Source organism: Bombina bombina, chromosome 5, assembly GCF_027579735.1.
Source record: "Bombina bombina isolate aBomBom1 chromosome 5, aBomBom1.pri, whole genome shotgun sequence".
NCBI lineage: Eukaryota > Metazoa > Chordata > Amphibia > Anura > Bombinatoridae > Bombina > Bombina bombina.
Window position 1 is genome coordinate 267337601 of NC_069503.1, and position 144179 is coordinate 267481779.

At 37.5% G+C, this 144179-nt stretch overlaps 1 protein-coding gene across 1 annotated transcript; it reads left to right on the plus strand.

Annotated features, from left to right (window-relative positions):
* The first annotated feature begins 58257 nt into the window (after positions 1 to 58257).
* C1QL3 (complement C1q like 3) lies at positions 58258 to 119780 on the plus strand. The gene is made up of 2 exons (XM_053712969.1): positions 58258 to 59275; positions 118113 to 119780. Exons 1-2 carry the CDS (start codon positions 58682 to 58684, stop codon positions 118290 to 118292), a joined length of 774 nt encoding a protein of 257 aa, XP_053568944.1. The 5' UTR covers positions 58258 to 58681; the 3' UTR covers positions 118293 to 119780.
* Positions 119781 to 144179: the final 24399 nt, after the last annotated feature.

Genomic DNA, 144179 nt, shown 5'->3' on the forward strand with positions numbered 1-144179 from the left:
CAACCGGGCAGAAGTGGTCCTCCAGACGGGCAGAAGTCTTCATCCAAGCCGGGCAGAAGAGGTCCTCCAGATGGGCAGAAGTCTTCATCCAGACGGCATCTTCTATCTTCATCCATCCGGTGCGGAGTGGGTCCATCTTTAAGACATCCGACGCTGAGCATTCTCTTCTTTTTTCGTCCGACGACTGCATGAAGGTTCCTTAAATGACGTCATCCAAGATGGCATCCCTTCAATTCTGATTGGCTGATAGAATTCTATCAGTCAATCGGAATTAAGGTAGAAAAATCCTATTGGCTGATGCTCAGTGTGCCTAGAGGGATATGGCTGCACCTCACTGACGAGGCCCACAATAGGCCGAAACGTACGTCTGGGGTTTTGCTGTTTCTCTTGTTCAGAAAGGGATTGCCTGGTATTTCGGGGCTGGACTGTACTGTGAAGTCAGGATCAGACTGATATGCTACAGGAAAGTTCTTTTCTGTGAAAGGCACATATTGAGCAAAAAGAGGCTGCTTCTAGGGTGGTAACTAGCCATAGAACAAGCTATTATGCTTTTGTTCGTTCCCAGGTTGAGCGCTTCTCTCTTTTTATTTATGCAAATTATGACACTTAGGGAAGTCTCCCTAAGTGTGATGCGGGAATCCAGACGTGGACCCATTGCTCAGTGTGCCTAGAGGGATATGGCTGCACCTCACTGACGAGGCCCACAATAGGCCGAAACGTACGTCTGGGGTTTTGCTGTTTCTCTTGTTCAGAAAGGGATTGCCTGGTATTTCGGGGCTGGACTGTACTGTGAAGTCAGGATCAGACTGATATGCTACAGGAAAGTTCTTTTCTGTGAAAGGCACATATTGAGCAAAAAGAGGCTGCTTCTAGGGTGGTAACTAGCCATAGAACAAGCTATTATGCTTTTGTTCGTTCCCAGGTTGAGCGCTTCTCTCTTTTTATTTATGCAAATTATGACACTTAGGGAAGTCTCCCTAAGTGTGATGCGGGAATCCAGACGTGGACCCGTTGCTCAGTGTGCCTAGAGGGATATGGCTGCACCTCACTGACGAGGCCCACAATAGGCCGAAACGTACGCCTGGGGTTTTGCTGTTTCTCTTGTTCAGAAAGGGATTGCCTGGTATTTCGGGGCTGGACTGTACTGTGAAGTCAGGATCAGACTGATATGCTACAGGAAAGTTCTTTTCTGTGAAAGGCACATATTGAGCAAAAAGAGGCTGCTTCTAGGGTGGTAACTAGCCATAGAACAAGCTATTATGCTTTTGTTTGTTCCCAGGTTTAGCGCTTCTCTCTTTTTATTTATGCTAATTAAATAAAATACCTACAATTATCTACAATTAAACCTAACACTACACTATCAATAAATTAATTAAATACAATATCTACAAACAAATACAATGAAATAAACTAACTAAAGTACAAAAAATAAAAAAGAACTGTTACAAAAAATAAAAAAATATTTACCAACATTAGAAAAATATTACAACAATTTTAAACTAATTACACCTACTCTAAGCCCCCTAATAAAATAACAAAGACCCCCAAAATAAAAAAATGCCCTACCCTATTCTAAATTACAAAAGTTCAAAGCTCTTTTACCTTACCAGCCCTGAACAGGGCCCTTTGCGGGGCATGCCCCAAAGAATTCAGCTCTTTTGCCTGTAAAAAAAACACATACAATACTCCCCCCCAACATTACAACCCACCACCCACATACCCCTAATCTAACCCAAACCCCCCTTAAATAAACCTAACACTAAGCCCCTGAAGATCTTCCTACCTTATCTTCACCATACCAGGTTCACCGATCGATCCAGAAGAGCTCCTCCAATGTCTTGATGCAAGCCCAAGCGGGGGGCTGAAGATGTCCATGATCCGGCTGAAGTCTTTTCACCAAGCGGGAGCTGAAGAGGTCCATGATCCGGCTGAAGTCTTCTATCAACGGCATCTTCAATCTTCTTTCTTCCGGATCCATGTTCATCCCGCCGACGCGGAACATCCATCTTCACCGACGACTTCCCGACGAATGACGGTTCCTTTAAGGGACGTCATCCAAGATGGCGTCCCTCGAATTCCGATTGGCTGATAGGATTCTATCAGCCAATCGGAATTAAGGTAGGAAAATTCTGATTGGCTGATGGAATCAGCCAATCAGAATCAAGTTCAATCTGATTGGCTGATTCGATCAGCCAATCAGATTGAGCTCGCATTCTATTGGCTGATCGGAACAGCCAATAGAATGCGAGCTCAATCTGATTGGCTGATTGAAAAGATGCTACTTTCCCATCCAGATCAATTTAAATATTTTTAAGTTAAGCAATTGAAAATCATGCCTCTCCAAAAGCACAGGGAACATCTGGAAAAACATATAGCAACTTTGGAAAAACATATAGCAACTTTGGGAAAACTATCATTTAAATTAAATCTACCCGTCCCGAAAGCAAAAGGGGTAATCAGTGCCTTATAATTAGTAGAGTACCAAGATCTAGGATTTATCATTAGTTTTATGTCCAAATATTTAAATTCTCCCTGAACTAATCTAAAATTAAAGCCTGGCAGGACTGGTGAATCTCCTGATGAAAAAAAGTAACCAAGTTAATTCAAATTTGTAATTATTGACTTGATACCCTGAAATATTACTAAATTATTTAATGAGGGACATGAGTTTAGGGAGATTAGTGCATGGCTTAGAAACAAATAAAATCATATTGTCGGCATATAACGACAAGTGGAGTGTGGTATTTCCATTTGATAGCCCCTCTATCTCTTCCCTTATTAGGCATGCAAGCGGCTCTATCGCAAGGTCAAATAAGAGTGGGGACAGTGGGAAATCCTGTCTAGTTCCTATGTCTAGCAGAAAAGTAGAAGCTATCCTACCATCAATTAACACTGCAATATATACTTTTTTTTATATATAATTTTTTTTATTGAGGTTTACAATAAAATACAACTCAAGCAAATTACAATGCAATACAGTTATACATACTTTTTTAAGATTACAAAAAAATAATGGATCTGTCATCACATATCTATAGACATCAATGAATATCAGAAGGTGCATATTGCATTGTTTATCTATCTTTAAGTAATATTAATATTAGAGCCCTCTAACTGGTAATGGGGCCACTTTTGGACCCCTCTGAGCACATGGAGACGGAACACTAAAGAGGGGGGTAAACAAAGAAGGGGACCACTCTTGGGTCCCGATGCAAAACCTCAGTTTTATTTTTTATTATTTCTTTACTATTATAAGAAACTAGCTTTAACTCTGAAAAGCAACTGACACTTGCCTTGTAAACTGTTGGAGAACTGCATTATTATATCACACATATTAAATCTTGAACTATAGGCAAGAGGTTCTCTTCCTATTGCGTTGACATTGCATGCAGGTACATTAAGAACCAAATCTGCTGACCAGGTGGAGGTGAAAAATGTACCTGCATTGAGCAATGTTCAATCAGAACATAGATTTTCCGCTCTGTTTTGTGATGAAATACCATTGGTCACTGTGTTGGAAGGATAGGGGGTCCCCTACTGTTGCAACACAGTATGGTGTAAGAAAATAATAATAGTGCTCACATTAAGCTAAGGAGCAAGAAAACACGGTCAGGCCGGCAGTTACTCTGAATCTCTAACCCTTAAGCTATCATTTAATAGAAGCATACAGTTCTATATCAGCTTTTGACGGCTTATGTACGCTATACATTCACAGCTAATGAGCAAACACAGAGAGCACAACTTCATAAATTACAATATTCTCATATATGCGAAAAGCTCATCTAATTTCTATGTGCATCCTCATAGGTAAGATGACCAGTGTAAAGAAGCAATGTATTGATATGTGAAATTTGAATTAATTATCTTTAAATATGACTAAAACAGCTATACTAATGTGAAAAGTACAGTATTGTACATCCTTTTAGCGTAAACCTAGAAACCAATGATATATTCAATTGCTTGTATTATAGATGGGGACAGTCGGTTACGCCAAACTTATGCCATTTAGTAGGGTGCGTTGTGCTGAATAAGAGTGGAGATATCAATTAAACTTTTGCATATATATGGATAAACAGATAAAGATATTAGAAACTGAAAGTCTAGAAATTGGGAGAAGATAGCATTATTAAGTTTATCATTCTTGTGGAGCAGTATATGCCTTATACACATAAAACAGTTAAATAATATCTTCCAAAACATTAAGGGGGGGGTCATAAGAATCAAGAAATGACTGCTATCGTATGGCATATAATATAGACTATGCACACAATTATAGTATCATAAATAGATAAATATAGCAAGCCATATGCAATATATTTTGTAATAGTGCATTCAATGAAATATTGCATTCAATGAAATGCTACTCCTAGGTTTTTACTTCCAGGTTTTTCTGTCAGGCTACTGTTATTTGAGACCTCTTAACAAAGCTTTTAACTAAATGTGGCAAAGTACATGTCTAATATACTCCCTGTAATGTTTAGTTCAAAATCACTATTATAGTGTATACCAGAAACAATGTCTCTTACAGAGTAATACACATTGGTAATGCTATCGTTATCGAGTGTGCTTATATATGTGCATATGGTACAACAAAACAGAGCCTAGTTAGTTGGATTCAAGCGGAATCTCACAGTTCATGCATAATCCAAGGAACATTGTCAATCACTAGCACCCAAAAACGGAGTGGCTTCTGGAAATCAAGCAACAGTTTAACTGTGGTGAGCAGTCCCATCTTGAGAGCCTTGTAGCTGCATAAATCTAAAGACTCCTGGGCTCCACAAACTTGAGAGTTCACAGCAGTCTTACCGATTGCTTAACTAGTTAGGCGGAGGTGCATAAGAGCAAAAACAGCTAATTTAATACAATGTGCAATAATATGCCTTGAAGCTGCAAATGTAGTTGCTCCCGGCATACACAATTACTTTTTACTTGTTCTTATCCAAGGCTGAATCCGAACGTTCCCTGCTATAACCATCAAAGAATTAGCCACCAGGGTCCCAGTTCCGATGCAGCACATCAGAGCAGAAAGTTATAATAATATGCTGCAGGGCTGATAGTAAAATCGAAACTAGCTGGTACCAAGGCTGCGCTGTGGTGAATCCCATTGAGGCTAGCATCTTCCGCAAAACACCGCCAATTTGCTTGATTAGGACACCGCTTGGGATCTCTGTAGGTCTGAGCTTCCAAACTTTCTGCAGAGTCTCAAATGCGGTATGACTCACAGCACCAGCACTTTTGACACTTGCTGAAGGCATGACGGTTCCATAGCTTCTGTTGAGCTCTCGGCCTCTGCTCCCTCCTTCCTCGCTGCGGGCATCACTGAACCGGACTCCTGGTCATTTAAGTGTTCATCACAGGTAAGCTGCAAGCGCTGGGGCCCCAAAAAAGAAAATGGCTTCCAATCCTGATATCAAGCTTGTCCCATAGCTGACTCAAAGAACATAGGCATAAACTCCATCAAAACATCAGCTCCTAGAAAATATCTGTTCACCTTGATGTATATCTAATGCAGGGCAAGAAATATTGAACTTTGGTTATATTTAATTTGTAAACTTAGAGTCCAATTCAGAGAGCTTCACAGAGATGCATCCAGCCGCAGTGAGTGTAGGCTCTGCCCAATATATACTTTTAATAATATGGAGAAGTTCACCCTAAAAACCAAAGCTTTCAAAGACTAAAAAGAGATGGTTTCATAGAATCTTATCAAAAGCTTTCTCACTGTCAACGGCCAGCAGACAGGCTGCTGGCCTCTTCAATGAGTGTGGGAGGTTTAGAATTTTCCAAAAATATAATAAGACTAGCTGTACCTTAGTAATGTATAGAACTTAATCACTACATTTTCTCAAATAATTTCCTTCCAAATCCCAAGCAATGCTGAGCCACAAGGAAGGAGACCAATCAAGACTTCAATCTATCATAGATATAATTGGTAAACAACACAGATAAAAAAGAGTTAAACTTTAAATTTAAATTCTGAATCACAATCTAGAACATTCCACCTGCACATATTTTGAGCCCACCCCTCCTAGGTTATTCTAAAATTATAAAATTGTAGTCTTCAAAATAAAGCTCTTCTAGTAATTCTAGATACTTTGAGTATTTGACTGGGAAAAAAAAGTAGTGCTCGTCAGCCTTTTCCATAACTGGAACTGCATCACCTTCCATATTTTGCTTGACCCCTAAATCCTTCTGCAAATATATCTGGAGCTGTATTGGTGTGTCAAAAAATGTAGGTCCATCTGCGGTCTGCAATTTCAATCATGCAGGTCATAGTAATGTCACTGATCTTCTGTTTTCTATTAGCTGCTTACAATAGGGTGCAAATTCCCTTAATTTGGTGACTTAAAGTAGTAGTGAGTAGTCTTAAAAAAAAAAAGATAAACTTTTTTCTTCTCAATTGATAAGGGACCTATTTATTTCTTTCTTTCTTTCTTTCTTTCTTTCTTTCTTTCTTTCTTTCTTTCTTTCTTTCTTTCTTTCTTTCTTTCTAGATCTTGTCCTTAAAATTAAAATATTTAATAAGGACATGCCTGGGTGACTTTGCAGCATGGTAGAGCACACAGAGAACATCTGCCTCTGGCGGTTTGAGAAGTTGTGGCAAGGTTTTTGCTGCAACTTGCAGTAAAGTTGGCAGGCCATTTTTTCGCATGTTGTTCCTGCGAGATCTGTTTTCCTAGTCATCTACTATTGGTAAAAGCATAGGATTTTGTTTCTGCAGACTCGTCACACTCCATTCTCATGTTCAGAAACATGGTGTTCAACCTGCGTGAGTTTTCTTTAAAACTACTTAAAATCTGCAGACAATGAGGCCAAATTATCAAGCCGTCAACTGTGCTGCATTCGCCGGGACCAATACGCTCGCCTAACATCGCCTAACATTGCGGCCACGGACCTGAATACGATCGCCATATTTATAAAAAAAGCCGGCAAAAAGCCGTGCACCAAGTACGGGGCGATGAGAAGCAGATTGCTGTTAACTAACAGTCATCGATCTCGCTGCTATTCGGCTTTTTCCCAACTTTATTTACATCCTGTCACTAAACACCGCCACTATACTAAAATGTTTAACCCCTATCCCACCACTCCCGGAGCCCACCGCAACTTTAATAAAGCTATTAACCCTTATCCCGCCGCTCCTGGAGCCCACTGAAACTTTAATAAAGTTATTAACCCCTATCCCGCCGCTCCCGGAGCCCACCACAATTTTAATAATGCTATTAACCCCTATGCCACCACTCCCGGACCCCTCCGCAACTAAATAAATGTATTTACCCCTAAACCCCTGGCCTCCCACATCACTAACACTTACTAAACCTATTAACCCCTAAACCGCCAGCCCCCCACATCTATTGGCTGATTGGAATAGCCAATAGAATGCAAGCTCAATCCTATTGGCCGATTGGATCAGCCAATAGGATGAAAGCTCAATCCTATTGGCTGATTGCAACAGCCAATAGGATTTGTTCCCCTTTAATTCCTATTGGCTGATAGAATTCTATCAGCCAATCGGAATGTAAGGGACACCATCTTGGATGACGTACCTTAAAGGGAAACTTAATACATTGTTGACCATCGGAAGAAGAGGATGCTCCACGCCGGATGTCTTGAAGATGGAGCCGCTCCGCGCCGGATGGATGAAGATAGAAGATGCCGTCTGGATGAAGACTTCTGCCTGCTTGAATGAAGACTTCGGCCCGCTTGAATGAAGACTTCTGCCGGCTTCGCTGAGGACTTCTGTCGCTTGGATGAGGATGGATGTCTGGTCTTCGAAAACTGTAAGTGGATCGTCGGTGGTTAGTGTTAGGTTTTTTTAAGGGTTTATTGGGTCGATTTTAATTTTAGGTTAGGGACTTTGGGCAGTAAAAGAGCTTAATGCACTTTTAAGGGCAATGCCCATACAAATGTCCTTTTCAGGGCAATGGGGAGCTTAGGTTTTTTAGATAGGGTTTTATTTGGGGGTGTTGGTTGTGTGGGTGGTGGGTTTTACTGTTGGGGAGTGTTTGTATTTTTTTTTACAGGTAAAAGAGCTGATTTATTTGGGGCAATGTCCCGCAAAAGGCCCTTTTAAGAGCCATTAGTAGTTTAGTGTAGGCTAGGGTTTTTTTATTTTAGGGGGTCTTTTTTATTTTGATAGGGCTCCTAGATTAGGTGTAATTCTTTTTTATTTTCTATTCTGTGGTTTTTTATTTATTGTAAGTTAGTGTTTTTTATTTTTTGTAACAGTGTTTTTTATTTTTTGTAACTTAGTTGTTATTTTTTTGTAATTTAATAATTTTTAATAGCAGATTTAAATAACTTGAGTAGGGTTAGGTTTTTAAGTATGTAATATAGTTAATTTAATTGTTAGTTTAATGTTATTTTAGTATAATAGTTAGGGTAGGTTAATTAATAGTTTAATGTAATTTTAGTATAATAGTTAGGGTAGGTTAATTAATAGTTTAAAATAGTTTAATGTAATTTTAGTATAATAGTTAGGGTAGGTTAATAAATAGTTTGATATAGTTTAATTTAATTTTAAATGTAAGTTTTAATTTATTATAAGATAGGGATGAGTTAATATTTAATGTAAAGTTAGCGGGTTGTTAGGTTTAGGAGTTACTAGCTTAATTTAGTTTATGGCGATGTGGGGGGCTGGCGGTTTAGGGGTTAATAGGTTTAGTTAGTGGTAGTGATGTGGGGGGCCAGGGGTTAATAATTTTATTACAGTTGCGGCGAGGTCCGGGAGCGGTGGGATAGGGGTTAATTAATTTATTTAGTTATGCCGCGTCCGGGAGCGGCGGGATAGGGGTTAATACATTTATTTAGTTGCGGTGGGCTCCGGGAGCGGCGGTATAGGGGTTAATACATTTATTTAGTTGCAGTGGGCTCCAGGAGCAGTGGGATAGGGGTTAATATATTTTATGTAGGTGGCGGTTATGTCGGGGCGGCAGATTGAAAACCAGGTACGCTGGGCCGGAATAGCGGCGAGCGTACCTGTTATAAATTTGATAACTTGCAAAAGTTGTCAGATAGTGCCAAATTTGTATTCGGAACATATGTAATGACGTAAGCATCGATCTGTGTCGGATTGAGACCGGTGGATCGTATGTTACGTCACAGATTTCAACTTTTGCCAGTCTGTAGGCTTTGATAACTAGGTTGAATCAGGCTTGCCACAATTACGCTGCGGAATTCCAGCGTATTTGTGGTTGACAGCTTGATAAATATCCCTCAGTGACTCCACTCCCATTTGTAGCTCTTCTATTTTAGGGAGAAATAAAGTTGACAGCTGTGCAACTATAGGATACGTCTTTTGTAATATTGCACAAATAAGTTATAAGGGCTCAAAAAGATAAGGTCTCAGGTGTTAGAAAAAAAAAGGCAGGCAAAGAGCTTTAGCATAGAGATACATACATATAGGTATGTTTATTTATGTATACATATATGTTTATATGTGTGTGCATATATATTTATGTGTTTATATGTGTATATATGTATATACAGACATATATATATACACATATAAACACATACATATGTATAAATATATAAACTTAAAAATATATTTAAGTGCATTCGAGCCGTTTGCAGTCAAGTAGATGAAAACATTTAAAATCATATTTATGCAATATTCATATTTAATAAAGTGTTTGTGTATTTACTGTAAATATTTCACATTCCAATGTTCTGCACAGAATATGTTCTATGTATTTATAAATAGATATTTAATCATATATATACAGTATATGTATGTTATATAGCTATACCTATATTTAATTATATATATATATATATATATATATATATATATATATATATATATATATATATATATATATATATACTGTACATATATATATTTTTGCTTCATTGACTTATATGGGGGAATATGTTAACGTGGTTGCGATATTCTAAGTTCGGCTTTTTGTGTGCATCGGGTTAGCACCAGAGAAAAACTCTTTATTTTTTTTAAAACTGTAATACGAGTGCTTACCGACACGTGCAAAAAAGCTTACTTTTAGCGGAGTTAGTGTATGAGCAGAAGCATCAAATAACGCTCCATTTGTAATCTGGCCCATAGTGTTACAAAATGTCTTAATCTTTTGACAGTTAAAGATAACATCTCAAAAAAATGATCATAACTTTCTCGTGCATCTGTTTGACATTGTGTTTGAACATTAGAGCAACATAAAAATATTCACTACAATAAAGTATGCATAGAGCATAGTTGTGAGGGGCATTCTTTATAGTAGAAGTTATAAATATGAGAAGAACTGAAATAAAGACTAACTTGCAAATCAAATTTCATATCCAGTGGTGAATTTAGTTCTAATGAAGCAAATATTTCAATAAATGATGTTCTGTGAAAATATGCAAAGAGAAAGAATCATAGCCATGGCATATAGCTTCTGATATCAACTGATTAACTAACATTTAGAAATTCACTCAGTGAAGAGAAAATTAGGATTTCTTATATCCAAATTAGTCTCAGTCTTGGATTTTCCTTTAGAATAATCATGTACAGTATTGATAACCTTTTGGCTGTGTGCTTATGAATTTATTTTGAACACTTCTTTGTCAGCTGCCATCTCTTGTGGTAATTCACTTTGTAAGTGACACATAAAGATCATATAGTTTTTTATTAAAATTTACAGAAGCACTTTAAGATTATGACTTAGTTTGGCTACTAGACTGTAAGGATTATTTAAATGAACAATCTAGGCCAAAATAAACTTTCATGATTCAGATAGAGCATGTAATTTTAAGCAACTTTCCAATTTACTTTTAGCACCAATTTTGCTTTGTTCTCTTGCTATTCTTAGTTGAAAACTAAACCTAGGAGGTTCATATGCTAATTTCTTAGATCTTGAAGGCCGTCTCTTATATGAATGCATTTTGACAGTTTTTTTAAGTTCATGAGTGTTATATAGATAAGATTGTGCTCACGCACGGGGAGTTACAGCACTGATTGGCTAAAATGCATGTCTGTCAAAAGAACTGAAATAAGGGGGCAGTCTGCAAAGGCTTAGATACAAGGTAATCACAGAGGTAAAAAGTGTATTAATATAAATGTGTTGGTTATGCAAATTTAGGGAATGGGTAATAAATGGATTATCTATCTTTTAAAACAATAAGAATTCTGGTGTAGACTGTCCCTTTAATATACTTTTCTATTTCAGCATTATTGACCACCTGAAATCTGTTTTTACCTTTTTTAAATTGACATAATTAAGCTATCACCATTAAGACTGCTGCTTCTTAACTATTGGCTGTGGGCACACTGATGTGATGGAGCCCATAGTCCTTTTCTTCATTTGGTTTTCACAGATTATCGATTCCTCCAGCCTAGACCTAATCATTTGTCCTGTCAACTTCAGTTTAGTTCCATTAAAGGGACACATGAACTAACACCCCCTAGTGGTGAAAAACTGTCAAAATGCCCTGAGAGAAGAGGCGGCTTTCAAGGGCTTAGAAATTAGAATATGAACCTCCTAGGTTTAGCTTTCAACTAAGAATACCAAGAGAACAAAGCAAAATTGGTGATAAAAGTAAATTGGAAAATTGTTTAAAATGACATTCTCTATCTGAATCATGAACGTTTATTTTGGACTAGACTGTCCCTTTAAACTCTGGTTTGTCTAAGACCCTGATTTAGTTACAGTGTTAGGATAATGCATTTTAACGACTCCACCTTTGGCAGCTTCTACTGTTATTAGTAGAAAATTACTTCTGCCTTAATCATAACAAATGTGGCTATTTAATATACTTTAGAGATCAGGATATCTTTGATATTACTCTATATTATATGCAACTTAAATATGAGAACACAAATGTAATAAAGCACAATCCAATGTAAAGCAAACAATATCTATATTAGGCATAACAAAAACAAATTAAAAGCATACAAGAGCAGAATCCCCAAAGCACATAAATAATTAAAAAGCAATGGTGCATTAAAAAATGATCAATCTAATAGATGTTTATGTAGCCACATATAGATGTATTATATTGTGTTTTAATTGCTTATGTAGTATTGGGATTTGTACTTTACTAAAGGGGTGAAGGTTTTATAGTAAATGAACTTGTTACACAGGGTGCAGTGTACAGCTGCCAATAGGTTGTTTTTTTCATTTCTGTCTTGCAACGGGCACAGAACGCAACTGCAAATGAGCAAAGAACAATAAAGGAACATTTTATAAAGATGAGGGTTAGAAAATGTTACTACTGTTGTGCAACCCTAACAATAACGTAACAAAGTAATTAAACTCAAAATGTTTACATGAAATGTTTACATGAAACTCAAAATGTTTATTTCATGATTCAGATAGAGCATGCGATTTTAAAAAACTTTCCAATTTACTTCTTATCTTATTTGCTTCATTCTCTTTGTATTCTTTGTTGAAAGGCATATCTAGATAGGCTCAGGAGCTTGGAAGTAGCTGCTGATTGGTGGTTGAATTTGTATTCCCATTTTCATTGACTTACAAATGTGTTCAGCTAGCTCACAGGAGTGCAATGCTGCTTCTTCAATAAAAGATACCAAGAGAATGATGCAAAATTATAAACAGTAAACACTTTGGAAATTATATTGTAAAATATTTAATTGAAATATTAAAATATATATAATATATTAGTATAACATATGCAATTTATTTTCATTATTTATTTTGTCCCCATTACTTATAAAATTAATCTGGATTTTCTAGTTCTGAAAAATGAAACAACACATGCAGGCTTCACAAGCCTAACCCTGCCTCATATTGGCACCTAATTTGCAGCTTATTACCTATTTATTCTGCTGAAGCCAAACAATGGAGATTTTGTTAACACAGTAACAGTGACAAACTGAGTCAGACTCTAGTCAGGAATGACTTCCCAGTTAAAGAAAGCTATTACAGGTGAAGTTTGATCATTTAAAAAACAATTGCAGTAAACAAGATGTTGATCTGTTCTAATAACATTTAGACTCTTCTGATATGTTAATCTAATGTAAGATTGCAGATAAATGTTGTAATTACCAGATGTTTACTGTTACTTTAAGCAAAACCATTCAATCCTTAAAAAAATAAGCAACTCTTTCATCACTTTGATTAAGATGAATCTAATCAGTTGTCAAAAGTTTTAAGGTAACAAGGGAATAACGTTTTACTATTGCCCTGTGGTCCTTTATCTGCACAGCTAGTTCCATCTGACAAAGGTAACAATGTTCATTCCAAGTTTATCCTCCCAGTCTGAAGAGCTCTGGTGCCCAAATGATCTCTATGTGTCTCTGACAGATAAAGCCAAAAAGAACTGACAAATGCAGAATGGGACAAATACAATATTTACAAATGAAAAGCAACAGACCAACCTTATCAGCAGGATTGAAAAGATATCATAAAAAGAAGAGAATTTCTCTCCTATAAGTTTAATGTTGATTCTCCTAGGAAGGAGCTTTACCAGTATCTGACATTTCTTCTCAAATGTAAGAATCAATAAATCTTTGTTTCCCAGTGTCAGACTCTTTGACCTTATTGTGTTGCAGCGTAAAAGAGAAAATAAAGGCAGCTTGTGATAATAAAATACCAGACATGAACACGCACTGTGGATCATAAGTGGAGAGTTTTGTTTGTTTGATTGTTGTTCATGCAGCTCATTTAAATTCTGGACCCTGTGTAATAAGTCACCCGGCAGCAGTCATCAGTCAGCTGTGGACAAGTAAATGTCACCTACGTTTGACTGACAGCTTGTATTCTAGAATACAGGAGTATGACTTAACGATCAATTTGGTTTATTTAGCTAAACCGTCCCTGTCATTAGGTGCACAATTGATGATGTGCTACCAAACGTATTAAGCATTTCAAATAATTAACTATTTTGTATCGCAGAGGCCTTAATTGCTTGTCATTACATAGCAGATCATTACTTGCCTAATTGAGCTACATATATTAAAGGGAAATTAAAGCGTAAAGGCAAATGGAGATGTTTGGCTACAACATAGTTTTAATCACTGCCAGATATTTGTATTAAAAAATGGTCCTTCTATATTTATTGTACTCAAAGATTCACACTATCAGCAACAATCTCCGGTGCTAATATACTTGGCATTGGACTCAAATGAATATCTCATAATGTATTCCAGTGTTTTTTTTTTTTGTTGTTGTTTTTTTTAAATGAGTTTTCTGTGATGAATAAAACAACTTTTTAGGGTGTTGTCCCCAGCAGACAAAAAGGACTAGATACCAGGTATCAGTTGTACACAATTATATATGCTGTGATTTTATTTTAGAGCATGTAATTTTAACACTAGTGATCATGCAATGCTAATTCTACTCCAGAATTTGTATTGTTTAACTCCTTAAGGACACGGCCATTTTTCAATTTCCTTCCCTTAAGGACCAGGGCTATTTTTACATTTCTGCAGTGTTTGTGTTTAGCTGTAATTTTCCTCTTACTCATTTACTGTACCCACACATTTTATATACTGTTTTTCTCGCCATTAAATTGACTTTCTAAAGATACCATTATTTTCATCATATCTTATAATTTACTATTAAAAAATATAAAATATGAGGAAAAAATGGAAAAAACACACTTTTTCTAACTTTGACCCCCAAAATCTGTTACACATCTATAACCACCAAAAAACACCCATGCTAAATAGTTTTTAAATTTTGTCCTGAGTTTAGAAATACCCAATGTTTACATGTTCTTTGCTTTTTTTGCAAGTTATAGGGCAATAAATACAAGTAGCATTTTGCTATTTCCAAACCACTTTTTTCAAAATTAGCGCTAGTTACATTGGAACACTGATATCTTTCAGGAATCCCTGAATATTCCTTTACATGTACAGGGAGTGCAGAATTATTAGGCAAGTTGTATTTTTGAGGATTAATTTTATTATTGAACAACAACCATGTTCTCAATGAACCCAAAAAACTCATTAATATCAAAGCTGAATAGTTTTGGAAGTAGTTTTTAGTTTGTTTTTAGTTATAGCTATTTTAGGGGGATATCTGTGTGTGCAGGTGACTATTACTGTGCATAATTATTAGGCAGCTTAACAAAAAACAAATATATACCCATTTCAATAATTTATTTTTACCAGTGAAACCAATATAACATCTCAACATTCACAAATATACATTTCTGACATTCAAAAACAAAACAAAAACAAATCAGTGACCAATATAGCCACCTTTCTTTGCAAGGACACTCAAAAGCCTGCCATTCATGGATTCTGTCAGTGTTTTGATCTGTTCACCATCAACATTGCGTGCAGCAGCAACCACAGCCTCCCAGACACTGTTCAGAGAGGTGTACTGTTTTCCCTCCTTGTAAATCTCACATTTGATGATGGACCACAGGTTCTCAATGGGGTTCAGATCAGGTGAACAAGGAGGCCATGTCATTAGATTTTCTTCTTTTATACCCTTTCTTGCCAGCCACGCTGTGGGGTACTTGGACGCGTGTGATGGAGCATTGTCCTGCATGAAAATCATGTTTTTCTTGAAGGATGCAGACTTCTTCCTGTACCACTGCTTGAAGAAGGTGTCTTCCAGAAACTGGCAGTAGGACTGGGAGTTGAGCTTGACTCCATCCTCAACCCGAAAAGGCCCCACAAGCTCATCTTTGATGATACCAGCCCAAACCAGTACTCCACCTCCACCTTGCTGGCGTCTGAGTCAGACTGGAGCTCTCTGCCCTTTACCAATCCAGCCACGGGCCCATCCATCTGGCCCATCAATACTCACTCTCATTTCATCAGTCCATAAAACCTTAGAAAAATCAGTCTTGAGATATTTCTTGGCCCAGTCTTGACGTTTCAGCTTGTGTGTCTTGTTCAGTGGTGGTCGTCTTTCAGCCTTTCTTACCTTGGCCATGTCTCTGAGTATTGCACACCTTGTGCTTTTGGGCACTCCAGTGATGTTGCAGCTCTGAAATATGGCCAAACTGGTGGCAAGTGGCATCTTGGCAGCTGCACGCTTGACTTTTCTCAGTTCATGGGCAGTTATTTTGCGCCTTGGTTTTAACACACGCTTCTTGCGACCCTGTTGACTATTTTGAATGAAACGCTTGATTGTTCGATGATCACGCTTCAGAAGCTTTGCAATTTTAAGAGTGCTGCATCCCTCTGCAAGATATCTCACTATTTTTGACTTTTCTGAGCCTGCCAAGTCCTTCTTTTGACCCATTTTGCCAAAGGAAAGGAAGTTGCCTAATAATTATGCACACCTGATATAGGGTGTTGATGTCATTAGACCACACCCCTTCTCATTACAGAGATGCACATCACCTAATATGCTTAATTGGTAGTAGGCTTTCGAGCCTATACAGCTTGGAGTAAGACAACATGCATAAAGAGGATGATGTGGTCAAAATACTCATTTGCCTAATAATTCTGCACTCCCTGTATATATATATATATATTTTAGAAGACATTCCAAAGTATTGATCTAGTCCCATTTTGGTATATTTCATGCCACCATTTCACCGCCAAATGCGATCAAATAAAAAAAAATCGTTCACTTTTTCACAATTCTTTTCACAAACTTTAGGTTTCCCACAGAAATTATTTACAAACAACTTGTGCAATTATGGCACAAATGGTTGTAAATGCTTCAGTGGGATCCCCTTTGCTCAGAAATAGCAGACTTATATGGCTTTGGCGTTGCTTTTTGGTAATTAGAAGGCTGCTAAATGCCACTGCGCACCACACGTGTATTATGCCCAGCAGTAAAGGGGTTAATTAGGGAGCATGTAGGGAGCTTGTAGAGTTAATTTTAGCTTTAGTGTAGTGTAGTAGACAACCCCAAGTATTGATCTAGGCCCATTTTGGTATATTTAATGCCACCATTTCACCGCCAAATGCGATCAAATTTAAAAAAAACTTAAAATTTTTCGCAATTTTAGGTTTTTCACTGAAATTAATTACAAACAACTTTTGCAATTATGGCACAAATAGTTGTAAATGCTTCTCTGGGATCCCCTTTGTTCAGAAATAGCAGACATATATGGCTTTGGCGATGCTTTTTGGTAATTAGAAGGCCGCTAAATGCCGCTGCACATCACACATGTATTATGTCTAGCAGTGAAGGGGTTAATTAGAGAGCTTGTAGGGAGCTTGCCGGGTTAATTTTAGCTTTAGTGTAGAGATTAGCCTCCCACCTGACACATCAGACCCCCTGATCCCTCCCAAACAGCTCTCTTCCCTCCCCCACCCCACAATTGTGCCCGCCATCTTAAATACTGGCAGAAAGTCTGCCAGTACTAAAATAAAAGGTATCTTTTATTTTTTATTTTATTTTTTTTAGCATATTTACATATTCTGCTGTGTAGGATCCCCCTTAGCCCCAAACCTCCCTGATCCCCCCACAAACAGCTCTCTAACCCTCCCCCTCTACATTATTGGGAGCCATATTTGGTACTGGCAGCTGTCTGCCAGTACCCAGTTTACAAAAACAAATTTTTTTTATTTTTTTCCCACTTTTCTGTAGTGTAGCTTCCCCCCCCAAGACTAAACCCGCACCCCCTCCCAGATCACTTAGATTATTAATTTTAAAAAATGTATTCCTCCTCTCTCCCACTTAATTTTAAAAAATTGTTCCATAGTGTAATGGTTCCCACCTGCTCCCTCCCCGTGCACGCGCCAGCCCACCTCCCCCCGTGCAGTCGCGCGCGTGTCCGTGCGCGCCCCTGGCTAACCCGCCCACGATCCCGCGCTACCCCGTCCACGATCCCGCCCACCTCTGCAGACAGAAAGCCATCGATGGCCGCCCACCCGCCTCCCACGTCGGCTCCCACCCATCAACGATTGTGGCCATCGATGTCCGGTGCAGAGAGGGCCACAGAGTGGCTCTCTCTGCATCGGATGGGGAATTTTTTTTATTGCAGGATGCCTCGATATTGAGGTATCGCTGCAATAAGCGGAAAGCAGCTGGAAGCGATCAGGATTGCTTCCAGCTGCTTTAATCCCCAACGTCGTACAGGGTACGTCGTTGGTCTTTAAAGACCAGTTTGTGCAAGACGTACCCTGTACGACGTATGTCGTTAAGGGGTTAAAGGGACATTCCAGTCAAAATATAAATGCGCATAGATTTATTACATCTTTGAGTAGAAACATATTTTCAAAATACACGTATTGGTAAAGATGCTTTAATTAAGATTTATCACTGTTTTAGTTTTTTTCTTGTTTCTTGTTTTGATCACTGTTTTAGTGTTAACATTTTTCTCTGCATGTGCATGTGAAGCATAGGTAGATATTTTCACGGCACCCACATTTTAAATAATGCAGCTGCTCAGATCATCCTTGGGGCTTGTATAATGTCAGCAATTAACACATTGAATCATTACCAGATGGTACAAGCACCTTTGGCTCTCCAAACAAGTGTTATGTTTAAAATGCTGGTGCACGGTGCATAATTAAATACACTTTTGAAACAGCTATAGATTGTATTAGAAGCATTTTTGCTAATGCGTGCATATTACAAAATTGCTTCTGTTCAATACAGAAATGCACCCATGTGGTTTCCAATTTTGGCTGGAATATCCCTTTAAAAAGATAATCCCTTTATTACCCATTCCCCAGTTTTGCATAACAAACACGGTTATATTAATACATAGTTTACCATTGTAATTAGCTTGTTTCTAAGCCTCTGCAGACTGACCCCTTATTTCCATTTTTTTTGACAGACTTGCATTTTAGCCAATCAGTGTCCTCTCATAAGTAACTTCTTGGGCGTGAGTGCAATGTTATCTATATGGCACACACGCTGTCTATCTTAGAAATTAGCATATGAGCCATGTCCACTTAGATCAAGCAATACTCGGAGGATCCTGAATTGTACTTTAATTATGTGTTTATGCCATTTCCACTATTCATTCTCAGATCATATAACTCAGCCTGGCCAAACAAGTCTATTTCTTCTCCCTTATTTTAACTCATGCATCCAACCTCAAAAGGCTGTTTTCACCATTTGACTACCTTCTACATCCATTTGGGCCTCCGCCCATTAACAAACTCACTGCTCAGATTATAGCTGATCACTTCAAAAATAAAATTGGCACAATTAGAAAAAACATCTCTCCCTCACACTTTTCAAATCCAGCATTGGATCCTTTACAATCTGTTTTCCACCCTAAACACCCCCATGGAAAAACTGCTCTTACTAAAGCCAAGGGGAACTACTCCTTTTTAATTCTTCTGGATCTATTTGCTGCTTTCGACAAAATTGACCCTTGCTTTTTTCTATCTATACATTCCCCCTTAGAAAAATGAGTTCCAGTACCACTTATATGCTGATAATACCCAAATCTATCTTTCTACTTGTGATATCTCTCCCTCTTTACTCAACCAGATTACCAACTGTCTCTCTGCAATTTACTCTTGGATGTCTTGCACTACCTCCAACTCAATCTGTCTAAAACTGAGCTTCTTCTCATTTGCCCCCCCTCTCCTAGACTTCCTACAGCTGACATTTTTCTTACAGTTGGAGACTCTATTCTCAACACCTTATCCCGTCTGCTGTCTTGGCTCTCAAATTATATACTCTCCACATATATTTTACCAAATCCCGTTGTGAACACCTTGTTCAATATTTCCAGTATTCACCATTTCCTTATTCAAGAAACTACGAAAATACTAAATTGTTCCCTCATTTTGCCACACATTGATTACTGCAACCTACTTATAAATGGTCTCAAATACATCATCCACCTCTTCCTATGTATCATGAATGCTTCAGCTAGGCTCATCCGGCTAAAGGTTAATTTCCATTAAGCCGTAATTAGGTTTGCATGTGCTCGCAAACTGTTGAATAAGCTGTCGGTAGCAATATCGTTCACCGACTGCTTCGAACAGCCCATTATAACTCAATTTCGTCAACCAGACTCCGGCTGCCGAAAACATTTTCGTGTCCCATACAAAGTATCAGAAGCCGCTAATCTTTAAATAATACCATGTTTCCAATGCTCGTGCAAACCGTTAATACACTGTCGGAGGCTGCCGATACATTAACAAAAATTACACTAAGTTTCCCCTAACAGTAAACCCCACCCACCAAACCCCCAAAATAAAAATAAAAATAACACTAAAAACTCCTAAACTACCCATTGTCCCTAAAGGGGCATTTGTATGGGCATTGCCCTTAAAAGGGCATTCAGCTCTTTTACCGCCCATTAAATCTCTAATCTAAAAAATTAAAAAATTAAAAATTAAAAAAAAAGCCTAAGTCTAACTTCCAGATAGGTACTCACGGTTCCTGAAGTCCGGCGGTGAAGTCTTCTTCCAAGCGGCGACATCTTCTTCCATTGTGGCAAACTCTTCTATTTTCATCCAGGACCGCGGAACTGAAGACCAGAGACCGAGGAACTGAAGACCGGCGACTGTGGAGCTAAGGAGCCTGGAAGATCCTCTATGTACGATCACCGCCGTACACTGAATATTGAATGCAAGTTACGTGTTTAAATTATTATTATTTTTATTTTTATTTTTATAATCCAGATTGCAGTGGGTCAAGGAGGCATATACTAGCTTTTCGAGAAGCTTTGAGGCATAAGGGAGGAGGGAAATAGGATGGTAGTTGGATGGGGAGGTTGGATCAAGGGAAGGTTTTTTGAGGACAGGTGTGACCAGTGCATGTTTCAGAGATGAGGGAGATATACTGGTACTGAGGGAGAGGTTGAAAATGTGTGTGAGTATATGGGTAAGGGTAGAAGAGAGGGAGGGGATAGGGTCAAGGGGACAAGTAGTGAGGTGAGAGCGCAGTATAAGTGCAGAAACTTCTTCCACAGTAGCAGGGGAGAAAGAGCTAAGTTTATGGCTATGTGGGTTGTGGTTGATTGCGAGCGTTTGAGGGCGTGAGAAAATGGAAGTATGTTGAGAGCTGATTTCATTTCTGATGGAGTCAATTTTGTTATTGAAGTGGCTGGCAAAGTCTTGAGCTGACAGAGAAGTTGCATTAGGAGGTGGGGGTGGGCGGAGAAGAGTATTGAAAGTGGAGAACAGATGTTTTAGGTTTGAAAAAAGAGTAGAGATAAGAGTAGAGAAGTAATGTTGCTTATAGAGATTAAGGGCAGAATAGTAGGAGTTCAAGATGAATTTGTAATCAAGAAAATCAGCTGAACTCCGAGATTTTCTTCAGTGCCGAACAGCAGTACGGGAACATCTACGTAGGTACAGTGTCAGAGGAGTATGCCAGGGCTGAGGATGAGTGTGTGATTTCTGAGCTATGGTAAGAGGGGCCAGATTGTCAAGGACAGATGTAAGGGTGGAATTATAAAGGCAGATAGATTGGTCAGGGCAGGAAAAGGAGGAAAAGTATGAGAGGAGAGGTTCGAGGAAATTAGCAAGCAGTTGACATAATGCTCCTGTGAAGTTTGGTGTGAGGAGTAGAAGGGTGTTGAGTTGTAGGGAGGGATGATATTTTGCAAGTGAGGAGATGGTGGTCAGAAAGAGGAAAAGGGAGTTTGTAAAGTTTTAAATAGGGTATCGATAGCTAAAGATCAGGTCAAGGGAGGGACCGACTTTGTGAGTGGGAGAATCAGTCCATTGTGACAAACCGAAAGATGAAGTAAGTTGCAGAAGTTGTTTTGCAGAGGAGGCAGTAGGATTGTCAAGAGGGATGTTGAAGTTGCCAAGAATGAGGGCAGGGGTGTCTGAGGAAAGGAAGTAAGGTAGCCAGGCGGGTTTCGAATGAGGAATATGTGAGGGAAGAGATGGGTTGTATTTGTTGAAAATACCTACACCACCTCCTTGTCTATTACCAGACCCAGGAGTGTGCCTGAAGTGGAGACCCCCATGTGACAGAGCAGCAGTGGATGCTGTGTCTAGGGGAGAGAGCCAGGTTTCTGTTAGGGCCAGAAGGTTGAGGTAGCGGGAGATAAAGAGGTCATGTATAGAAGTGAGTTTGTTGCAAACAGAGCGAGAGTTCCAAAGTGCACAAGTGAAAGGGGTAGTGGCTTTAGATGCAAGAGGAATGTGAGAAAGGTTGCCAGAGTTTTGTTTTCTGAGTCTATGGAACGTTACACAAGAAAGTGCACGGCTAGGAAGTTGTTGGGGACCAGGATTAGGGGAGATGTCACCCGCAGTGAGAGGGAAAGTGACATGAGATGAGATACAGATTTGCAGTAATGAGACTGTTTTGAGAAGATGTGCAGGTGGAGAGAGAGTGTTTAGGAATAGGTAAAGTTAATGAGTACAAAAGTAAGGTGAGTTTAAGAGAAATGAGCTAATGAACAGTGCAGGTGGAGAGGGAGAAGGAGTAATTGAATAATGTAGTTTGTTATAGAGACAAGAGGTAGCAAAAAGGAATATGAATATATTGAGCATTTTTACAAAAGTGGGAACCAGTTAAACACATAAAACACAGTATTACAACAGCATTTGCATAAGGAAACATTGAGATACATAAAACATAATATTACAAAAATACTTGCCTTGTGTCTTACCCCTTGTCCAATCTTTGTTCAATTCTTGTATAATTACTTTCTTAATCCCTCACTTATAAAATGTTCACTTCAAAAATGTGAACATATGTTGTTGTAACAATGCACACTGCCCAGGTAATGCACAGCCCAGTGCAATGCACAGTCCATAAATATGGCCTACCTTGCATTCCTATTGGTTGATTTGATTCTTCAAATTCAAATCAGCCAATAGGAGGAGAGCTACTAAAATCTTATTGGGTGTGTTAGACAGGCTTTTTTTAAAATGTTTTTAATTGTTTAATTTTTTAGATTAGGGATTTAATGGGCGGTAAAAGAGCTGAATGCCCTTTTAAGGGCAATGCCCATACAAATGCCCCTTTAGGGGCAATGAGTAGTTTAGGATTTTTAAGTGTTAGTTTTTTTTTTATTTTGGGGGTTTGGTGGGTGGGGGTTTTACTGTTAGGGGGAACTTAGTTTTTTTAAAGGTAAAAGAGCTGTTTAACTTAGGGCAATGCCCTACAAAAGTCCCTTTTAAGAGCTATTGGTCTTTTAGTATTAGATTAGGGGTGTTTTTATTTTGTGGGGCTTTTTATTTTCATAGGGATTAGGTTTAATTTTTTACTTTTTAATAATTTGGTTTATTATGATATGTAATATTAGACTTTTTATTTTTTTGTAATTTTAGATTAATTTAAACTTTGTTTTTTTTATATTTTTAAAGTAATGTTAGTTTTTTTCTTTTAATTGTAATTTAGGATTATTTTAATTTATGTAATGGGGTTAATTTAGGGGGTGTTAAGTTAGGGGGCTTAGTGGTTAGTTATTTGCGTTGTGGGGGCATGGTGGATTAGGGGTTAATAGTTTAAATAGTTAGATTGCATTGTGGGTGCATGGCAGATTAGGGGTTAATAGTTTAAATAGATACTTTGCGATATGGGGTTGGCGGATTAGGGGTTAATAGTTTAAATAGATACATTGCAATATGGGGGTTGGTGGATTAGGGGTTAATACGTTTATTAATAGTTGTGGTGGGGGTTTGCGGTTGAGAGGTAGATATTGTGCATGCGTTAGGTGTTTGATTTTAACAGCGAGCAACGGGGAACACATAAGCACCGCACTTGTATGCGGCGCCGATTATGCGATCGGGTGTAGTGTGAGGTTGGGTTACCATAGTAACCTATTATGTTTTAGAAAACTGGCATCGGGTGGAAGCGTTAACACAAAGCTAACTTACACCTGCATAAAAAGAGCGACCGCATGCAAAGCAGAAACTTTTTCAATGGAAACCTGGTACTAAAATGGAGCCATAATTTACTTTTAGCTGTCGGCCGCTTTGGTAGCTTATGGCTCCATTTTTAATGACTCAATGGAAGTGAGCTCTAAGTCGCCAATCTACATTAACTGCAATCAGGCCTGTATAGTGACGATTGTGGCTTCATGTTTTGCGCAGTGACGTCACGCGCAATGACGTTAATGACATCACTGTGCAACTTTATTTAAAAAATACAATAGACAGTTTAGGGAAATGAAACATGCTGCTTAGAAGCCTGTATCTCAGGCATCTAAGCAGCTACAGAGTCCCAAGACCCATCGTTGGAAAGGTAATCGCCTAACCTTTCCAACGGTATAAGTCTTGGGAATCTGAGAAAAAAAAAAGTTAAAAAAATATATATTTAAAAAAACAAAAACCTCAAATCCAGCTTAGCACCCAGGTGGGAAAGTGCTTAGCACTCAAAGGGTTAAATAAACTACAGATGTATTATGGAATCTAATATTTCTTTTTTTTTTTTTTAGCTAAAATCTAATTTGACATGAATTGTGTGGGCTGTAGCCATGGCAGACCAACCCCCACTTCTTCTTGGTTACACAGGAAAGAACAAAAGGTTTAGATAAGATAAGGCCAGTGGGCCACTTCAAAATAAATATTAGCATTTTGAAACCCTCAGATGTGTATGTCCATATATGGAGTTTCCTGCCCAAAATGGATAATAGATTTACAGACCCCCCTCACTGCTCAATACAGAGGGAGCCTAAAAGTCTATAAAAACCCTTTTGGTGGAAGATTTGCATCACTAAAGCCAGGCATATAGTAATTAGCACAGACCTGTTAATTGCCCCTGAGCCAACTAAATACACATAAGGCAACTGAACTCATGTTTACCTACAGACATTTGGGTATGCTGTGACTAAATCTTCATAATAATTTAAAATACACAGAACATATTAAAAACATATATATATATATATATATATATATATATATATATATATGTATATATATATATATATATATATATATAAATATATATATATATATATATATATATATATATATATATATATATATATATATATATATAGCCAGGAACAAGCGGGGGTATATGCACTCTCACCAAATACCATCAACTGCCAGGGTGCTATGTAGGAAAATTCATCAGCAAAATTGAGAAAAGCACTCACTGGTCTTTAGATAACTTATCCAAACAAAATGTATTAGTGACGTTTCGGGACAGATAGCGTCCCTTCCTCTGACCAACAGAAACTACAAACAAACAAACTAATAAAGGCCTGTTAAACCCTCCCCTAGAGAGGCCACCAATGAATGGAGGCCGTGTGCAAACAACTCAAGACTGTACCAATTGACAGAAAAATGTGCTATTATAATGAATATCTCATGCTAAATATGAAACTCGTGTAGCAAGTGCATATCAATCATAAATAAATGTTAAAGTGAACAATAGTGTAACAAACATTAAGTGTACAAAAAAATTATATATGTATCCCTCATATATAGTCCATGAAAATATATCCCTGGCGTAGTGGGAGCCCACAAATGGAACGTTCCAACTTCAGGAGACACACGCCCCCATTGGAGTAAATAATGCCCAGCCAGTATTAGATCTGAACGATCAAATCAAAAAACCATCACCTAGATAAATATAAATATAAATAAATCAAAACCGATGTGAAACAAATACATCCCTAGTCTGCAGCACAAAGCTGTCTCTATCACAGCCAAGATCTCTTTATGTTTGCAGAGACGATCGCGGTAAGGTTCAGCCACTCCTACCTGACTCACATTGGTTAAGTGCCAAAATAATAACAAACCCCTGATACTGTATATATATATATATATATATATATATATATATATATATATATATGTGTATATATATATGTGTATGATATATATGTATTATACTAAATTGGATAAATGTCTGCTGCATTAATAGATGTATAAATGTTTGACATTTTAACAACATTATTTCTTTCATTTCAGACCTACATCTGTTTTTTCATGCATTCAAAATTATTAGAAACGGGAAATATACTGTATTCATTTAAGATACAATACAATGCCAGGATGTTGAATGCTATGATTCTGTGAAGAATGATGGTTAACAGTGAGCTTCTTATTAATATGATTACTAGAAGTAAAATCATATTTAATATTAAAATAATCAGAGAGAATGACACTATAGGGTCCCATATATGTTGGCCAGATAAGTTTATTAATACTGAAAATTATATTAAATAAAATAAACATTTTATAGATTAGATAATTGAACTGCAGCAATATTTGATGGAGACTGCATTTGTGATTGTCTGCTGCCCCCTAGGGGATTAAAAATGGTATGACAGCCAAATGGATTGACTACTAGAACACATGCAAATCCAAATGAACCAATGAGAGGGACAAGCTCCAAGGGCCAATGGAAAGACAGCTCCGTTAAGGGCCGATCGAATTTATCACCAATAATTAGGATAAAAAGGGTGGGGTTATATCGCGTGATATAACCTCAGTCAAGAGAAAGACTAAGTCTCTGTTGCTGAGTTTTTGACTGACAAACTGTTACCTTGGAATCCAGTCTCTGATGTGCAAATCTGGGCCTAATTTTTCATCCATCTTGCAAACATTTACCTCTTTTAAATTTATGAGTGGAAATTGGACTTATCAGAGAAAAATTTAAACATTAATTTGGTTATTTGGGTAAAGTATAAGAAATTGTTAAGTATATTTAATATTTTAAATCAAAGGCTACAGTTAGATTACAGTTAGTAATTTTAAAAGGGCACACTTTGTATTTTATGCTTATATCCATAGTCCTACGTAGTTTTAGCTAGTCACATAAATTGGCTGTTTGCATTAATAATAATATATACAATTTCTGGTGTTTTCAATTAAAGTTATATAGAATTATTTCTGGGCTAAGTAACTTAATTATACTTGTCTGAAAGTTATCTTAAATCTATTGAAATTCAGTAAGATTTGGGTGAAGTATCTTGGTATATTCTTTATCTAAACACTGTGAAGTTTGTGGTCCATATTGTGGTATTTTAATGTGTTCATTGTGAATAAGGTAAATTGTAAAGGCATATTTTTATGATTAATACAAAAAACACAGGGTTCTGGTGAAGAAAATATAAAGGTGTAAAAATACGAATGTAAGTAAAGGCTCCAGTTAATATAAATGGGGATAGCGGAAACCACACCGATCATAAATATGTAAGCCCTTGCTTCAAAACTTGATAAATAAAGTCTCACCTCCAATTCAAAGCACAGCGTACATCCGGAAATAGGCCAATCGCTCTCTGATTCCGGCAAACCCGGTTGCCACAAGGAACCATCAGTGGCACATATCTCTAGGGAGACTAGTCCCGGGACGTAAGCACGTAGAACCGCACTCCCCTCCTGGGGCAAATCAATCTCACAAAGAATCCGGTGCACAGAAGGGTGTGCGGGAGGTGTGTCAGTCTCAAATCCGCTGCATCCAATCAGCGGCGTCAAACGGGATGAACCATCTCCGCACCGTGTAGGGCAAACAAAGTAGAATGGTGGTAAACCCCAAAATTAAAGAAAAAACAGTGGGTATAAGGTGCGCAAATCTACCCCTGCATTACACACTAATCTGCTACCATAAAGCAGATAATCAAAGAATCGGTACAAAGAGAAGAGGGGTGTGTGTATGCGCTAAAACAGCTACGGGGAAAAAAGTTTGGCAGTAATATAGTATTTCTTATAAATAAGTGTGTTAGTGATGTGTTATACAGAACTAATAAGTTGGAATCTAAATATTCTTACATAGACGTATCAAAAAATAAGGCTTATTCATCTAAGAATGAATCCAGTTATAAAAAACAGGTTTAAGCAAACATAAGATTTATTAATCCCCAAAAAAAGGTATATTAATCTTGATAAAACATACATATAAACATATATGATGTGACCGGTCATACGTTAGTGCAAATCAACAAAAATTACAATAAAATCCTGACAATATTAACTTTAAAAATATTAACTTTAAAAATATAAGTGCAACTAAATCTAGAGAATTGTAGGGAAGTTGCTACATATATGAATAAATCCACCTTTGTAGTACTGACATAAAAAAGGGAGTGCAGAAAAATATAAGTTCCAATATGTTGGTATAAAGAGTTCCGTTTTTGCAATACGCTTATTTTAAATATATGGCAAAGTTCCGTTATAGCAAAAAACAACTGGTGTTAAAGTTCCGTTATAGGGAACTAATTGATGTTAGAAACAACACTTAGGGATAATGTTGTATTAGTTCCGTTATAGTTCCGTTCCGGTATTCCAAAAGTTCATGCAAGAGGGTATAAAATAAAGTGTTTTACTTAAAAGTTTAAAAGTTACCTCTGACTTCCACGCTGTGGTGCCCTTACACCTCTATAGTGCCTACCTGCTCTTGTCTCGAGCTGAATCCTCCGTCTGGGTACGGCACAGGTGTCCTAAGCGGCTTCCAACAGCTGGTAACGTCAGGAACGTAGAATGCGTGTCAAATGTAGGTCCGGTTAAGGATATGAAACTCTGCGCAGAGTGCTTAAAAAGTTGACAAAGTAGTTCCCACGAATCCTTTGTAATCCTTGTGAATAATACTTTCTTATCACCTTGTGATTAATAGTCTAGCTCCATCAACGCGTTTCGCCATGTAGCATGGCTTTATCAAGATGGTTTAGACTAATTTTAAGATCCTTTATAAATGTATGGTTCATCCGTGATTGGTCATGGTTTGATTGTTAATTTCTTTAAGGCCATCCCTTACTTAAGGTGGATATTCATAAAGGTGGATTTCCTGAATTCTTATTTTCTATTTTGTGAAGCTATTTTCTCTATTAGTTACACATAAAACAATTATTTAAAAATAATTCATTTTAATATGAAGCCATGAAGTTTTATTTTTACTGATTCATTCCTTACTCAAATAAATATGTACAATCTATATGATTTTTTCTTTAAAACATCAGATCAGGCATTGAATTAATATAAACATAGTGATATTTGTCTATCTATGTCTATCATCTAAGGTTCTAAGCCCTTATTGGAAATCTTGTGAATGTCACATAAACAGTTTTATAATATGTAAATGATGTTAGATCTTTGTTTATGGTTACGTCTGGAGAAATGTCTAAATATGGATTGTTTTAATAACAACTAACCTCTATATTTATCGGAACATCTGTTAGAAATTTTGAGTATACACAATAAATGTATGTGAGTTAAAAATTATACAACTATGTTGTTGTTAAACCGTTATTAACTCTATGTGCTAATACTTTATAGTTGATCTTATGGTACCTAAATAAGAAGTTTTAAAATTATATGTTTACGAGAAACTAATTCTATTGGGAAGTATATATCTATGATTTGTGAATAAGTGTAATTTATTAAATACAATAATTTTATTATATTAATGTATATATTATGTCATATTTATAGTTATACTTTTGAAGTATGGATGTGCCCATTTTCTCTGAAACGAAATTGTATTATTATATCGAAAGACAATCTGTTATGACATGGTAAAATGTATAGTAAAACATATATGGATAGTGTTTCTAATATATATAATGCAATTTCATATAGGTTATTACTAGGTTTGTGTATGATCGTAAATTGTTACTAAGTTTGTATATATATATATGTGGAAATTTACAGAATTAATTTTTTATGTCAGTACTACAAAGGTGGATTTATTCATATATGTAGCAACTTCCCTACAATTCTCTAGATTTAGTTGCACTTATATTTTTAAAGTTAATATTTTTAAAGTTAATATTGTCAGGATTTTATTGTAATTTTTGTTGATTTGCACTAACGTATGACCGGTCACATCATATATGTTTATATGTATGTTTTATCAAGATTAATATACCTTTTTTTTGGGATTAATAAATCTTATGTTTGCTTAAACCTGTTTTTTATAACTGGATTCATTCTTAGATGAATAAGCCTTATTTTTTGATACGTCTATGTAAGAATATTTAGATTCCAACTTATTAGTTCTGTATAACACATCACTAACACACTTATTTATAAGAAATACTATATTACTGCCAAACTTTTTTCCCCGTAGCTGTTTTAGCGCATACACAAACCCCAAAATTAACTCTTAGGGAGCCTTGAGATCCAGCAGCGGTTGGTCCTGAGGTGGTGTGTAGAACTCCTCGTAGACCACAAAATATAGTATAAGCAAACAAATGTACTCAGGAACTCCGTATATGGTGATACCAATAAAAACAGTCTTTATTCCAAAAAAGGTTAAAATGCACACACAGGTTCAGGTAGTGACTGGTCTTACGCTTTTCGGCAGACTGCCGTAATCATAGACCTTCTATAAAATTATGATCTTTGTATAGAATATTATAACAGCATAAGTGTGGATCATTTGATTCATATCTGGTTTCTATAAATATAATTCAATGTGTTTATAACTTTATCTAATATAAAAAATTTATGAATAAAATATTGATTTTAATTGTTTCATATATGCATTTTAATTGGGGGTTATTTTAAAGAATAATTATTAAATAAATTGTATTATAACCCGGCCATATACTGACATTATTTATTCCATGGATACAGGTTAGTGTATCAAAAATGCTTACATTTAACCATCACTTTAAGATACTGCCAGATAAAGTGCACATTTAAAGGGACATTTTTTTTTTTTTTTTTTTTTTCAAACAAGCTTTATTAAGAATATTAATTAGTGATACAGGAGTCATTCAATACACAATGCAGTTCTTTGCGCCAGAGAAATAATAAAATATATAAAAAACAGTGAACCACTGACAATCTATTGATATCATAGATCGATTCAGAAACATAAATTACGAGCGAAACGAGGTTCCACCCAGCAGGTAAGGTGTGTGTTCCCGCTTCAGATAAACAACAATCAAAAATGTCTATATCAGTCCTTAATTTCCAACAGTTTGTGAAAGCTTGATAATTTTATAATTTTAACAGATGTACATCATACAAAAAGTATGAAATATACAAATCATTAATAAACTTGTAATATAAATGTTGTGCTTAGGAGGATTCAAAAAAGAGAAAGGATAGAAAGAAAAGTAATTAAAGGGACATTTTATATCTTCTCGTTATATATTCTTAGCAATTAAGCCCTGCATTCCAAATAGATGCAAACAAAATAAAAGTATTTAAACATTTTAAAAAGGCATATTGTTAGCAAAATTTGCATTGTTTTGTAGCTCAGAGACATAGAACTTGAAAACTTCTTAAAGGGGCATTCTACACTAAAATTGTTATTGTTTTAAAAGATATATAATGCCTTTACTACCCATTCCCCAGCTTTGCACAACCAACATTGATATATTCACCCGTTAACAACCAAAGATGTACCAGACACGTCCTACAAAAACCTATTGTTAACGACCAAGGACGTGCCTGGTACGTCCTCAGGGGTTTCAAGCGGTGAAAGCAATCATGATCGCTTCCAGACGCTTTCAGGGTATTTCAGCAATGTTTTGATATCAAGGCATTGTGCAATACCCTTTCCTAAGCAACCAATGCAAAGAACATGTAAACATTGGGTATTTCTAAACTCAGGACAAAATTTAGAAACTATTTAGCATGGGTGTTTTTTTGGTGGTTGTAGATGTGTAACAAATTTTGGGGGTCAAAGTTAGAAAAAGTGTGTTTTTTTCACTTTTTTCATAATATTATATAATTTATTTATAGTAAATTATAAGATATGATGAAAATAATGGTATCTTTAGAAAGTCCATTGAATGGCGAGAAAAATGGTATATAATATGTGTGCGTACAGTAAATGAGTAAGAGGAAAATTACAGCTAAACACAAATACTTTAGAAATGTAAAAACAGCCCTGGTCCTTAATGTGAATGTAAATTATATGCTTTCTAATGAACATTATTAATTCTCAATATACTTGCAATGTAAACCGCAATATTTATTTTGGAAAATAAGCATCTTGTGATATTATAATTTATTTTATAACTTATCTACGTCTTGAACGCCAACTCCTCCCATCCTTGACTTCCGGTATTGCTTATAGAGCAGTCCCTCCTGCTCTCTTACGTAGGCTTGAAGCGCGCTTCTGAGGAGACAACAATTTGCGCATGCATTTTGAAACAGCTGTTAATATGCGCAAAAAATGTATTAACCCCTAAACCGCCGCTCCCGGACCCCGCCGCCACCTAATAAAGTTATTAACCTCTAAACCGCTGCTCCCGGACCCCGCCACCATCTACCTTAGCTACCCCGCCGCCATCTACCTTAGCTACCCCGCCGCCATCTACCTTAGCTACCCCGCCGCCATCTACCTTAGCTACCCCGCCGCCATCTACCTTACCTACCCCGCCGCCATCTATCTTACCTACCCCGCCGCCATCTACCTTACCTACCCCGCCGCCATCTACCTTAGCTACCCCGCCGCCATCTACCTTAGCTACCCCGCCGCCATCTACCTTACCTCCCCCGCCGCCATCTACCTTACCTCCCCCGCCGCCATCTACCTTAGCTACCCCGCCGCCATCTACCTTACCTCCCCCGCCGCCATCTACCTTAGCTACCCCGCCGCCATCTACCTTAGCTACCCCTCCGCCATCTACCTTACCTACCCCGCCGCCATCTACCTTACCTACCCCGCCACCATCTACCTTAGCTACCCCGCCGCCATCTACCTTAGCTACCCCACCGCCATCTACCTTAGCTACCCCGCCACCATCTACCTTACCTACCCCGCCGCCATCTACCTTACCTACCCCGCCGCCATCTACCTTAGCTACCCCGCCGCCATCTACCTTAGCTACCCCGCCGCCATCTACCTTAGCTACCCCGCCGCCATCTACCTTAGGTACCCCGCCACCATCTACCTTAGCTACCCCGCCGCCATCTACCTTAGCTACCCCGCCGCTATCTACCTTACCTACCCCGCCGCAATCTACCTTAGCTACCCCCTAAAGTGAGCTCCTACCCCTCCACCATCTACCTTACCTACCCCGCCGCCATCTACCTTAGCTACCCCCTAAAGTGAGCTCCTACCCCGCCGCCATCTACCTTACCTACCCCCTAAAGTGAGCTCCTACCCCGCCGCCATCTACCTTACCTACCCCCTAAAGTGAGCTCCTACCGCACCGCCATCTATTTTAAAAATATTAACCCCTAATTTAATCCCCCTACACCGCCGCCACCTATATTAAACACATTAACCCCTAATCTAATCCCCCTACACCGCCGCCAGCTATATTAACTATATTAACCCTAATTATATTAGGGTTAATATAGTTATTATATTATAAATATTAACCCTAATTATATTAGGGTTAATATAGTTATTATATTATATATTTTAACTATATTAACCCTAATTATATTAGGGTTAATATAGTTAATATCGTTATTATTTTATATATATATTAAGTATAATAACCCTATCTAAATAAATAAATAAATAAATCTAATTAATATTAATATTATTAATTAAAATATTCCTATTTAAATATAAATACCTATAAAAAAAAACCTAAGATAGCTACAATGTAATTAATAATTATATTGTAGCGATTTTAGGGTTTATATTTATTTTACAGGCAACTTTGTATTTATTTTAACTAGGTACAATAGCTATTAAATAGTTATTTACTATTTAATAACTACCTAGTAAAAATAATTACCAATTTACCTATAAAATAAATCCTAACCTAAGTTACAAATACACCTACACTATCAATAAATTAAATAAACTACAAATATCTAAACTAAAATACAATAAAATAAACTAAACTAAATTACAAAAAAACCCCCCACTAAATTACAAAAAATAAAAAAAATATTACAAGATTTTTAAGCTAATTACACCTATTCTAAACCCCTAATAAAATAATAAAGCCCCCCAAAATAAAAAAAATTTCCCTGCCCTATTCTAAATTAAAAAAGTTCAAAGCTCTTTTACCTTACCAGCCCTTAAAAGGGCCTTTTGCGGGGCATGCCCCCCAAAAAACTGCTCTTTTGCCTGTAAAGAAAAACACAATACCACCCCCCAACATTACAACCCACCATCCACATACCCCTATTCTAAACCCACCCAAACCCCCCTTAAATAAACCTAACACTACCCCCCTGAAGATCTCCCTACCTTGTATTCACCCAGCCAGGCAGAACTCTTCATCCGATCCTGGCGATGTCTTCAATCAAGCGGCAGAGAGTCTTCTTCCATCCGGGCGATGTCTTCAATCAAGCGGCAGAGAGTCTTCTTCCATCCGGTGATGTCTTCAAGCAAAGCGGCATCTTCAATCTTCTTTCCTTGCTCCTCCGCCGCGGAGCATCCATCCGGCACGACGACTTCCCGACGAATGAGGTACCTTTAAATGATATCATCCAAAATGGCGTCCGTTGAATTCCGATTGGCTGATAGGATTCTATCAGCCAATTGGAATTAAGGTAGAAAAATCTGATTGGCTGATTGCATCAGCCAACCAGATTCAAGTTCAATCCGATTGGCTGATTGGTTCAGCCAATCGGATTGAACTTGAATCTGATTGGCTGATTCAATCAGCCAATCAGATTTTTCTACCTTAATTCCGATTGGCTGATAGAATCCTATCAGCCAATCGGAATTCGACGGACGCCATCTTGGATGACGTCATTTAAAGGTACCTCATTCCTAGTTGAGTCTTCGTGCAGAATGGATGCTCCACGGTGGAGGAGCGAAGAAAGAAGATTGAAGATGCCACTTTGCTTGAAGACATCGCCGGATGGAAGAAGACTCTCTGCCGCTTGCTTGAAGACATTGCCCGGATGGAAGAAGAGTTCTGCCCAGCTGGGTGAAGACAAGGTAGGGAGATCTTCAGGGGGGTAGTGTTAGGTTTTTTTAAGGGGGGTTTGGGTAGGTTTAGAATAGGGGTATGTGGGTGGTGGGTTGATGGCGGTGGGGGAGGTAAGGTAGATGGCGGCGGGGTAGGGGCTCACTTTAGGGGGTAGGTAAGGTAGATGGTGGCCGGGGTAGGGGCTCACAATAGCGGGTAGTTTAATGTAGCTGGCGGCTGTGTAAGGGGCTCCCATTAGGGGGTATGTAATATAGCTCGCGACGGTGTAGGGGGATCACATTAGGGAGTTATACTTTTATTGTAGGTGGCGGCGGGGTCTGGGAGTGGCGGTTTAGGGGTTAAACACTTTATTAGGGATTGCAGCGGGGGATCGCGGTTGACAGGTAGATAGACATTGCGCATGCGTTAGGTGTTAGGAATTGTTTGCGCATGCGCTACACGTGAACGAGCATGGATTGTCAATGACGATTTGTTAGGGAACGCATGCGCAGTTTCATCGCGTTACATGTGCAAAAAGGGGCTGGACGCCACGGGGTATGAGCTATAATTCGTTAAAGGCAATGTCAATCAAATTAGATACAAGGGACAAGATGGCGGGCGGAGGAAGAAAGTAAGTGAAGTAGGGTTATACAGGGAGTGCAGAATTATTAGGCAAGTTGTATTTTTGAGGATTAATTTTATTATTGAACAACAACCATGTTCTCAATGAACCCAAAAAACTCATTAATATCAAAGCTGAATAGTTTTGGAAGTAGTTTTTAGTTTGTTTTTAGTTATAGCTATTTTAGGGGGATATCTGTGTGTGCAGGTGACTATTACTGTGCATAATTATTAGGCAACTTAACAAAAAACAAATATATACCCATTTCAATTATTTATTTTTACCAGTGAAACCAATATAACATCTCAACATTCACAAATATACATTTCTGACATTCAAAAACAAAACAAAAACAAATCAGTGACCAATATAGCCACCTTTCTTTGCAAGGACACTCAAAAGCCTGCCATCCATGGATTCTGTCAGTGTTTTGATCTGTTCACCATCAACATTGCATGCAGCAGCAACCACAGCCTCTCAGACACTGTTCAGAGAGGTGTACTGTTTTCCCTCCTTGTAAATCTCACATTTGATGATGGACCACAGGTTCTCAATGGGGTTCAGATCAGGTGAACAAGGAGGCCATGTCATTAGATTTTCTTCTTTTATACCCTTTCTTGCCAGCCACGCTGTGGAGTACTTGGACGCGTGTGATGGAGCATTGTCCTGCATGAAAATCATGTTTTTCTTGAAGGATGCAGACTTCTTCCTGTACCACTGCTTGAAGAAGGTGTCTTCCAGAAACTGGCAGTAGGACTGGGAGTTGAGCTTGACTCCATCCTCAACCCGAAAAGGCCCCACAAGCTCATCTTTGATGATACCAGCCCAAACCAGTACTCCACCTCCACCTTGCTGGCGTCTGAGTCGGACTGGAGCTCTCTGCCCTTTACCAATCCAGCCACGGGCCCATCCATCTGGCCCATCAAGACTCACTCTCATTTCATCAGTCCATAAAACCTTAGAAAAATCAGTCTTGAGATATTTCTTGGCCCAGTCTTGACGTTTCAGCTTGTGTGTCTTGTTCAGTGGTGGTCGTCTTTCAGCCTTTCTTACCTTGGCCATGTCTCTGAGTATTGCACACCTTGTGCTTTTGGGCACTCCAGTGATGTTGTAGCTCTGAAATATGGCCAAACTGGTGGCAAGTGGCATCTTGGCAGCTGCACGCTTGACTTTTCTCAGTTCATGGGCAGTTATTTTGCACCTTGGTTTTTCCACACGCTTCTTGCGACCCTGTTGACTATTTTGAATGAAACGCTTGATTGTTCGATGATCACGCTTCAGAAGCTTTGCAATTTTAAGAGTGCTGCATCCCTCTGAAAGATATCTCACTATTTTTGACTTTTCTGAGCCTGTCAAGTCCTTCTTTTGACCCATTTTGCCAAAGGAAAGGAAGTTGCCTAATAATTATGCACACCTGATATAGGGTGTTGATGTCATTAGACCACACCCCTTCTCATTACAGAGATGCACATCACCTAATATGCTTAATTGGTAGTAGGCTTTCGAGCCTATACAGCTTGGAGTAAGACAACATGCATAAAGAGGATGATGTGGTCAAAATACTCATTTGCCTAATAATTCTGCACTCCCTGTAAATCCTTCGATTATGGTTTTAGTCTTAAATTATAAAAAAATGATGACTTAAACTAACGTTTATTTTCGGTAATTAACAAGATGAGGAAGAGGGGTGAAGGTGACTTGACATTCACTTTAATGGTAAGAAAATTTAAAAATGGTCAGTCACTAAGGGGTTAGTATACTTTATAACATTTAATCCTCTAAATTTCTGCCTGTTTCTAAGTCACTATAAACAGCCTCTTATCACATTATTTTGTATTTGCTTTTCACAACAGGAAACTGCTAGTTCATGTGGGCCATAAAGATAACATTGTGTTCACGCCCAAGGAGTTATTTAAGATTTAGCACAACACAGCACTAAATGCAAGTCAATAGATAATAAATAGTGATGTGGTCAGGGGGCTGTCGGAAGATGCTTATACAAGGTAATCACAGGTAAAAACTATATAAATATAACTGTGTTGGTTATGCAAAACTGGGGAATGGGTAATAAAGGGATTATGTATCTTTTAAAACAATAACATTTTTATTATAAACTGTCCCTTTACCTATGCTTATCACTTTGCTGATATAAGTTAGCTGCTGCTCTGATTGAGCAATCACAGTGCTAAATGATGCACAGAATCCTAGAAGATCTATTTCAGCATTTCTGGAGGAGGTAACAAAATTTGCTTTCAGATTTAAAAGGACATTGAAGGGACAGTGTACTGTAAAATTAGTGTAACCTTCATTAGTTTCCAGTGACTTGTTATACCAGCTTCAGAGTATAAAATGTATGGGAAATTGTTCCTTTAGGTTTATTTTGCCATATAAAAAGCTGTTTTTGCTTGTTGAAACCACTACTAATATACGTTTTTAGTGTAAGGCAGGTTAGGTTTTATTTTACAGGTAACTTTGTATTTATTTTAACTAGGTAGTTAGTAAATAGTTAATAACTATTTACTAACTAGTCTACCTAGTTAAACTAAATACAAACTTAACTGTAAAATAAAAATAAAACCTAAGCTAGCTACAATGTAACTATTAGTTTATTGTGTAGCTAGCTTTGGTTTTATTTTACAGGTAAGTATGTATTTAGTTTTAAATAGGTTATTTAGGTAATAATAGTTTTATTTAGGTTTATTTTAATTATATTTAAGTTAGCGGGTGTTAGGGTTACGTTAGGATTAGAGTTAGACTTAGGCTTAGGGTTACGTTAGGGTTATGGTTAGGTTTAGGGGTTATTATATTTATGTAGTAATGTGGGAGGATGACGGTTTAGGGGTTAATAGGTTTATTATAGCAGTGGTGTGGGTTGGACGGCAGATTAGGGGTTAATAATATTTAAATAGTGTTTGCAATGTGGGAGGGCAGCGGTTTAGGGGTTAATAAGTTTATTATAGTGGCGACGATGTTGGGGAGCGGCGGAATAGGGGTTAATACATTTTGTAAGTGGCGACGATGTCTGGAGCGGCAGATTAGGGGTTAATTTATTTATTATAGTGTTTGCGATGCGGGAGAGCCTAGGTTTAGGGGTTAATAGCTAGTTTATGTGAGTACTTTTTGACACTTTAGTTATGAGTTTTATGTAACAGCTTTGTAACGTAAAACTCATCACTAATGACTTTAGATGGCGGTACAGATCTTCTCAGTATAGGGTGTACCGCTCACTTTTTGGCCTCCCATGCAAACTTGCAATACCAGCGCTATGAAAGTACCATTAAATAAAGGACTTTTCAAAGTGCGATACTGACTTTGTGTGAAGGCCAAAAAGGTGTGCGGTACACCTATACCGACAAGACTTGTAATAGCGACGTTTGGGAAAAAGCAGCGTTATGCTTTTTCATTTATAACGCGAAACTCGGAATCTAGCTGTTTTTTAGCTCAACATCATAACTCATATCATAATTTGAGTGATGTTTAGCATGGCCGCACTATCCATTGAAAGTATAGGGAGTGCTAAAGAGATGTGTGTGTATATATATATATATATATATATATATATATATAGATATATAGATATATATAGATATATAGATAAATATAAAAAATAAATAAAAAGGAGAATGTGCCTGATGAAAAACGCTGCCAAAAGCCAGAGAGAGGACTGAGCTTAATATAAGGGGAATTTCTGTCTCCAGCCTGAGGAGGCTACTCCATTTGTGCACACCTGCACGTGCCCCCCCCCCGCCACAAAGAAGAAAAAAAATTCAAAATCTGAATAAAATATAATTTTTCCAGTAGCCCCCTATTGGAAAAATTATATTTATTTTGTAGCCAAATTTTTTAAAAAAAACTGTTTTTTATTTTGAAAAACATTTTTTTTTTTTTTACATATTTAAACATGTAACCGCACGTGCGGTAGAGCTAACATATGCCTGAGATGCGCCTCTCATTAAATTTGCCTGCATGCGCGCTCCCAGCCTTCACCCATCCCCATACTCCCTTGATCGCACACTTCAGCCTGTGCGAGGGTGGGAGGTGTTAGTTTCTGAAGCCGAACAGACAGTGACTGACACAGTATACGCGTCATCACTCACAGTCACGTGATGACGCTTGACAAGCTCCTCCCAGCTCAACGGCATGAAATCTCATTGCGGAGATAGACGTTGAGCTGAGAGGAGCTCAAATTATTTTGTGCAGCAAGTTTCTTTGGCAGTTTACTGTGGCTGCTGTGGCAGCCGCAGACAGAGACGTCAGACTCAGAACTTAGTCAGAAGACTCAGAACTAACTTGAATAAGGCTAGACCAGTGGTGGCTGGTGAATTTTGAAGATGGTGGTGCACTAGACCCCACCCCTTGAAATAAAGTCCCGTGCCTTAAATGTAAAACTATGTGTATATGATAGATACGCACTTCACACACACAGGCACATGCACACTATACACTCACAGACTACATACTATTTTGTAATGCATTTCCCATGAAATATAACATAATTCAAAACCAGTATAAATATAACACAACTGCCATAAAAATATAGGTCTATCCAGGGCATCAGGATCCCACATTGCTATTTTATTTTGATTAAAAAAGCAGGTACATTACCCAAACCACGTGTGTGTGTGTGTATGTATATATATATATATATATATATATATATATATATATATATATATATATATACAGAGAGTGCAGAATTATTAGGCAAATGAGTATTTTGACCACATCTTCCTCTTTATGCATGTTGTCTTACTCCAAGCTGTATAGGCTCGAAAGCCTACTACCAATTAAGCATATTAGGTGATGTGCATCTCTGTAATGAGAAGGGGTGTGGTCTAATGACATCAACACCCTATATCAGGTGTGCATAATTATTAGGCAACTTCCTTTCCTTTGGCAAAATGGGTCAAAGGAAGGACTTGACAGGCTCAGAAAAGTCAAAAATAGTGAGATATCTTGCAGAGGGATGCAGCACTCTTAAAATTGCAAAGCTTCTGAAGCGTGATCATCGAACAATCAAGCGTTTCATTCAAAATAGTCAACAGGGTCGCAAGAAGCATGTGAAAAAACCAAGGCGCAAAATAACTGCCCATGAACTGAGAAAAGTCAAGCGTGCAGCTGCCAAGATGCCACTTGCCACCAGTTTGGCCATATTTCAGAGCTGCAACATCACTGGAGTGCCCAAAAGCACAAGGTGTGCAATACTCAGAGACATGGCCAAGGTAAGAAAGGCTGAAAGACGACCACCACTGAACAAGACACACAAGCTGAAACGTCAAGACTGGGCCAAGAAATATCTCAAGACTGATTTTTCTAAGGTTTTATGGACTGATGAAATGAGAGTGAGTCTTGATGGGCCAGATGGATGGGCCCGTGGCTGGATTGGTAAAGGGCAGAGAGCTCCAGTCCGACTCAGACGCCAGCAAGGTGGAGGTGGAGTACTGGTTTGGGCTGGTATCATCAAAGATGAGCTTGTGGGGCCTTTTCGGGTTGAGGATGGAGTCAAGCTCAACTCCCAGTCCTACTGCCAGTTTCTGGAAGACACCTTCTTCAAGCAGTGGTACAGGAAGAAGTCTGCATCCTTCAAGAAAAACATGATTTTCATGCAGGGCAATGCTCCATCACACGCGTCCAAGTACTCCACAGCGTGGCTGGCAAGAAAGGGTATAAAAGAAGAAAATCTAATGACATGGCCTCCTTGTTCACCTGATCTGAACCCCATTGAGAACCTGTGGTCCATCATCAAATGTGAGATTTACAAGGAGGGAAAACAGTACACCTCTCTGAACAGTGTCTGGGAGGCTGTGGTTGCTGCTGCACGCAATGTTGATGGTGAACAGATCAAAACACTGACAGAATCCATGGATGGCAGGCTTTTGAGTGTCCTTGCAAAGAAAGGTGGCTATATTGGTCACTGATTTGTTTTTGTTTTGTTTTTGAATGTCAGAAATGTATATTTGTGAATGTTGAGATGCTATATTGGTTTCACTGGTAAAAATAAATAATTGAAATGGGTATATATTTGTTTTTTGTTAAGTTGCCTAATAATTATGCATAGTAATAGTCACCTGCACACACAGATATCCCCCTAAAATAGCTATAACTAAAAACAAACTAAAAACTACTTCCAAAACTATTCAGCTTTGATATTAATGAGTTTTTTGGGTTCATTGAGAACATGGTTGCTGTTCAATAATAAAATTAATCCTCAAAAATACAACTTGCCTAATAATTCTGCACTCCCTGTATATATGCAATTATAATATAGTTCATAATAGAGTCCTTAGCTTAATAACAGGTAAATTGCCTCCCTTATGCACACTAGCTGCTTGTAAGTCTTGAATATAACTTGGCAGCTAAAACTGCCTGGGTTAATGAATGCTGAGCTTATCAGCAGAGATGAACAGTTCCAGCGGCTTGTACTATGATTTTCCAGAAAAGAACACTAAAAAAATAAAAACAAATAATATAAGACAACATTTCACAATATAATGTCAATCATGCATTTCTTTTTTCTTTCTTTAATAAACATAATTTAAATAACTTTTTTTTCTAGAAATACCATACTGGCTGTATGGACGCACCTGCATAACTCAATACAGGACAACACCCTACCAAGCTATAGAATACATTAATTAAATATATTTTTTTCTCTCAAATCAAGGCCAAGTCAAAACATCTTTAAGTTATTTTATCCCAGATAAATTAAACTTGTTAAAAGTAGACCGGCAGTCTGGACCGGCATATAGAAATATCAAATAGTACATTGCATAACAGAGAGCTTTCTGAAAATGTAAAAAAAAAAAAGCATAACTATCTTAAAAATTAAATCATTCAGCACCATTTAAATAGAATTAGTAAAATGAAAATATGAAAGCATGCCCAAGTTATCACTGCTTTGGTCATAATGCATTTAACATTCACATCCAATCAAATAATATGTTCAGGGCAGACCAGCAAAATATTTTATGTGGGAAGCACCAGGATTAGTAGCGGCAGAGGCAGCCATGGCGCCAAGTATATTTATAAATATTTTATTTCCTCTTTAAAGGACCTTAACTACTAACTAGCAAACAACTTATGAAAAAGCAATTTGACAGCACCGAGACACCTCTGTCTGCAGTCTGCATGCGGTCCTGCATATGTTACGATTCGTAAGATATACAAAACCGCATGCAGACTACAGAGGTGTCCCGGTGCTGTCAAATTGCTTTTTCATAAGTTGTTTGCTAGTTAGTAGTTAAGGTCCTTTAAAGAGGAAATAAAATGACTGTGTGACTGAGACTCGTAATAAATATAACACTAGCTCACACAGAAAGTTAGGTTAACATTATTAGCAGCATAGCTGGCACTAACCTGAAGCGCTGCGTCCAAGCATAGCAGCAGCCAGCAGAGTACTTAAATTCAGACAGGTCTAGGAGCTAAGATAAGTAAATGTGTAATTCAAAAAACGATCTATTTACTAATATATATCTGCTCTCCTCTCCCTCCACTCCAGTACCTACTCTGTCTCTACCACGGCCGGGTCAACTCAACTGCTGTAACTTCTAAGTTTCAGGATTCAGATAGAGAATACAATTTTAAACAACTTTCTAATTTACTTCTATTATCTCATATCTCTTGGTATCATTTGTTGAAGAAGCAGCAATGCACTACTGGTTTCTAACTGAACACATGACAATCAGTATATATATATATATATATATATATATATATATATATATATATATATATATGCAGCCACCAATCAGCACCTAGAACCTAGGTTTTGTGCTGCTCCTGAGCTTACCTACATAAACATTTCAGCAAAGGATAACAAGAAAAGGAAGCAAATTAAACAATAGAAGTAAATTGGAAAGTTGTTTAAAATTGTATTCTCTATCTGAATCATGAAAGAAAAATGTTCGGTTTCATGTCCCTTTAAGTTTGTTGGTATTGGTGGACAGTGATGGCATCACTGTACGTGTGTCCTATAATCAATGATGAATTTTGCAGCTGCATTGTCTATTCCTAATTGCTTATGTCATAGATAAGATGGGCTCTTAGAGAGATTATATTCTGGTGATCACCTGCAGCACATGCCACTAGGTGCACTGAGGAGTAGGGGTGCTCTAATTCACTCTCTCTAAATAGCACCCAAGGCATTTGGTTTTAATAACATACAAACGGGTAACTATAAATTATAAATACATTTATTTTGCACAATATAAAAAGACACTAGTGTATATAGAGTCACTAATAAAAATTGCAAAAATAAGCAACAAAGTGCACAAATTGATAGAAGCATCAAAATCTACAATAAATCTAATTCCTAGTAAGGTTTCATGTGCATACTAGTATATTCAACTCAAGACCCCATCTTGGGAGTAAGACTTAAACATCAGCTGCAGATGATATTCAGACAAGCAAAAAAAATAAAAAATATTCTGGCTCCTAGTGAATTCAGAAAAATAACTACAATAAAGATGTAGAGCTAACAAGAGAAGAAACTGAAGGTTCTTTTCTGTTCCATAACTGCAACTCTTGTAATTATAGCAACAAACTTAAAATAATAAAAGGTGACAAAGTAGGAAAAGCAATGAAAATAACGGGAATCATTTGATGTTCAGATAGGAACGTAATTTATTTGATACAGTGTGATTGTAACCTGAGGTAATTTGGTCAAACGAGTAGACAACTCAGACAGGATAAGGAACATCTTTTATATATTGACCATGGTAGAGATGATAATTGGCTGTATAAACACTTTCGGCTAGATTACGAGTCTTGCATTAGGGTTAAAAAGCAGCGTTGAGAGGTCCCAACGCTGCTTTTTAACGCCCGCTGGTATTACAAGTCTGGCAGGTACAGGTGTACCGCTCACTTTTCTTCCGTGACTCGAGCTTACCGCAAATCCCCTTACGTCAATTGCGTATCCTATCTTTTTAATGGGACTTGCCTAACGCCAGTATTACGAGTCTTGGAAGAAGTGAGCGGTAGACCCTCTCCTGTCAAGACTTCTATCGCATTTAAAAGTCAGTAGTTAAGAGTTTTATGGGCTAACGCCGTAACATAAAACTCTTAACTAAAGTGCTAAAAAGTACACTAACACCCATAAACTAATTATTAACACCTAAACTGAGGCCCCCCCACATCGGAAACACTTTTATAAAAATTTTAACCCCTAATCTTCCGACTGGACATCGCCGCCACTTTAATAAATATATTAACCCCTAAACCGCCACACTCCCGCCTCATAAACACTAGTTTAATTTTATTAACTCCTAATCTGCCATCCCTAACATTGCCACCACCGATCTACATTTATTAACCCCTAATCTGCCACCCCCAACGTCGCCGCTACTATATTAAAGGTATTAACCCCTAAACCTAAGTCTAAACCTAACCCTAACCCCCCCTAACTTAAATATAATTTAAAATAATCTAAATAAAATTACTACAATTAAATAAATTAATCCTATTTAAAACTAAAAACTATTTAAAATCACACCATACATTGATCTCTAGGAATTTATTATTCACTGCAACACTTATTAGTTTATAGTTATTATTTCTTTATTACTTGTTTTCTAGGGTTATATCTTTCCATTTCATATGGGTTATTGAATATGTTTAGCAATAACTATCCACTTTTTAAAAAAAAACATTTTTAATAACTCATAGCTTGTATTACTAATGTTCATCATATACTCATATACCCAATTTAGCGTTATGAGTATGTGTTTTTATATTAACTAACCGCACTACGGGATTGGTGGGAGACTGTTTATTTGAACAAGCCATACAATCATATTCAATGTACACACCGATTAATATGATGCATTGTCAAAGCAACGAGAATCCTGTTTTTTGATGTTTATATCGCTTTCATTTATATATGTTCCTATCTCTTTAAGAAATGACTCACTCCAGTCTTAGCAGAAGGCTATGTCTTCCGCACACTTAATAAATTCAATGATCGCAACGAGCATAAATGTGAGATCTAGGGGTGTGTGGACTACATGGCATTTTATTTGTCTGCAGTGATTTAGGTGTCCCATACGGGTTAATGAATATGTTTAGCAATAACTATTTTTTTTTTTTTTTAATAATTCATTGTTTGTACTATTAATGTTTATTTTTTGTATTGTGAGTATGTGTATGGACTAACTAACTGTTTTATGGTAGGAGACCGTCTATTTATAACAAGTGATTCAACCATTTTCAATGTATACACCGATTAGTATTATGCATTGTCATAGGAACGAAAATCCTGTTTTTTTGATGTTTATATTCACTCCAGTCTTAGCAAAGGGCTTTGTCTTCCGCACACTTAATAACTTCAAAGATTGTGATGAGCACAGATGTGAAATCTAGGGGTGTGTGGATTACATGGCATTTGATTTGTCTGCAGTGATGTAGGTGTTTTCCGAGACACGGACTGCTGATTGGTCTTTTGTGAAATAAAAGGTAGCAAGGTAGTGTGTAATAATTATGTAGCCTGATGAAACGGCACTGCTAGCCGAGAAACGCGTTGCAAAGCAACTTTTAAAGTGTTTTTAATAAAACGGATATTTTAATACTCTTCCTTGCTTTGGAGATTTGTTTGTAACCTTCAGCAGCCAGTGGACTCCACGCCTATTCCCTAACTGATCACCCCTGGGTGTCACGGAGGATTGGATCTTTGCCTTTACGAATCAGTGTTATATCGTCGTCTGTCAGAGTCGCCATTGGGGAGTCAGCCGAACGGCTCTGAAGTTTCGGTCCGCCTACTATTGCACTGCATGTGCATATTTGTTTGTGAGTACTATACCATTTCTCGAATAACTGTGTGTTGTGCTGATTGGAACTTGCTGCACCAAGAGCGCCTCTCTTTTTTCTTGTCTTACAGGACAATCATATTTCTTGCATACATCCCGGAGAGAGCAGCTTTTCACTTGGTTGATGAACTTTTGTCATATCGACTAATATCTGTCAGAGTACCCATCAGAGGAACTTTTTCAAGTATTGTGACTTCCTCTTACTCTTTCCTTTGTTGGAAAACCACCTCTATTAATATATTAATATACATATAGATATAGATATATACTTTTTGAATTATGTATATTGATTGTAATTAATATTTGCATTCATAAGTTCAGTATTATCGTTTGTGGCTTAGTTGATTGGCGCACCTTTGTTTTCCCTCTGGTCAGCACAGAAGTTGTACTGTGCTAGCACCATACGTGTTGTTTAAAACTAAATACTTACCTGTAAAATAAACCCTAAACTAGCTACAATATAACTAATAGTTACATTGTAGCTAGCTTAGGGTTTATATTTATTTTACAGGCACGTTTGTATTTATTTTAACTAGGTAGAATAGTTATTAAATAGTTATTAACTATTTAATAACTACCTAGTTAAAATAAATACAAATTTACCTGTAAAATAAATCCTAACCTAAGTTACAATTACACCTAACACTACACTATCATTAAACTACCTACAATTAATTACCATTAAATTAAATAAACTAAAGTACGAAAAACAACAAACACTAAATTACAGAAAGTAAAAAATTAATTACAACTTGTTTAAACTAATTACACCTACTCTAATCCCCCTAATAAAATAAAAAAGTCCCCCAAAATAATAAAATTCCCTACCCTATACTACCCTACCCTACCCTATACTAAATTGCAAATAGCCCTTAAAAGGGCCTTTTGCGGGGCATATAGGTTCAATACACTTTTCCTTTTAGAAATCAATTGCGAATTAGACCTAAATCCATTCATCTAATATTGTTATTATGTTTTAATTACAAGTAAATTTAATCTAATGTTATTAAATGTCTTTCACAAACAATTTGTAAATTATATGGATACATGTTTTATCATTATTCCATAAAAGGAATTTAATATCCTGGGACTGTTCTTTATAATATTTTACAATATTTTATATAATATAAAAATGTCTTATTATATATACATATTATATGTTTTTATATAAGATGTTTCTTATTTTTTATTATATATGGCAAGATTTTTAAGATATATGGCAAGATTTATTTTGATTTTTATAATGCAGGCATAATTGGGTCCATGATAGAGATATCTCTATCTAATATTTATGAAATATTTTTTTCAAATGAATGACATTATTAGTATTGAATAAAAGATCAATGGATTGAATTTCTCACTACATATTTACATAGCTTTATAATTTTGATTACAATTTGCAAATATTTATACATCTACTCAAAAAGGATTTTAAGATCTAAATATTTAATAAAGAGCAACTGGGCCTTTAAGGAAATCATTATATTACTTTAAGGATCATAGATTGACTGAGTTAACTGGCACCAAGCCAGCAAGCCAAAACGCTTAGAGGACTTTATATTAAGCTCAAAAAGACAAATCCAGTAGAAGGACCCGCACTGACAGCACAGCGTGTAACAGCTGTGCAAAGCATAGAGCGATAGGAGTCAACTGATCGCCCCTATACTGGTATATTGAGGAACATTCCTCATTCCATTTGGAAAGATTGCTTTAAGTCATAAGGGATAATAGTGATCAGATAAGAGTCCCAGGATCTGCATTGCTAGTGGGCATTTAATTTGCTAAGCATAAGAGCGGTAGGATTCAAAAGATCACCTCCACATTATAATATTTTTGAATCATTAAGATACAGTGAGTGCACAGACTTTATATGATTCACTTTAAAGGGACACTAAACCCACATTTTTTTTCTTGAATCATTCAGATAGAGCAGGCAATTTTAAGCAACTTTCTAATTTACTCCTATTATTAATTTTGTTTAATTCTCTTGCTATCTTTATTTAAGAAGCAGGAATGTAAAGCATAGGAGCTGGTCCATTTTTGGTTGAGATCCTAGGTTATGCTTGCTTATTGGTGGCTAAATGTCAGCCACCAATAAGCAAGCGCTGTCCATTGTGCTGAACCTAAAATGAGCCAGCTCCCAAGCTTAACATTCATGCTTTTTAAATAAAGATAGCAAGAAAACAAAGAAAAATTGATAAAAGGAATAAATTAGAAAGTTGCTTAAAATTGCATTCTCTATTTGAATCATTTAAAGTGAAGGTCAATTTTCAGCAATGAGTGCCCTGTTTTTAAAATACTTTTAAAAACAGGGGCACTTTCATTGATGAAAAGTTACATTGCACCAGATTTGTAGAAATACTTACCTTTTACTTCTGCAAACCCAGATCGGCGATCCCAGCCTCAGTTCCTCTGTACTGACGTCAGAAATGACAAAACCGGCTTCCTACAATCATGGCTTGCACCCAAGAGCATCCATCTCGTGATGCCCGGCTGTGATTGGAGAAAGCCGGTTTCGTCATTGCTGTGGTTGTACAGCAGGAAGAAGAAGGCGGGGGATCATCGATCCGGCTTTGCAGAAGTAAAAGGTAAGTATTTCTACAAATCTGGTGCAATGTAAACTTTCATCAATGAAAGTGTTTTTAAAAACTGGGCACTCATTGCTGAAAATTGACCTTCACTTTAAGAAAAAGATTGGGTTTAGTATCCCTTTAAAGGGACATAAAACAAGTTGGGATAGAGACAGAATATAATAAGATGTACTTTAACTACTTTACCTGCAAATTTATACTGCAGTGCCTTGCCTTTAATCCTTTCTTTTTAGTTTCCGAATTGTAAAGCTCTAACTCCCCCCACACATTTCCTTCTATGCCTGTATCTATATATATTGTTGCTTTGGTAGAATGAAAAAAATCCAAAGCGGTTATCTGCAGCAGTATGCCTAGAATCTGTGAACTCAGTTGAAATACAATGCCTGTGTCTAAACATTGATAAGGGTGGGTGGAGTAGACTGCTCCAGACAGCATGGCTATGTAAGTTTTTTTGCTTATTTTTTTAAATTATTTTAAAATACTTGCCAGCAATTTAAATTTTTTTTTAATGCAAATTATTTTTTACTTAATTAGCACTTTTAGAATATGCACAATTCTCAACCTGTTTTATGGCACTTTAATTATCAACTTAAACAGCGAAGATTGGAAGAACACAATGACATGACCAACTACATCACCAATAGCCTCGGATATTAAATCGGAACATCACAGAGGAAAAAAAAGTACTATCTCATCAGCTGTACAATACTTTAACAATTTGCTTCAAGGCGGACTTGGTGGATAATGTTTTTTCTTTAGCTGAAGGAGCAATTATAGTATAAAAGCTTTGAGCTAATAAAGAGATCATAGAACCTGTGAGTTTCAAAGACTAATACACATGAAACTAGACATTTGGTCCTAACTAGGAATCAGATTTATTGTAGATTTTGCTCCTTGTATCAATTTGTGCACTTAGTTGCTTTATTTGCAATTTTTGTTAGTAATTCTATAGACACCAGTGTCTTTTAATATTGTGCAAAATACATTTCTTTAAAATTTATATATATATGTTTGTATCTTTTAAATGATTAGCCTCTTGTATCTCATGATCAATGTGAGTAATGACACTCCCCAGCATCACTGGACATTAGTGATGTCCAGGGAATTTTATGAATGGGGAGAAGGTTATTGTAAAGTCTATAATTTCTATCTCTCATTTAATTTGAGGATTAAGGAGTATCTTATTTGAAAAAGTAAATTGCCTTTTTTTGTATGAGTGATCACATGACTATAACTATAGCAACCCCTATCCCATAAAGACTGCATAAAACACACACATAACATGTGTCGCATGAAAAAGGGTTCTCCCCTCTTTCAAATTAGGATTCTCAAGCCCCTATCATTGAGCATTTTACAGATTACCAGCACTTGTTCTGTGAATGTGCAGGGGTTTTGTGCTGTGATTCCACAGTTCACTATAGGTGTTGAGTGAGGGGAATTTTAAAGGATTTTTCTCACAGTGCTCTAGGAATTGAGTCAGTCTGTATGTGCTGTGGATATGTTTATCATTTCTGCTGACTTATGTGCATAACAACATGTTTCTAGTTTAAACAGGTACTTTTTCCATGATTTTCTGAACCTGAAGAAACTGCTGTGTAGCCAAGAAGTATATTGCTATTCAAGAATGTTTTTATTCTCTATTAAAACTTCTTTGCTTGGATGAGAATGAAATGTGCCCATTTATAAATAGTTTGCATTTTTGTATTGCATACAGATATTGTGTATATACATTGTACATTACAATTTTATTGGAAGTTTACTAGTACTTTCAAGAGTGTTGAGGACATAGTTCAGCCAGCTAATGGGCTGCAAATTCAGACTGTGCTACTGGATCCTTTCAGATGATGTCTCTTTTTCAGCACACCAGTTGACTGCACATCATTTCTTTGTGTTGTGGGCAATTCACAACTGGGACTCCTTATCTCATTATTTGACTAGATAATACATTGACTTACTGGTATCTAGTCTCTAGCTGAAGTGTATTCTATTGTATGTTGCATTCACTGCTGCATTTATTAATGATATACTTTTATCTATCTTCTTTCACCAATTAACGAGAGGTTCCAGTACCAAGATTATATAAGAGTATAGAGAAAAAAAAAAAAGTGACAGCCCCACAAGGCAGAAGTTGACTGCTATAGAAATATTGTCTACTCTGTGACATATATGGTGCTCTGGGCTCTACAAGAGACCATAACACCCCATTCAAAAAACTAAAATAAATTGTGACCCCTCTTTTGAATGGAAGTTCTCTCTTCTAATTGAGCAATTACATCCTCAAGAAGCAATCAGGTAATCACCATGGCAACTGCAATCAATTAATGGGTGCTTAACCATCTGACCCAAATTTTAGGGGGGGGGGTGTAGCCACTCCTATCATTGCTTAATAAAAAGTAGCTTGAGACTGATTTGACAGAGGAAATCCTTCATTTGAGATGAGATTTCCTGATAGGTCATTTTAATGGAAAAATACTTAAAGTATTCATCCTTTTTGATTGTTCACTGCAAATATAAAGACGCCCATGTTACCCCCATCCATTTGTAATAATTTAATGTATTTAATTATTTGAAAGAGGGGATGTGGTTTCAAGACCGCATGGGTGTCATGATCATTAATAATAATAATAATAATAATAATAATAATCACTTGTCTCAGTATCTAGCTACTTTTCCTTTTTTTTTTTTTTTCAAATGTAACAGGTTGCATTTCATGACAGATTTATATAGGAGTATTTATGCTTTTTTGTCCCAGGTTTTCCACAATTAAACTCATGTTGAACAGTTATGGTTGCAATTTTGTGTTTTATGTATAACAATATTAATAATAAAATGACTCAGATGGTATGAAATTGTTATTTTTACATGTCATAAACTGATCTAAATGGTTAAGAGAAAAAAAAATCAGCTTTCAAAAACAATAGGCTGTTTATTATCAATTTGATTTAGCTGTTATGTTTCCTTTTTGTTTTGGATGTGAACATTTTGCTGCCTTGACAGTTAGCTTTCCATACCTAAGTTTTCTGTTAAAATTCAGCAAACTAAAGTTTGTTTGTTTTTATCCTGACAGAACACGATCTGCTGAAAAAAAAATATTAATAATTTGTGTTGGTAACCCACACAGAAAGCTCTTAAACTGATGTTTAAATAGAAAGATCTCAAAAAGACTAAAAACTGTCTCAACCCAAGGGTGGGATATGGCTCAGCACTGAAATGTTTATTATATTTCTGTTGTCATCATTATTACAGCAAACCAAGAAGTTATCCATATAAACTGATTTACAAGACTCAAAGATATATTCTAGTCTAACTAAGATAGTGTTTCAGTATGAACAAATACAGGATAAAATGCATACCATCAGAGAGCTCCCAATGGTCCCGTATTATTTAGGACTGTTAAAGGGACAGTCAACACTAAAATTGTATTGTTTAAAAAGTTAGATAACGCCTTTACTAACCATTTCCCAACTTTGCACAACCGACATTGTTATATTAATACACTTTATAACATTCAAACCTCTACAATTCTGCCTGCTTCTACGCCACTATAGACAACCTCTTCTTAATCACATGCTATTTTATTTGCTTTTCACAACAGGATACAGCTAGTTCATGTGGGCCATATAGATAACATTGTTCTCATGTCCGTGGGTTCTCCACAACACAGCTAAAATGCAAGTCAATAGATAATAAATAAAAAGTCATGTGATCAGGGGGCTGTCAAAAGAGGGTAAGATACAAGGTTATCACAGAGGTAAAAAGTATATAAATATAACTATGTTAACTGTGCAAAACTGGGGAATCTATACTATAATCGCGTTTGTAACGCGTCCGTCGCCAGTTGCGCACGCCTCTCTAAAGGATGTTGGCTGCACGAGGCAGCCAAAAGAATACACCTGGATGCAGCGTAGGCAAACAAAGCCTTAAAAAAAAACCCACGAAAACGCTCACACGAAATAACGAAAAACACGTACAAAATAACTGCCTGCACAAAGTTTAACAAAAAACTAACCTAACCTAAATAATAAAGTAATTAACCCGTAATCCGCAAATTAAACAACGCAAATAACATAATTAAAATATTAACCCCTAAACGGCCAACCCCCACATCATAATAAACCTAATTAACCTACTAACCCATAAACCACCAACCCCCCACATTACAATAAACCTAATTAAAGTATTAACCCTCAAACCACCAACCCCCTACATAGCAATAAATCTAATTAACCTATTAACTCCTAAACCGCCAAGCCCCCACACCGCAATTAACTAATTTAATTACTAAGCCCCCTATCCTAACACCCTCTAAATTAACCCCAATTACATAAACAAAGTTACAATTAAAATAAAAAATCCTAACATTAATTTAAAAATAAAACCTTACATTAAATTACAAAAAAAGTATCTAAAATTATAAAAAATTAAAAAAGTCTAAAATTACAGACAAAAATAAAGAAAATGATCAAAAATAAAAATCATTAAACCTAATCCCTAGGAAAATAAAAAAGCCCCTCAAAATAAAAACACCCCCTAATCTAAACTACCAATAGCCCTTAAAAGGGCATTTTTAAGGGCATTGCCCTAAGTTAAACAGCTCTTTTACATTTAAAAAATACTAAGTCCCCCCTAACAGTTACCCCCCCAGCCACCAAACCCCCCAAAATAAAAACCTAACACTAAAAAAACCAAAACTACATTTGTATGAGCATTGCCCTCAAAGGGGCATTCAGCTCTTTTACCTCCCTTAAAATGGCATTCAGCTCTTTTACAAGCCCATTAAATCCCTAATTTAAAAAAATAAATAAAAAATCCTAAATCTAACCCGCAAATAGTTACTCACCGTTCCTGAAGTCCGGCGGAGAAGGTCTTCTTCCAGGTGGCTCCATCATCTTCTGTATTCATCCGGAGCGAAGGCGGCACGGAGCGGAGGTGCGGTGCTGGCTTCCCTGATGCACAGATCCTCAGTGGCGGTCCTCAGCAATGTTTCGCAGTGGCAGTCTTCAGCGGCAGTGGTCCAAAGCGGCGTGGAGTCTCCTCTTCATGCGATCGTTTGTCGCACACTGAAGAATAAATGCAAGGTACCCCATATTTATTGGGGTACCTTGCATTCCTATTGGATGAAACTTTGAAATCAGCCAATAGGATAAGAGCTACTGAAATCTTATTGGCTGATTTGAACAGGCAATAGGATTTCAGTAGCTCTAATCCCATTGACTGATTTCAAAATTGCAGCCAATTGGAAGAGCTGTTTAACTTAGGGCAATGCCCTAAAAAAAGCCCTTTTAAGGGTTATTGGTAGTTTAGTATTAGATTAAGGGGTGTTTTTATTTTGGAGGGCATTTTTTATTTTTATAGGGGTATTAGTTTAGGTTTATAGTTTTTATTTTGCATAGCTTTGATTATGTTTTTTCTGTAATTTTACATTTTTTATTTTTTGTAACATCACATTTAGGGTTTGTAATTTTTTCAACATAGACTGTCCTCTGGGCAGGTTTACCGCCTATTGGTTAATAAAGAGATTATCTATCTTTTTAAACAATAAACATGTTTTGAGTTTACTTTCTTTTTAAGGCTGGAAACTCTGCTCATTGTCCCTCTTCCAGCTCTGGATGACTTGATTAAAGTCCTGGTTTAGTTAGGAGCACATAGCATTCCTATTGGATGAAACTTTGAAATCAGCCAATAGGATAAGAGCTACTGAAATCTTATTGGCTGATTTGAACAGGCAATAGGATTTCAGTAGCTCTAATCCCATTGACTGATTTGAAAATTGCAGCCAATTGGAATGCAAGGTACCTCAAATTGGATGCAGTACCTTGAATTCAATTTTCAGTGTATGACGGAGATCGGATGAAGAGGAGCTTCCGTGCCACTTTGGACTGCCACCGCTGAAGACCGCTGCTGTGGACCCCCGCTGAGAACCATCACTGAGGACTGCTGCTCCGGATCCACTCATCGGGAGAGTCAGCTCCGCACCTCTGCTCCGCACCTCTGCTCCGCACCGCTTTCGCTTCGGATGAAGGTTGAAGATGATGGTGCCGCCTGGAAGAAGACCTTCCCCGCCGGACTTCAAGAACGTTGAGTACCTATTTGTGGCTTAGTTTTAGGCTTTTTTTTATATTTTGAGGTGGCTTTTTTTTAAAATTAGGATTTTTTGGGCTGTAAAACAGCTGATTGCCCTTTTAAGGGCAGTAAAATATCCGAATGCCCTTTTAAGGGCAATGCCCATACAAATGTCCCTTTAGGGGCAATGGGTGACTTCGGTTTTTTTAGACTTAGTTTTTTTTTGGGGGGGGGATTGGTTGGGTGGGGGGTTTTACTGTTAGGGGGTAATTTTACGAAAAAGAGCTGTTTAACTTAGGGCAATGCCCTAAAAAAGCCCTTTTAAGGGTTATTGGTAGTGTAGTATTAGATTTAGGGGTGTTTTTATTTTGATGGGGATTGTTTATTTTTATAGGGGTATTAGTTTAGGTTTATAGTTTTTATTTTGGATAGCTTTAATTATTTTTTTCTTTAATTTTACATTTTTTATTTTTTGTAATATCACCTTTAGGGTTTGTAATTTTTTAAACATAGACTGTCCTCTGGACAGGTTTATTGCCTAGTGGTTAATAAAGAGATTATCTATCTTTTTAAACAATAAACATGTTTTGAGTTGACTTTGCTTTTAAGGCTTGGAAACTCTGCTCATTGTCACTCTTCCAGCTCTGGGTGACTTGATTAAAGTCCTGGATCTTTTCAAACAATAAACATGTTTTGAGTTGACTTTCCTTTTAAGGCTTGGAAACTCTGCTCATTGTCACTCTTCCAGCTCTGGGTGACTTGATTAAAGTCCTGGATCTTTTTAAACAATAAACATGTTTTGAGTTGACTTTCTTTTTAAGGCTTGGAAACTCTGCTCATTGTCCCTCTTCCAGCTCTGGATGACTTGATTAAAGTCCTGGTTTAGTTAGGAGCACATAGTCACACCCACATAATGTGACATGACTCTACTCCCAGTTTTCCTTTCATCTCCCTGACTAAATCAAAAGCTTTATCATCACAGAAAGTCTTCAATAAATGTTGGTATCCCACTATGCATGCTCATTATCATTTATCAATCAAGGTGCTGTTAAATCTACACTTTCAATTACAGTTACTTATAATGTCCATATTGAATTAGCTCCATAGAACATTTTGAATACTAAATATTTATGTTGAATAGGCACTACTGGATGACTGGATTAATACATCACTGTAAGTTTACAGATTTGCATAAACAGTTAATTTGTATTTGTAACAGAAAAAGAAAAGTAAATGTTTGAGACTAAAATGAGACTGAAGTGCATAACAATAACAAAAGGAAATCAGCCTCTGAAAGGGTAGATTTTGATTAATTACTTATTACAAATAGTTGTAGTATAATGTGAGCTCATCTGACCTAGTTATAAAGAACAGTAAAGTCTCCTAACTGGTGTTGTTTATTATACGCACTCACCTCTCCAAGACTAATATTAATAAGAGATGTGCCCCTAAAGTATTTGATTTTATAAAGAATGCCTGGGATATTCATAAAGCGTAGTGCGAAGTGTGAAGCATAGAAATGTTTATTTTGAATGCAGCTAAAGAACTAGAAATTGTATTGCGTCAACTCATATTTTCTTCTGTATTGTGAGCTGAATTAATAAATTAATTATTGAAACAGCTTTATAAATTAATAAATTGTGTTGTTTTTGTAATGCCAAAAAGAATGGAAAGTACATACTCAAGACATCACACACCTAATCCTGCTACAATACACACAGTGATTGCTTGATAAGTGGAGGGGCAAGGGGTGTATCCCTATCTGTAACACAATGCACATTTTACTATCAAAATAACTGTTTCTGATTCATAAAAGTTTTATTGTGTGACGTTTAAAATAAAAAGGCAGTTAGGACCAATCCCTAAAGGAACAGTCAACTCCAAAATGTTTATTGTTAAAAAGATAGATAATCCCTTTATTACCTATTCCCCAATTTTACACAGCCCACATGGTTATATTAATATACTTTTTACCTCTGTGATTACCTTGTATCTAAGCCTCTTTTGACAGCCCCATTATCACATGGCTATTTGTTTATTATCTATTGACTTACATTTTAGCCAATTAGTGCAGTGTCAGCCACAGCTCCACAGGCGTGAGCACAATGTTATCTAAATGGCCACATGGATTAGCAGACTCTTGTTGTGAAAAGCTAATAAAAAAGCATGTGATAAGAGGCTGTATGTAGTGGCTTAGAAACAGGCAGAAATGTAGAGGTTTAATTGTTATAAAGTATATTAATATAACAATGTTGGTTGTGCAAAGCTGGGGAATGGTTAGTAATGGCGTTATCTATCTTTTTAAACAATAACAATTTTGGTGTAGACTGTCCCTTTAACTAGGATGTCTGGACACAACAATGGGATTAATCCACTAAAAGACTCCCCAGATTATTTGAGCCCTCTATACTCACAATCTTCTGTGTCATTTTTAAGGAGTTATTCAATAAAGGTTCTGTATTGGTTATCAAAAAAAATGCCAAACTGACCATCCACTGTACAATGTCTCACAACCTAATAACTAGGTTAGAGGTTTAAACAATTAATATATTTAACAATATTTGGGATATTTTCTTAGTATATTTTTTTAGAATATTCTACCATTAAAATATTTTTTTTAAAGTATTTTTCCTAGTTATTGTAATTCTGGTGTATTTATATTGAAGTGGAAACTGGAATAAATAAAAGATTAAATCATGTAGCAGTGCAAAAAAAAAAAAAAAAAAAAACTTTGCTAAAAAAGTTCACACGATACCAATAATATTTCTGTTAGTTGATGTAAGTAGCTGATAACAGTAGGGGAAGTTTTTTGCTTTGTTTGTTTAATAGAAATGCACTTTTTATTTTGAAGTAAAAGTTGCATTATATAAAACATTCAATGCAAAAAAAAAAAAAAAAAAAAACATTTCTAAAAGACTGCAACAAAATACCAATAAATATGATTTCTACATTATTTTGTGTAGTTTATAACATTTTGGGAAAGTAGTTTTTTTTTATATTAGATTGTCCAAACATATCATAGAACAGTAGAACTTAATCTGCAATATAAGCAAACATTGTTCCCAAACTGATATTTATATGTGTTATAGAAATATATTAATACAGTGAATACAATATATGTAAAGAGTTTATTGCCAGAGCTTCTTTATACCAGTCTAAAAAAGCTAGAGAGGATATAAGTAGCATCTCTTTCCCTAGCAGAGGTAGTAGTGGGGATTCCCTAGGATAAAATCCCCCTGTGACTGGGCTGCGTTGCTTTTATCTTTTGCTTCTGATCTACAGGTGCTAAATTTGCATCCCTTAGTTTGAGACAGCGAGCTACAGTGTGTTGCAACCAGACATTGATGATATTAAAGAAGGAATAAGAGCTATGCTGAGGATTCACTGCCTCTGTGATCATGAACTTATAACACAAAATCATAACCATATACAGCACATGACAGGGATGTGTTTAACCCCTCTGGTGCCAGAGAGTGCTGCCATGTCTTGTTATGCTATGCCTAGCATTAATCTCTGGCAGCCTAGGGGTTAAGAGAGAGAAAGTTGATTTGCACAGGCAGACTGAAAAGGGAAAAAAAATTCGATCACCATCAGCAGATTGGGAAGATGCTTACTATTGGGAGGCGGTGAGATGTAATCTGCTACACGTGGGTTTAAGGCAGCATTATTGTACTTTGGTGACAGAGGTGGGATACATTGCAAGGCTACTTTATCACTGATCATTCTGCTAAACGCATTGGAAGCCTTGCGGAACAGTGAGTGCATCAGCGGTGATACAGAGAGGGGCATCCTCAGGAGTTTGTTGGCTTGATATCCCCTTGCTGCTGTGGGAGAGCACCTGAGCGCAACAGCAGAGCCTGACTGCCCAGTAGCCGGATGCCAGCCGAGACCACAGGAGCTCTCTGAACCCAGTCACCTGTGGTGCGCAGGAGACCCTATAGCTTCTGGGCACCAACTACAACCAGCAGAACCATTCAGGATCTCCCCAGGGTTACCCTTGTTTTCTAATTAGTGGTGCTCAGAAAGGCTTCAAGATTTCGTCGAAAAGCAGGCAGGAGGAGCGGCCAGCACTAAGCCGGCTGGTGGCCAGGAAGAGGCTGGTGGCCGCCGGGGCGCTGGGGGTGGTCATGGTGTTGTTGCTGGTCATCCTCATCCCGGTGCTTGTTAGTTCTGCTGGGACCTCGGCACACTATGAGATGCTAGGAACCTGCCGCATGGTCTGCGACCCATATGGAACCAAACCCCCCAGCACAGCTACAGCGGAGACGGTGCGGGAACACAGCCTTCTTCAATCCTTGCCCACCTTCATCCAGGGTCCGAAGGGAGAATCTGGGCGCCCGGGGAAGGCTGGACCCCGGGGTCCCCCGGGAGAGCCAGGACCTCCTGGACCTATGGGTCCACCGGGTGAAAAAGGAGAGCCAGGTAGACCTGGACTACCTGGGACCCCAGGGGCCCCGGGGCTGAATGCTGCTGGGGCAATAAGCGCTGCCACTTACAATACAGTGCCCAAGATTGCTTTCTACGCTGGTCTCAAGCGACAACATGAAGGCTACGAGCTGCTCAAGTTTGACGATGTGGTCACTAATCTGGGCAACCACTATGACCCGACCACCGGTAAATTCACATGCTCCATCCCAGGCATCTACTTCTTTACCTACCACGTCCTTATGAGGGGAGGGGATGGTACCAGCATGTGGGCTGATCTGTGCAAGAACAACCAGGTAAGGCACAGGCATATAGTTAAAGTAGTAACCTATACATGCGGGTGATATTGATATATAGATATAACTCTTGGAAGTCAGTAAATTTGAATGAAATCATAGCAGTGATGCCATTTATTAGAAAACTATATGAACATTATAGGAACATAACTTGTCATGAAGTTTATGATCAGACCTCTCTGGTAACGTTCTTGTGTTCATTCTGAAAAAGACTCATGGCACATTTAAAGTCATTTTATTTAAATTCAAATTATTCTCAATTTTTAAAATAACTTTCATGCTTGTAACCTCTAATGTTTAATATAATGTTTTCCGTCTGCGTTTTTAATAACACAATATATCTTTATTTGGGTGTAATCTACAAAACCATATATTTAAACCCTATAGAGTTTATTTCACTTAAATATGGGATGTAAAATCATTAATCCGTGTAAACATTAGGTATTTATTTGTGCAAATTTGAACTAATGAAAATGATATTAGGGGAGTATTATATTTGGAATCTCACATAAGTGCACACATATGCTTCTATGCAGAAAGGGATTATCAGCTGTTATACCCTGGCTATCTGAAGTTTAAACATCTTTTATGTAAGTTTCTAGAACTAGTAAAAAAACAACTCTGAGTATCTCAGTAATGTCAGTTATAATTACTATATATTGTACTATCCAATACAGTAAATGTACTGTATATTTAACATATACTGTAATATATATATATATATATATATATATATATATATATAGGACATACTATATATCAATTTGTGTGTGATGAGATGATAAAAACATTTTGTCTGTCTGTTTATCTTTATCTAATCTATCTATCTATCTATCTATCTATCTATCTATCTATCTATCTATCTATCTATCTATATATCTATCTATCTATCTATCTATCTTTATCTAATCTATCTATCTATCTATCTTTCTATCTATCTATCTATCTATCTATCTATCTATCTATCTATCTATCTATCTATCTATCTATCTATCTATCTATATCTATCATCTGTGTCTGTCTGATCTAATCTATCTCCCTATCCATAAAATACTCTTCTGTGTTTTTTAACTTCAAAGAACACATTCTTCTTTCTATAAAAACACCTTTTAATCTAACTCGTTTAACAAAATGCAACCACAATAAGTAGCATTGCTTTCAGCAAATACTTTTATGGTTGCAGAATTGTACATCTTATAGGGATCACTGTACGCCCCTTAATAAGCACTTTACAAAAAAAAAAGAAAGAAGAGAGCAGTTTGTCTTCTTGACAGGAAGAATATTAAGAGTGATCTGGTTTATAAAGAGTAAAGCTGCACTTCTAGGACACATCAGAAATCAAAGTAAAGATGAGAAAGCTGTCAGTGATCCAATCACAAGTCACTGTATGCTGAGGAGGTGGATCTCCCTGTATTTAATGCAAACTCTCTGCACACCACGTTATGTATGTAAATATAATTAACATTTATTTCCTGAATTGGCCTGAATGTCAACGTCATCCTACTGAGAGTAATGAATAAGATGCAGCTTATGAGAAAAAGGCATTGGTTCCTCTACACTTTCTTCCATAGAGTGCATTTAAATGGCCTGTGCATATCAATTTTATTATGTATCAGTCTAGCTTTCATATATTCACATATGTATATATATATATGTGTGTGTGTGTGTAATTATTATTTGGTGTGCACTGTTTTGTGTATATTTCTGGCAACCAATGGGGTTCTTCACTGTGGCTTGACTGTTAACTTTAAGGTTACATTTTATATACAATAAACCACAAAAGGTGAAATATTTTTTGCTTCTAGACTTTGTATACATTTCTTGCACCCTGAGTTGACATTTTTTATTTAATGAGCAATAAATTACATAGACAACACATTTACATGTGCAGGAAAACAAGTATCACATTTACTTAAATTGCATTTTTTTTTATAACCTAACAATTATATTAGAATTATATTACAACTTTATACTTGATTTATACTTGATAAGGATAAACAAACAAGTAGGAAATTGGTCAACTTGTTTGTTGAGTGCAATAAGTATTCCCATATTGCTTATGTTATATAAGGCCATAGGTAACAAAAAAGTGTAGTGATATAATACACTGCCAACAGAACCCCTCCCTCATTTTCCTATTTGCAAAACAGTTTTGCCAAAATAATGAATATTAGTACACACGCACTATTAAATTAACCACTTAATAAAGCAAAAATCTAAAATTGTCATGGTAATGTACATATTACAGCAATTTCTCCTTATACAGTAGTGTTACAAAGTTTAGTTAGTAAACTCTGTTAAGCCCATAGTGTATTTAAATGTATACCATGATACTCAATGTATTGTCATTTTTATATTGCAAATGTTCAAAAAATATATGGAAAATTTTGAACTAAAGAAAATAATTTTAAAAATATAAAATGTAGAAATTACTGAGAGAACCATAATGAATATCAATACTCATTGATATTCAGACTATTAAGGAACCATATGCATATTTTGTGGGAGCTAGGGAATATATATATATATACATAGCAAGCTTAAAAAAAGTCAGAGGCAAAGCACGTGTTCTTCAAAGCAATTAGTCAAATTTATTGACGTTTTGGGGAACAAAACTCTTCTTTATATATATATATATATATAATAACAATAATAATAAAAAAAGAAGTCTGAAGTAACATTTTAGAATCTATGACTCCTTCCCTTCTAGGATTTGCCAAGCCCTATATGAATACACAATTAAACATGATTTATATCAATGCTTTTCATTCAGGGTGTTAGAACATCCTGGTGTGTAACACTTAGCAGTCATGGATCTTACTCAGAATTAGGGTTGAGATTATTTGAGCATTCAAATTAAATTTTGAAAGGATTTTATTTGACACAGGCTTCAAAAATACCAGTTGCTGTTACATAAATTTGAAAATTACACCAAGTAAAAAAAAAAAAAAAAAAAAAAAAAAAGGTTTGGAATCCCTGTTTTTTTATGTTTTTTTTGTTTTGTTGTTTTTTTTTTACCAATATGGCAGTATTTATTATTATGAAAGTATATTCCAATTATTGCATTTTAGATATTAGAAATTCCGTTTTGTAGTACTCTGCAATTGTGATTAATTAGAAGGATTTTTTTCAGGAAGGCGCTGCAGTTTAATATATTTTTTGTTTGACAATAGACCTTGTCTAACACGTATGTCAAATTACTTGAATTATCAGTGTAAGAATTGTAATATACACCAATTGTTGCCTTTTAAGTTTCGGACACATTAACTGGTTCATAGGATAAAACAAATTACATTCTTTGTACACTAACAATATTTTGAAAAAATATTTTTAGTTATTAAAGAAATAGTTATGCTATTATTACTATAGAACTGCAATATTGGTATATTTATAAATGATATGGAAAGTTTATATATGCTATGTGCTTGTGAGCACATACTATAAATGCATCACAATCATATGTCCGCTGTAAACTAATACTAGGCAGAGCATATTTAGATTGGGAAAATGTCAAGTGCTCCAAATTAGGAAAACCAACAGAGCATAGAGAGACGTATCATTATCAGTGAGTATAACAAAAAAAGATCCATCTCTCTGGTGACTCCATGTAGTTGTATGCCCTGGGATTTCCTTGCTCAGTTGCCACTCTCAGGACTGTAAATTGTATTGGAAAAGCTTGGATAATGAGGATGAGATTAATGGTGACACTTTAAGGCTCACTAAACTTGGTCTCCCTTTCACAAACCAGTTGCTTTCATCATGTTTAACCCTCTGGCTGCCAAAATGTGGATGGAACAATTTTAAAGGCCATGTGTTAATGAATTTTCTGTTAATAAAGGAGTTAAACAGTTTGAGATAACTATAGAGAAGCACTGGATCAATTTCTGGGTACATGCTGTATGTGGTGAGATGTATACTGAATCCCGTCTACAATTATTGAAAAAAAAAAAAAAAAAAATCTAATCTTTAATAAAATACCCCAGTAAGACATTTTAGCTTGTCAAATAATTTTACTACAGTATTATGATGCTATTCATAATCATCATACTGGAACTTGTATTCTTCTAAGGTTGTCTTAGCTCTTATTACATTTGTAATTTTTTCATCAATGTTAAAAAACAAATTCACCTGGCTTTGAAATGCAAATGTTATATATCTGATATAGGAAGGTGCCAACATTTAAAAAAATATTTTTTAAATTAGGCCTATCATAACTTAGAATTTTTCTGTAGTATTTAACATTCCATTAACCATCAAAAATAATCAATCTATTTTATATTTAGTTGTGTAGTTACATTTACTGACACTTACACTTTTTATAATCTGTTATATTAATTTTATAAATCTTCTAAAGTAACACATTGATAATAAAACATCTTTTTTTAACTAGACATTGTACACAACAGAAGAAATAATTTGCAGCAATCTAGAGTCTACATTTTATTTTAAAACTTATTCTAATTAACTGGTCAGCATTTATATCAGATGAGATTTTCTTTAAAATATTGAGCAGTTTATGCCTAATAAATATAAATGTATTTTCACTAGCTGTGTGAAATATTTGATGCTGATTTATAGTTAGAAATGATAAGATTTAAGCCAATGAGACAGAAACCCTTTGTTGCACTTGGCAGCGACACTCTATAAATATTTATGTAGTCTTGTGGTAACACATATGATAACGCTGATCAAAATGTCCAGCATTTCCATCTCCAAATAACAGTAGCAATCAGACAAAATGTGTTAACAGTCTCTCAACCCGAAGTTCTATGGCAATTTAATACTCACTTTTTATAAAGGCACAGAATTGTGTGGACTTGTTCAGAAAAATATCCTTTTTCAGATTTGCCTTTTTTCTAAATTCATATTTTTTTCTTGCATGGTCATAATGTTTGGTAAATAAATTAAGAGGCAATCCACATGAGGGCAAATGAAGCAATAAAGTAATAGGATTATAATATGTGAAGCGAAGATAAATCTTGTAGTGTCTTGCAGAGTGTAGTGATCAGTAAGGTTTTTTAAAATGCCGTACAACCTACACTTGTATTTCTTTCTTTCATTCTTTCTTTCTTTCTTTCTTTCTTTCTTTCTTTCTTTCTTTCTTTCTTTCTTTCTTTCTTTCTTTCTTTCTTTCTTTCTTTCTTTCTTTCTTTCTTTCTTTCTTTCTTTCTTTCCTATATTACTTAGAAGGGAGACACAGTGATTTATTGGTAAAAGGAATAAATAGCCCTAAGTTTTCACATATGAGTGAAATAGTTTAATGTGAAATAATCAACTAGTGTAAACAATACCTACATTTACACAAACATTTGCAACATAGAATATAAGCTATTCTGGGCGATTCAGGGTTACGTTTATATCTGTAATGTTTATATTTTCTCTTTATTATAATATTTACCATTCTTAATCATTGTGTATACGGATGGTAACAAAAAAGGGGAGGCCTAAACTATGTGTTGTTTGGAGAGTATGGTATAGCTTGGCCATGTTAAATTAGCAAAAGATCCATCTTTCCATATAAGGGCAAGGTATGATAATATGGAACTATCTTTGGCGAAATTTAAATAGAAGTCAGGTGTATCCAGTATCTAATGTGACTTGTTGAAAACTGACTTGTTATTGACTGTATATAATTTGTCTGGATTCAAAAGACTTGCAAGCACACAGCTTAATCTTAAAGGGCAGTCAAGTCTAAAAAAACCTTTCATGAGCATGTCATTTTAAACAACTTTCCAATTTACTTTTATTATAAATTTAGCTTTTTTCTATTGGTATTCTTAGTTGAAAGCTAAACCTAGGAGGTTCATATGCTACTTTCTTAGACCTTGAAGGCCGCCTCTAATCTAAAGGCATTTTGATAGTTTTTCACCACTAGAGGGCATTAGTTCATGTGTTTCATATAGATAACATTGAGCTCGTGAATTTACCATGGATTCAGCTCTGATTGGCTAAAATGCAAGTTTGTCAAAAGAACTGAAATAAGGAGGCAGTCTGCTGAGGTTTAGATACAAGGTAATTACAGAGGTAAAACATGTATAATTATAACTGTGTTGGTTATGCAAAATTGGGGAATTGGTAATTAAGGGATTATCTATTTTTTAAAACAACAAAAATTCTGGTGTTTACTGTCCCTTTAAGCTTATGCATTATATGGGATTGAAATATAAATTTATTAAAACACTATAATAATATTAATTTTAATTTGTAATAACATTAAATTATAAATTACTTAAACATATTATGAAATGAAGGCTATTTTTAAATAACTTTAAATTAAGTAATCATTTTAAATGATATATATATATATTTATAAATATAAATATATATATATATATATATATATATATATATATATTTGTAAAGCACCAAATACCCATTTTAATTGTATTATCATTGTGTTTTTAATAATCTACTATTATATTTTAATGGAATACTTTTATTTCAATGTCAGAATGATTGCATGGTGGAGTTTGCATTGTATTAACTTATTTAATTATCTTTGTCCAAAATCTCCTAATATAGATTGACACTTGCATTAGTTAAATCTTTTTTAGAACTGAGGCTTCTTATAAAGATCACATGACCTGACTTCCTGCATTTGACAAGTCAGTCTCAAGTCTGTTACAAGACAATGCTTTGTGAATAGCTAATTTGCTGTACTTGTTTTAGCAAGTTAGCTGATTTTTTGAAAATTCAACTTAAACCAACTTGGGATGTTAAACTCGGTTATAAAGGATGACTTTATAGCCCTATTGCCTATTGTAAACACCTGACTTAGAGATTTTTCTCCAGGTTGCCTATTTAAAGGGATATTTCGGAGAACATTGATTGAAATGCACATAGATGAATTACATCTTTGAATAGAAACATATTTGCAATAAACATGTATTAGCAAAAATAATTCTAGTAAATGTAATCACTGTTTTAGGGTTAGCATTTTTCTCTACACGTGCATGTGAAGTATAGCTAGATATTCTCAGTGCACCAGAATGTTAAATATTGCAGCTGCTCAGAGCACTAGTGGGGCTTGTCTCATGTCAGAAATTAACAAACTGAGTCATTACCAGATGGTACAAGCACCTTAGGCTCTCTGAGAAAGTGCTGTGTATAAAATGCTGGTGCACAGTGCATACTTAAATACACTTGAAACAGCTATAGCTTTTATTAAAAGCATTTTTGCTAATACATGTATATTACAAAATGTTTCTATTAAAAACTGAAATGCATCCATGTGGATTAAAATTTTGGCTGCAATGTCCCTTTAACGTGCATAAGACATCTTATAGTCGCTGCACACTCTCATTGCTGTCATAGTTCACTATACCTATTTAGAGGTGCATGAGAAAGATGACTATATAATGAGATGTATACAGATAACTTAATGTTGCTCAGACACACAAGAAACATAGCTATAAGTTAAGTTAAAGTTACATACCAAGCCCATTTGTTGAGCATATTAAACATTTGAGCTGCCCTAGGTGAGAGATGTCTCATGGTCCTGTGACTTGTTTGCTCCCGTATTATGTACTGTAACTACTCACCACCAGACTGGTTTTTATTCTTGCCTCCTCTATGCAGTAGTTGAGCCTGTAATCAGCTCATATAGCTGGAGAATTGTAGCAGCTGCACGTGCATAGGTTCTTCTCTCATCCCAGAAGGAACTTGGGAAGGAAAAACTAGCCACAGAAGTTAAAGTAAGGCCCTGCACCCTGGCTGCTAAACTGTGTATGTTTAAAGGATGCAGGGCAGCAGTATACAGGGTTACACCAGCCTTAGGCTGTGCTGAGTATAATACAAGAATTCTCTACAGGCACCGGCTGTGATCTACAAAAATACTGGACACACTGGGCAAAGAGCAGATTATGGAGGAGACGGTGCAGGCGGTATGTATATAGATACCCGAGGTTAGGACCAAAACACTTGAGGGACCTTGTTTGGGTGATTGTGCTTGTCAACTCTTGGGCAATTACTGCAAATAATACTGCAAATAATATTCCACTTTATGCTTTATACTCCAACCATGTAATTAAAAAATGACTTTAATATCTCTTTAAATGTCTTTCTTTATGAAGGACAGCAAACTTTTCATACAAAGTTCTGATATCAATTAATTTTTTAAAAAGATTTTTATACAGTGCAAGAAAGTGTGAACAGCATTGCTTTTACTTTGTAGTGCATGTATTTATCTAGAACTGCTCACATTTTAAGTTTAAATACATCATTAAAATTCACAATGTTAGCTACAGATGATACCTCAAAGGACCAGTCAACACATTAGATTTGCATAATCAACAAATGCAAGATAACAAGACAATGCAATAGCACTTAGTCTGAACTTCACATGAGTAGTAGATTTTTTATATAACAGAGTTCAGTTATGTATATTTACACTCCCCTTGTACCATGTGATAGCAATCAGCCAATCACAAATGCATATACGTATAGTCTGTGAAGTATTGCACATGCTCAGTAGGATCTGGTGACTCAAAAATTGTAAATATAAAAGACTGGGCACATTGTTTTTAATGGAAGTAAATTGGAAAGTTGTTTAAAATGACATGCTGTATCTGAATCATGAAAATTTAATTTAACCTGAGTGTCCCTTTAATATATCAAGAACAGCAGTAACAATGAAGGTGACTTCAAATGCATACATTGTCCTCTTTGGCCTCTGAAATGTTGTAATTTTTTTATATTGTTGTCTGTATATATTCTACATTTTAATACATAGAGCTAGATACTTATTAACCCTCATAATACCAAACACATTCATTTAATATGCACATGGATGTTGACCTCCAGGTGCCAAACTCATTAAATTAATGTTCAGTAAGTGGGAAGCCCCTTATACAATGCTATACATAGAGAGTTATGTCTCATCAGAAGCATTTACATATCTTTTCTCCCCCCAACCACTGGCCAGACAAGAAGCCAATGGGGTTTGTAGCTGACATTACAAATGGGGGAAATCTAGTCTACAAAAGGGGGTTATATACCTTTCTAGTACCCATTAAGGTAGTTCTTCATTAAAGGGCCACTAAAGTCAAAATTAAAGTTTCATAATTCAGATAAAGTATGCAATTAAAAAAAAACTTGCACATTCTTCTTACATGCACACTTTATGTTCCTACTGAGCATGTGCAAAAGTGCACTATATATACGTATATGCATTTTGTGATTTGCTAATGGCTGTCACATAATACAGGGGTAGGAAACATTGGGTTAACTTTGAGATATGCCAAAAAATGTTCTAATCATTTCAAATTCAAAAGTAAGTGTTATTGCATTGTCTCTTCATTTTTTCTTTCTCTTGCTATATATATATATATATATATATATATATATATATATATATATATATATATATATATATATATATATATATATATATATATATATATATATATACTGGTTGTGTATAAGTGCACAGGGAGACCCTACAGAAATTTGAATATAAGACAAAAAGTTCTTGTTAATAATGATACCTGTAACTCGCTAGTTCAGAGCACGCTGAGGAGAGCAGGCAAATGTAGATTGCTGGAGATCTGCAGCTGTGGCGTTCAGAGCCCGGTCTGTGAGCCGCTCCAAGAAACAAGTAGTAATCCAAAGACAGTTGAACGCTTGATAGCGCAAAGAACTCCACGATGTACTAAAAATCTTTCTTTATTATATCAAAGTTAAAAGCATAACAGCAAAAAACGCAGCTGAAGTAAAGCACTTGTTAAAAGATAATTGACACAATGTCAGCGATCAGGACCACACGCAGACATGTTTCATGCGGTTGCGCACTTGATCACTGCTTCAAAGCAGTATATATATAATCTATCTATATTCGTATAGATCTATAGATGTAGATAAACATTTTACAAAATACTATAAAACTATATATTTAGAAATATATATTTAAGTGAAGAGCTTAGGTATTTGAAGTATCCCTAATGCATATTCAGCTTTAGTGCAGTTGGCTTAGTATACCTTGTGGTTAGCAGAAAAAACAAAGATGCATTTTTAGCGCACCCCATAAAAGTCTACAGGGAGTGCAGAATTATTAGGCAAATGAGTATTTTGACCACGTCATCCTCTTTATGCATGTTGTCTTACTCCAAGCTGTATAGGCTCGAAAGCCTACTACCAATTAAGCATATTAGGTGATGTGCATCTCTGTAATGAGAAGGGGTGTGGTCTAATGACATCAACACCCTATATCAGGTGTGCATAATTATTAGGCAACTTCCTTTCCTTTGGCAAAATGGGTCAAAAGAAGGACTTGACAGGCTCAGAAAAGTCAAAAATAGTGAGATATCTTGCAGAGGGATGCAGCACTCTTAAAATTGCAAAGCTTCTGAAGCGTGATCATCGAACAATCAAGCATTTCATTCAAAATAGTCAACAGGGTCGCAAGAAGCGTGTGGAAAAACCAAGGCGCAAAATAACTGCCCATGAACTGAGAAAAGTCAAGCGTGCAGCTGCCAAGATGCCACTTGCCACCAGTTTGGCCATATTTCAGAGCTGCAACATCACTGGAGTGCCCAAAAGCACAAGGTGTGCAATACTCAGAGACATGGCCAAGGTAAGAAAGGCTGAAAGACGACCACCACTGAACAAGACACACAAGCTGAAACGTCAAGACTGGGCCAAGAAATATCTCAAGACGGATTTTTCTAAGGTTTTATGGACTGATGAAATGAGAGTGAGTCTTGATGGGCCAGATGGATGGGCCCGTGGCTGGATTGGTAAAGGGCAGAGAGCTCCAGTCCGACTCAGACGCCAGCAAGGTGGAGGTGGAGTACTGGTTTGGGCTGGTATCATCAAAGATGAGCTTGTGGGGCCTTTTTGGGTTGAGGATGGAGTCAAGCTCAACTCCCAGTCCTACTGCCAGTTTCTGGAAGACACCTTCTTAAAGCAGTGGTACAGGAAGAAGTCTGCATCCTTCAAGAAAAACATGATTTTCATGCAGGACAATGCTCCATCACACGCGTCCAAGTACTCCACAGCGTGGCTGGCAAGAAAGGGTATAAAAGAAGAAAATCTAATGACATGGCCTCCTTGTTCACCTGATCTGAACCCCATTGAGAACCTGTGGTCCATCATCAAATGTGAGATTTACAAGGAGGGAAAACAGTACACCTCTCTGAACAGTGTCTGGGAGGCTGTGGTTGCTGCTGCACGCAATGTTGATGGTGAACAGATCAAAACACTGACAGAATCCATGGATGGCAGGCTTTTGAGTGTCCTTGCAAAGAAAGGTGGCTATATTGGTCACTGATTTGTTTTTGTTTTGTTTTTGAATGTCAGAAATGTATATTTGTGAATGTTGAGATGTTATATTGGTTTCACTGGTAAAAATAAATAATTGAAATGGGTATATATTTGTTTTTTGTTAAGTTGCCTAATAATTATGCACAGTAATAGTCACCTGCACACACAGATATCCCCCTAAAATAGCTATAACTAAAAACAAACTACTTCCAAAACTATTCAGCTTTGATATTAATGAGTTTTTTGGGTTCATTGAGAACATGGTTGTTGTTCAATAATAAAATTAATCCTCAAAAATACAACTTGCCTAATAATTCTGCACTCCCTGTATAGAGAAAGGGAGATAGCTATGTCGCAATATCCGACCTCCAGATGTTAGCTGGTCTGATTCTTTTGTTCTCTAAGGCCTAGATTTGCAGTTTGGCGGTAGCCATGAAAACCAGCGTTAGAGGCTCCTAACGCTGGTTTTAGGCTACCGCCGGTATTTGGAGTCAGTCAAAAAAGGGGCTAACTCTCACTTTTCAGCCGCAACTTTTCCATACCGCAGATCCCCTTACGTCAATTGCGTATCCTATCTTTTCAATGGGATCTTTCTAACTCCGGTATTTAGAGTCGTGGCTGAAGTGAGCGTTAGAATTCTAACGACAAAACTCCAGCCGCAGAAAAAAGTCAGTAGTTAAGAGCTTTCTGGGCTAACGCCGGTTCATAAAGCTCTTAACTACTGTGCTCTAAAGTACACTAACGCCCATAAACTACCTATGCACCCCTAAACCGAGGCCCCCCCACATCGCCAACACTTGATTACATTTTTTTAACCCCTAATCTGCCGACCGCCACCTACCTTATACTTATGTACCCCTAATCTGCTGCCCCTAACACCGCCGACCCCTATATTATATTTATTAACCCCTAACCTGCCCCCCACAACATCGCCGCCAGCTACCTAAAATAATTAACCCCTAATCTGCCGACCACAAAGAGCCGTCACCTACATTATAGCTATGTACCCCTAATCTGCTGCCCCTAACACCACCGACCCCTATATTATATTTATTAACCCCTAATCTGCCGTCCCTAACATCACCGACACCTAACTTCAATTATTAACCCCTAATCTGCCGACCGAATCTCGCCGCTATTCTAATAAATGTATTAACCCCTAAAGCTAAGTCTAACCCTAACACTAACACCCCCCTAAATTAAATATAATTTAAATCTAACGAAATTAATTAACTCTTATTAAATAAATTATTCCTATTTAAAACTAAATACTTACCTGTAAAATAAACCCTAATATAGCTACAATATAAATCATAATTATATTATAGCTATTTTAGGATTTATATTTATTTTACAGGTAACTTTGTATTTATTTTAACCTGGTACAATACCTATTAAATAGTTAAGAACTATTTAATAGCTAAAATAGTTAAAAAAAAATCAAAATTACCTGTAAAATAAATCCTAACCTAAGTTACAATTAAACCTAACACTACACTATCAATAAATTAATTAAATACAATACCTACAATTACCTACAATTAAACCTAACACTACACTATCAATAAATTAATTAAATACAATACCTACAAATAACTACAATGAAATAAACTAACTAAAGTACAAAAAATAAAAAAGAACTAAGTTACAAAAAATAAAAAAATATTTACAAACATAAGAAAAATATTACAACAATTTTAAACTAATTACACCTACTCTAAGCCCCCTAATAAAATAACAAAGCCCCCCAAAATAAAAAAATGCCCTACCCTATTCTAAATTACAAAAGTTCAAAGCTCTTTTACCTTACCAGCCCTGCAGGGCCCTTTGCGGGGCATGCCCCAAAGAATTCAGCTCTTTTGCCTGTAAAAAAAAACATACACTACCCCCCCCCCCAACATTACAACCCACCACCCACATACCCCTAATCTAACCCAAACCCCCCTTAAATAAACCTAACACTAAGCCCCTGAAGATCTTCCTACCTTATCTTCACCTCACCGGGTATCACCGATCGGTCCTGGCTCCAAAATCTTCATCTAAGCCCAAGCGGGGGCTAGACATCCATCATCCGACGGCTGAAGAAGTCCAGAAGAGGGTCCAAAGTCTTCATCCTATCCGGGAAGAAGAGTAGATCCGGACCGGCAACCATCATCTTCCAAGCGGCATCTTCTATCTTCATCCGATGAGGACCGGCTCCATCTTGAAGACCTCCATCGCGGATCCATCCTTCTTCTCCGACGACTAGACGACGAATGACGGTTCCTTTAAATGACGTCATCCAAGATCGCGTCCCTTGAATTCCGATTGGCTGATAGGATTCTATCAGCCAATCGGAATTAAAGTAGGAATATTCTGATTGGCTGATGGAATCAGCCAATCAGAATCAAGTTCAATCCGATTGGCTGATTCAATCAGCCAATCAGATTGAGCTCGCATTCTATTGGCTGTTCCGATCAGCCAATAGAATGCGAGCTCAATCTGATTGGCTGATCGGATCAGCCAATCGGATTGAACTTGATTCTGATTGGCTGATTCCATCAGCTCAAACAGCCTGATTGTTTTCTATGGGGGAATCGTGCACGAGCACGTTTTTGAGACTGGCCGCGTCCGTAAGCAACTCTGGTATCGAGAGTTGAAGTTGCGTTAAATATGCTATACGCTCCTTTTTTGGAGCCTCCATTCTGTGGACTCTCAATACCAGAGTTATTTTAAAGGTGCGGCCAGAAAAAAGCCAGCGTTAGCTACGCGGGTCGTTACCGACAAAACTCTAAATCTAGCCGTAAATTTTTACTTTCAACTCGTAATACTATTGGCGGAGTCATTATTTTTTTTGGTTGTTCTGTCCTGGACAAATAGTTCCATGGATGAAGTGATCAATGATATTAGATGAATAATATGGGACATCCTGTATCTGATATGCATGTTACTGCTAGTCAGAGCTGAAGTTGCACTATTGGCTCTCACATTTCAATTAAAGGGACATTAAAGTCAAAATGTAAAATTCTAAACAATTAAATTAAGAAAACAAAACAACATTACAGTATGTTACTGTAATGTATTCCATTACCTTTAATTGGGGGTAAAGAGTTAGTGAGCCTTTGGCAGGTAAAAACATAAAAACTTACTAATAACTTATGGTTCCATTGTGACAAAAAAAGTGTTTTCTAATATATCTTTCTACTATGAGATGTTTGCTCTTGTTTTTAAATTAATCACCATATAGGAATTCTTATTACTAATAGCACCAAAATAAAGTGTTGAATGACTTATGAGTTGCTATGTCTTTAATATGACATCATATGTATTTTGCTTATTATGATTGGATGAATACTCCTTTAATTTGTGATGTTTGACATTGTTATTTCATCGATAGCTGTGCCCAGTTTCAGTACGTAAGATGATGTTACCTTCCGGTGCATATTTTAATCTTTACAAATAAAGTGTTGTTTTTATGCTTTGCTGTTGCCCAGTTGCGGCTTTTTCCTTCCAACCATTTTATTTTTTTGCTGCTTGTCGCTGGCACCACGCTATCACAGTACTTTTTGTTTATATCCTGCTTGTGATTTCCAAGATCATGCACTGCTGAGGTTTTCTGAGCAGCGTTTCCTCTCTTCAATATTGTAGTATAACTCAATATTTACATTGCCTGCTTTTCCTGTAAATTATTTCTGAAAATTTTACCTTTTCCATTAACTTCAGAGAGGTGCGAGGGCATCTACCATATAGCTTTATTTCCCAGTATCATGTTACACATTGATTGCATAATTCACAACCATCCCTGACCTTGCCAGATTGTTACTAGTTTGAAGGTTTAAGACAAGCCCTGCCTTAGCGCTACCTTGCTTCCCAACCCTCCTGTCTCAACTCTGCCTAGCAAACACTGGTGGGACACTGTTGACAAGCCCCCGTTACCTAACGAACACCTAATGTGGTTATAAAAAGCATACTGCAAAGCCTAATAAGGTGACGAGCTATGAGGGTGTCTACTTAGAGAAGGTACCCTTGGGCAATTGACTACATTGCCTAATGAGAAATACTGTCCGACTTACAGTGTGAGATGTGTCATGCACAATGTATTTTGCTTCTTTGATCTTTGTAGACAATCCTGGATATGTTTAGATCTTGTAATGGCACTTGGAACGCAGTGAAAATAGACCAAATTATCTACATGTGTAGATAGCACTTAACAAATTGCAATAATCTAATTTTGTTAACAAGAATTATAGTGAGAAGGCAGGAAGATCGTTTACAGGGAAAGATTGCGGAGGAGGGCGCATTTGATGCCAAAAGCTTCAGTGTTCAAAACAAAAAATTGATGTGAATAGAACAAGAATGCAGGTTCTGAATAACTGCTGTGTTTTTTATCTCGAGAAACACAAGCTTAGCTGTAGGAGGTAATAACTTCTAGTGGATCAACAAATAGTCTGCACAGATGAGCTGCAAAGTTGTTGAAACATTTGTCATATATTTTTCTAGTGATCGTTATTTTAAGATGTATAAAAAAATGATCTACAAAGAATTTTGTAAACAATTTGATACACTTTAGCGGGTAAAATGGATCAGTGGTAACACATTAATGTTATGAGAAAATATAACAGTGTAAGATCTCCTTTAATCAGAGCCCTTGTTATATTTGTACAACCCTCAGTGTTTCTAACATGCATTTTCATTGTTCATGACTTAATAATTTGTAAATGACATATAAATAATATGTAATAAAAATAGTGATGATATTAAGGATCAGTGTTTAGTTCAATCTGGAAAACATCACTTTTGTTATTAACAAATGTAAAATAAATATAGGATGACTTTACAAGTCTAAAATGTATTGAATAAATATTTACTACCATTTTAGTGCTTTTTTTTAAAAAAACTATTAAAATTTGCTATGGCTCCAAACATATAATGGTTTGTCAATACAGGTTTTAAATGCACAAACATCTTGAAATGTTTTTAGAGGGAGAGTCAAGTAAAAATTAACCTTTATAATTCTGATAGGGCATGCAATTTTAAACAAGTTTCCAATTTACTTTTATTGTCAAAATTTTCTTTGGTCTTTTGGTATTCTTTGTTAAAAGCTAAACCTATGTAGGCTCATATGCTAATTTCTAAGCCCTTGAAGGCCGCCTCTTATCTCAGTGCATTTTGATTTTTTTTCACAGTTAGTGCTAGTTCATGTGTGTCTTATAAATAACATAGTACTCACTCCTGTGGAGTTATTTATGAGTCAGCACTGACTGGCTAAAATGCAAGTCTTTCAAGTAGACTTTCTTTAAGAATTGAATTAAACTGAATTCCATTCTAAACATATTTTATTTCTATATATTACCAGTTATACTTTTTTTCCTTCATCTTATCCTCAAATATCTCAATACAACTGCTTTGTCTTTCTTCAGTATGTAATTATACTGTCACAGATAACTCCAATAGCTCGTCTTTATAGGCACATAGAAGTCAACATTAAACTTTCATAAATCACATAGAGCATACAATTAAAAAAATTAAATACATAAACGTTCCAGTTTTTCTAATATCAAAATTACAATTTCCTCTTAGTAACCTTTGTTAAAACATGTCTCCTTTCCATGAGAGCATGCTGGGAGAGGCTTAGGAGATGAATGTGTCTTGCAAACTGTATGTAGAGAATTGTTGTAAGGCTTGGCATTCATCGTTTGTGTAAACAAACAAATCACAAATCTTGCAGCTGGTAGAGGTATCCAGATCTTTTCGGAGCGGTTTATTGGTGTACAAGTGCACCACACAAAGATGTAGATTTGCACAGATCTTTGTGTGTTGCACGTTCACACAAATAAATTCGGCTACAAAAAGAGCTAAATGCTGCTACCCGCTGCAAGATTCCTCATTCCTTTGTCTAAACAAATGACAAATGCACATGCCTAGCTACAATGTTCCCTTTATCACATTGGCGGTGTCTTTTTTTGGCTCATTTTCTGGATGAAAAGGCTACCTTTTGATTTGATGCAATCACAATAGCGCATTTTCGGTTCTTTCCCACACTTGCAAATAGGTTTTCAGATCCTCGATTAAAGCCATATTTCTCCTATGTGGCTGAAAATTCTTGGCAATCCATTTTGAGTCACCTGTTCGATGCCAGTTTTGCCTTTTTAAATTTGACAACTGTAGACACTTGAAAAGTCATTGAAAGGGCATTTTGGGCAATTTTAAAACTATTTTACAGCTATTTGCAAACACACATGTGCAGAACAAACTGAAATGGCCACAGGAGACTTTGGAGAAGTCTATTAATATATATGGTATTGAGTCATTAAAGCTTTATTTATCACTATTGTAAAGGCTGTATACAGTGAACAGGGCACATATTTACATATGTACAGTACAGTATATGTGTTATCCTGTTCAGCTAAGGGAATCTGCAGGAAAGGTCACTTCAGAACCCCAACATATGCAAATTATGTGTTTTTTAATTTATATTTTAATATTTGATTGTACGTCACACTGACATGTCAGGATTGTCACTAATAGTACTGGCATCTTTAAAGGGATATTCCAGGAAAAGTTGGAATCCACATGGAAAACAATATTCAGTTTTGAATAGAAGCATTTTTGTAATATACATGAATTAGCAAAAAGGCTTCTAATACAAGCTATGGCTGTTTATCTAAGTATGCACCATGCACCAACATTTTAAACACAGCTCTTGTTCAGAGCTCCTTAGGTTCTTTTATCATCTGACAATGACTCAATTTGTTAATTGCTGACAAGATACAAGCCCCACTGGTGCTCTGAACAGCTGCAGTATATAAAATGCTGGTGCACTGAGAATATCTAACTATGCTTCACATGCTCATGCAGAGAAAAATGTTAACACTAAAGCAGTGATAACCTTTACTAACGCATTTTTGCCAATACATGTATATTGTAAATATGTTTCTATTCAAAGATGTAATTAATCCATGGGCATTTAAATTTTGACAGGAAAGTCCCCTTTAACGGGACATAAAACCCAATTTTTTTCTTTCATGATTCAGACAGAGCATACAATTTTAAACAACTTTCTAAGGCCTAGATTTAGAGTTGGGCGGTAGCCGTCAAAACCAGCGTTAGAGGCTCCTAACAATGGTTTTTACCGCCCTCTGGTATTTGGAGTCAGTCATTAAAGGGTCTAACGCTCACTTTCCAGCCGCGACTTTTCCATACCGCAGATCCCCTTACGTCAATTGCGTATCCTATCTTTTCAATGGGATCTTTCTAACGCCGGTATTTAGAGTCTTGGCTGAAGTGAGCGTTAGAAATCTAACGACAAAACTCCAGCCGCAGAAAAAAGTCAGTAGTTAAGAGCTTTCTGGGCTAACGCCGGTTTATAAAGCTCTTAACTACTGTGCTCTAAAGTACACTAACACCCATAAACTACCTATGTACCCCTAAACCGAGGTCCCCCCACATCGCCGCCACTCTATTAAATTTTTTTAACCCCTAATCTGCCGACCGCCACCTACGTTATCCTTATGTACCCCTAATCTGCTGCCCCTAACACCGCCGACCCCTATATTATATTTATTAACCCCTAATCTGCCCCCCTCAACGTCGCCTCCACCTGCCTATACTTATTAACCCCTAATCTGCCGAGCGGACCGCACCGCTACTATAATAAAGTTATTATCCCCTAATCCGCCTCACTCCCGCCTCAATAACCCTATAATAAATAGTATTTACCCCTAATATGCCCTCCCTAACATCGCCGACACCTAACTTCAATTATTAACCCCTAATCTGCCGACCGAATCTCACCGCTACTGTAATAAATGGATTAACCCCTAAAGCTAAGTCTAACCCTAACACTAACACCCCCCTAAGTTAAATATAATTTAAATCTAACGAAATAAATTAACTCTTATTAAATAAATTATTCCTATTTAAAGCTAAATACTTACCTGTGAAATAAACCCTAATATAGCTACAATATAAATTATAATTATATTATAGCTATTTTAGGATTTATATTTATTTTACAGGTAACTTTGTATTTATTTTAACCAGGTACAATAGCTATTAAATAGTTAATAACTATTTAATAGCTAAAATAGTTAAAATAATTACAAAATTACCTGTAAAATAAATCCTAACCTAAGTTACAATTAAACCTAACACTACACTATCAATAAATAAATCAAATAAAATACCTACAATTACCTTCAATTAAACCTAACACTACACTATCAATAAATTAATTAAATACAATACCTACAAATAACTACAATTAAATAAACTAACTAAAGTACAAAAAATAAAAAAGAACTAAGTTACAAAAAATAAAAAAATATTTACAAACATTAGAAAAATATTACAACCATTTTAAACTAATTACACCTACTCTAAGCCCCCTAATGAAATTACAAAGCCCCCCAAAATAAAAAAATGCCCTACCCTATTCTATTGGCCGATCGGAACAGCCAATAGAATGCAAGCTCAATCTGATTGGCTGATCGGATCATCCAATCGGATTGAACTTGATTCTGATTGGCTAATTCCATCAGCCAATCAGAATTTTCCTACCTTAATTCCGATTGGCTGATAGAATCCTATCAGCCAATCGGAATTCGAGGGACGCCATCTTGGATGACGTCCCTTAAAGGAACCGTCATTCTTCAGTTGGACATCGTCGGAAGAAGATTGATCCGCGCTGGAGGTCTTCACGATGGAGCCGTTCCTCATCGGATGAAGATAGAAGATGCCGCTTGGATCAAGATGGTTGCCGATCTGGATCGCCTCTTCTTCCCGGATAGGATGAAGACTTTGGAGCCTCTTCTGGACCTCTTCAGCCGCAGGATTATGGATCGCCAGCCCCCGCTTGGGTTGGATGAAGATTTTGGAGCCAGGACCGATCGGTGATACCCGGTGAGGTGAAGATAAGGTAGGAAGATCTTCAGGGGCTTAGTGTTAGGTTTATTTAAGGGGGGTTTGGGTTAGATTAGGGGTATGTGGGTGGTGGGTTGTAATGTTGGGGGGGGGGGGTATTGTATGTGTTTTTTTTACAGGCAAAAGAGCTGAATTTCTTGGGGCATGCCCCGCAAAGGGCCCTGTTCAGGGCTGGTAAGGTAAAAGAGCTTTGAACTTTTGTAATTTAGAATAGGGTAGGGCATTTTTTTTTATTTTGGGGGGCTTTGTAATTTCATTAGGGGGCTTAGAGTAGGGGTAATTAGTTTAAAATTGTTGTAATGTTTTTCTAATGTTTGTAAATATTTTTTTATTTTTTGTAACTTAGTTCTTTTTTATTTTTTGTACTTTAGTTAGTTTATTTCATTGTAGTTATTTGTAGGTATTGTATTTAATTAATGTATTGATAGTGTAGTGTTAGGTTTAATTGTAACTTAGGTTAGGATTTATTTTACAGGTAATTTTGTAATTATTTTAACTAGGTAACTATGAAATAGTTATTAACTATTTAATAGCTATTGTACCTGGTTAAAATAAATACAAAGTTACCTGTAAAATAAATATAAATCCTAAAATAGCTATAATATAATTATAATTTATATTGTAGCTATATTAGGGTTTATTTTACAGGTAAGTATTTAGCTTTAAATAGGAATAATTTATTTAATAAGAGTTAATTTATTTCGTTAGATTTAAATTATATTTAATTTAGGGGGGTGTTAGGGTTAAAGTTAGACTTAGCTTTAGGGGTTAATAAATTTAGTAGAGTAGCGGTGAGCTCCTGTCGGCAGATTAGGGGTTAATACTTGAAGTTAGGTGTCGGCAATGTTAGGGAGGGCAGATTAGGGGTTAATACTATTTATTATAGGGTTATTGAGGCGGGAGTGAGGCGGATTAGGGGTTAATACATTTATTATAGTAGCGCTCAGGTCCGGTCGGCAGATTAGGGGTTAATAAGTGTAGTTAGGTGGAGGCGACGTTGGGGGCGGCAGATTAGGGGTTAATAAATATAATATAGGGGTCGGCGATGTTAGGGCAGCAGATTAGGGGTACATAGGGATAATGTAGGTGGCGGGGGTGTGCGGAGCAGCAGATTAGGGGTTAAAAATAATATGCAGGGGTCAGCGATAGCGGGGGCGGCAGATTAGGGGTAATAAGTGTAGGGTTAGGGGTGTTTAGACTCGGGGTACATGTTAGGGTGTTAGGTGCAGACGTAGGAAGTGTTTCCACATAGAAAACAATGGGGCTGCGTTAGGAGCTGAACGCGGCTTTTTTGCAGGTGTTAGGTTTTTTTTTCAGCTCAAACTGCCCCATTGTTTTCTATGGGGGAATCGTGCACAAGCACGTTTTTGAAGCTGTCCGCGTCCGTAAGCACCGCTGGTATCGAGAGTTGAATTTGCGGTAAATATGCTATACGCTCCTTTTTTGGAGCCTAACGCAGCCATTCTGTGAACTCTAAATACCAGCAGTATTTAAAAGGTGCGGCCAGAAAAAAGCACGCGTAGCTAACGCACCCCTTCGGCCGCAGAACTCTAAATCTAGGCGTAATTTACTTATATTATCCAATTTGTTTCATTCTCTTGGTATCATTTGTTGAAGTAGCAACAATGCAATAATGGTTTCTAACTGAACTCATGGGTGAGCCAATCACAATTGATATATATATATATATATATATATGCAGCTACCAATCAACAGCTAGAACCTAGGTTCTCTGCTTCTCCTGAGCTTTCCTAGCTAAAGCTTTCAGCAAAGGATAAGAAGAGAAGGAAGCAAATTAAATAATAGAAGTAAATTGGAAAGTTGTTTAAAATTGTATTCTCTATCTGAATCATGAAAGAAACATTTTGGGTTTCATGTTCCTTTAAATCAAGGTTTTTTACTGATCACACAATTGTGACTTTCATAGAAACCTATTGTAATCCGTTTCCATCAGCACCACTGCTAAATAATCTGAATAAATATTTTATGTTGTCAGGATTGTCAAATCTTGCACCATTTTTTCTATTGCTATATTGTTATTTTAATGTTTGACAAGTATTTGTTAATTGCTGACATGATACAAGCCCCACTGGTGCTCTTAGCAGCTGCAGTATTTAAAATGGCGTTGCACTGAGAATATCTAGCTATGCTTCACATGCTCATGCAGAGAAAAATGTGAACACTAAAGCAGTGATAACTTTTACTAGAAGCATTTTTGCCAATACATATATATTACAAATATGTTTCTATTCAAAGATGTGATTCATCTATGTGCATTCAAATTTTGATAGGAAAGTTCCCTTTAAATCTGGTTTCAAAAGTGAATCACACAATTGTGACTTTCATAGAAACCTATTGTAATCCGTTTCCATCCGCACCACTGTGCAATCTGAACACATCTTTTATGTTGTCAGGATTGACAGATCTCGCACCATTTTTTCTATCTCTATATTGTCGCTTTTAAACTTTGACAAGTATTGTTTTTGACAATAGGCTATTCATATTGGTATGTTCATGTGAGGTGTACACAACAAGTGTGCAAGGGTAACAAGTAGACTATTTATAGACAAAACATAATTTAAGTAATACAAAAAAGGGTTGAGTGCTTTTTATTAGTCATCAGTTTAGGGGGCTCTTATTTATCCTTATTTATCCTTTCTATGTTATTTTTTTTATTGCTTTTTATTTGTAAATATTGGCATTTGTCCTATAACAGCTGACTGAATAGCTTTTATTTTTGGTGGTAAACTGTAGAAGTCAGTCAAACTCATCTTTTCTGACTTCAAAGGACAGTAAATGCTTTAAGATTGTAATATAAAATGTTTAATTATGTATAGTAAAAACACTTTGTAATATAGTTTCATTATTTATTTTCCCCTCTTTCCTGTAATTTAAATTTTCAGTTTACTAATTCCGAGAACTGGAAGTGCATATGGCAGAGCTCGTTAAGTGTAGGTAGTGTTTGGCCATTGAGAAACAATTGCAGCAAACAATGTGTTATAATCTATTCACAAAACTTTTACAATGGGTCTGTTTGTTAATTTTTTGCAACACTTCAAAAAAGTCTTCTTATAAAAATAACTGATTTTACCTGCATTTTGAAGCAGCCGAGTTTTACTTTTTCTTTCTTTCTTTACTTTAGACCATGTCGATGCAATACAGATCTAGCTTTAAAAAAATCTGCATGTTAAATGTATAACCAATGCCACTGACAGTCAAAGGGTTAATATTGAGGCAGATCTACTATTGATAAATAGTAGTGGTTCTGCCTTAAAATTAACACTTTGACTAGCAGTGTTTACAAATTACAAGAAAGAAACCCCATCGCAACAGATTTATTAAGATTTGTAAGATTTATTAAAAAAAGAAGTAAAAGCGCAATAGAATAAAAATCACTTTCAAGATACACTATGACGAGAGACAAATATCGCTGATCCTCCATAAGCTCCAATTTAGACTCCTCTAGTGGTTGCTGAATAATGAATTTTCGACAGCTCTGAGTGTCCACCTGACATCATTGGCTTTGGGAGCTCCCTTGGATCAAGGTATCCTTCCAGTCCTCAACGCGTTTCCTCTGCCACTCCTTCATCAGAAGGAGAAGGTGCATATGGGTCATCAATCCGTATGTGCCTTTTATGTCCGGACACTCCTATTGGCATTTGACATTTAAATAACTATTGTGTTTATATCAAGTACACAGCACAATGTATCCAATGAGCTTATATTTTTTCGTCTTATTATCGGACATTCTTCACAATAGACTCTACTTGAGTTGTATTATGATGAGCATTACTAGCTTAATGAATTTTCATTTATCGGCTGGATTGAGAGTTTTAGGGAACCCTGGGCGAGTCATTGATGACTTCACCCTTGTCTCTCAGGGACTCCATGCCCATCTGTTGCTGAAGGCAATAATGTGGGTTTGTTTTAATTAGAGATGTGCTTTCCAATTTTAACTAAATAAATATACAAATGAATGCACTGACTAATTTAAAGGATAATGAATAAATACTAATGAAATTCATTAGAAAATATATGTTATCTTTAAAATGAGGTTTTAAAGGTTAAACACCTATAGTGGGGTGGGAGGCTGTGCTAATCTGACCCTTTATTACAGAGTCAGGACTGCGCTAATAGGAGGATTGGTGCGGCTGGATCCCGGAGCCTGTGCTAAAGGAGAAGACCCTTTAGCGCAGGCTCTTAGATCCGCAACTCTAATCCTCTTAATAGAATGGTCCGGGACTCTGAAGTATAGTCAGATTAGCACGGCCCCCAACTGCGCTATAGGTAAGTATTTAACCAACAGGTGACAAAGTATCATTTACATTAATTATAACAAAAACTAATGTAAATGTTAACTAATATTCAGTATTCTTTTTGTTTTAAACAAAACAGATACCAAATAGTGCAGCACATGAACATTATGTCTAGGTTTAATTTTATCTGCCCTACAAATAAACATTACTGGGCAGGGAGACTGCAGGAAGATATACTGGTTGGATGCTTAATACTGCCTGTCAGTATGCAGCATTGGGCATACTGCTTTGCGAATCCAATTTCTGGCCAGCTATTAATATAGATAAAAATAATTTTTTGTGTGGAATTGTGCAATTCATAATGTTTCCCTTTTGGGAAATGTATATACATTTGTGGGATCAAATTGGATACTTGGGATAGTTTAGCACTTTCAACTGAAGGTTGGAATTTTTGAGTTATGTTATGGAAATTCCATGGTTGTCCAGGCCTATGACAAGCTGCTGATCAGTGATAGTCAAGATGTTAGGGGAAAATATACATCTGATATCTGTGTGCTAAGGAGGCATGTGATATTCTAATTTAGCCTTTTTTTCATTTTTACCTGCCATTATCTGCTTAAACATCTGCCAAGAATCTGGAACAGTGAATGTATTTTAAAAACTACTGATTTACTTTTAGGAAATATATACATTTCTGTGGTTAAATTGGGTCTGTGGATAGTTTTCTCCATATGACCTAAGGATAACATATAGTTCTGCTATGAGAGAGGTGCAGCGTCGCTCAGTCCACATCACACATAGAAACATAGAAACATAGAAACATAGAAACATAGAAACATAAAATTTGACGGTAGATAAGAACCAAAAAGGCCCATCAAGTCTACCCATATTACATGTTACTTTTTCCTTAGGATAGCCTTATGCATGTCCCAGGCATTTTTAAATTCCTTTACAGTCTTTGTGTTTACCACCTCAAATGGAAGTTTATTCCATGAATCCACCACCCTTTCTGTAAAAAAATGCTTCCTCAAATTTCTCCTGAATCTACTACCCTCTAACTTTAGATTGTGACCCCTTGTTTTGGCATTTATTTTTTTGTGAAAAATGCTTTCAGCTTCTATTTTATTAAGTCCCTTCATATATTTGAAGGTTTCTATCATGTCACCTCTTTCCCTTCTATCCTCTAAACTATACATATTTAGATCATAGAGTCTTGAAAGTACACAAATTAAGAAATAAGTTTCCACAAAACACATTTCTCATAAAAATTATTGTCCAGTGTTTTTCATTTTTTTAAGAAAATAATCTTGATGTTTCAAATTATCATGAGATGTTAGGGTAGGTAGTGGTAGGTAGAAAAAAGGGGTACTTACAAATGCCCTATGTCTCCTGATCACATAGATAAACATGTACAGGTGTATATGTCAACTTGACTCTATGGCCATATTGCATAAAATTGTAACACAGGCATAGCAGAACTATATAGAGAAGGACAGACGGCACTCCAGGAAAAAAGTTAAACATGTAAGGTTTCCTCCTCCTCCACCTTTTGTTTGTTTGCAATATGAGTGTTGTCATTTTAATGCATCTTTGAATAAAGAATTACTTTTTAACTTTTTTCCTGGAGTGCCGTCTGTCCTTCTCTATATAGTTCTGCTATGCCTGTGTTACAATTTTATGCAATATGGCCATAGAGTCAAGTTGACATATACACCTGTACATGTTTATCTATGTGATCAGGAGACATAGGGCATTTGTAAGTACCCCTTTTTTCTACCTACCACTACCTACCCTAACATCTCATGATAATTTGAAACATCAAGATTATTTTCTTAAAAAAATGAAAAACACTGGACAATAATTTTTATGAGAAATGTGTTTTGTGGAAACTTATTTCTTAATTTGTGTACTTTCAGGAAATACATATTTTTATGAGGTTAAGTATGATCTAACTAACCCTGAGCTACCCAGGTGCTAAACCAAATATGGGCTGGTGTCAGGGTTTTTTCCCTGTTTTGTTTGCCATGTGCTGCTGGCAGCCATTTTACTCACTTCTCTTTCTGACTATGGTGCAGGGATGCTGCTCATTTCCTGCACTTCCTTTTATGGCCAGACTGGTGTGCATCATCCGTGTGAGACAGGATCCAGTCTCAGAATTGTGATGTCATCACTTATTATTTAAAGGGCCTCTGTTCAGTATGCTTTGCCTTTGCGTTGTCTCAGACCTGTTTGTGAGAGTTCCTGTGTATTACCTGGCTGCCTGACGTCCTTCCTGGTTCCTGATCCCTGGCTTGTTCCAGACTCTGCTGTTTTCCTTGTTGCTGATTCCGCTTTGGCTGCTGACTCGGCTCGTCTGACTACCAGCTCTGGTTTTGACTCCTGGCTTGTTTTTGCTATTAATAAAGGTGTGATTATTTTTGCACTTCTCGTCTCAGTCTGATTCCTGGCACCCTTACATTATGCAAAGGCCATGAATCCTGATGGTGCTAATAATCCATCTTTACCTGCCATAATTTCCAGGATGGATGTACAGGATCACCGCTTGGATCAATTTGCACTAGCCCTGCAAACCCTGCTGACTCGCACTGCACATTTGGACCAAAGTGTCCCGCAAGTTATGGCTGCTCCTTTTTCCGCTGCTGCACCTATGCCTACCAGGAGCATGTCCGGTTCTGCACCTCTACCTCAGCGATATGGAGGTGATCCTATTCAGTGCAGAGGGTTTTTGAACCAGGTGGGCATTTACTTTGAGATGTTACCTCAGGCGTTTCCCTCTGACAGAGCTAAGGTGGGATTTCTCATCTCGTTACTCTCTGACACAGCTCTTGCCTGGGCTAATCCCTTGTGGGAGACAAATAAACCTGTGATTTCAAATTACCCTGAATTTGTCTCCTCCTTTTGAAGGGTATTTGATGTTCCGGCTCGCTCCTCCTCTGCTGCTAAACGACTCATGTCCATTCAGCAAGGTACAAGATCTGTTGCTCAGTATGCTATTGAGTTCTGTACGCTTGCCGCAGAGGTAGGAGCAATGAAGCCCTTGTTGCTGCCTTCTTTCATGGGCTCTCTGATGCGATTAAAGACGAAGTTGCTGCCAGAGATTTACCAGAGGATCTTGAGGCATTGGTGTCTTTTTTGATCCTAATTGACATCAGACTCAGAGAGAGGCCCTCTTTCAAGGAGCGCTTGTGGAAGCCTCCTGTTCTGTTGTCTCCTACGTGTTCGTTCCCAGCCATGCCTCCCTTTCCACCCATGCCTCCTGGTCCAGAGTCACCAGGTACTGCTGAGCCGATGCAGTTGGGATTCACATGTCTCTCCATGGCGGAGAGGGCCTTTAGGAGGAGGGAGGGGCTCTGCCTCTATTGTGGGTTACAGGGACACCTTTTGAAGTCTTGTCCTACACGGCCGGGAAACGCTCACAACTAAGGTCTTCAGGAGCTTAGTGTTAGGTTTATTTAAGGGGGGTTTGGGTTAGATTAGGGGTATGTGGGTGGTGGGTTGTAATGTTGGGGGGGGGTATTGTATGTTTTTTTTTACAGGCAAAAGAGCAGAATTCTTTGGGGCATGCCCCGCAAAAGGCCCTTTTAAGGGCTGGTAAGGTAAAAGAGTTTTTCAATTTTTATTTTAGAATAGGGTAGGGCATTTTTTTATTTTGGGGGGCTTTGTTATTTTATTAGGGGGCTTAGAGTAGGTGTAATTAGCTTAAAATTGTTGTAATATTTTTATAATGTTTGTAAATTATTTTTTTATTTTTGTAACTTAGTTCTTTTTTTATTTTTTGTAACTTAGGTTTGGATTTATTTTACAGGTACTTTTGTAATTATTTTAACTAAGTAGCTATTAAATAGTTATTAACTATTTAATAGCTATTGTACCTGGTTAAAATAAATACAAAGTTGCCTGTAAAATAAATATGAATCCTAAAATAGCTACAATATAATTATAATTTATATTGTAGCTATATTAGGGTTTATTTTACAGGTAAGTATTTAGCTTTAAATAGGATTAATTTATTTAATAAGATTTATTTTATTTCGTTAGATAAAAATTATATTTAACTTAGGGGGGTTAGACTTAGCTTTAGGGGTTAATACATTTATTAGAGTAGCGGTGAGGTCCGGTCGGCAGATTAGGGGTTAATAATTGTAGGTAGGTAGCGGCGACGTTGGGGGGCAGATTAGGGGGTAATAAATATAATATAGGGGTCGGCGGGGGTTAGGGGCAGCAGATTAGGGGTTCATAGGGATAACGTAGGTTGCGGTGGTGTACGGAGCGGCAGATTAGGGGTTAATAGTATAATGCAGGGGTCAGCGATAGTGGGGGTAGCAGATTAGGGGTTAATAAGTGTAAAGTTAGGAGTGTTTATACTCGGGGTACATATTAGGGTGTTAGGTGCAGACTTAGGAAGTGTTTCCCCATAGGAAACAATGGGGCTGCGTTCGGAGCTGAACGCTGCTTTTTTGCAGGTGTTAGGTTTTTTCCAGCTCAAACAGCCCCATTGTTTCCTATGGGGAATCGTGCACGAGCACGTTTTTGAAGCAGGCCGCGTCCGTAAGCACCGCTGGTATTTAGAGTTGAAGTGGCGGTAAATATGCCTGTATGCTCCCTTTTTGGAGCCTAACGCAGCCCTTCTGTGAACTCTAAATACCAGCGGTATTTAAAAGGTGTGGGGGAAAAAAAGCATGCGTAGCTAACGCACACCTTTGGCCGCAGAACTCTAAATCTAGCCGTTAGTTTGCAGAGGGTCTGTAGGATTGTTGTTGCAGTGAGGTCTGTGTGTGTACCATCTAAGGTACTGGCAGACAGTCTGCCAATATGAAGATTTAACACCACTTTTTTTAAATTTATTTTTTTCCTTCTATTTTCTGCAGTGTAGGATCCCCCCTTACCCTTTAACCTCCCTGATCCCTCACAGACATCTCTCTAACCCTCTCTAACCCTCCCCCCTCTAACTAGTGCCTGCAATCTTATGTTCTGTCTTCCAGTACCTTTTTTTTAAACTTTCAGTAGTGTAGTGGTCCCCCCACCTCCCCTCCTCCTGCAATCATTCGTTTTGGGATCCCCCACTCTCTACCTTTTATCTGTACTGTAGCTCCCTATTCCTCCCTCGCTTTTTTTTTTTTGCAGCGTAGGGCCCACCCACTCCCTCCTCCATCTGCTGATGGACCGCACACCTGCCTTCCGGATTCCCTCCCACACCAGCAGATGATCGTTACAGACAGTGACACAATGTCACCGTCTAACTATCTGGCATCTGGAGGGTGTTTGTATGAGTGTGTTTTTGAATGCTTCTATGTGTGTAAGTGTGTGTGTTTCAAAGTTTCTATGTGTGTGTGTGTGTGTGTGTTTCTGAGTGACTGTGTGTTTGTGTATTAGTGTGTGTTTCTGTGTGTGTGTTCCTATATGTGTCTGTGTGTGGTTGAGTGTTTCTGTGTATCTGTGTGTTACTGTGATTTGAGTTTGTGTGTTTTTACCTTTATAAAAGCTTCAAGTTTGATTACATTCAAGAATAAACTGGGCACATATTTTAGTCACATGGTCAAAAAAAGCACAGGTTGAAAAGGGGGAGGGGCCCCTGACCAATGTTTTAGTAAGGGGCTCCAACGTTTCTAGTAAAGCTACATAAAATTCCAACAGTATGTAAATGACACACATCCTGTAAAAATATCTACATTTATTCCATAGTATTTTACTAAAAAACTATTAAAGGGACACTCAAGTCAAAATTAAACTTTCATGTTTCAGACAGAACATGAAATTTTAAACAACATTCCCATTTACTTCCATTAACAAAATGTGCAATCTTTTTATATTTACACTTTTTGATTCACCAACTCCTACTGAGTAATTTGTGATTGGCTGATGGCTGTCACATGGTATGTGAATGCATTTGTGATTGGCTGATGGCTGTCATATGGTACAGGGGGAGTGGAAATAGACATATATTTTAAAATTGTCAGAAAAAAAATCTACTACTCATTTGAAGTTCAGACTAAGAGCTATTGCATTGTCTTGTTAGCTTGCATTTGTTGATTATGCAAATCTACTGTGTTGACTGGTCCTTTAAAGCAGGGTTTTACAAATCCCAGAAGACAGAGACCAATGACCTCTACTCTAGTTCTGGCCTCCAATGTTTTGAATTACATCCCTATATTAATCAATTCCCTGGCTTCTTAAACTATATTGTATTCTGAGTGGCATCTAAGATTCAAATACATTATCAACCCCTGAAAGAAGGAGCAATTTGATAAGGTAATAAAAATTAAAAGTTTTTACATACAACATAAATTTAGATATAATTTCCATGTATTACTATTCACCCCTACCCATGGCTGATTTTCCATCTGTGGTATACAAAGGCTAGCAATTTTGGATTCCAAATACCTGGTGATAAAATACAGACCCTCTTGTCGCTTGTTATTGGATTTGCCATCTTTCAAGCACAATGATAATTAAAATTTAACAGAGTACTGAAAATTATGTTGTTGCTTTAAAGGCTATTTATACTATAGTAGGATGTTAATATGAAAAATGAAACTATAAATGTCAATTGTAAATTGAGTACATTATGGGTAAAAAGATTTGAAACCTTTATGTTGTGCTTTATTAAATCAATTTGATCTGTCCATAAATGTCTAAATTAAATGTTATAAATTTGCAGTTGCAATGTAAACTTTGCTTGCTACAATTTATTTGTATACTACTCAAATAATTTTTGCAAAAGCACATTATAATCTTGAGTTTTTCATAGGAATAGCATAGAGAGTGAAAGCGAGGAAACATATTCAGTTTATTAAAATCAATAATTACAGATTATAAAGTGATTTAGGAACATATAAAGTGGATTATGACAGTGGTGATTTTTAGTTCTCATTTTATAGGTCTGCTTTTCTAAATACTTCTAAGTGTCATGAGTTAAACTGTTTGGCTGCAATTTAGTATTTCATTACTAACAGGCAATTCCAAAAGTGTAAAATATTTTGAGAATAAATGTACGTGACCACTTACAACCCTCATGACAGAACTGTGCAGCTTTGTAGCACTTATTGCCTCTACTCCTTACAGCTTTACTCATGCTATGAAGTTCATTTTAGATATGGCTAGATTTATTAGCATTTATTTAGTGCAAATTTAGGCCTAGATTTGGAGTTTGGCGGTAAAAGGGCTGTTAACGCTCCACTGGCTTTTTTCTGGCCGCACCATAAATTTAACTCTGGTATCGAGAGTTCAAACAAATGCTGCGTTAGGCTCCAAAAAAGGAGCGTAGAGCATTTGTACCGCAAATGCAACTCTCGATACCAGAGTTGCTTACGGACGCGGCCAGCCTCAAAAACGTGCTCGTGCACGATTCTCCCATAGGAAACAATGGGGCTGTTTGAGCTGAAAAAAAACCTAACATCTGCAAAAAAGCAGCGTTCAGCTCCTAACGCAGCCCCATTGTTTCCTATGGGGAAACACTTCCTACGTCTGCACCTAACACTCTAACATGTAGCCCGAGTCTAAACACCCTAACCTTACACTTATTAACCCCTAATCTGCCGCCCCCGCTATCGCTGACCCCTGCATTTTTTTTTTAAACCCTAATCTGCCGCTCCGTAAACCGCCGCAACCTACGTTATCCCTATGTACCCCTAATCTGCTGCCCCTAACACCGCCGACCCCTATGTTATATTTATTAACCCCTAATCTGCCCCCCACAACGTCGCCGACACCTGCCTACACTTATTAACCCCTAATCTGCCGAGCGGACCTGAGCGCTACTATAATAAAGTTATTAACCCCTAATCCGCCTCACTAACCCTATCATAAATAGTATTAACCCCTAATCTGCCCTCCCTAACATCGCCGACACCTAACTTCAATTATTAACCCCTAATCTGTCGACCGGAGCTCACCGCTATTCTAATAAATGTATTAACCCCTAAAGCTAAGTCTAACCCTAACACTAACACCCCCCTAACTTAAATATAATTTACATCTAACGAAATAAATTAACTCTTATTAAATAAATGATTCCTATTTAAAGCTAAATACTTACCTGTAAAATAAATCCTAATATAGCTACAATATAAATTATAATTATATTATAGCTATTTTAGGATTAATATTTATTTTACAGGCAACTTTGTAATTATTTTAACCAGGTACAATAGCTATTAAATAGTTAAGAACTATTTAATAGTTACCTAGTTAAAATAATAACAAATTTACCTGTAAAATAAATCCTAACCTAAGTTATAATTAAACCTAACACTACCCTATCAATAAAATAATTAAATAAACTACCTACAATTACCTACAATTAACCTAACACTACACTATCAATAAATTAATTAAACACAATTCCTACAAATAAATACAATTAAATAAACTAGCTAAAGTACAAAAAATAAAAAAGAACTAAGTTACAAAAAATAAAAAAATATTTACAAACATAAGAAAAATATTACAACAATTTTAAACTAATTACACCTACTCTAAGCCCCCTAATAAAATAACAAAGCCCCCCAAAATAAAAAATTCCCTACCCTATTCTAAATTAAAAAAGTTACAAGCTCTTTTACCTTACCAGCCCTGAACAGGGCCCTTTGCGGGGCATGCCCCAAGAATTTCAGCTCTTTTGCCTGTAAAAGAATAAATACAATACCCCCCCCCAACATTACAACCCACCACCCACATACCCCTAATCTAACCCAAACCCCCCTTAAATAAACCTAACACTAAGCCCCTGAAGATCTTCCTACCTTGTCTTCACCATCCAGGTTCACTGATCCGTCCTGAAGAGCTCCTCCGATGTCCTGATCCAAGCCCAAGCGGGGGGCTGAAGAGGTCCATGATCCGGTCAAAGTCTTCATCCAAGCGGGGCAGAAGAGGATCTTCCATCCGATTGAAGTCATCATCCAGGCGGCATCTTCTATGGTCTTCCATCCGGAGCGAAGCGGCAGGATCCTGAAGACCTCCAGCGCGGAACATCCATCCGGACCGACGACTGAACGACGAATGACTGTTCCTTTAAGGGACGTCATCCAAGATGGCGTCCCTCGAATTCCGATTGGCTGATAGGATTCTATCAGCCAATCGGAATTAAGGTAGGAATTTTCTGATTGGCTGATGGAATCAGCCAATCAGAATCTAGTTCAATCCGATTGGCTGATCCAATCAGCCAATCAGATTGAGCTCGCATTCTATTGGCTGTTCCGATCAGCCAATAGAATGCGAGCTCAATCTGATTGGCTGATTGGATCAGCCAATCGGATTGAACTTGATTCTGATTGGCTGATTCCATCAGCCAATCAGAAAATTCCTACCTTAATTCCGATTGGCTGATAGAATCCTATCAGCCAATCGGAATTCGAGGGACGCCATCTTGGATGACGTCCCTTAAAGGAACCGTCATTATTCGGGAGACAACGGAAGAAGAGGATGGATCCGCGTCGCCTGCTTCAAGATGGACCCGCTCCGCACCGGATGGAAGAAGATCGAAGATGCCGCTTGGAGAAGATGTTTGCCGGTCCGGATGTCCTCTTCTTGCCGGATAGGAGGAAGACTTTGGAGCCTCTTCTGGACCTCTTCAGCACCGGATGATGGATCGCCAACCCCCGCTTGGGTTGGATGAAGATGTTGGAGCCAGGACGGATCGGTGATACCTGGATGGTGAAGACAAGGTAGGAAGATCTTCAGGGGCTTAGTGTTAGGTTTATTTAAGGGGGGTTTGGGTTAGATTAGGGGTATGTGGGTGGTGGGTTGTAATGTTGGGGGGGGGGGTATTGTATTTATTCTTTTACAGGCAAAAGAGCTGAAATTCTTGGGGCATGCCCCGCAAAGGGCCCTGTTCAGGGCTGGTAAGGTAAAAGAGCTTGTAACTTTTTTAATTTAGAATAGGGTAGGGAATTTTTTATTTTGGGTGGCTTTGTTATTTTATTAGGGGGCTTAGAGTAGGTGTAATTAGTTTAAAATTGTTGTAATATTTTTCTTATGTTTGTAAATATTTTTTTATTTTTTGTAACTTAGTTCTTTTTTATTTTTTGTACCTTAGTTAGTTTATTTAATTGTATTTATTTGTAGGAATTGTGTTTAATTAATTTATTGATAGTGTAGTGTTAGGTTAATTGTAGGTAATTGTAGGTAGTTTATTTAATTAATTTATTGATAGGGTAGTGTTAGGTTTAATTATATCTTAGGTTAGGATTTATTTTACAGGTAATTTTGTTATTATTTTAACTAGGTAACAATTAAATAGTTCTTAACTATTTAATAGCTATTGTACCTGGTTAAAATAATTACAAAGTTGCCTGTAAAATAAATATTAATCCTAAAATAGCTATAATATAATTATAATTTATATTGTAGCTATATTAGGATTTATTTTACAGGTAAGTATTTAGCTTTAAATAGGAATCATTTATTTAATAAGAGTTAATTTATTTCGTTAGATGTAAATTATATTTAAGTTAGGGGGGTGTTAGTGTTAGGGTTAGACTTAGCTTTAGGGGTTAATACATTTATTAGAATAGCGGTGAGCTCCGCTCGGCAGATTAGGGGTTAATAATTGAAGTTAGGTGTCGGCGATGTTAGGGAGGGCAGATTAGGGGTTAATACTATTTATTATAGGGTTATTGAGGCGGATTAGGGGTTAATAACTTTATTATAGTAGCGCTCAGGTCCGCTCGGCAGATTAGGGGTTAATAAGTGTAGGCAGGTGTCGGCGACGTTGAGGGGGGCAGATTAGGGGTTAATAAATATAATATAGGGGTCGGCGGTGTTAGGGGTAGCAGATTAGGGGTACATAAGGATAATGTAGGTGGCGGCGCTTTGCGGTCGGAAGATTAGGGGTTAATTATTTTAAGTAGCTGGCGGCGACGTTGTGGGGGGCAGGTTAGGGGTTAATAAATGTAATACAGGGGTCGGCGGGGTTAGGGGCAGCAGATTAGGGGTACATAAGTATAACGTAGGTGGCGGTCGGCAGATTAGGGGTTAAAATTTTTAATCGAGTGGCGGCGATGTGGGGGGAGCTCGGTTTAGGGGTACATAGGTAGTTTATGGGTGTTAGTGTACTTTAGAGTACAGTAGTTAAGAGCTTTATGAACCGGCGTTAGCCAGAAAGCTCTTAACTCCTGCTATTTTCAGGCGGCTGGAGTTTTGTCGTTAGAGCTCTAACGCTCACTTCAGAAACGACTCTAAATACCAGCGTTAGAAAGATCCCATTGAAAAGATAGGATACGCAAATGGCGTAGGGGGATCTGCGGTATGGAAAAGTCGCGGCTGAAAAGTGAGCGTTAGACCCTTTAATCACTGACTCCAAATACCAGCGGGCGGCCAAAACCAGCGTTAGGAGCCTCTAACGCTGGTTTTGACGGCTACCGCCGAACTCCAAATCTAGGCCTTAGAATGTTAGAATGAAAACATTTATTAATTGAATGCAATCACTGTTACTATTGGCTACACATACCGTATGGTACCAATCATATAATCCTCTGTGCTTTGCTTTTAAAAATGAAATATAGGCTGCTGTCAATTATGCTGTAATAAAATGACAATCTGTGTTGGATTTTCCTCTTTTTTGTGGCTCTTGTATTTTGTAAACACCATTTAGTGTGGTAAAAACATCACATTGTTGATAAACATAATTGAAATAGATACAGTACCATGGGGGTGTGTGTATTTATGTGTATATATATATATATATATATATATATCCTATATAATAAAAGGCCAAGTATGTTTGTCCGAAGCTGTCATGCGCAGTAGAGACTGCTCAAGGACCAACATACCTGGCCTTGAGCAGCAGAGACAGTGGTCCGAAGCGGCCATGATGGGGGGCATTGCCAGGCGGGCGTGACGTGATGAAGGCGTTGTCGGACGGGAGCGTGCATGATGGGGCGTGAGAGCAAAAGAAGGGGGAGAGAGATAGCAAAACAGAGGGGAGAGAGAGATAGCAAAACAGAGGGGGGAGAGAGAGAGAGCACAAAAAAAAGCGGAGGAGTGCAAAAGAGAGGGGGGAGAGAGAGAGCAAAAGATTGGGGGGAGAGCGCAAAAGAGAGGGGGAGAGAGCAAGCAAAAGAGAGGGGGAGAGAAAGAGCAAAAAAACGGGGAGAGAGAGAGAGCGCAAAAGAGAGGGGGGAGAGAGAGCAAAAGAGAGGGGGAGAGAGAGCAAAAGAGAGGGAGAGAGAGAGCAAAAGAGGGGAGAGAGAGAGCAAGAGAGGGGGAGAGAGATAGCAAAAGAGAGGGGGAGAGAGAGATAGCAAAAGAGAGGGGGGGGGGCGAGAGAGCACAAAAGAGGGGGGGAGAGAGCGCAAAAGAGAGGGGGAGAGATAGAGCAAAAGAGAGGGTGGAGAGAGAGAGCAAAAGAGAGGGAGAGAGAGAGAGCAGAAGAGAGGGGGAGAGAGAGAGAAAAAGAGAGGGGGAGAGAGAGAGCAAAAGAGAGGGGGAAGAGAGAGAGAAAAAAAGAGAGGGAGGAGAGAGAGAGCAAAAGAGAGGGGAGAGAGAGAGAGCAAAAGAGCAAAAGAGAGGGAGAGAGAGAGAGCAAAAGAAGGGGAGAGAGAGCAAAAGAGAGGGGGGAGAGAGAGAGCAAAAGAGAGGGGGAGAGAGAGAGCAAAGGAGGGGGAGAGTGAGCAAAAGAGAGGGAGAGAGAGCAAAAGGGGGCGAGAGAGCAAAAGAGGGGGCATAGAGAGCAAAAGAGGGGGCAGAGAGAGAAAAAGAGGGAGAGAGAGCAAAAGAGAGGGGGAGAGAGAGCAAAAGAGAGGGGAGAGAGAGAGCGCAAAAGAAAGGGGAACAGAGAGTGCAAAAAAGAGGGGGGAGTGAGCACAAAAGAGAGTGGGAGAGAGAGCGCAAAAGAGAGGGGGAAAGCGAGAGAGCAAAAAGAGGGGGAGAGAGAGTGCAAAAGAGAGGGGGAAAAAGAGAGCAAAAGAGAGGGGGGAAAGAGACAGCAAAAGAGAGGGGGAGAGAGAGCGCAAAAGAGAGGGGGAGAGAGAGAGAGCACAAAAGAGAGGGGGAGAGAGCGCAAAAGAGAGGGGGAGAGAGAGCGCGCAAAAGAGAGGGGGGAGAGAGAGAGCAAAAGAGAGGGGAAGAGAGAGAGCAAAAGAGAGGGGGAGAGAGAGAGCGCGCAAAAGAGAGGGGAGAGAGAGAGCAAAAAAGAGAGGGGGAGAGAGAGCGAAAAAGAGAGGGGGAGAAAGAGAGAAAAAGAAAGGGGAGAGAGAGAAAAAGAGAGGGGGAGAGAGAGAGAGAGAGAGAGAGAGAAAAAGAGAGGGGGGGAGAGAAAGCAAAAGAGAGGGGGAGAGAGAGAGCAAAAGAGGGGATAGAGAGATAGAGCAAAAGAGGGGGGAGAGAGAGAGCAAAAGAGAAGGGGAGAGAGAGAGCGCAAAAGAGAGGGGGAGAGAGAGTGCAAAAGAGAGGGGGGGATAGAGAGAGCAAAAGAGAGGGGGAGAGAAAGAACAAAAGAGAGGGGGAGAGAGAGAGAGAGCAAAAAAGAGAGGGGAGAGAGAGAGAGCAAAAGAGAGGGGGGAGAGAGAGATCGAAAAAGAGAGGGGGAGAGAGAGTGAAAAAGAGAGGGGGAGAGAGAGAGAGCAAAAGAGAGGGGGAGAGAGAGAGCAAAAGAGAGGGGAGAGAGAGCAAAAAGAGGGGGAGAGAGAGAGCAAAAGAGAGGGGGAGAGAGAGAGCAAAAGAGAGGGGAGGGAGAGAGAGAGCAAAAGAGAGGGGAGAGAGAGCACAAGAGAGGGGAGAGAGAGAGCGCAAAAGAGAGGGGAGAGAGAGAGCAAAAGAGAGGGGGAGAGAGAGAGAGCAAATGAGAGGGGAGAGAGAGAGAGCAAAAGAGAGGAGAGAGAGAGAGAGAGAGCAAAAGAGAGGGGAGAGAGAGCAAAAGAGAGGGGGAGAGAGAGAGAGTGCAAAAGAGAGGGGAGAGAGAGTGAAAAAGAGAGGGGGAGAGAGAGTGAAAAAGAGAGGGGGAGAAAGAGAGAAAAAGAGAGGGGGAGAGAGAGAAAAAGAGAGGGGGAGAGAGAGAGAGAGAGAGAGAGAAAAAGAGAGGGAGGAGAGAGAGAGCAAAAGAGAGGGGGAGAGAAAGAGCAAAAGAGGGGGGAGAGAGAGAGCAAAAGAGAGGGGAGAGAGAGAGCAAAAGAGAGGGGGGAGAGAGAGGGCAACAGAGAAGGGGAGAGAGAGAGAGCGCAAAAGAGAGGGGGAGAGAGAGCGCAAAAGAGAGGGGGAGAGAGAGCAAAAAAGAGGGGGAGAGAGAGCGCAAAAGAGAGGGGGAGAGAGCAAAAGAGAGGGGGGATAGGGAGAGCAAAAGAGAGGGGGAGAGAAAGAGCAAAAGTGAGGGAGAGAGAGAGAGAGAGAGAGAGAGAGAGAGCAATAGAGAGAGGGTGGAGAGAGAGAGCTCAAAAGAGAGGGGAGAGAGAGCTCAAAAGAGAGGGGGAGAGAGAGTGAAAAAGAGAGGGGGAGAGAGAGAGCAAAAGAGAGGGGGAGAGAGAGCAAAAGAGAGGGGAGAGAGAGAGCAAAAGAGAGGGGGAGAGAGAGAGAGAGCAAAAGAGAAGGGGAGAGAGAGAGAGCTCAAAAGAGAGGGGGAGAGAGAGCGCAAAAGAGAGGGGGAGAGAGAGCAAAAAAGAGGGGGAGAGAGAGAGCGCAAAAGAGGGGCAGAGAGAGAGCAAAAGTGAGGGGGAGAGAGAGCGCAAAAGAGAGGGGGAGAGAGAGCTAAATAGAGGTGTTTGGAGAGAGAGAGCAAAAGAGAGGGGAGAGAGAGCGCAAAAGAGAGGGGGGAGAGAGAGAGAGAGCGCAAAAGAGAGGGGGGAGAGAGATAGAGCAAAAAAGGGGGGGAGAGAGCAAGTGATGGGACCGCTGTACTGCAAAAAATGGCCTGTGTACACAGGCTTTAGGACTTAGGACTACCTAATCAGTGGCGTTACTAGGGGTGTGTGGGGGGTGCGAGCCACACCCGGGTGACACCCTACAGGGGGTGACACCACCATAAATTATTATTATTTTTTTTTTAAATTGTATTGAAATTCAAAGAAATACAATGTAGAGATGCATACATTTTTTTATTAGAGGTGCCAGCATTTGTGAACATTAGTGGGACTGGGGAAGTTGTAGACACTTAATTTTTTTGCCCCTTGAGCCAGCACTGCAATTTCCACAAATAGTTTTCCCGGCTGCTTTTGCTTGTTTGTACTTTTGCTCCTCCCCTGCCCAATTTTACTATGATTGTTGAGGGCGTGCCGTGGGGCTTGCAAAGTTGCGCTGCTAGCCTTAACCTGCCTGCCTATCTGTGCTCACTGCTCAGTGACGTGTGGAGCAGTGGAGTCACTCACTGCTGTGCTGTCTTTCTAAACGGGAACCGGCAAATCAAGAGGGGGATTCCTGGCACCTGACTGCATGACTGTCTGACACTGTCTCTAAAGTTAAGGATCCACATATGATGCCCACCAGACCGGTACGGTTACTGTACACTAAGTGCACACTGAAGAGGTAGGAGGGGAGGGTGGGTGGGGGTCTGGGGGTGGGCAGAGTACAGAGGTGATTTGCCATAAGAAGCTATAGGCACGCTGCCTGGGGCTGTGCACTGACAGACTTGGAACAGAGTCAGAGATCAGAATTTTCATAGTTTGTGCCTAAACCTTTTCTTTAGTGATTTATTTTTAGAGTGCTCTGTTTATCTTTCATTGTGTTTTTGTGTGTGTGTGTCTGTGTTTTTGTGTGTGTGTATGTGTGTCTGAGTGTTTTTGTGTGTGTCTGTGTGTTTTTGTGTGTGTGTGTCTTAGTGTTTTTGTGTGTGTGTGTCTGAGTTTTTGTGTGTGTGTGTCTGAGTTTTTGTGTGTGTGTCTGAGTGTTTTTGTGTGTGTGTATCAGAGTGTTTTTGTGTGTGTGTGCCTGACTGTTTTTGTGTGTGTGTGTCTGAGTGTGTTAACGAGTGTGTTTTTAAGTGTGTCTGAGTGTTTGTATGTGTGTGTGCCTGTGTTTTTGTATTTGTGTGTGTCTGCTTTCTGGGGGGGAGGGTGACACCATAACTTACCGCACCAGGTGACAGCAACCCTAGTGACGCCACTGTACCTAATAAAATTATTAACCGCTAAATCTTCAAACCCCAACATTGCAAACTACCAAATACATCTATTAACCCCTAAACCGCCAACCCCCACAACGCATTAAACCTAATTTACCTTTTAACTCCTACACCTCCAACCCCCACAACACAAAAAACTAATTTAATGACTAAGCCCCCTAACCTAACAACCCCTAAATTAACCCCTTAATTACAATAAAAATAAACTACATTACAATAAAAAATACAAAAAAAAATTACATTATAGATTAATCTAATTACAAAAAAGGCTAACATTACCAAAAATAATAAACACATTATCCAAAATAAAAAAAATTAAAGCTAATCCCTATGAAAATAAAAAGCCCCCCCAAAATAAAAACACCCTCTAATCTAATGCTAAACTACCAATAGGCCTTAAAAGGGCTTTTTGTAAGGCATTGCCCCAAGTTAAACAGCTCTATTACATTAAAAATAAACAAAGTCCCCCCTAACAGTAAAACCCCCCACACACCAAACCACCCAAAATAAAAAAAAATAACACTAATAAACCTAATCTACCCATTGCCCTGAAAAGTGCATTTGTATGGGCATTGCCCTTAAAAGGGAATTCAGCTCTTTTTCACTGCTCTTAAAAGGGCATTCAGCTCCAAAAAACCTAAGTTAAAAAATAAAATCCACAGCATAGGCGGTGCGTAGCAGCGGTCCGGAGCAGTCTTCCAGAAGTTGCGATCCTCAGTGGCAGTCATCGGCGGTGGTGGTGCTCCTCGGCGGCGGAGGTCCTTGGCGAAGGCGTGGAGGTTCCTCTTCATGCGATCGTCCACCACACACTGAAGAAAGAATTCAAGATACCCCATATTTATTGGGTACCTTGAATTCCTATTGGCTGAAATTTTCAAAATCAGCCAATAGGATGAGAGCTACTGAAATCTTATTGGCTGATTTGAACAGCCAATAGGATTTCAATAGCTCTCATTCTATTGGCTGTTTTGAAAAATTCAGCAGCCCATAGAATGAGAGAAACTGAAATCTTATTGGCTGATTTGAACAATTCAGCCAATAGGAATGCAAGGTACCCCAAATTGATTGCGGTACCTTGCATTCAATATTCAGTATACCACGGACATCGGATGAAGAGGAGCCTCCATGTCGCAGAGGACGACTGCCGCCGCCGAGGACCACCGCTGCAGTGGACTGCTGCCGCCGCCGATGACTGCTGCCGTGGATCACCACTTCTGGTTAAGCCTGATGAATCAGCCACTGGTTGGCTGAGAAACGCGTTGCTATTATTTTAACATTTTAATAAAGTAAGTTTTATATACTTACCACTTGCTGCCGGACTTTTATTAACACCTGACCTTTGGACCATTGGGAGTTCCAGACCGCCGGATATAAGTCTACTGGGTGACTAGATTGATCCCAGCTTGCTCTGACTGCATCAAGGGAGGTGCTCTACTATTAGGTTCCTTGCTTATTTGAATCACAACTGCAGAGTTTAAATAAATTATATATATGTTTCACAACTGGAGTACAGGCTATTATATCAGCATAGACTGTATTTACTCAGAGTGATTTTTATAAGGAAATGCAGGAAGACTTTATATGGTTATATATTGTTGTTATACCATATAAGTAATATGAGACTGAAAATAAGTATTAGTATTAATAACAACTTTTGACATTTGCATAGTTCAAGCCCATATAGGAGAGATAGAATTCATTGAAATAACCACTGAAGCGTGAGAGACATGAGATAGACAAACTGCAGGTGCTGACAGGGGCGTGACCTGCTGCGAGACACAGCACACTGAATAATGTTTACAGCGTGGGTAACTGAACACAGACCAGAGAGTGTATTGAGAGCTGTGAGACACGCTGAGTTGTGAGAAGCTGTGTGACACGCTGAGATATGTGAAGCTGTGTGACGTCACAGAAAGTCCGTTACTGTCCGGTATGGGAATGAATCAAAGAATGGTTATAACATTATCATGAAACATACATTGCAAATGTTAGAAGTATTTCAGAGACAAAGTCAGTTTAGAAATGTTCAAGAGAAAACATGACATTTGAAATTAGCCGTTAGATTAGGCTTCCAAAGGAAAGTAGAAGTGATACAAATACCGTAGCGGTAGTAAGTAGAATCCGTTTGTTGGTAACAAAGTAGCAATTCCTGTAGAGATGTTAAGTTGAGATAGATTATTACTTCTTGGAATAGTACGCTTCAGGTTGAAATGTAACTAGTTGTTATCAGTCCTTAATGAGACCAAACTGCAGCTGGTATTTGTAATCCAAAAGTTGCAGTAGTAAAAGTAAATCTTCTCTTAATATGAATTAGCTTATAAGAAACAGAGCACTGATTTTAGCAAACAATACTCAACAACTAAGCACTTGTTTGGGGCGTGGTGATGCCTTAAGTACAGGTGAGGGAGGTGAATTGAAGCAAAAGGTAAAAACAGGACTGGAATCCTTACAGATCCCCCCCCTCAAGCAAGCCGACCACGGGTTGGAATTTAGGTCTACTTGGATAGCGTCTATGGAAATGAGCAATAAGCTTCGGAGCATTAACGTGTGCATGAGGTTCCCAAGTGTCATCCTCTGGGGCGAACCCCTTCCAACGGACCAGATACTGTAACTCTCCATTATAATGTCTTGAGTCCAAGAGATCATAGACTTCATAGACATCAGTGCCTAATTGTATAGGAGAAGGGGGTAAAAGAGGTGCATCAGGCTTATCTCCTAAGTAGGGTTTCAATAATGATACATGGAAAGTTGGGTGGATGGGTAAAGAATCAGGTAAGTCAAGCCGGACGGCATTTTTATTGATGATGTGTAGAATTTTGAATGGGCCAAGGAACAACCCAGCCAATTTTTTACTTGGTAAGTGCATTTTAATATTTTTGGAAGATAACCAAACATAGTACCCAATGGAATATTTCGGAGAAGCTCTACGTCGTAGATCATAGACTTTTTTCTGAGAAGCCTGAGCATGTTTGATGTTATCACGTAAGTGTTGGAAATTTTCAGCTATGTTTTGTGTTAACACATCAACAGATGGTGAATCATGTGTAGAAGTCGTTTGAATAGTGAATCTTGGGTTAAATCCATAGTTGGCAAAAAAGGGAGAGTAATTTGTAGTGCTGTTGATGGTATTATTATAGGCAAATTCAGCCATAGAGAGGAAAGAAGTCCATTTATTTTGATGATATGAGCAATAGCAACGTAGATATTGCTCAAGCCACTGATTGAGTCTTTCAGTTTGGCCATTTGTCTGAGGGTGGAAGGCTGTGCTTAACCTTTGATCAATTTGGAGTGCATTAGTGAGTGCTTTCCAGAAGCGAGAAGTGAACTGGGTTCCTCTATCAGTAGTTAAAATGGAGGGTAACCCGTGGTATCGTACAATGTGGTTTAGAAATAAGTATGCTGTTTCTATGGAAGTGGGTAACTTGTGATAAGGAATAAAGTGTGCCATTTTAGTAAAATGATCTGTAACAACTAAAATGGTAGTTTGTCCTGAACTAGGTGGTAAGTCAACTATAAAATCCATTCCCAAATGAGACCAAGGAGATTCTGGTACTTCCAGAGGAATCAAATACCCGTAGGGGGGTCTCCTTTCTGGTTTCGATACTGTACAAGTTGTACAATGTTGTATATATTCTTTTATACTGGTTTTCATCGATGGCCACCAATAACTTCTGGCGATAAGCTCATAAGTACGTTTGATACCTGGATGACCAATTAGTGGAGGGTCATGATGTTCTTTGATTATTTTCTGTCTGAAACGTTCTGGAATATATAGTCTAGAACCATGAAAGTAAAAACCATTCTGGAGACTTAGACTATCTAATAGGGTTTGGTATTCTGATGATAGATCAGATTGGTATTCCTTATCCTGTTGAGATAGGATAGCAAGGAAACGAGTAGGGGGAAGAATGCTAGTAGGAGAGTCTTCTTGTACAGGTCTTGAATCTCGTTGAGAGAGTGCATCTGCCTTCCCATTTTTTGATCCCGGACTATACATGATTTGAAAATTGAAACAACTAAAGTAAAGACTCCATCTCACTTGACATCCAGATAAAGTTTTGTTATTTTGTAAATATTCCAAATTCCAGAATTCAAAGGCTCTTTTAATGGCTAAAAGTTCCTTGTCCCCAATGGAATAGTTGATCTCTGCTGAAGTCATGATTTTTGAATAGAACCCAACTGGGTGTAGAGGTTCTTTAGGAGACTGTCTTTGGGAGAGGACAGCGCCAAGAGCATAATCTGAAGAGTCCACCTCTAGGATATATTGAAGGTTTGGATCAGGATATTTCAGAATGGGAGCAGATGAAAAATAATTCTTCAGAAAGCTGAAAGCATCATCCTGTTCTTTGGTCCACTGGAAAGTGCAGTTAGCACTAGTTAATTTAGTCAGAGGTTTCGCTATTTTTGAGAAATTGCGAATGGACTTTCTGTAATAGTTACTGAACCCAAGAAATTTTTGTAGTTCTTTCCTTGTTGAAGGTGTGGGCCAGGATTTTTTTTTTTTTGAATAATTTTTTTATTGAGGTTTTATGATACATACAAGAGAAAAAAAAACAACATACATCGCCTCATAATGCCAACGGTTAACATGTCAGTATATATAGAGCGAAAACAATTGCAAAACAGTGTACATATATAGGAGAGCGAGGCTAACCAAACCTCTATTTTATAATTTTTCGATCTGACATTGACAGACTATTTAGTAGGTCACTCATGGACCCTTTTGGATATGATAATGAATATATATATTAGTCTGGAGGATAGCCGCTTTTGGGCTTAATGATAGTTGGGGGGGAGTAGGGAACAAATCAGCGGGTAAGCACCGCTCGGAGCATGGAAGAAAGGGGGAAGAAAAAAAGGGGGGGAGGGCATTATATCAAATCTTCTATGTATGATAGCAAACACTGGTAGTGTCTCCTGGGAGGGTATATTTAATGGGATCTAGTGGAAAGTCAGGGAGCATAGAAGGCCGCCCAAGAAATCTATGCGTCGGACATTGATAAACATATTGGCAGTGAAATATAGTCACTAATATCATAATCTATATGTCTTATTATTAAGGAAGTTAGAGAGGCCTAATAAATGCTACAAAGCTACAGCTTATGTGAAGTAGGACAGACGGAATATATGGGAGTGGAGTTGCATATCTCAGCTCAGAAGACAGTGTTGGTACCAAAACCCCACTCATAAGTGCCTTACTAGTCTTTCAGTAGGGAAAGCAAAGGACTCAGAAGCAAGACAGTGGTGCATTATCCTGGCTACGAGTACCACTCTAACTAGACTAAACAGAGGGGTAGAAACTTATTAGTACTGGGAGATTACCCTATGCTGAGAGTTTTTAGATCCAATCCTGTCAAACTTAGGGCATTACTATGTTGCATATATAAACATGTGTATATAGCCTTCACTAAATCTATATAAAGTTCAGATGTGCATTAAATAGGTACTTAACTCAGAACATTAGTTAGTAACCACAAAAAATTAACCAATCTAGCTTCCAATGACTCTGTTACGTTAAGCTCTGAGAAAGGAGCCATCTACTTATTTAGGTTCTCACACAGTGGATTTTACCCCATACATATTAATTATATAGTATAGCAAATTGCATCAGCTTCAAACAGCAAATAAAGCATAATAACAGATATGTGCAAGTAGGTAAAGTTTCCAACTAATTAAGGACTTCAACAAATGCATTTGGTGAATAAGGAGTTCTATTGCCCCATCCATAGGTGAAAATATTAAATGGGATACAGAAATATATGGGTTCTGCTAGATGAATAGAAAAACTCAAAGAGGCATTAATTACTGCCCCATCTCTGATACATAAAAATTTTAACTAGAGCGGTTCTGGCTGGCAAGGGACTATACGACATTGCTTGGCAACAATAAAAAGGGACAATGAACCAAGTTCCAAAGTGATCATTAGCAGAAATGGCAGATCAGTAACTTCTATTAACTATCTCTTTGACATTATGCAGGGAGCAATTTCTACCTCATAAACAAGCTAGTTATATTATGTAGATGGTGACTGTTAGCTAATAGAGCTAAATATTAACAACCTAGACCTAATCAGCTTTAAGCGACATATGCAACCTAAAAACAATAACATAACAACATTGAGATCTATATATATGGTACACTTCTCTGTTAATTTCTAGTGAAATTATAGGCATACAAAACTGTCTCAAAGTGTGTTCAGCTCGCAGTAGCTGTAATGTCATTCGAGCTTTCCCATACTTCTAGGAAACGATGTAGTAGAAAAAGCTATCGGGGCAAAGGAGCTTTTTCGTTCTGAAAAAGAAGCCAGATGTATCTGGGTACACTGCCATCATACCATTCCCCAGTGCTAGTACACATCTGAAGAGAGCAAGTTAGTTCATCAGGTTCTTAGCTATCAAATAACAGTGTCCCCGGAATAGTGAGTCGTCATCTCAAATTTTCTTTCTGATGTCAGTCAAATAATAGGGACTTTGTATTTGGAAGGTGGATAAACATTAGCCTTAACCAATTCCCTTACGGGTGTAACGCTTCTTACCTCCACACATGTTCTCAAATTGGATCAGAGACCCTGATAATGAAGGCTGCAGGTGCGCAAAAGAGTCTGAGGTTGCAGCGGGTACTACCGCTGAGGGTTTCACAGGGTATGTAAGTACAATCTTTGGCTTCGGTACTACGGGTAGGTCGCCATAGGGTAGTAGGATAATGTCGGTATTTACCCGCTTCAGTATCTGTGACCTGAACATCGCGCTCTCACTCTCTGCAGCGGAAAGGACACATGTGATATCCGGGTCTTCCCCTTTGATCTGTGGTATTTGTGGCTCTTGTGGCTGTCTGCCCAACATCTCTCTAGGGGTTTTAGCAGGTGAAATAACCTCCATTACAGTGAAGGGATGGTCGGGACTGCTCAAGTATACCTCATGTATTATTCCAGCCGCCATTTTCCCTTCCATATGCGGGTGCTTGTTAGGGCGGGCTTTTAGCGTAGATAATAGCTGCCTAAAGTTGTCATCCATTTTCCGATCCAAGGCGATCAATAGATCCTTTATTGTGCTGAAAGAAGACTCCTCCATAATGAAATATAATTGTACCCCTCCAAGATAATAGGAAGAGAGTGCTGCTTAACCCAGCAGACGGGGGGGGGGGGGGTTATAAAATTGATAGAAGATAGCCGCCAGTTCTGACCAAACTTCAGATACACGTTTCTCCAGTGGCAAGCAGTATTAAATAGGTATCAATGAATTCAGCTCATTCTCATAAGTCCAATAGACCCGAGTATAATGCGGGCTTTCCAATTGTGAAACTTGTAATTGATATTCTGGCTTTAGAAAGCCCGGAGCTTCTGAGTTTTGCTTCCAATCATGGCGGCTGCTAGGACACGCCCCGTGGGCCAGGATTTTACTGCTTCCACTTTGTTATCTTGCATTTGAATCCCATTCGGGCTGATGGAGTAGCCCAGGAACTCTATTTTATTGGTGTGAAAAATGCATTTTTCCAATTTGGCGTAGAGCTGATGGACTTGGAGTCTTGCTAAAACCCAACTAACATGTTTGATGTGTTCTTCTAGATTTGTGGAGTAGATTAGAATGTACTAGATTGTACGCCCCTCTCAAATCTAATTTAGTAAAAATCTGAGCATGCCTCAGTCTCTCTATGAGTTCAGGAATGAGGGGGAATCGTTTTTTTTATGGTGATTTTGTTCAATTGTCTGAAATCAATGATAGGCCAAAGAGATTGGTCTTTGTTCCACACAAAAAACATTCCTGCACCAGCAGGAGAAACTGAAGGACAGATAAACCCTTTCTTTAGATTTTCATCTAGGTAAGTCTTTAGATGATCCAATTCTGGTTGGCAGAGTGGGTATAAATGTACAATGGGTGGTGTAGTTCCAGGTTTCAATTCGATAGGGCAGTCGTAGATTCTGTGTGGGGGACGGGTGTCTGCTTCCTTCTTACTGAAGACTTCAAAGAACTGCTTGTACATTTCTGGTATCTGAGTCTCTGATGTGGAGGATATACTGTGAAAAAAGGTTCTATGACAAGTCTGTTGGCAAAATTCAGAATTTAATTGAACATTTAAAGATTTCCAATTGATATCTGGTTCGTGTAGCTGTAACCAAGCTAGCCCAAGTACTATAGGGAATAATGGAGAAGTGATTACATCAAAGGTGAGATGTTCATGATGTGTTTTTAATGTGGTGACAGAGAGCGGGATGGTGTGATGTGTAATGGGTTCTGATGATATCTCAGACCCATCAACCACACAAAGGAAAATGGGAGACAACTTTTTGATCAATGGTATTTTATTTTTTGAAACCAGAGAACTGTCAATGTAGTTTCCTTGTGCTCCTGTATCCAAGATGGCTGGAATGGTCACTTGCTTATTTGCCCACTGTAGAGAGAGAAGTAAAGAACAATGAAGAGGGTTGTTATGCTTTAACTGGATAGAAAGATTGGTATGGTACTTACTCTTCTTGTTCTGTGGCAAAGAGGGGCAGTTCTTTAAAGTATGAGATGAGGATGCACAATACATGCAGAGGCCTCTAGTCTTCCTTCTGATGCGTTCTTCGGGAGTTAGAGGTCCTCTGATAAAACTTATATCCATTGCTTCAGCACCAGTTGAACCAGTATGATAACTGTTAGGAGTGGGATGGTTTAGAACCTTATCCTTCTTGTAAACAAATTCAGGGTATTGACGTTCAAATCTTCGTTCACGTAATCTCCTATCAATTTGCCTGCTGAGCTTCATGAGGCCTTCCAATGTTTCAGGTAACTCAGTTCGGGCTAATTCATCTTTTACTGCGTCAGAGAGTCCAAGCCTGAACTGTTTTTTTAGGGCAATGGCGTTCCATTGAGAGTCAATAGAATATTGCTTGAATTCTGTTATGTAACTTTCAACAGGTTTGATACCTTGTTTTAGGTTCCTCATCTTTTTCTCAGCAGTATACTGTAGGTTAGAATCATAGTATAATTCATCCATGATATCCAGAAAAGATGAAAAAGATGAGAGAACTGGATTATTTGTCTCAAAGAGAGTGTCTGTTCAAATGCGAGGTTCACCTCTTAAATAACTTATCATTGTAAGGACTTTAACCCTATCATTTGGGTATGTTCTAGGTTTAAGGGTGAAATTAAGCAGACAAGCATTTTTAAATTGACGGTATGAATTCCTATCTCCATTGAAAAAATCTGGGGGTGCAATGAATGGTTCTGATGCTCTGTTTAGTAGAGACAGTATCTTTTATGACTTTTCTTAAAGTTTCATTTTCTAATTGTAACTCTCTAAAGGCTTGACTAAGCTGATCAACTCTTTGTGTTAAATTATAAACAATTTGAGGAAGCTCTGCTGGATCCATTATATATGGCTTAGTTGTTATATCAGGTTCCTTGCTTATTTGAATCACAACTGCAGAGTTTAAATAAATTATATATATGTTTCACAACTGGAGTACAGGCTATTATATCAGCATAGACTGTATTTACTCAGAGTGATTTTTATAAGGAAATGCAGTAAGACTTTATATGGTTATATATTGTTGTTATACCATATAAGTAATATGAGACTGAAAATAAGTATTAGTATTAATAACAACTTTTGACATTTGCATAGTTCAAGCCCATATAGGAGAGATAGAATTCATTGAAATAACCACTGAAGCGTGAGAGACATGAGATAGACAAACTGCAGGTGCTGACAGGGGCATGACCTGCTGCGAGACACAGCACACTGAATAACGTTTGCAGCGTGGATATCTGAACACAGACCAGTGAGTGTATTGAGAGCTGTGAGACACGTTGAGTTGCGAGGAGCTGTCTGACACGCTGAGATATGTGAAGCTGTGTGACATCACAGAAAGTCTGTTACTGTCCGGTATGGGAATGAATCAAAGAATGGTTATAACATTATCATGAAACATACGTTGCAAATGTTAGAAGAATTTCAGAGACAAAGTCAGTTTAGAAATGTTCAAGAGAAAACATGACATTTGAAATTAGCCGTTAGATTAGGCTTCCAAAGGAAAGTAGAAGTGATACAAATACCGTAGCGGTAGTAAGTGGAATCCGTTTGTTGGTAACAAAGTAGCAATTCCTGTAGAGATGTTAAGTTGAGATAGATTATTACTTCTTTGAATAGTACGCTTCAGGTTGAAATGTAACTAGTTGTTATCAGTCCTTAATGAGACCAAACTGCAGCTGGTATTTGTAATCCAAAAGTTGAAGTAGTAAAAGTAAATCTTCTCTTAATATGAATTTAGCTTATAAGAAACAGAGCACTGATTTTAGCAAACAATACTCAACAACTAAGCACTTGTTTGGGGCGTGGTGATGCCTTAAGTACAGGTGAGGGAGGTGAATTGAAGCAAAAGGTAAAAGCAGGACTGAAATCCTTACATCTACTAAATGTGAGTGAAAATACTTACTTTCATTATACATTATCTGTCTATATAGACAATACTAGGGCATATAGGTGCCTTTTTGTGTTCTATATCACCTTCTGCAGAGTACTGAACATCTACCGGGTTGACTGCTATTGATCCCAGACCGCTCCTTCTGCACCATCAGGGGTGCCTCACCTAATGTGAGTGTATCTATATAACCAAACACTTTTATTTGAATCCTACAATATTGGGCCATGTGGCGCTTCTGTGTTCTTATGTTGTCTACAGATCTCTGATCCTGGATCGTGGCCTTTGATCCTCTACAGATAGCTGCCTTGACCTCTATTACTATCTATCTACTGTGGACATCACTCAATACCGAGACTCATATCCCTTATCTCTTTTGATGCCAAGAACTATTAATTGTTTATTATTTTTTAGAAAACATATATGTTTATTCGTTTAGATAGGGATTTATACCATCTATGCAAATTGTCAAAGATTATTAGAATTCATTTTGCTTATTATATTTGATATCACTTATTTAACACTATAAATTGTGAGCATATTATACACAGCTCTACAAGGGCACCCCCTATTTTTATTATTAATGCTTCTGGGAAGACCGCTCCGGACCTCTGCTCCGTGCCGCCTTAGCTCTGGATGAAGATGATGGACCCGCCTGAATGAAGACCTTCTCCGCCGGACTTCTGAAACCATGAGTTCCTATTTGGGGCTTTATTGTTAGTTTTTATTTTATTATTATTTTTATTTTTTTAACTTAGGTTTTTTTTGGGGGCACTTTGAAAAAGAGCTGAATGCCCTTTTAAGGGCAGTGAAAAAGAGCTGAATACCCTTTTAAGGGCAATGCCCATACAAATACCCTTTTCAGGGCAATGGGTAGATTAGGTTTATTAGTGTTAGTTTTTTTTTATTTTGGGGGGTTTGGTGGTTGGGGGTTTTTACTGTTAGGGGAGACTTTATTTTTAATGTAAAGGTGCTGTTTAACTTTGGGCAATGCCCTACAAAAAGCCCTTTTAAGGGCTATTGGCAGTTTAGCATTAGATTATGGAGTGTTTTTATTTTGGGGGACTTTTTTATTTTCATAGGGATTAGGTTTAATTTTTTTATTTTGGATTATGTGTTTATTTTTTTCTGTATTTCTATTTTTTTATTTTTTTGTAGCTTGGGGGGTTGCATCTACAACTCATAGACTGCCCTCTGGGCAGACTTATCAACTAGTAAAACATAAAAGTCAAAGAGCAATGTCCCATTCATTTTTAACTGTGCAGCTGGTGTAACAAGTTATTGGAAACACATTGAGGGGATAATAAAACCCAAAAACCTTCTTTCATGATTCAGATATAACAAACTTGTGTGTTTTTCAGTGTTGTTTTATATGGCATTCCAACCAATGTGAAGGGCCATCATATGAATTACGTCTCTATTTGTCTTACACTGGTTGTGGCCAATGCAACGTTAAAATATGGTGCTTAATGGATTCAGTACTGATAATGACGGTCTTTTTTACTCTTAACAACATCAGTTTGTGATGTGCACAATTAACACATTAAGTATAATATCATTTTGCATCATTTTATAATTATTATTTTAATATTATTATATTTGTGTGCAAATGTCCTAGTTTAAAGGAGCTACTTTCAGTTATCATTGCATACGGAAGTAGAAGAGTGTAAAATCTTTGTTTTTGGCTTTGTACCCTTAAAGTGAATGTCAATTTTCAGCAATGAGTGCCTGGTTTTTAAAAATACTTTTAAAAACAGAGGCACTTTCATTGATGAAAGTTTACATTGCACCGGATTTGTAGAAATACTTACCTTTTACTTCTGCAAAGCCGGATTGATGATCCCCCGCCTTCTTCTTCCTGCTGTACAACCACAACAATGATGAAACTGGCTTCCTCCAATCACAGCCGGGCATCACGAGATGGACGCTCTGGGATGCAAGTCATGATTGGAGGAAGCCGGTTTTGTCATTTCTGAGGTCCGTACAGAGGAACTGAGGCTGGGATCTGCGATCCGGCTTTGCAGAAGTAAAAGGTAAGTATTTCTACAAATCCGGTGCAATGTAACTTTTCATCAATGAATGTGCCCCTGTTTTTAAAAGTATTTTTAAAAACCGGGCACTCATTGCTGAAAATTGACCTTCACTTTAATTGCTAATCCTATCTATAAGTAATACCTTTAAAGGAATGTTGCAAACTATTTTCAACAACAGACAAGTGTTTTCACTTCTAAAATGTCCAAAAGGTGTTAAAGGATGAAGGGAAAAATCAGCTGTTTCACAAACTGAAATTGTACAAACTAGCCTCTTAAACCAAATATTTATTTGCTTTTAATATATTACATGCTTTCTTACCCACTCAAATGTCCTCCCGTTAGCTCATCATCTCAAGCCCTCTCTATCCTTGGCTCTTTACCTTCTTTATCTTAGTTCCTGCAGAAGCAGTTTGTGAAGTCTTAATTAAATCCAGAACAAGGCATATACAAGTAGCCAGGAAGAAACGGTACCTAAAATGTATCTCTGGGCTTCTATACATTTGCGTTTTTTTAAAGATACAACATTTTCTAGCTTTTACTAATCATGTTACCGGCCCTTTAAAATTATGGCTGCCTCCTAAATTATGCATCAATTAGTCAAGCCCTGATTAATGATACTCTATCAAATCCAAAAAAAGTTTTTAATATCAACATTATAATAATTTTCATTGGGAAACAATGACGTATTCATATGATCCTCTGATTTTACAAGTCATTCAGTTTATGTGCATTATATTTTACATTGTAGCTCAGATATCAAATCAAACCAATATCTACAATCTGTTGACCAGTGCCACTGGTTTAATGAAATTTTCCTTCACGCTTAATATATTGCTTATGGCAAGGCGGGAGAAATGCCAGGATGCAGGGAACCACAAATTAATGCTACGTTGGTCCTGCTGTTTGGTTGAAAAAAGGGTAAGACTTGCAAAGTGCCCTACTGCCACTAAGGTCATGTTTGATTCATTGTTCCTTTCCCTTCCAAGTCACCAAATGCAATATGCTGCTTCTACGTATTTATTTGGAACAATAAAGGCCACTACTTTGTGGGTCTTATATGCAGTAAAAGGGTTTAAATACAGTTTTACATGTATTATACAGCAGTGATTAAAACCCTTAGCTGCCTGTGTGCCTTCTGTGTGAAACAAGGGTTATATTGCTGTATGTATCATACCTGGATACATATATTATTGTATGTTCCTCAAGAGGAGAGTCCGCTGTCTCAGTTGAGGGATTAGACATCCATAAGGCCACTGTGAATTCTCTTTTGGATTTTTTACCATTAGGATACACCAGAAGCTCAGTTTCACTACCTCCCAAAGCACACACTCTTTTTATTTTTTTCTATTAGGAAACCCTCCAATTTATTTAGGGATCAACACGTACATTTTCACTCTAACATTTTTTCACCTATTTTTCTGGATATCCTTCACGTATTTTTTCGGATGTATTATCATTTTTATTTTTATATGTATTTTTAAATCACACCAAAAGTTTTTATATCACAGTTTTCATTGGAATTTTTTATTGAATTTTTCATTTTTATAATTAATTACTTGAACACCCGGATTTGTCACTCAAACACACGGATTCATCACAACTAAGAAAGACTCTATATCACCTGCAACACCATCAGCCTTCCTCTATAACTGAAGGAACTCTATAGGAACACCATTATATAAAGATAAGACTTTTATACACATTGGTAACGCATCTGTACATTGCCATAGAGTGCAATACCCTGTGACTATCTCACTGTGACTAATATATTCTATGTATTGTATTTTACTATATTTTACTGTTTATATCTGTATCATGGATCCATGAAGTTTTACACGTCTGTTAGACATTGCGACTGATTTTAAATTGATATATTATAAATAATTCTAGTCTTTTACCACATTTACCTTAGCCTTCTTGAGTTGGCACTCTCTTCCCTCGTTTACATATCTAACTTATTCAGTCCACTAGGGGACTTATGGTAGAGAGCTTAAGGTACACCCACTAGCGCTTGGCCTACTAAAACACTAAACACTGTAAAACACAAGCTCACAAGTGTTTTTATATTAGTGATAAAGCTTATAGATCCAGTAACTGCTGAGGTGTCCTAATAAACTGCAGAAGGGGTTGAGTATTAAATAGATTATGGGAAAGGGGTCTATATAGGATGCTTATTTATTTATTATTAGCATACACATAAATTGCCAAAATGAGATGTCTCCCCTCTCAGACTTTTATAAAATAATGACTGCCACGCTGTTGTTTACAATGTATACTATAGGAAAATCACTTTTTTTTCTTTGTGGGGAGTAGCATTTTGCAGGTTGTTCATATGAGCCTGTGAGCAATCTATTCTATGGAATAGTTGTGCATAAACACAGACTTAATGTTAGTATCAAAGTTAAAGGGACAGTTTAGTCAAAATGAAACTTTCATGATTCATACAGGACATGCAATTTTAAACAACTTTCCAATTCACTTGTATTATCAAATTTGCTTTGTTCTCTTGGTATTCTTAGTTGAACGCTAAACCTAGGTAGGCTCATATGCTAATGTCTAAGCCCTTGAAGGCCGCCTCTTATCTAAATTCATTTTGACAATTTTTCACAGCTAAAGGGCGTTAGTTGATGTGTGCCATATAGATAACATTGTGCTCAAGCGCGTGAAGTTACTTATGAGAGGGCAGTGATTGGCTAAAATGTAAGTCTGTTAAAAGAATTGAAATAAGGGCGCAGTCTGCAGAGGCTTAGATACAAGGTAATCAAAGAGGCAAAAGGTATATTAATATAACAGTGTTGGTTATGCAAAACTGGGGAATGTGTTATAAAAAGGGGTATCTATCTTTTAAAACAATAACAATTCTGGAGTAGACTATCCCTTTAAAACAAGCAGCTTAAAGGGGCATAAAAGTCAAAATTAAACTATTGTGATTCATATGAAGTGTACAATTATGAAAAAAAAAATATTTCTAGTATCAAATTTACTTAATTCTGTTGGTATACTTTGTTGAACAGCATACTTAGATCAGCTCAGAGGTTTGCACATTTATGTAGCACTATTTAGCAGCAGTGTTTGCTACAATGTATAACTCAAACACTGCTACCATATAATGCTCAAGTAATGGCCACACTCCTGAGCCCATTTAAGTTAAATCTCCAATGCATAAAGTACATCAGATAATAACACTTTAAAAAAAATCCATCTTCTATCTAAATCATGAACGTTTCATTTTCACATATCCTGTATGTCCCCTTAAGCACTTTAATATACGTGATAGAACTTTTGGCGTTCATTGCCCCTTTTAAACTTCAGAGTCAAACAACAGTCAGTCTGGTTTTTTTATTTCTAATATTATTTCTTGTATAAGTAATAAAACCCATTTCTATTTTTGCTGCAGTTTATTACCAGACGTCTTGTTACAAAGATAACAGAGGGCATCATTTTATTTGAAGAAAAAAGAAAAGAAGCTTTTAGCGGATGGCAAAAGACTTGTTCTGAGTAATGATAGAAAAATTGACCTAACAACATGGTATAATTAGAACTTCTGTTTTCTAGCTAAGAAAAACAACTTACTAGGGAAAAAAGTATAAAGAAATGCCAATTTAACAATGAATTGTAATTATTTTTAAATAAAACATTAATAAGGTTAATGTATGTTACTGTATCAGGAGCACCAGACTATGATATTTAAATGTCATTGCAATTTTTAATTTAGTAATGTAAGAATACAAAATGTTGTCCTATAATACTTCACTTAAATGTATTTTGTTGTTGGTTTTTTTGTACTGATTAAAGGAAAATTGACAACATATATGTGGGATGCTAGAAACAAAATATGAGATCAACCAAATGGTAATGCAAAAACAAATCTACAAAGCCTTTAAAGGGACATTCTCTTAGAATTTAAAGTGCACAGCAGTGTGTTTCAGATTCACTTATAAAAGTGTATTGTGACATCAAAGAACATAAAAAGCCAAAAAGAAACCATGCAAATGGCTTAAACACAAAGTTAAAATCAGTGCCAGAGGAGCAATGCACTACTCGGACCTAGCTGTACACATCTAGTGACCTTCCAGTAGTGTATTGCTTAAAGGGACAGTCTAGTCAAAATTAACTGATTCAGATAGGGCATGTGATTTTAAACAACTTTCCAATTTACTTTTATCATCAAATTTGCTTTGTTCTCTTGGTATTCTTAGTTGAAAGCTAAACCTAGGTAGGCTCATATGCTAATTTCTAAGCCCTTGAAGGCCACCTATTATCTGAATGCATTTGACAGTTTTTCACAGCTAGAGGGCATTAGTTCATGTGTGTTATATTGATAACATTGTGCTCACGCTCGTGGAGTTACTTATATGAGAGGGCAAAAATGCAAGTCTGTCAAAAGAACTGAAATAAGGGGGCAATCTGCGAAGGTTTAGATACAAAGTAATCAAATAGGTAAAAAGTGTATTAATATAACTGTGTTGTTTATGCAAAACTGGGAAATGGGTAATAAAGGGATTATCTATCTTTTTAAACAATAAAAATTCTGGAGTAGACTGTCCCTTTAAGCCTAATCAGGTGTGCTATTCAAGAAAGCATACAAAGAGAACAAAATAAACATAAATAAATATAATGAAATTGAAAATCTCTTAAAATTCCATGCTCCATCTGAACAATGAAAGTTTTTTGTAACTTGTGTCATTTTAAAAAAGATGATGTCCAGCTTTACCGTCCTGCTTTTTAAATAAAGGTAACAAAAGAACAAAGAAAAATTGATAATAGAAGTAAATTAGAAAGTTGCTTAAAATTGCATTCTCTACCTGAATCATTAAAGAAAAAAATGGGTTTAGTGTCCCTTTAAGTCTATCTGAATGCCCATTAAAGTTTAGGGAATCCTATTGGTTAATTTAAAGGAGTTTGAAAAAGAAATAACTGCTGCACTCCCAGTTGTAAAATAAAAATCAAGGCTTTATTAATTTCATGTTTAAAAAGCACAGATCGACAAGGAACATTGCGGTCTGACACGTTTTGCGCCCCCTAGTGGTTCTTACTCAGGGTAACTGCTTTTTAAGAGTTAAAATAATTGTTCAGCAATCTGAAGAAGTGCAGGGAAGGACCACATCATTCTAGATTGCTATAACTGGTTCTTAGTTTTATTCTTTCAATATTCATGCAACTCAGCTTTGTGACTAACGCAGCTGATAGGGATCAGGGACAATGTACACTCGGGACCAGCAGTACTCTGTGGTTCCCAAACTGTACTTCTACTATGTGTTTAACACCTCTGCAGGGGTGGTTAGTCTTAAATTACATGCTCTAACAAATTAGCATGTCATTTAACTAGAATGGCCCTTTAACTATAATATGGATTATAGAAACTTTTTGAGTACCACATCCCTTTATTTAAATGCTGCAAAAATATTATTTAATCAAGAGACAGCATGTACTTAAAGGGACATGAAACCCAATTTTTTCTTTCATGATTTAGAAAGAGTATGCAATGTTAAACAACTAATTTACTTCTATTATGTATTTTGCTTCATTCTCTTGATATCCGTTGCTGAAAAGCATATCTAGATAGGCTTAAGTAGCTGCTGATTGGTGGCTGCACATAGATGCTTCATGTGATTGGCTCACCCATGTGCATTGCCATTTCTTCAGAAAAGGATATCTAAAGAATGAAGCAAATTAGATAATAGAAGTAAATTGGAATGATCTTTAAAATTGTATTCTCTACCTGAATCATGAAATAAAAATGTTTGGTTTAGTGTCCCTTTAATGTGAACATTCTATTGAGCACATGAACAGCTATTAAAAAAAGATACAAGAAAAACTGTTTTTGGTTTTGTTACATTGTGTTGTATATTCTATTCAGTATAAGCACTTTTTCCTGTCACTTTAACCTGACACCTTTGGTGAATAGTATTGAATGATTCATTTTATTTGTCTTATTCAGGTTCGTGCTAGTGCCATTGCCCAGGATGCAGACCAAAATTATGACTATGCTAGCAACAGTGTGGTTCTACACCTGGAGCCTGGAGATGAGGTATATATAAAACTAGACGGAGGAAAAGCACATGGCGGAAATAACAACAAATACAGCACTTTCTCTGGATTTATCATCTATGCTGACTGAGGATGGTTTACCAAAGGAACTTTTTTTTTTTTGCGCAACTAGTTCAATTTGTTGGCCTATAGACAATGTGTCGTTACATTGACCAACAGGAACTTTGGGGACCGTCAACAGCGAAAAATCCAGAGTCACATGACTCACAGCTGTACACCTCGGAAACATTAAGTATATACACATATATGTTGTACAAGTTTCGCAGATGCGTCATCCCTACCACCAAAGCAAACATTCTGTGTGTGTATGTGAATGGAATCATCTTATACAATAAAGATTTTTATAAGAAAAAAATATATACCAAGATACAACATTCCTTAAATATATGATATCGATATATTATAATCTTGCTGCTTTTCCCATGTGTCAGCTATGGATTTTGTAAGTTGCCTGCCTGTGGTGGTGCTTGGAATTTATGCATCATATCATCAAGAGGATTTTTTTTAAATTAATTTATATTTTTTTGCAAAAAATCAAAGATGCTCACTAAAATATATGCATCTTTTTTTTTTTTTATCCAAGACAATTTTTGCATTTTCACAAGACTGTGGAAAAAATTCTAAAGGAAAGAATGACAATGGAATAAATGCTAATGTAAAGAAAATTAGAAAATGTTTTGGCATTTCCATTAAAGAAAAAACAAAAAAAGTATATTGTATTTAATCATAATGTAAATGATGTAATCACATGAAAATACATAGAACAATAGATATTATAAATTAATTTACAATTTATATTTAATATTCAAATATTAACATAGAATTATTTTATATGTTTCCCTGATGTATTTAATTACTGTACCCCCCTACAAAAATCTAAATATCAAATAAAACTAGTGCAAATGTGAGAAATGCTAATGATATATAATTAGAGGGATAGTAGCTAATTCTTTATAGCTAATGTCACAAGAACAGGTCATCATGCAGTCACAAACAACAAAATAATGTATTTGTCATCAGAACTAGAGACATCACTGGTTGTGATATATATCACTTTTCTGGCATTAGGTAGTGCCTTTTTTACTGGTGACATATGGTACACTTGAAAGCATTTGTGAGACATAAGTATATTGAAAGGCAATTCCTTTGGCAGACTTTTTATTTTTAAGGTAGCATAAACCTGTCTCATTCCCCATTCATTGTTTGAGATTGTGATTTAAAGTGCTTCTTGTCACAAATGGGCTTACAATGTTGTTACAGAAAGAAATCCAGTACTTGTTCTAATGAGTTCTAAATTAAATGAAGGGGTTTATCACCATCTATTGCTTAATAATTATTGGCATGTTAATAGGTGCAAAGAAGACAATTTCAGTGTTGACCCAATCACTATCATCCATTTTCATTGTTTATTGGCAGCATATTTTTTTTTGTTTTGGTGCAAAAAAGACCCTATACTTAACACATGCCAATCCTCTCTGACTCATCACAATGCAATTTTTTGATACCTAAAGGGACATGAAACCCAAAATGTTTCTTTTATGATTCAGATAGAGAATACCATTTTAAACAACTTTCCAATTTACTTCTTTTATTTAATTTGCTTCCTTCTCTTGTTATCATTTGCTGAAAATTTTATTTAGGCAAGTTCATGAGCAGCAGAGAAACTAGGTTCTAGCTGTTGATTGGTGACTGCATATATATATATTGAATGTGATTGGCTCACCCATGTGTTCAGTTAGAAACTAGTAGTGCATTGCTGCTCCTTCAACAAATGATACCAAGAGAATGAAACAGATTAGATAATAGAAGTAAATTAGAAAGTTGTTTGAAATTGTATTCTCTATCTGAACCATGAAAGAAAAAAATTGGGTTTCATGTACCTTTAACAACAAGTTTCCAAGGCTAATATTCACTTATCAAATGCAATAGCTAAAAGGGCTTGATAAACCCAGGACACTGCAAAAAGTTTTAGAATGGAACATTGCTTTTGCGCATGGGCAAAAACACATTAAAAATGACCTACCTCCATATTGGATGATATTAGGAAGTAAAATCACCAAACAGATGTTACCTGTTCAATCAATTATACAAAATAAAAAAAAAAATAATAAGCACTTTTATACTAATAGAAAATAGCCAAATCAATAACCAAGCAAACACACAACCCTACTGTACTGATAACGCTCTTGTTCAAATCCCTCGGAGGGACGTACACACATATCTCTATGGTTGGGAGCTAAATAGCTTTCCTCCTCAGCCATGTTTTCCTGGACACTTATGAGTTACACATGCTGCAGGGTGTGCAGAGAGGAACATGTATTGTGTTTCTGGAGAGCACTATTTATATTCCTACCTGCACACCCTGCAGCATGTGTAACTTATAAGTGTTCTGTATTTTAAGGGATGGCTGGCAACCCTAATTGCACACATTACCTCTTAGCATCTCTGCATACTATTCAAGGGCACAACTACCATAGAATAGCTACAACTTACAATCTTATTGTTTTTTCTTATATGCCTGCAGTTTTCTTCAAATACATTCTCTTATTTAACCTTACAGGTGCAGCTTTGATAAGCTCCACATCTTCATACTGGGAGCTGCCATTTTGGAGCTTGGCTCTTCTTCTACTCTGACAGAGGTGGTGCACATTTACAGATTAGTGACATTGCTGCCTTTTTGGTATCTGTATTTTGCACTTCAAGTTAGAGTGATACAGAGCACAAGCTTTACATTTTGCAGTGAAAATATTTTTTTATGTTTAAACTGTGTATAAAAGCTGCACAAATGTAAACCTCTTTCTATGTATTGTGTGTGATAACCTGAAGTGCACAATACAGCTGTGAATAAGCTGATAATATCATTATCTGTCAATGTTCACCACAGCTGTCATAGGGTGCAAGAATATGGCATGGCCGCCCCCAGTATAAAGATGTTTAAAGATGCAGAGCTTTAGCAACCATCACATGTGAAGGGTTAAAATATTAGAACAACTCAAATGAGCTGCGTGCACAGGAAAAAACAATGGTATGGTGAGTACATTCGTTTAATGTTCCTTCAAAAGGAATCAAACATACAGTTCCTTCAACCTAAACCGCCCCAAATCACCATTTTGTTTTATTTAATCCTGCACATGTGATGTTTGAAATATGAAATTGGGATATTAATAATGAAGATAACAATTTTGTGTTGTCTTTGTGAGGTAGAGGAGTATTAATGGCAAAAGCATTTTAGGATTATGATCACTGAAAACCCATACTGATAATACTGACCAATGTTCAGATATTGTCACCTGCCAAAAACAAGCGTAAGGTGGTGACCAACCCCTATATTTGTCAAAATTGTATAACTGTAATCAATATAATACCAATCACATGTATCTTCAAATGATGATCACGCAGACCATAGCGTCTTTTGAATCTTAATTTGTCAAAATTCTCATAAATTTTAAATGTAAAACGTAGCTACATTTCGATAAGCTGATTACTGAGGTAAATATACAATTTATTGCCATGTGAAGCAGCCTATCAAGTAGATGCAGGGTGTTTTATACTATGCTGTCATGGTGCTGCTGACATTGTCTGTTACAGTGTCTACAAAATGCTGGTTACATTATTACAGGTACATTAAACACTATACAATGGTTACTGCAGCTCTCTTCAAAGCTGTTCTCTTATTTTACCCAATTACAAGTGCTGGTTAGGAAAGCTCTGCATCTTGATACTGGGTGCCGCTGTCTTGCAGTTTAAAGGGACAGTAAACAGCTTGTGATTACAAGATATTTCTGTGGTGTTGCTACATAATACCATATCAGTCTGGTTTTAACATTTTTAAAACAAATTAACATCCTTTTTTTCTGCAATACTTTGCCAAACTCCTCCCACTCTTTTCCTTATTTAGAGTAGCCTGGGCTTTAGTCTGCAGACAATAAGGCTAGCTACTTTCATAAAATTTGAATAAAATTGTTTTGCAGTTGTTTCCTGATAAAGCCAATTAGGGACATATATGTAGCAGTGTTAGCCTTGCTACGTCAGCAGGGTGCATTTCAGCTTCTGAGAATTAGGAATTGTTCAATTTTCAGAGCTAAATTACATGAAAAGGGGCAAGGTAAATAATGAAAATACATAACAAAGTTGTTTTATTATGCATAACTAAATATTTTATTAAAAACTCTGAAGGTATTTACCGTTCCTTTAAGCATGCTCACACACTGTGACAGAAGCAGTGCCCGTTCACAGATCAGTGATATTGTTGTCTTCTTGAAAAGCCGCATTATGCACTTTATTTTAGAGTGCACATTACAGAGCAGGAACTGTATGTTTTGCACTGACTTCCTTGCTCTATATTACTATTGAAGGCTTTTTTTTGTTTGTTATGTAACTGATTACATTTCAAATATGTAAATCTTCTGTTTTCTATTGTGCAAGCTAACCTAAAGGGAAAGGCACAGCTGTCTCAAACCGGTGAGAAGTGCGCAGCTTCTGTCACAGGATACAGCAATATGTACAAGATGGTGGCACCCAGTATAAAGATGCAGAGAAAATAAGAGACGGGGGTAGATTTATCAAGTGCCCGACATTGCTAAATGCGAACAGCGTACGCACAAACTTCTTAACTTTTGTTTCCGGCGAACCTGAAGGTTCGTGTGGAAACAGCTGCATCCGCAGCTTAATAAATCTACCCCAAAGGCTTTAAAGAGGAAACACTCTGGCATGGTGAGCAGTAATTATGGAAAACTGTAGCAGTATAAGGGTTATTGTATTAAACAATTTTGTCCTGCAAATAAAAGAGCAGTTTTTGCCCATGTTGAAGATATTTTAGAATAAATAAGTTAAAGCTGTTTAAAGAGACATTCCGGTCAAAATTTAAATGCACATAGATGAATTACATCTTTGAATAGAAACATATTTGCAATTTACATTTATTGGCAAAAACGCTACCAGTAAAACTCATTACTATCTGAGTGTTGGCATTTTTCTCTGCATGTGCATGTGAAGCATAGCTAGATATTCTCAGTGCACCAGCATTTTAATACTGCAGCTGCTCAGAACACCAGTGGGGCTTGTATCATGTCAGCAATTAACAAACTGAGTCATTACCAGATGGTACAAGCACCTTAGGCTCTCTGTCTGAGCAAGCACTGTGTAAAAAGGCTGGTGCATGGTGCATACTTATATACACTTTTGAAACAACTATATCTTTTATTAGAAGCATTATAGCTAATACATGTATAAAATATGTTTCTATTCAAAGCTAAAACGTATCCATGTGAATTCCAATTTTGGCTGGAATGTCCCTTTAAGCCTTAATAGCTAATAAGTACGAAAATAGTAATAAGTAAGAAAACTACTATAATAAGATAAAAAAAATACATTTTAAAATGTCCTCTTTTAAATAAAACAAAGACAAGAGTTGACATTATTCCTTTACAGTGATCTCACAATATCACATATGTGGAGTGATTGCAACAAGTTAAGGTTTGATGGCCATAAACTCACCAGCATGGAGAGAAATTATGCAAAATTCTATGGGGGCTTATTTTGAGCATTATCTGGCAATGTATGTGTCTCTCCTTCACATTCAGATCTCTTTCATGCTAAAATTTGCCTCTCTAAAATTCTTTGAGGGACCTCACAGTCTTGATAATCTCACCAGGCTTTAGAGCTTTAGATCAACGAGTCCTTAGTCAATATGTACACTTTAGGTAGGATTAGATTTAGGATTAGGTTTTAGGTGCTCACGTATAGAGTTGAATTTAACAGGTAAGGTAAAGCCCTTAGCTATAACACAAAGGGTTAATGCAACATTTGCACAGCAGCATTTCAACATATCTGAAACACTGTTTGAAATCTGCAGTTTTGACAGCTTTATTGTTAAAATAAGTCATTGTTTTTTAGTCATTTGATATAATATTTTTTTGATAAGTAAAACGTATTTTCTATAATGATATCAATAATTTATTCATTAACGCTAACCTCCAATAATCAACTTGTACTGGTAATAACCTATTTTAGCATAAATAATGGTGACAGAAACTATATCATATTCAGTTTAAATCCCACAAGCTGAAAATTGTTTGTATGATTATTGCCTATGACAATATTAAAGAATGTGCATCTAAATAATTCTGTCAGATCTACTGAGTAACAAGAGATGTTAAGACCAACAAAAATGGATGTGCTTTCTCTATTTGTAATATATTTAGATTTCAACACCTGCTTATCCCTTAAAATAAAATATGTATACTGTTTTGTTATTTTTCTTTTGTGTCATTTGCTGTGTCTTAAAAGTAAAGTTCTCTTCATTTTGTTTTAAAAATCCAGATAAAGTGAAAAGAAACACAAAAAAAAAAGAAACTAAAATCTAATATTTTAGTTCTATGTATGTTCTGTACTGGCATAGAAATGCCTTACAGTTTTATTTTGAATTATTTGGGAAGTATACATTAATTAAAAGAAAAGAAAAAAAATGCCATGTGTCACACTCAGTCACCAATGCTTTTAAATGATATCCCATACAAGCTATTTGTCTATGTTATTACATAAAAATTCCCATCATCTTTTTTACAAGTAGAACATTTTAAAAATAATTAACAGGGTATCAAATCCTATCAGGTTCAGCATCCAGTCTTTTAAACTGTTGTTGCACAATTATTCCTATGAAACTTATAAACCTAGTTTTTATCTGCAGATACAGTACCAGAAGGCCAATCTTAACTGCCCATTATGTAAACTTAATGATAGCCAGAAGCATTTCCCAGGTAATAATGAAATCATTTATTATATTTGTCTCAGTAATGTCTGCTACATGCTTTTTCATGCATCTTTGGCCACTGTAGAGCATTTACGTATTGCATTAAAACCTTGTTTATCTGAATATGGACCTCTTGTGCTAAAACCCCTTCTTCATCTCTTCCTTTATTTAACCTTTATAGAACCATTATAGAAGTCTTTCTTTAAATTATTTCTAATGCATTAATTTTATTCTGGAGATGTCCTTTCTGATCTGCAATATCCTACATATGGTCTGACTAATGATTCATAAAGTGGCATCAGTACTTTCTGATTCTGAATATACAATTCTGTTCTTAATGTAACTTTGTCTACAGCTATCATATTGCCCTTGCTGCTGCACTGATTTTTGCCTTTAAATGGACATAGAGTTGATGATTATAATTTTCCAAAATTAAACCATAAGGGGCAGATAACAAGTAGAGCAAAAAATTACGCTTTTGGAGCGTGATATTTGCGCTCCACTCGTAATACCAATGCACACAAATGTGAGCTGGTATTTGAAGTGAAGCACAATGAGAGTGAACTTCCATAGGCTCAAATTGGAGCCTCGTTCTCATGCTGATAGTCACAGCAGAGAACCTAGCGCATCGAAGGGGATAAGTCGCGCAGTGATGGGCAGCAAAGTTTAAATATATATGTATATAAGCATATATAGTACATACTGTATATATTTAGAGTGATAACACAGTCCCCATAGACCGTAATGTAAAGGCACTTTTCAGTGCCCAATTTTTTTTCTAACACCCCACAGCTGCTCCGCTTTGTGCAGTTATTTAATTAAAAAATAAAGATGCTCACATTTTTTATTTTAGCAGCGACCAGTACACTTTATTTTGGGGCAAGTGGAGGATATTTATTTCATTAACCAGAGGTCTGACCTCTGGTTAATGAAGTCTAGCGCAAAGTGCTACCTCAAGCTCATGGTAGCATTAACCAGCCACTTGTAATGGCTAGGTATTTAAGGTGCGCGCGTAAACAGGCTAATTTGTCACCTTACGGGTGCACTTTAAATTAGCTCTTCACTTATAATCTGGCCCTAAATATTTTTGTAAATCCATAAATTCTATGCAGTTCGAATAGCTCAAAGTCCCAAAATAATACTTCCCGCAGCACTTTTCACTGTACTGCATTGTGGTCTGCAGTGAATTATCCCTTTATTGATTTGTATTAGCTGTGACTGAGCAAATCCAGAGATGATATAGTAAGTTGTGTCAGTGAGCATTGAAAGCCATTGGATGACCATTAAAACATAATTTAACTTTAAAGACCTCTTTTGTTTATGGGAAAAATAAAGAGACCATGGGCTCCATTTTTCAAACAGCAGATTCTGTTTCGAAGGCCCATAGTTTCATACTCCTTAACGTCTCTGCCACCTAAAAGGTGGCGGATTGTTATCCTCCTGATCCGATATGTTCCCCCTTTTTTTTTTTTTTTTTTTTTAATTTATATAAATCCAGCAGAATATAACAATAAAAAATCAGCAGAAAGAAAGGACATAATACAACACTTTCCCTTTCTTTTCCTTTTGCACCACGCAGGGTCAAATATCTTATGTTATACAACCTCACCACAAAGAAAAGAAAAGTTCCATAATATAATTAGTAATGTTTCAAAAACAGTTTAAATGCTGGTTTATTATTGTCCCTTTTTCACCAAAAGGATAAGGAAACAAAGAAACAACCAGACAAACAAACAGAACATAACAAAATAAGACAAGAGGAAAGGGGGAAAAGAAGAGAAATTTAAAAAAAAAAAAAAAAAAAGGGGAGGGAGAACTACTGACCTCTCCCTTGCCCCCCCCCCCCATGCGGCCCTCCTAACAACCTGATCCGATATGATTGGGATGATTGAAAGCCCCTTCTAGCGGCATTGAGCTGGGGACTGCTTTGCACAAGCATTTCTGGTGAATTGAGTGTGCAATGATAAATGCGGATAGCATATGCTGTCCCCCTGCAGCGATGTTCAGCGGTAATAATTCGCTATAGCAAATCCTGTTTGCTCAAATTGGATAAATCGAGCCCAATGTCTTTTTAGCTCAAAGATTTAAAAACATGCCTATACTGGTCTATTTAAATCCTGAGGGCAGGCTACATTGTGTCTGATAGGTTAGAAGAGTACATTACGGTTTTGTAAATTTACTTTTATAATATGATATATAAGACCATGAATTAACTTAAATCCCTCCTACACTTTTTGCTTGCGCTTATTTAAATGTCTGGGTCAATTTTCATATATTACGTTGGCAATCTGTGTAACAATTAATTTTCCTAAGATGGTTCCTAGCTCTCCAAGTATGTAAATAAATGAGTATAGTATAAGAAATAATTGTATGTATGTTCTTAAAAAATAAAAATACATTTAAAAAACTGACAAATAACAAAAGGACTAAAACAAGAACATTACTAGAACCCTTAATATGTTTATATACATAATGGCTGGTGAAGAGAAAAAAAACATCTATTGGTAACTAATACAATTGGCATTCATGATTAGGACATAACATTAGCAACACTCATTACATTTATTCTGGTTCTTTATAACAATGTTTTAATAAGGCAACAGTGTAAGATAACATAGAATGAATGAAACATTGATGACACAATCCCTCTAGTCCAGGTTCATCATCGACCTTCCCAGTATGAGATCTTGCAATCCCGCCTTCAATTAATACTGATGTAGGAAAAAAACTGTTTCCCCTGGTAATATCTGAATTACTGATATAACAATTCCTAAGAAACTAAATAATCTATGTCTAGCAAAGACCCTTAAATGTTTGTTATTATACATAGAGGTTGTTCTGGAATATAAATAAGGAGTTATGCTCCATGTTTGCCTAAGCTCAATCTCCCTGGTTTCTGGTGGTATAATTTTTCATTAGAGATCATATAGTTGACTTTTAGTTTTCAGGCTACTATACCTGAAACTCTCTGTATTATTCCACATTTTGCAAAGTTAATTAATTTGTGAAATAAATGTGTTCTATGTCTTAATGAGTATTTTACTGCAGAATTGTGGTTTCATCATGACAGGTAACATCACTTCTCACAAAAGTAATACTTTATTTGGCAGTCTCTTCACATTTTTTATGAAAAAAATAAAAAAATGTATTTCTTTTCTTCAATGCCACAAATTGGTTACAAATTATATGAGTTAATATATGGTTGCTATATTTGCAGTATTGAACCAGACATTCTGGGAAAATGTATGCAATTATTTCTGTTTTTATTTATTTATTTAATTAATTAATTAATTAATATATCTTTTCATTTATTCAACATCCCTGATGTACACTGCTGATGTTGGTCATTGAGAGGTTTATAAAGGTAGTTTGCTAGCTTGGCCCAAAAGTTACTATCTTCTCAATCCCCTACACACACAATCTCCCTTGTGGTGCCAGAGGGAAAGCACACCTTTTGCAGCTAAAATAGGAGCAGCAGACAGTAGCAGGCTCAAGGGCTTGTAGAGTAAGAGTTCTGATTTATCAATGTCTGTAGCGTATCATGTCTGCCAGACATCGCTGAATGCCGACAGTATACGCTGTGGGCATTTAACATTGCACAAGCAGTTCTGGTGAACTACTTGTGCAATGCCGCACCCCTGCAGATTTGCGGCCAATTGACAGCTAGCAGGGGGTGTCAATCAACCCGATTATATTTGATCGGGAGGATTGATGTCTGCAGCCTCAGAGGCAGCTTCTTCTTAACTCCTGTTTCCGGCGAGCCTAAAGTCTTGCACAGAAACAGGGGTATTTGGCCCCATTTGGGCTATGATAAATCAGCCCCCTAGTCTTAGTTTGTGGCTGACAGATGGGTTGGAGTCAACAAGTCTGATTTGATGCAGCTATGTAGCAAGTAGACACGTGTATTTGTCTTCAGAAGAATACATATTAATCCGAATTTCGTCTTATTCATCCCGAATGGAAATGGATCCAAAATGGGCAAGAAATGAGAACACCGGAAAGGTGGAAGGAACTGAGATTGTATGACAAATCAGCTTGCAGTGATGTATAGGGGGGTCTGTCCATTCATGTGACAGAACATTACAACATGATTGATGTGAGGGCTAGCAAGTCAGGCATTAAATACCAAACAGGTTTGTTTAATCACCTTTTAACCTAGAATAGGGAGGTGGGAGTCTTAGTAAACATCAGCCATCTTTTTATCACTTTCACTTCAGCTTCTGATGAGTGCAGTGGTGTCTGCCTCTGTCAGCTCGCTGTGCTATTTTGTTGTGGAACAATAGTGTAGAATCATATTTTTTACTTGCAGTGCAGTGTAACATATACAGCATTATTTTTCACTAGTCTTTACTAGTTTAGTGTTAAAGAGTTGTAGCTTAATATTGCATTGAGTAAATTGCTGGAGCTGGTCATTCTCTTGCCTTTGTTGGGGGTAAAATTTTAAGCCTTTGTTTGCAGATTTGTTTTCTTCTTGCAGTGAGTGTATCACACTGGCTGCACATTTGTATTGCAGTGGGTGCATTGCTGGAACTGCTAGGTCTCTTGTGTTTGTTGGGGGGGGGGTTTGCAGTGAGTTTATCACACTGGCTTTATTTTTATTTATATTTTGGCTTTATAGTGCAGTAAGGGCATACCTGAGACTGGTAGTTTTCCTGCCTTTGTTGGGGAAAGTTTTAATTTAATTGTTTGTGTGCAGAATCAGTCTTTTTCCTTGCTGTGAGAGCATCACAATGGCTGCACATTTATATTGTAGTGGAGAGATATTGCTGGGGATGGTAGGTAGGTCTCCTGCCTTTGTTGGGGGGAAAAGTTTTAATTAAAGTTTAACCCTTTGTGTACAAGATATTTTTGTTCTTCCAGTGCATCCATCACACTGGCTGCACATTTATATTGCAGTGGGGGCATAGCTGAGACTGGTAGGTAGGTCTCCTCCTTTTGTTTGCGAGGGGTGATAAGCAAGTTTTAATTTAAGTTTAATCCTTTGTGGGCGGAAACAGTTTACTGCATTACTGCATAATTTTTTTGTATTCTATAGTTAACAAATAAATATATATGTATATTATTATAGATATTATATAAATATTACCAGTACCCCTAATTTTTGTAATTGCAGTGGAGGCACTGTGAGTACCTGGCACCATAGAAGTTACGTAGCATAGCTTTTCCTTTATGTGTTGTATAACACAACAATAATTTCTCAGTGGCTGGTTATATTGCACACAGTGCATGTCTGTTGCCTATACTGTCACTATTAAATGTACTGTGGTAGGTCTACCCTTCATCTAATTAAAGGGACATGAAACCCAAAAATTTTCTTTTATGATTTAGAAAGAGCATGCAATTTTAAACAACTTTCTCATTTACTTCTATTATCTAATTTGCTTCATTTTCTTTATATTATTGGCTGAAAAGCATATCTAGATATGCTCAGAAGATGCTGATTGGTGGCTGCACATAGATGTCTCGTGTGATTGGCTCACCCATGTGCATTGCTATTTCTTAAACAAAGTATATCTAAAAAGAATGTTACAAATTATATAATAGAAGTAAATTGGAATGTTATTTAAAATTGTATTCTCTACCTGATTCATGAAAGAAAATTTTGGGGTTTAGTGTCCCTTTAAATCCATATTTGTCATTGCAGTGGGAGCACCATTTGCTGCAGGATCACTACAGCACCATAGTTACACAGCATACCTTTTTCCATTTTGTGTAAAATATATCATGAAACAATAACAATCATTTCTCAGTGGCTGTCTATATTGTACACAGTGCACATCTTCTCCAAGCTTGAAAGCGAGCCTTTCAAGCAGTTAAATGGACATACAACCCATTTTTTTTCTTTCATGATTTAAATAGAACATACAATTTTAAACAACTTTCTAATTTACTTCTATTATCAAATTTTATTTGTTTTCTTGTTATCCTAATTTGAAAAGCAGAAATGCAAGCTCAAGAGTGTGCACGTGTCTGCAGCACTATATAGCAGCAGTTTTGCAACAATGTTATAAATTAGCAGTAGCACTAGATGGCAGAACTATTTCCTGTCATGTAGTGCTTCAGGCATGTGCATACTACCTACCTAGGTATCTCTTCAACAAAGAATAACACAAGAATGAAAAAAAGAAGTAAATTGGAAACTTTTTAAAAATTGTATTCTCTATCTGAATAATGAAAGATTTTTTGGGGGTTTAATGTCCCTTTAATTGAAGCAGTAGCTCCCCACTACCACCTCTCTTGCTGCAGCACTTTCAGCCGGAGCATAGTCTTCTCACTCTACCGTTCCTGCATTGCAGTGTTGAAGGAGAAGTTGGCAAAGGCTGCTGGACAGTCGGTACACTTTACTACCGTCTTACACTAGACATAACTATTAGTGGAACTCAACTTTGGATATGCTGCTACGTATTTTGGAGCAGCAGAAGGCTATCCATGCTATAGAGTCTGATCAATACAAGTCCATTAGGCAGAGATGAATGGACAATGATTGGTCATTTAGAGGCATTCTTAAAGACTTATAGGGATGTCACCGAGAATTTGAGCCAAACCACCGCCAGTCTGGGTTAAGTCATACCTATTGAGCAAGACGGATGCCTTTCTTTAAAATTGTGAAGGGGTTCCTGGAGAACTAAGCAGTGAAGTAGCAGCACTTGTCAGGAGGCTGAAGAAGAAGATGGAAGTTTGCATGTGGGACTACCTGGAGAAATGCTCTGAACTGATGCTGGCCACCTCCTTTTCCCCCTACAGCAGACCCTCTGAGATATTGGGATGAGAAGAGGATTGTATGACCTGCCCTGACATCAGTAGCTCAGGAGTTCCTCTCTTGCCCCCCAACCACCGTGCAAAGTGAGTGAGTGTTTTTTTTAAATGGCAATACACTGAACCCTCAGTTTTTACAAATGTGACCACAGCTCAAGAAGTAAACAGAAGTTCTCAAATTTAACATTCCAAAGCTAAGTTACCCTGTCCTTATCTTTGACACCAATTGATTTTGAAATTCTTTCCACTCCAGCTGCTGTCCTTCCTGGTCTGTGGTAGCAAGTCATCATCCGCAAATGCCAAATCCTCGGGGACCTTATGGACGCTGTGCCCAAGGGGCTCTAGACACATCTTTCTCACCCTCGTCCCTTGGAGGTGTATTTCTGATGTTTGTGTACTGTGAGGCCTACCTAATTCAGTAATTCTTCTGCCTGCTGCAACTCTTGCTCCTGCCTTTCCTGCTTTGTGGTGGTTATCGTAAGTTAAAGTTAAAAATAGTAGTGAGCTGTTACCTGCTATGTCCAAGAGACTTGAGGCACATATTTTTCCTCCTCCTCCTCCTCCTCCTTTTGAGTTGTATTTTGGGAATTTGTGTACCTGGGGCCTACCTAGTCCAGTAGCTCTGCTGCTTGCTGCTGCCTCTCCAGCTTCTACCATTCTTGCTCTGTGGTGGGGTCATCATCAGTTAAATTAAAAATTTGTAATAAACTGTTTCCAAGGGTCTCTAATCTCTTCCTTGTCCTCCTCCCTTGGAGGTGTATTTTGGGGGTTTGTCAACCAGAGGCCTACCTAGTTCAGTAACTCTGCTGCCTGCTGCTGGCACTGCCCTTCTTGCTCTGTGGTAGTCATCATCCGTCAATGCAAAATCCTCAGTGAGCTGCTGGCTGCTGTGTCCAAGGAACTTTTGAGGTTTATATATTGTAATCAGAGGCCTACCTAGTTAAGTAACTCTGCTGCCTGCTGGTGCAGCCTCTCCTGCCCCTGCTCTCTTCTGAAATTTGAACTGCAAACTTGTTATGGAGCAGGTGTGTGAGAAAGTGAGGATGGGGGTACTTCAGCATGAGGGATTTGAAAAAGAATGAGAGAGCTAAAGAAAAGTATACTGAAAGGTTGCAGTGTTGGAAAGTGGAAGGTTAAAAAGGGGAGACAAAAAAGGGAGAAAGGGTAGTACTAGTGAATAATTGATATTACTGTAATTATCAAATACCTTTAATTTTAATTTATATGTATTTGTATTTCTGAAGATGACATCCGCCGGTGACCCTTAAATAATCCTATTTGCAGTAAAAACAGCACCAGTGAACCAGTTACACATATTTTCAGTAATAATAAAAGGTAAAAACTTGAACAAAAAAAGCAAGTTAATAAAATTGGATTCATAACAATTGTTGATTTTCTTTCTGATAAACAAAATATATAATAACAAAGAGATATGTTTTGACAAAGCATTAAAATCTACTGGCTATTTATCTCCAACTCACATGTTGCTTTGATAAGATATTCCTTTGAGTGCAATGTAGAAGGGTGATCTTTACTTAAAATGCAGAGATCTGTATGTATGACAGTTTGTGAACAAAGAAACCAGCAACAGTATGTGCGCTAAAAAAACAGAGGAAACTCCAGAGTATTTAGTTTTTTTGTATTGCTGTTTTGAAACTTCCCAGCAAGCACTGACATGATCAGTTTTTTACACAAGATGCGAGCTTAGTTTTCAGTTCTTGAAAGAATGTTACGTCAGGGACATTTATATGTGTAACAAAATAGTTTGTAGATTCCCAAATTTTAGTGGCAAACATTTTTTTTTTAAATTGTCATATCTATGTATTTATACACATATAAAACTTATTTTGTAGTAAAATAAACATTAATTTTTACTTTTTTTTTTAAAATAGATACATTTGCTATTAAAACTAAATACTATGACAAATTACAATTAAAATACATTTCTTTCATGTAATTGGCAAGAGTCCATGAGCTAGTGACATATGGGATATACAATCCTACCAGGAGGGGCAAAGTTTCCCAAACCTCAAAATGCCTATAAATACACCCCTCACCACACCCACAATTCCGTTTTACAAACTTTGCCTCCTATGGAGGTGGTGAAGTAAGTTTGTGCTAAGATTTCTACGTTGATATGCGCTTCTCAGCATGGTTGAAGCCCGATTCCTCTCAGAGTACAGTGAATGTCAGAGGGACGTGAAGGGAGTATCACTTATTTGAATACAATGATTTCCCTAACGGGGGTCTGTTTCATAGGTTCTCTGTTATCGGTCGTAGAGATGCATCTCCTACCTCCCTTTTCAGATCGACGATATACTCTCAATTTACCATTACCTCTACTAATAACTGTTTTAGTACTGGTTTGGCTATCTGCTATTTGTGGATGGGTGTCTTTTGGTAAGTATGTTTTCATTACTTAAAGGGACACTGTACCCAAATTTTTTCTTTTGTAATTCAGAAAGAGCATGCAATTTTAGGCAACTTTCTAATTTACTCCTATTATCAATTTTTCTTCGTTCTCTTGCTATCATTATTTGAAAAAGAAGGCATCTAAGCTTTTTTTTTTGTTTCAGTACTCTGGACAGCACTTTTTTATTGGTGGATGAATTTATCCACCAATCAGCAAGGACAACCCAGGTTGTTCACCAAAAATGGGCCGGCATCTAAACTTACATTCTTGCATTTCAAATAAAGATACCAAGAGAATGAAGAAAATTTGATAATAGGAGTAAATTAGAAAGTTGCTTAAAATTTCATGCTCAATCTGAATCACAAAAGAAAATTTTTGGGTACAGTGTCCCTTTAAGACACTCTCAGCTATGGTTTGGCACTTTATGCAAATTATATAAAGTTCTAAATATATGTATTGTACTTATATTGTACTTATATTTTTCATGAGCCAGGTTAATGTATTTCCTTCAGCAGACTGTCAGTTTCATATTTGGGGAATTTAAACATTTATTTCTTACCTGGGGTTTAGTCTTTTTTTCAATTGACTACTTCTTGCTATTGCGGGTATTAGGCCCGCGGGTGCGTCAAATGCTAAACTTTATTGCGTCATTCTTGGCGTGAAATTTTTTGGGGGGCGAAAAAAGACGTTTATGATGCAACTTCGTCATTCACACGGCGGAGTCATTAGTGATGCGAGTGTGTCATTTCCGGTTATTTTTTCATTATTTCAATACCCCTTGTATGTTTGCCTCTGGCTTTTTGCTATCAGAGGCCTATGCTATTGCATTTTTTCCCATTCCTGAAACTGTCATATAAGGAAATAGATAATTTTGCTTTATATGTTGTTTTTTTCTCTTACATTGTGCAAGATGTCCCAATCTGATCCTGCCTCAGAAGTTTCTGCTGGAACATTGCTGCCTGACATTCTACCAAAGCTAAGTGCATTTGTTGTAAAACTGTAGAAATTATTCCACCGAATGTCATTTGTAATAGTTGTCATGATAAACATTTACATGCAGATAGTATTTCCATCAGTAATAGTACATTGCCAGTTGCAGTTCCTTCAACTTCTAATGTGCATGATATACCTGTAAATTTTAAAGAATTTGTTTCTGATTCTATTATGAAGGCTTTGTCTGCATTTCCACCTTCTAATAAACGTAAAAGGTCTTTTAAAACTTCACATTTAGCTGATGAAATTTCAAATGACCAACAACATAATAATTTATCCTCTTCTGATGAGGATCTATCTGAGACAGAAGATCCTTCCTCAGACATTGACACTGACAAATCTACTTATTTATTTAAAATAGAGTATATGCGTTCTTTATTAAAAGAAGTGTTAATTACTTTGGATATTGAGGTAATCAGTCCTATTGACATTCAGTCTAATAAACATTTAAATGCTGTTTTTAAACCTCCTGTGGTTTCTCCAGGGTTTTTTTCCCATTCCTGAGGCTATTTTTGATATGATTTCTAGGGAATGGAATAAGCCAGGTACTTCTTTTATTCCTTCGTCAAGGTTTAAAAAATTGTATCCTTTACCAGCAAAATCTATAGAGTTTTGGGAAAAAATCCCCAAAGTTGATGGGGCTATTTCTACTCTTGCTAAATGTACCACTATTCCTATGGAAGATAGTACTTCCTTTAAGGATCCTTTAGATAGGAAGCTTGAATCTTATCTAAGGAAGGTCTATTTATATTCAGGTCATCTTCTCAGACCTGCTATTTCTTTGGCTGATGTTGCGGCTGCATCAACTTTTTGGTTGGAAAATTTAGCGCAACATGAATTGGATTCTGACATATCGAGCGTTATTCCCTTACTGCAACATGCTAATAATTTTATTTGTGATGCCATTTTTGATATTATCAAAATTGATGTTAGATCCATGTCTTTAGCTGTATTAGCTAAAAGAGCTTTGTGGCTTAAGTCTTGGAATGCTGATATGACATCTAAATCTAGATTACTATCTCTTTCTTTCCAAGGTAATAATTTATTTGGTTCTCAGTTGGATTCTATTATTTCAACTATCACTGGGGGAAAAGGAGTTTTTTTTGCCTAAGGATAAAAAACCTAAAGGTAAATCTAAGGCTTCTAACCGTTTTCGTTCCTTTCATCAGAATAAGGAACAAAAACTCAATCCTCCCCCCAAGAAATCTGCTTCTAATTGGAAGCCATCCTCAAATTGGAATAAATCCAAGCCATTTAGGAAACCAAAGTCAGCCCCTAAGTTCGCAGGAAGGTGCGGCCCTCATTCCAGCTCAGCTGGTAGGGGGCAAATTAAGGTTTTTCAAGGATTTTTGGATAAAGTCTGTCCAAAATCATTGGATTCAGAGCATTGTCTCTCAGGGGTATCGAATAGGATTCAAAGTAAGACCTCCTGTGAGAAGATTTTTTCTCTCACGCATCCCTGTAAATCCAGTAAAAGCTCAGGATTTTCTGAAGTGTGTTTCAGACCTGGAGTCTTCAAGGGTAATCATGCCAGTTCCTCCTCAAGAACAAGGTTTGGGGTTTTATTCAAACCTATTCATTGTACCAAAGAAAGAAAATTTATTCAGACCAGTTCTGGATCTGAAAATTTTGAATCGTTATGTAAGAGTACCAACTTTCAAGATGGTGACTATAAGGACTATTCTGCCTTTTGTTCAGCAAGGACATTATTTGTCCACAATAGACTTGCAGGATGCATACCTTCATATTCCGATTCATCCAGAACACTATCAGTTTCTGAGATTCTCTTTTCTAGACAAGCATTACCAATTTGTTGCTCTTCCATTTGGCCTAGCAACAGCTCTAAGAATCTTTTCAAAGGTTCTGGGTGCCCTACTATCTGGGTATTGCAGTGTTTCCTTATTTGGACGATATCTTGGTACTAGCTCAGTCTTTACATACTGCAGAATCTCACACAAATCAACTAGTGTTGTTTCTTCGGAAACATGGTTGGAGGATCAATTTACCAAAAAGTTTCTTGATTCCTCAAACAAGGGTCACCTTTTTAGGCTTCCAGATAGATTCAGTGTCCATGACTCTGTCTCTAACAGACAAGAGACATTTAAAATTGTTCGCAGCATGCCGGCACCTTCAGTCTCAGTCATTCCCTTCAGTGGCTATGTGCATGGAAGTTTTAGGTCTCATGACTGCAGCATCGGACGCGATCCACTTTGCTCGTTTTCACATGAGACCTCTAAAGCTTTGCATGCTGAATCAATGGTGCAGGGATTATACAAAGATATCACAATTAATATCCTTGAATCCCATTGTACGACACTCTCTGACATGGTGGATATATCACCATCGTTTGGTTCAAGGGGCTTCTTTTGTTCAGCCAACCTGGACTGTGATCTCAACAGATGCAAGTCTTTCAGGTTGGGGAGCTGTTTGGGGATCTCTGACAGCAGAAGTGGTTTGGAAATCTTAAGAGGCGAGATTACCAATAAATATTTTAGAACTCTGTGCAATTCTCAGGGCTCTTCAGTTTTGGCCTCTGCTAAAGAGAGAACCGTTCATTTGTTTTTTGACAGACAATATCACAACTGTGGCTTATGTCAATCATCAGGGTGGGACTCACAGTCCCCAAGCTATGAAAGAAGTATCTCGGATACTTGCTTGGGCGGAATCCAGCTCCTGTCTAATCTCTGTGGTGCATATACCAGGTGTAGACAATTGGGAGGCGGATTATCTCAGCCGCCAGACTTTACATCCAGGGGAGTGGTCTCTCCATCCAGATGTGTTTGCTCAGATTGTTCGGATGTGGGGTCTTCCAGAGATAGATCTCATGGCCTCTCATCTAAACAAGAAACTTACCAGATACCTGTCCAGGTCCAGGGATGTTCAGGCGGAAGCAGTGGATGCACTGACACTTCCTTGGTGTTATCATTCTGCTTACATCTTCCCGCCTCTAGTTCTCCTTCCAAGAGTGATCTCCAAAATCATCATGGAAGAGTCTTTTGTGTTGCTGGTGGCTCCAGCATGGCCACACAGGTTTTGGGATGCGGATCTGGTTCGGATGTCCAGTTGCCCGCCTTGGCCACTTCCGTTACGGCTGGACCTACTATCTCAAGGTCCGTTTTCCATCAGGATCTCAAATCATTAAATTTGAAGGTATGGAAATTGAAAGCTTAGTTCTAAGTCATAGAGGTTTCTCTGACTCAGTATTTAATTCTATGTTGCAAGCTCATAAATCTGTCTCTAGAAAGATTTATTATAGAGTTTGAAGACTTACATTTCATGGTGATCTCATAAATTCTCCTGGCATTCTTTTAGAATTCCTAGAATTTTACAGTTCCTTCAGGATGGTTTGGATAAGGGGTTGTCTGCAAGTTCCTTGAAAGGACAAATCTCTGCTCTTTCTGTTTTATTTCACAGAAAGATTGCTATACTTCCTGATATTCACTGTTTTGTACAGGCTTTAGTTCATATTAAGCCTGTCATTAAATCAATTTCTCCTCCTTGGAGTCTTAATTTGGTTCTGAAGGCTTTACAGGCTCCTCCATTTCAGCCTATGCATTCTTTGGACATTAAACTACTTTCTTGGAAAGTGTTGTTCCTTTTGGCTATCTCTTCTGCTAGAAGAGTTTCTGAGCTATCTGCTCTTTCTTGTGAGTCTCCTTTTTTGATTTTTCATCAGGATAAGGCAGTTTTGCGGACTTCTTTTCAATTTTACCTAAGGTTGTGAATTCTAACAACATTAATAGAGAAATTGTTGTCCCTTCCTTGTGTCCTAATCCTAAGAATTCTTTGGAAAGATCCTTACATTCTTTGGATGTGGTAAGAGCTTTGAAATATTATGTGGAACTACTAAAGATTTTTGGAAGACTTCCAGTCTATTTGTTTTATTTTCTGGTCCTAGGAAAGGTCAGAAGGCTTCTGCTATTTCCTTGGCTTCTTGGTTGAAACTTTTGATTCATCAAGCTTATTTGGAGTCGGGTCAGGCCCCGCCTCAGATAATTACAGCTCATTCTACCAGATCAGTCTCCACTTTGTGGGCTTTTAAGAACGAAGCTTCAGTTGATCAGATTTGCAAAGCGGCGACTTGGTCCTCTTTACATACATTTACTAAATTCTACCGTTTTGATGTATTTGCTTCTTCGGAGGCAGTTTTTGGTAGAAAAGTTCTTCAGGCAGCTGTTTCAGTTTGATTCTTCTGCTTTTGTTTTAAGTTTTTTTCTTTAAAAAATGAAATAAATTAATTTTTTTGGGTTGTGGATTCATTTTTTCAGCGGAATATGGCTGTTTTTATTTTTATTCCCTCCCTCTCTAGTGACTCTTGAGTGGAAGACTCCACATCTTGGGTATTGATATCCCATATGTCACTCACTAGCTCATGGACTCTTGCCAATTACATGAAAGAAAACATAATTTATATAAGAACTTACCTGATAAATTCATTTCTTTCATATTGGCAAGAGTCCATGAGGCCCACCCTTTTTATGGTGGTTATGATTTTTTGTATAAAGCACAATTATTTCCAAATTTCCATTGTTGATGCTTTCTACTCCTTTCTTTATCACCCCACTGCTTGGCTATTCGTTAAACTAAATTGTCGGTGTGGTGAGCGATGTATTTATAGGCATTTTGAGGTTTGGGAAACTTTGCCCCTCCTGGTAGGATTGTATATCCCATATGTCACTAGCTCATGGACTCTTGCCAATATGAAAGAAATGAATTTATCAGGTAAGTTCTTACATAAATTATGTTTTTACCAAGGTGTCTCACAAGTGTGACTGTAAAATGATCTTTGGATAAATTTAATACGAAATGAGAATTACATGAAGATTATAAATACAGGGAGTGCAGAATTATTAGGTAAGTTGTATTTTTGAGGATTAATTTTATTATTGAACAACAACCATGTTCTCAATGAACCCAAAAAACTCATTATTATCAAAGCTGAATAGTTTTGGAAGTAGTTTTTAGTTTGTTTTTAGTTATAGCTATTTTAGGGGGATATCTGTGTGTGCAGGTGACTATTACTGTGCATAATTATTAGGCAACTTAACAAAAAACAAATATATACCCATTTCAATTATTTATTTTTACCAGTGAAACCAATATAACATCTCAACATTCACAAATATACATTTCTGACATTCAAAAACAAAACAAAAACAAATCAGTGACCAATATAGCCACCTTTCTTTGCAAGGACACTCAAAAGCCTGCCATCCATGGATTCTGTCAGTGTTTTGATCTGTTCACCATCAACATTGCGTGCAGCAGCAACCACAGCCTCCCAGACACTGTTCAGAGAGGTGTACTGTTTTCCCTCCTTGTAAATCTCACATTTGATGATGGACCACAGGTTCTCAATGGGGTTCAGATCAGGTGAACAAGGAGGCCATGTCATTAGATTTTCTTCTTTTATACCCTTTCTTGCCAGCCACGCTGTGGAGTACTTGGACGCGTGTGATGGAGCATTGTCCTGCATGAAAATCATGTTTTTCTTGAAGGATGCAGACTTCTTCCTGTACCACTGCTTGAAGAAGGTGTCTTCCAGAAACTGGCAGTAGGACTGGGAGTTGAGCTTGACTCTATCCTCAACCCGAAAAGGCCCCACAAGCTCATCTTTGATGATACCAGCCCAAACCAGTACTCCACCTCCACCTTGCTGGCGTCTGAGTCGGACTGGAGCTCTCTGCCCTTTACCAATCCAGCCACGGGCCCATCCATCTGGCCCATCAAGACTCACTCTCATTTCATCAGTCCATAAAACCTTAGAAAAATCAGTCTTGAGATATTTCTTGGCCCAGTCTTGACGTTTCAGCTTGTGTGTCTTGTTCAGTGGTGGTCATCTTTCAGCCTTTCTTACCTTGGCCATGTCTCTGAGTATTGCACACCTTGTGCTTTTGGGCACTCCAGTGATGTTGCAGCTCTGAAATATGGCCAAACTGGTGGCAAGTGGCATCTTGGCAGCTGCACGCTTGACTTTTCTCAGTTCATGGGCAGTTATTTTGCGCCTTGGTTTTTCCACACTCTTCTTGCGACCCTGTTGACTATTTTGAATGAAACGCTTGATTGTTCGATGATCACGCTTCAGAAGCTTTGCAATTTTAAGAGTGCTGCATCCCTCTGCCTGTCAAGCCCTTCTTTTGACCCATTTTGCCAAAGGAAAGGAAGTTGCCTAATAATTATGTGTAGTGTGATAGGAGCGCCTAAAGGTGGATTCCTGCTGCTAAAAAAGTTCTTCCCTCAAAGAGAACTAAATGGTGGATAAGAAGAAAAAAACATAATTTATGCTTACCTGATAAATTCCTTTCTTCTGTAGTGTGATCAGTCCACGGGTCATCATTACTTCTGGGATATTACTCCTCCCCAACAGGAAGTGCAAGAGGATTCACCCAGCAGAGCTGCATATAGCTCCTCCCCTCTACGTCACTCCCAGTCATTCGACCAAGGACCAACGAGAAAGGAAAAGCCAAGGGTGAAGTGGTGACTGGAGTATAAATTAAAAAATATTTACCTGCCTTAAAAACAGGGCGGGCCGTGGACTGATCACACTACAGAAGAAAGGAATTTATCAGGTAAGCATAAATTATGTTTTCTTCTGTTAAGTGTGATCAGTCCACGGGTCATCATTACTTCTGGGATACCAATACCAAAGCAAAAGTACACGGATGACGGGAGGGATAGGCAGGCTCTTTATACAGAAGGAACCACTGCCTGAAGAACCTTTCTCCCAAAAATAGCCTCCGATGAAGCAAAAGTGTCAAATTTGTAAAATTTGGAAAAAGTATGAAGCGAAGACCAAGTTGCAGCCTTGCAAATCTGCTCAACAGAGGCCTCATTCTTGAAGGCCCAAGTGGAAGCCACAGCTCTAGTAGAATGAGCTGTAATTCTTTCAGGAGGCTGCTGTCCAGCAGTCTCATAAGCTAAACGAATTATGCTACGAAGCCAAAAAGAAAGAGAGGTAGCAGAAGCTTTTTGACCTCTCCTCTGCCCAGAGTAAACGACAAACAGAGAAGACGTTTGTCGAAATTCCTTAGTTGCCTGTAAGTAAAATTTTAGAGCACGGACTACATCCAGGTTGTGCAGTAGACGTTCCTTCTTCGAAGAAGGATTTGGGCACAAGGAAGGAACAACAATCTCTTGATTGATATTCCTGTTAGTAACTACCTTAGGTAAGAACCCAGGTTTAGTACGCAGAACTACCTTATCCGAATGAAAAATCAAATAAGGAGAATCACAATGTAAGGCTGATAATTCAGAGACTCTTCGAGCCGAGGAAATAGCCATTAAAAATAGAACTTTCCAAGATAACAACTTTATATCAATGGAATGAAGGGGTTCAAACGGAACGCCCTGTAAAACATTAAGAACAAGGTTTAAACTCCATGGTGGAGCAACAGTTTTAAACACAGGCTTAATCCTGGCCAAAGCCTGACAAAAAGCCTGGACGTCAGGAACTTCTGACAGACGTTTGTGTAACAGAATGGACAGAGCTGAGATCTGTCCCTTTAATGAACTAGCAGATAAACCCTTTTCTAAACCTTCTTGTAGAAAAGACAATATCCTAGGAATCCTAACCTTACTCCAAGAGTAACCTTTGGATTCACACCAATATAGGTATTTACGCCATATCTTATGGTAAATCTTTCTGGTAACAGGCTTCCTAGCCTGTATTAAGGTATCAATAACTGACTCGGAAAACCCACGTCTTGATAAAATCAAGCGTTCAATTTCCAAGCAGTCAGCTTCAGAGAAGTTAGATTTTGATGTTTGAAGGGACCCTGTATCAGAAGGTCCTGTTTCAGAGGTAGAGACCAAGGTGGACAGGATGACATGTCCACCAGGTCTGCATACCAAGTCCTGCGTGGCCACGCAGGAGCTATTAGAATCACTGATGCTCTCTCTTGTTTGATTCTGGCAATCAATCGAGGAAGCATCGGGAAGGGTGGAAACACGTAAGCCATCCTGAAGTCCCAAGGTGCTGTCAGGGCATCTATCAGGACTGCTCCTGGATCCCTGGATCTGGACCCGTAACGAGGAAGCTTGGCGTTCTGTCGAGACGCCATGAGATCTATCTCTGGTTTGCCCCAACGTCGAAGTATTTGGGCAAAGACCTCCGGATGGAGTTCCCACTCCCCCGGATGAAAAATCTGACGACTTAAGAAATCCGCCTCCCAGTTCTCCACTCCCGGGATGTGGATTGCTGACAGGTGGCAAGAGTGAGACTCTGCCCAGCGAATTATCTTTGATACTTCCATCATAGCTAGGGAGCTTCTTGTCCCTCCCTGATGGTTGATGTAAGCTACAGTCGTGATGTTGTCCGACTGAAACCTGATGAACCCCCGAGTTGTCAACTGGGGCCAAGCCAGGAGGGCATTGAGAACTGCTCTCAATTCCAGAATGTTTATTGGCAGGAGACTCTCCTCCTGACTCCATTGTCCCTGAGCCTTCAGAGAATTCCAGACGGCACCCCAACCTAGAAGGCTGGCGTCTGTTGTTACAATTGTCCAGTCTGGTCTGCTGAATGGCATCCCCCTGGACAGATGTGGCCGAGAAAGCCACCATAGAAGAGAATTTCTGGTCTCTTGATCCAGATTCAGAGAAGGGGATAAGTCTGAGTAATCCCCATTCCACTGACTTAGCATGCACAGTTGCAGTGGTCTGAGGTGTAAGCGTGCAAAGGGTACTATGTCCATTGCCGCTACCATTAAGCCGATTACCTCCATGCATTGAGCCACTGACGGGTGTTGAATGGAATGAAGGGTGCGGCAAGCACTTTGAAGTCTTGTTAGCCTGTCCTCTGTCAGGTAAATCTTCATTTCTACAGAATCTATAAGAGTCCCCAGAAAGGGAACTCTTGTGAGTGGAACGAGTGAACTTTTCTTTTCGTTCACCTTCCATCCATGTGACCTTAGAAATGCCAGTACTAACTCTGTATGAGACTTGGCAGTTTGAAAGCTTGGAGCTTGAATCAGAATGTCGTCTAGGTATGGAGCTACCGAGATTCCCCGCGGTCTTAGTATCGCCAGAAGAGCACCCAGAACCTTTGT

Bases quoted from the DNA above. Each gene is read 5' to 3' on its own strand.
- C1QL3 (XM_053712969.1), top strand. From the start codon at position 58,682: ATGGTGTTGTTGCTGGTCATCCTCATCCCGGTGCTTGTTAGTTCTGCT. The intron at 59,276-118,112 runs GTAAGGCACAGG...TGTCTTATTCAG, and splicing joins ATCTGTGCAAGAACAACCAG to GTTCGTGCTAGTGCCATTGC.